At 42.5% G+C, this 141,712-nt stretch overlaps 5 protein-coding genes across 10 annotated transcripts in view; 2 read left to right on the top strand and 3 right to left on the bottom strand.

Annotated features, from left to right (window-relative positions):
• The window catches only part of nup133 (nucleoporin 133), a 19,017-nt gene extending 661 nt beyond the window's left edge, over positions 1-18,356 (bottom strand). The window contains exons 1-25 of the mRNA XM_072657651.1: positions 18,153-18,356; positions 16,683-16,801; positions 15,885-15,988; positions 14,831-14,935; positions 14,216-14,347; positions 13,869-14,039; positions 13,173-13,328; positions 12,973-13,043; positions 12,062-12,209; positions 11,642-11,792; positions 11,036-11,193; positions 10,845-10,936; positions 9,481-9,641; positions 9,143-9,237; positions 7,807-8,031; positions 7,402-7,524; positions 7,143-7,242; positions 6,318-6,569; positions 5,483-5,616; positions 4,630-4,788; positions 4,379-4,514; positions 3,376-3,494; positions 1,557-1,637; positions 96-169; positions 1-7 (exon numbers count right to left, since the gene is read on the bottom strand). The exon at positions 1-7 is cut by the window's left edge and continues 82 nt beyond it. Coding sequence (XP_072513752.1) covers positions 1-7; positions 96-169; positions 1,557-1,637; positions 3,376-3,494; positions 4,379-4,514; positions 4,630-4,788; positions 5,483-5,616; positions 6,318-6,569; positions 7,143-7,242; positions 7,402-7,524; positions 7,807-8,031; positions 9,143-9,237; positions 9,481-9,641; positions 10,845-10,936; positions 11,036-11,193; positions 11,642-11,792; positions 12,062-12,209; positions 12,973-13,043; positions 13,173-13,328; positions 13,869-14,039; positions 14,216-14,347; positions 14,831-14,935; positions 15,885-15,988; positions 16,683-16,801; positions 18,153-18,277 — 3,198 coding nt within the window. The 5' untranslated portion in view covers positions 18,278-18,356. The remainder of the gene's footprint in view (positions 8-95; positions 170-1,556; positions 1,638-3,375; positions 3,495-4,378; positions 4,515-4,629; positions 4,789-5,482; positions 5,617-6,317; positions 6,570-7,142; positions 7,243-7,401; positions 7,525-7,806; positions 8,032-9,142; positions 9,238-9,480; positions 9,642-10,844; positions 10,937-11,035; positions 11,194-11,641; positions 11,793-12,061; positions 12,210-12,972; positions 13,044-13,172; positions 13,329-13,868; positions 14,040-14,215; positions 14,348-14,830; positions 14,936-15,884; positions 15,989-16,682; positions 16,802-18,152) is intronic.
• A 2,096-nt stretch (positions 18,357-20,452) lies between these two features.
• kif16ba (kinesin family member 16Ba) lies at positions 20,453-49,454 on the top strand. Of its 4 annotated transcripts, none has more exons than XM_072657144.1 (32): positions 20,453-20,760; positions 21,590-21,659; positions 22,808-22,921; positions 25,400-25,516; positions 25,805-25,902; positions 25,995-26,104; positions 26,273-26,415; positions 26,520-26,688; positions 26,851-26,982; positions 27,568-27,743; positions 28,381-28,446; positions 28,559-28,618; positions 29,316-29,429; positions 29,956-30,007; positions 30,404-30,541; positions 31,103-31,185; positions 31,791-31,879; positions 34,189-34,221; positions 36,519-36,572; positions 36,688-36,889; positions 37,792-38,048; positions 38,136-38,526; positions 41,291-41,560; positions 41,651-41,964; positions 42,540-42,698; positions 42,774-42,879; positions 44,342-44,401; positions 44,774-44,818; positions 45,069-45,191; positions 45,914-46,003; positions 46,630-46,713; positions 48,793-49,454. In XM_072657144.1, the coding sequence occupies exons 1-32, from the start codon at positions 20,714-20,716 to the stop codon at positions 48,955-48,957; spliced, it is 4,131 nt and encodes a 1,376-aa protein (XP_072513245.1). In that variant the 5' UTR covers positions 20,453-20,713; the 3' UTR covers positions 48,958-49,454. The 4 variants fall into 4 exon arrangements, with proteins under 4 accessions (XP_072513245.1, XP_072513244.1, XP_072513247.1 ...); XM_072657143.1 differs by having other exon boundaries at positions 29,310-29,429; XM_072657146.1 differs by lacking the exon at positions 34,189-34,221 and having other exon boundaries at positions 29,310-29,429.
• A 3,540-nt stretch (positions 49,455-52,994) lies between these two features.
• On the bottom strand, positions 52,995-59,994 carry ndufaf5 (NADH:ubiquinone oxidoreductase complex assembly factor 5). Of its 2 annotated transcripts, XM_072657181.1 has the most exons (11): positions 59,610-59,994; positions 57,849-57,889; positions 57,575-57,638; positions 57,225-57,272; positions 57,010-57,113; positions 56,072-56,111; positions 55,601-55,798; positions 54,724-54,784; positions 54,540-54,623; positions 54,260-54,342; positions 52,995-53,227 (listed from the first exon to the last, which is right to left on the bottom strand). In XM_072657181.1, exons 1-11 carry the CDS (start codon positions 59,901-59,903, stop codon positions 53,132-53,134), a joined length of 1,113 nt encoding a protein of 370 aa, XP_072513282.1. In that variant the 5' UTR covers positions 59,904-59,994; the 3' UTR covers positions 52,995-53,131. The 2 variants fall into 2 exon arrangements, with proteins under 2 accessions (XP_072513282.1, XP_072513283.1); XM_072657182.1 differs by lacking the exons at positions 57,575-57,638; positions 57,849-57,889; positions 59,610-59,994 and having other exon boundaries at positions 57,010-57,111.
• Positions 59,995-60,919: 925 nt separating this feature from the next.
• esf1 (ESF1, nucleolar pre-rRNA processing protein, homolog (S. cerevisiae)) lies at positions 60,920-74,689 on the top strand. 2 transcript variants are annotated; one of them, XM_072656735.1, is made up of 15 exons: positions 60,924-60,969; positions 61,555-61,677; positions 62,434-62,925; positions 64,148-64,455; positions 64,870-64,983; positions 65,936-66,045; positions 67,264-67,416; positions 67,664-67,778; positions 68,645-68,810; positions 68,986-69,147; positions 69,283-69,413; positions 69,862-69,940; positions 70,089-70,180; positions 70,606-70,755; positions 71,495-74,689. In XM_072656735.1, the coding sequence occupies exons 3-15, from the start codon at positions 62,463-62,465 to the stop codon at positions 71,873-71,875; spliced, it is 2,424 nt and encodes an 807-aa protein (XP_072512836.1). In that variant the 5' UTR covers positions 60,924-60,969; positions 61,555-61,677; positions 62,434-62,462; the 3' UTR covers positions 71,876-74,689. The 2 variants fall into 2 exon arrangements, with proteins under 2 accessions (XP_072512837.1, XP_072512836.1); XM_072656736.1 differs by lacking the exon at positions 61,555-61,677 and having other exon boundaries at positions 60,920-60,969.
• Positions 73,743-85,662, bottom strand: btbd3a (BTB (POZ) domain containing 3a). The gene is made up of 6 exons (XM_072656737.1): positions 85,397-85,662; positions 82,672-82,932; positions 81,501-81,591; positions 80,570-80,688; positions 79,000-79,363; positions 73,743-78,415 (listed from the first exon to the last, which is right to left on the bottom strand). The coding sequence occupies exons 2-6, from the start codon at positions 82,818-82,820 to the stop codon at positions 77,747-77,749; spliced, it is 1,392 nt and encodes a 463-aa protein (XP_072512838.1). The 5' UTR covers positions 82,821-82,932; positions 85,397-85,662; the 3' UTR covers positions 73,743-77,746.
• Positions 85,663-141,712: the final 56,050 nt, after the last annotated feature.

The raw sequence follows: 141,712 nt of genomic DNA, 5'->3' as shown, positions 1-141,712 counted from the left end.
TGACCAGCTGTAAACCAATAAAACAACACAGCCATCAGCAGTCAGTCAAACCCAGCGCTGCTCAGAACCGGAGAGGAATACCAGAGCTTTCTTACTTCTCCTTCCAGTCTTTCTTCAGCGCTTTACTGAAAATCTCTCGCTTCAGAGCCTCAGTGTCAACAGCATCCTCCTGTACACACACAGACACAGACACAGACACACACACACACACACACACACACACACACACACACACACAGAGAGAGACACAGACACAGACACAAAACCAGGATGAATGATGAAGTAAGAACATTCTAGAACAGCCTGGATGAAGAGAAGAAGGAGGGTGTGGTCTAGAACAGTGAATGCGAGAACATTTTAGATCTGTATGAAGAGGTGGATGCTCTAGAACAGTCTGAATGAAAGAGAGAACCTTTGAAAACTGTAAATGAGTGTTCTAGAGCGCTGAATGTGAGAAAATATTTTAGAACAGTATGAAAAGGTGGATGTTCTAGAACAGTTACTAAAACTGTAAATGAGGGGAGTGTATTCTAGAACACTGAATGCGGGAACAGTCTGCAACAGCATGTGGACAATCTAGAACAGTTTTTAGGGGAGACTATTCTAGAACTAGAAGTCTAGAACATTTGAGATCTGTATGATAAGTTGGATGTTCTAGACTAGTTTGAATAAAGGGAGAACATTCCAAAACTGTAAATGAGGGGAGTGTGTTCTAGAGCGCTGAACGTGGGAACAGTCTACAACAGCATGAAGTGGACAATCTAGAACTTGTTTTAATGAAGAGAGAACCTTCTAAACCTGTAAATAAGTGTTCTAGAATGCTGAACATGGGAACAGTCTACAGCAGTATGAAGTGGACATTCTAGAACAGTTTTAATGGGGGAGTATTCTAGAACTAGAACTGTATGATAAGTTGGATGTTCTAGACTAGTTTGAATGAAGGGAGAACATTCCAAAACTGTAAATAATCGCTGAACGTGGGAACAGTCTACACCAGTATGAAGTGGACATTCTAGAACTGTTAATATAAGGAGTGTATTCTAGAACGCTAAACTTGAGATGGTTTAAAAACTGTATGAAGAGGTGGATGTTCTAGAACAGTTTGAATGAAGGGGAACCGGCTAAAACTGTAAATGAGGGGAGTGTATTCCAGAACACTGAAAGTGCAGAGTTTAAGAATGTCCATTTGGTACTGTTCTAGAACATCTAAAACGGTTCTGTCTTAATGAGGGGAGTTTAATCTAGAACACTGAACACAAGAAAACACTCTAGAACAGTTTGAATGGGAATCTTCTAGAGCACTGAATGTAGGAACATGTTCTAGAGCAGTATGAACAAGGGGTGGTCTAGAACAATTTGAATAAAGGGAGAACATCTCAGAACTGTGTAAATGAGGGGAGGGTGTTCTAGAGTACTGAAGAAGAGAAGACAAATGTAGAACAGTTGGACAGTCTAGAACAGTCTCAATAATGGAAGAATCTATTATACAGTCCATAACAGTATAAAGAGGTGGATGTTCTAGATCAGAGTGATGTACACATGTTGTGTATTAGTACCTCATCTAAGTACTCCAGCAGATCCAGAGCTTTCTTGAAGTCATACTCGTTCGCCCCGCGGTTTTCATCACATATATACAACTGCAGAAAGAGAGAGAGAGAGAGAGAGAGAGAGAGAGACAGACAATTACTGTACATACAGTGAGTCCAAGAAGTATTTGATCCCTTGCTGATTTTCTTCGTTGGCCCACTAATAAAGACATGATCATTCTATACTTTTAATGGTAGATGTATTCTTACATGGAGAGACAGAATATTAAAAAGAAAATCCAGAAAATAAATCTAAGGAATATATATTAATTGATTTGTATTTCATGGAGTGAAATAAGTATTTGATCCCTTAGTATTCATTAGCAGTTCTGGCTTTTACAGACCAGTTAGACACTCCCAATCAACTTGTTACCTGACCTGAAGCCACCTGTTCTCACTAATCACTTGTGTGAAAAACACCTGTCCACAGAATCAGACAGATCACACAGATTTCAAGTCTCCAACATGGGTAAAACCAAAGAGCTGTCACAGGACCTCAGAGTCAGAATTGTTGACCTTCACAAAGCTGGAATGGGCTACAAAAAGATTAGTAAGGTGTTGGATGTGAAAGTAACAACTATTGGTGCAATTATCAGAAAGTTTAAAGAGTATAACATGACAATCAACAGACCTCGGCCCGGTGCTCCAAAGAAGATTTCGCCTCGTGGGGTGGCAATGATGCTGAGAACAGTCAGAAATCGTCCTGCAACCACTCGGCAGGAGTTAGCAAATGACCTGAAGGCAGCTGGGACCACAGTTTGCAAGGAAACAATTGGCAACACTTTGCGCAACAATGGATTCACATCCTGCAGTGCCCGAAAGGTACCCCTGCTGAAGAGAGCACATGTGGAGGCGCGCCTCAAGTATGCCAATGATCATTTGAAAGATGAACCAAGTTATTGGGAGAAGGTTTTGTGGTCAGACGAGACCAAAATTGAACTTTTTGGCCTCAACTCCACCCGCCATGTGTGGAGGAAGAAAAATGCTGCCTATGACCCCAAGAACACTGTGCCCACCGTCAAGCATGGAGGTGGAAGCATAATGTTTTGGGGGTGTTTCTCTGCCAAGGGTACAGGGCTACTTCACCGCATCACTGGGAAGATGGATGGAGCCATGTACCGCACAATCCTGAGGGACAACCTCCTCCCCTCTGCCAGGGATCTGAAAATGGGCCGTGGTTGGGTCTTCCAACATGATAACGACCCTAAACATACAGCAAAGGCAACAAAGGATTGGCTCAAGAAAAATCACATTAAGGTCATGGAGTGGCCCAGCCAGTCGCCAGACCTCAATCCGATCGAAAATCTATGGAGGGAGCTGAAGGTCAGAGTTGCCAAGCGACAGCCCACCAACCTTCATGATTTAGAGAGGATCTGCAAAGAAGAGTGGGCCAAAATTCCCCCTGGTGTGTGTGCTAAACTTGTGGTTAACTACAACAAACGTCTCACCGCTGTGCTTGCAAACAAAGGCTTTGCCACTAAGTATTGAGTGTGTTTGGCAAGAGGGATCAAATACTTATTTTCCTCATTGAAATACAAATGAATTAAAATATATTCTTTAAAATTATATTCTGGATTTTTGTCTTGATATTCTGTCTCTCCATGTTAGAATATATCTACCATTAAAAGTGCAGAAGGATAGTGTCTTTATTAGTGGGCAAACAAAGAAAATCAGCAAGGGATCAAATACTTCTTGGACTCACTGTATGTAACCACTGTATGAGATCTGAATGGCCCCTGCTGACATTGTGTGTGTGTGTGTGTGTGTGTGTGTGTGTGTGTGGTCTTACATTAATAAGGTTGTGTGCGCTCAGTAAAGGCATGGTGTCAGGGTTCTGTTGTTTCTCCTCCAGCAGCTGTTTGGGTAGAGTTTCCTGATGAAGCAGGAACCGCTCCTGCTCCACAATATCTACACACACACACACACACACACACACACACACACACACACACACACACACTTATTAGGGTTGTTATGGTTTAGCTTATAATAACCATGGAGATCATTCACTTAGAAGACTGTATGAAAAAGCTGGATCTGGCTTTAATCACACGAGACCCCCACCTTCAACACCACGATCAACAACAAACACCAACTAAAACAAAATTAGTCAAATAAAAATTAGGCTACAGTTTAAAGGTGGTTTTTATTGTGTTCACCTGATTAAAAAGTCATCTGTTAAGAAAATTAACAGATTAATCACTGGTTCAATAAATTAAAATAAAATCTTTAATATACATATTTCATAATATATATATTTAAAATATATAATCATTTGAAAACATTCAAATTAAAAATCACTGTATAAATACATCTGAAATGTAAAATTATATATATATATATATATATATATATATATATATATATATATATTTAAATAATCATAATAAAAATAATAGTATATTTTTATTTTTAAATTTGAGAGTGGTTCATATTTTTTATTAATTAATTTTTCAAAAACAATTTCTTGTAAGTTGTATATGGTTGCTTAATATCATTAAACAGTGATATTAAAAACTGAAAACTGTGATAATGTGCAGTAAATGTTTAAATTTTTTTTTAAAGCCTCAACACCATTAAACCACATAATCAAAACACACGACAAAATACGTGAGTGTATGAAACAGCATGTAAAGGGAAAAAGTAGGAGAGAACTAAACTGGTGACTTTAAAATGTTGTGATCCAAAATAGTGTTTACACCCCCTCACTCACACTCACACACACACGTCACCAGGCCCTTGAACCAAAACACCCCACAGCTGCTGTGCGTCAGACAGTTTGACCAACTGACCGTCAAGCTGTTTGTGCTGCAGCGCTTCCGGCATGTCTGAGGCCAGAGCCGTGAGCTTGCTGAGGGCCAGCAGGGTTTTCTTCTTGCTGAAGTATCGGGTCTCCGTGTTGGCCTGACTGTACAGGGTGCGGTGGGCCTGCAGGGGGAGCCATAGAGGACATTAGAGAAGTTTATTCCTCTGTGAAAATTAGACTGAACAGCTGCTTCTCTGGTCAGTAAGAAACGTGGTAATAGTGATGTGTGTATCTTACACTCTGGAAGTCCTGTATGTGGATGTGATGGAGCCAGCTGAGGTGCTGGTGGGCCTGCAGAAAGCTGGCCAGCTGCTGGTGCTGTGCGACCGGCTGAGATAGCAGCTTCCCCCGCTTCCCTTTCTCCATGTACCAGCGGAACAGGAAGTCTGCGAAGTTCTACAGGGAACAGGCACAACATCAATACAGTCCTCACGCAATGAATGAGGATGGGTGACCTTCTAGGCAGTATCTACATGTTCACTGGGGTCGCACTGAATCATTCGACAGGTGACTGCTATGGTAATTTAAGTGGTTGCTATGGTGTCTGAGATAGTCGCTGTGGTAGCCCACAGTGGTTGGTTGGGTGTTACTTGTGAATGTACGTCATTGCGACGCAAGAAGGGTGCACACTGCTAGGCGTCCAATCAAAAAGCTGTATAAAAGCCTGAATCCACAATCAGTGGATGGTGTCAATTTTTTCAGGGGGAGGAGGAAAAAGTGAAGAAAATGGAATAATAATAATAATAATAATAATAATAATAATAAAAATAAATAAAAGAAAGAAAAAAATTATGATAATAAATAAAGAAATAAAATAATGGGTGTTCCAAAAAAATAAAATAAAAAAAGGGGGGTGGGGGTCGAGGGGGTACAATTCTTTACATACACACATGTACTAAAATGACACTTCTAAGCTAATTGGAGTCCAATTAGCATGCAAAATATTACCCCATTATCAGCAAAATAGAAGCGTTTTCCCTCTTTCAATAAAGAATCAACAGCAGCCAGAGCTACAGGACAGAATTCCCAGTTTCTTTGCAGCTTGATAAACGTGATGGAGGTGTGGTGTAGCGGATGTGCATTTACTTACCTGGTCAGCGAATTTGGTCATGTAGTGCTGCAGGCGGCTCTGGTTGTCTGTCTGTTCACACATCTGCACCAGGATGTCAAAATCACAGAACTTCTCAGCTAACGCCGCCACCCACTGATACTGACCCAGCTCCACTGATTACACACACACACACACACACACACACACACAATAAAAACTACAATTATTAGAAATAAGTAAATCTGTAAAATATCAGAGATTAAGATTACTGAACACCTCCATATGGTTTGAGGAGTGTCTGTGACGAATACCAGCAGTGTGTGCGCTGCTATTTGGTGTATGTTAGCCACATTAGCCTCGTGTTTTTACTGATTGACTTAATTTGGGGTGAAGAATTCTGCAAATTGCATCAGTGTGCTAGTGCTATGGTATCTGAGGTGGTCGCTAGGGTGTGGCGGGTGCTGTGGTAGCCCATGTGGCTGGTTGGAGGGTTTCTAGTGTATTTGTCTCGTGAATGTATCTAGACATAAGAAGGCCCAGGGTCTTCTTATGTCGTTCCAAGGGGAGGGCATTCAGTAAAAGCTCCATTGCTACGCATCCAATCAAAAGATTTGTGGACATTAGACTTTATCCATTGTCTATCCAAAAATGGTTGCACTCCACAGTGCCCTTCTCAGCCTAGATCAGCGGTTTCCAAGCCTGGTTCTGATGGACCCCCTGTCCTTCACATTTTAGCGATTTTGACTTAAAACATCAGTCATACAAGCACTAGTCAGATACGGAACTGGTACCAGTATCGAGCTGACATCAGGCCCGAAAAGGCTGGATTGGATGACCGGGGGGAGGAGAAGGAGACTAGCACTCAATAACTCACACAGTGGGGTGAGCAGCTCCGAGCGGCGCTGTGTGTACTCCATCTCCAGCGCATCGTAGCGCTCCTGCTGACCTGGGCGACGCAATGAAGTGAGCTGGGCCACGTAGCCGCCCAGCAACGAGTCCAACAGCGCCACCAGCTGCTCGTTGAGCGTGCTACGGAGGCTAGAGTCAGCATGAGGGTAAACTGTGCGCAGAATGACCTCATGCTGCCTCGTGATGACCATGCGCACCCCACCAACTCCACCTGAGGCTACAGAGGGAAGACAGAGGAAAGCATCCATGAACATTCATAATTACGTACATATATTGTTTTAGGATTTCTTTTTTTATGAAGCTCGTGTGCGTTTCTGAGCAGCATTATGCGAAGACTGGTATACAGCTGGGGAGTGTAATTCACTTTACCACCACAGCAGAGCATTAAAAAAATAATAAATCATGCTTTGAGCGCCCCCTCATGGACAGATGTACATGTGCATTTCTGGACAAGCTGGACAAGCAGCATCTGAAGGTAGAGAAGCATGTGGGCTGAGGCCGTAGAGTAATTCTATTGGATTTTACATTAATATGACTTGGTTACACAGCGTTACACAGCAGTTCTGGAGAGAGGTTCTCCTCCTGCAGCTTCAGCAAAGTCAGTTCCACAGCGCAGAAGCAGCGTTCCGGCCCGGAGCGGGCAATTACAGGCAGCAGAGCTTCTACCTCAGTCTGCAGCTGATATTTTAAGGTGCAATAACTTCATAATGTTGCTTTAATCCTGGAAATGCTATGCGCTACAGGCCAGTTCTACGTCTCTCAGATTTTGAACCGTGTGTGTGTGCGGTACCTGTCCATGGAATGTATTCTGGTTCTGGGGAGGTGTTCTCCGCTGCTCTGTAAAGGGAGGCCCTGGTCTCTCTGTATTGAGCAGCTGCTTGTAGCATGTCCTGAACAAGATAAAGACGACAGCAGTTACTCCACTCATCATTCTTAACACTAATCTCTGTATTCTCTAATGGCTGACGGGTGTCCAGGTGTAGGTCCCCCATATAACAGAATGGTAGGGTGAATGAGTGAACTGTAAAGGAGAGGAGACAACGCCTCACCTTGACGATGATGTTGACGTTTAGCACGACCTCGGCCCACTTCACTGAGCCCACCGGATTGTTCTTCAAACACTTCTCCTCCTCGTCCAGCAAACACTCGAAGATTGAGGAGATCTGAGACACCTACAAACACACAGAAGCATTTCTTTATGCTAAGTGAAGTGTCTGAGAGGTCGCCTCTATGCCACTGTGTCAAAGATCACTTTAACTTCCATTAAAAGTTCAGAAGGTTTTTATCTCCACCTGTAAAGCTGCTGTTTTGGAGATGTGAGGTTTTGCATGGCAGTGACTGTGTGTGATATAAATGTATATTACTATATCGTACTGAAACACACTGACGCAAAGCAGAGCGGAGACCTGAAAATCTCTGAAATTATGTGAGCGAAGGGGAGAGCGGTGTTGTACCTCTCTGAAGAAGACGTCGGCGGGCGTGAGGCTGGACGGCACGTCAGTGCCGCTCTTCTTCAGGGCTGTGAGGATGGCGGAGTTCACCAGCTCGGGCTGCTTGGCGTGATGGTTCTTCAGAACAACGGCCGCCGTCAGCTTCTCCGCGTGCTCACACAGCAACAGCCGCGTCGCCATGGGAGACGAGCGCACGGAGACAGAGGACAGGCGGTCCAGGAGTCCAGTCTGGGAGCAGGAGGGAGGGGTCAGGATCAGGGTGATTGACAGGAGAGAGGTAAAGTGGAACAAGGACCCGAACCAACATTCGAATTGCATTAACTTCCATTCATTCGTTGCTGGTAATGTTCTGATCCAATGTCCAATATTGATATTCTAGTCATTGTCTTTATTTTGAACATCCATGTCCTGACTAGCAGAACTTTCACAACAATTATAAATTTTAAAATGACTAATTATTAATAATGAGTTGCTAATAAACACTGAACTTAAGATTGTCACCAATCTCTGCAAATAAACACCCACAATCGCATCTGAACCCCCTTATGCATCCAGATCATCATTAGTTTGGCACAGTATGACTTGCTTTAGTCAAAGCAAATACGCAAATAAGAAATACAGCTCAGACATCAAACGGGTCTTTGCTGACTGACCACATCTAAAGCCAGTGATCAATCCATGTTTACCAGAACCAGCAATACCAGTAAAGTTATTAAAGTTATTAAATTTGGGGGTTGGGTGGACTTGCAGGGTTCACTGGGTTCATAAAAACTAAAAAAGCCAAAAGTTTGTGGACGCCCCTTCTAATGAAAGCATTCAGCTACCTATAGAAGCACCAATTGCTGACATAGATGTACAAATGCACACACAGCTTGTCTAGTCCCTGTAGAGAAGTACTGGAGCAAATGAACATCATGAACGTATTGGCACCATGCTGACTAATGCCAGGCGTGGGCTAGAGGGGTATAAAGCCCCCCAGCACTGAGAAGCTGTGGAAGAACTGTGTTCTCTGGAATGATGGATGGTGGAGCTCCATCCAATACTTCTGGGATAAGTTGGGGATGATGAGGTGGGGTGGTGATCATCATCCAACATCCTGACCTCACTCTAACTAACACTCTTGTCGCTGAATGCAATCAAATCCTCATAGCAATGCTCCATCCTCCACAATGTAGTAGAAAGCCTTCTTCTCTGGTCAGTAGAGACTTTGTTACTCCAACAAAAGCAGGATCAACTGTTTTTAATACCCTTGATTTCAGAAGAAGCAATGAAAGAGCAGGTGTCCCAATACTTTTGTCCATATAGTCTAGCTTATTGTGAGATGTCTGTGGAAACTGACCTGCAGCAAGAAGTCCATGAAGCAGTGATGAGCCTTCATTTTGTCCTCCAGCTGGTGCAGCAGGATCAGGGAGGTCAGAGTGAACCCTGCGTTTTCTGAGGAACGAGTAGAATTCATCATTTTAGAACCAAAATCTGCAGCTCTGTACATGCAGATGACTGAGGAACGTCTGAACATGCTGGAAACAGCACTCGTCATGCAGCAGTCCATCAGAAAGCACATGACCAAGTCTATTAGACATTACTGAAAACACCTCCACCAGGTATATTAGCCAACATTAGCCTCGTAGCACCAGCTCAACACCTCATACGCTATCTCTCTCTCTCTCTCTCGCTCACCATCAGGGACAGACTCGGCCCAGCGAGGATCAGAAGCGGGATAATCGTCCACCAGGTCGAGGTCGATCTGGGTCACCACGGCATCCAGCTCCCCTGCTCCTGCTTCTCCATCAGCGGGGAAGAGTTCATCAGTCATGTTCTGAGCACCGATCAGATCATGTCTGCAGAGAGAAACGACAGAAATCATAGCATCGTGCAACAGTAACCACTTTATGCTGGCACTCTCCCTGGCTTGTGCGCCCCCTAGAGGCTGAAAATTTAGCTTGTGTCTGATAAAATAGAGGGGGTTTGCTGCCTTCTACCTTGCCTGCACTCACTAAGCCCCACCTTTGCACTATTACTGGCACCATGCGAAAGCCCCAGCATTGAGCTGTGGAAGAATGGTGTTCTCTGGAATGACGGATGGTGCTCCATCCAATGCTTTTGGGATGAGTTGGGGATGGGTAAGGATTATCCTACATCTTGACCTCACTAATGCTCTTGAATGCAAACAATGCATCCTCACAGCGATGCTCCCTGCAAAATCTTCTAAAAAGCCTTCTTCCCTGGACAGTAGAGACAGTTACTCCAACAAATGCAGGATCAGCTCTTTTTAACACCCTTAATTACAGAAGAAACAATGAAAAAGCAGGTGTCCCAATACTTTAGTCCAAATACTGCATTTGTTCCTACTAGAAATGGAAGAGAAATACTGCTGGAATCTGCCATTGCCGGTCCGGAGCTCCTGACACTGGTCCGTGCTCGGTCCGGACTTCGGTAGTTTAGTGCATCTAGGCAGAACGGCGGCGTCACGTTTACCACAAACCCTTGGCAGCAACCGCCAATCACCAGTTGCCTTCTCAGAGCGCGATGGAATTTATACCATTTACACCAGCGATTTGCCTCTAGGATTTTTTCAGAGAGAACACTGATCTGACCAATGCGTGATGTGAGATTTGATTGCATACGTTCCATTACAGTTACAGCCCATACAGTTACAGCCCGGTCTTGGTGCTTTTTGGGGTCAGTATGAGCACGCTTTAGAAAACATCCACAGGCGATGAGTGACCGGTGGTCTGGATCACTAGAAGTGACGACTAAAGCCTCTGCTGGTGTGAATGTACATGTACGAAGTGTCGAATCTACGCCAAAGCCTGTGTACCTCCCCAGAAATGTGACCCAGACCGCAACACCTCATTGGTAGGCTTGGTAACGCCGCAATTCCTCCCTTGCTCCCACATTTAAATTCAGTTAGAGGAAGTTCATGGGCTGTGCGTCCACTGATGTCCGTGTCCCTCAGTGGCCAGACAAGTACAGGAACCTCACCCTCCCTCAGCAGCCCTTACCAATATAAGGCTTAGGTGTACACAGGCCGAGCTGCTCACCTGCAGAACTGAAGGAAGGCTTGTTTCAGCAGTTTGGTTTTGTCCTCTTGTGCGACTGTGTCCGCTTTGGGGGGCGTCTCCAGCGGGGTTCCCTGCAGAAAACCAAAACAGACCCCCTTCACCTTCAACCTCCTCTAGCCTGTATTTCAGTCTACCCCCCCCGGCCCTCTTCCCGTCATACGAATCTGTACCTCAGGTCCAGGCCCTGCCACTGAGGTGCAGAGGGACTCCTCCATGTTCTCCGGCAGAATGGAGGCGCTCTCTCTGGCCACCACAGCCACCAGGCCGTTATTCTGGGAGAAAAACACGGGCAGGTTGGCACACACACCACCGCCACGGATGCGATCTCCTGCAAGGGAGAAGGAACGATGTTTAGGGTCGAGTGGAAAAACAAGAGACAGGCCACAAGCTACTATCTGCTAGATCACAGCCAATGAGAAGGGACGTCCAGTTGTGTTTATGGCTAGCATGGCAAGGTCTAGCTGCAGAGCAATGACCGAATGGGCGGGGCTACACTGCTATATGCAGAATGGGCGGAGTCAACTACGATGAACATAAAACAGGCTGCTTTTGCATTTTGCAACACCAACAAACACTACAGTAAACCCACATTTCAAACATAATAAGTTTGAATTTAGGCCAAAAAATGGCGAAAAGTATTGGGACACCTGCTCATATATAGTTTCCACTGAAATCAAGGGTTAATTAAAAAGACTTTGTAATTGTCTTGTAATTAAGTTGTATAAGTTAAATCATTCTGAGACGATTTCTAAACATTAGTCATCTCTGATTCGTACCGGGGGAGCTGAAGGAGAGTTTTTCCTCAGGAAGTCCGCTGCGGCCGGTGCCGGTGGTGCAAGCGAACACCAGCTCTTCGTTATAGAGGTACGCTGCAGGACTGGTCATCCGGGGCAGCACCAGCCGAGTCTTATGAAGCTCCTCCTCGTTCTGATGATGCAGAGAATAAGAAAGGTTATTAAGATAACAAGGTTTTTGAAAGGACCATTCCTCCCGACATCAACACCTGCCAGACCCTCTTCATATTCATCATTAATTCCATCAAGCTGTTCCTCAAAATGAGCCGAGCACTGAGAGTCTGAGCATTACCTCACTCCACTTCTGTCAAACTAACTGCAGGAAAAGGACAAACTATGGTCTTGACCACAGAACTCATTAAAAGTCTAGACTAAGCCAAGCAGTGGTCGCTCAGACCTTACCTGAAAAGGTGGGTTGTACTTGGTGACCTCTACGGAGAGTTCGTCTGAGGCAGGTCCAGCGGTGTCTGGAAGCGTAACCAGGCAGAAGTAGGCCAGGCACGGAGTATCAGCAGGGTGCCACGCTGCAGCCAACACCACCAAACCAGCACTGAGGGAATACAGCACCACAACCCTTCAACATCAAACCACCTCCAACTTGCCGGTGCACAGTTACACTAAGTGGCCACTTTATTGGAAACCCCTCTCTTGTAGCTTTACCTTGCTGATGTACAGTTTGCTAGTTACACACATTGGCCACTTTATTGGAAACCCCTCTCTTGTAGCTTTACCTTGCTGATGTACAGTTCGCTAGCTACACACATTGGCCACCCTTCTTTTGTAGCTCCACCTTCGTGGCATACAGTTAGCTACCTACCCTGGCCACTTTATTGGAAACCCCTCTCTTGCAGCTCAACCTTGCTGGTGTACAGTTAGTAAGCTACACTTACTGGCCCCTTTATTGGAAACCCCTCTCTTGTAGCTTTACCTAGTTAGCTAGTTACACATATTGGCCACCCCTCTCTTGTAGCGCCACCTTCCTGGTGTACAGTTAGCTACCTACCCTGGCCACTTTATTGGAAACCCCTCTCTTGCAGCTCAACCTTGCTGGTGTACAGTTAGTAAGCTACACTTACTGGCCACTTTATTGGAAACCCCTCTCTTGCAGCTTTACCTAGTTAGCTAGTTACACATATTGGCCACCCCTCTCTTGTAGCGCCACCTTCCTGGTGTACAGTTAGCTACCTACCCTGGCCACTTTATTGGAAACCCCTCTCTCATGGCTCCACCTTGCTGGTGTACAGCATTCATTTATCATTAGTTTGAGCTCAACAGTTTAAGCTGTTCCTTTAAATGAGCGCAGTGTTACTCACTGGCTGGGCTGCATGTCCAGATAAGCGACGTTCACCCCCTCCTTCATTTCAGCGTAGTTGCTCTCTGAGCCCTGGAAACGAAAACACAGCAGACCTGCTATGATTTGGCATGCTTCAGGTGAATGTATTACTCAGTAATTACTCTTGTATTGGTGATGTTACACAGAGACCACCACAACGAGTCTGGAATCCTGACTTACCCAGATGGCGTCTGCGATGCTGTCGGAGATACTCGGGCAGGCGTTCCAGCTCAGGACCTGAACCTCCATATTGTCCCTGACGTCCCACTTGTTCAGCCCACACGTACTGAGGGTGTAGAGACAACCTGAGTCGCCCACCCACAACACACTGTGCACCTGACAGGGGGAGAGTGAGACAACTGTTAGCTGCGTCAGAAAGTCACAACCATGATAATTTCAAAACAGGTCATTTTTACAGCTATCTTTCCTATCCATACATGGCCGAGGAGGCAGGGGGAGGTGCCTTTGAACACTTTTAGGGTGGCTCTGTTTTAGCGGCCTGATGCTCTGCCACTATGGCCCGGGGGTGGCGAGGACGAATCATGAGCCATGCCACTTTGCCATCAGCAGCTGGAGGCAGAGAGAGCACAAGCACCATGCTCTCTCCCGGTAGGTAGATGGCGCTGTCTCCCCTCATCACTTTAAAGCAATTTTGGCCATCACAGGCGCCTGTCAGCTGATGCGCCATGCGCCTTCCACTGAGCATGTTGGCTGCCTGCCGATGCCGTTTTAAAAGAGGTGGTGTCTGGCTTTATACATGTGTCAATTCCTTACACTCCTAGTGTCGGGAGCATTGCTAGCGCTAGGGGAGCCACTAAGGGTTCTGGGGTTAATTTGCAGCACCAATGCAAACAGGCGACGCTACGTGATCCTTACCAATGTGTCGGCTGGAGGGCCGCGGATTCCGAACAGGCTGGAGACACGGCGGCCAATTCCTGAGAGCATTCCTTGCCCCTGCTGCAGCGCCCTCTGGAGGAGCTTGCCGGAACCATCCGAACTCACACGGAGCAGCTGACCACGTAACGAGGATACGATGAAACTACCACCCTGAGATGGATGAAGGGGGGGGCAGAAGAAGAGGAACAGAGGAGAAAATAGTAAGAAAGAGAGCAGAAAGGCCGTCAGGAGTCTGTCTGAAGTTTAAAATACACAGATATGATGTTAAAAATAAATAAATAAATATTATCTTAAATGAAGGATATGATCTCAGACACTGGCCTCACCCTGACGGTAGTGACATAGTTACATAGGTGCCCTCCCAGGTCAGTAGGGGTTTCTGTGTAGGTGCCCTCGTGAGCCAGGCTCGGCCAGAACCGTGCGGAACCTTCTGGAGACACCGCTAGCACATAGACGGACTGTTGCATATACGAGAAGACAAGACAAGAAAATAGAAAGTAAAAACGGCAGCATTGATTCAGATCAGTGTGTTTCTCCAGAACTGTAGCTGAAAATGTAAATGAGAAAGGTTTAAGATGTGGCTGAATAACCAATAAGTGGCCTTCAGCCCTGCTCCTGGAGATCCATCTTCCTGCAGACTGCAGCTCCAACCCTAACGGACCACTACTGGCCACTATATACAACCCTAGCCCGATATCTGCTGAGAACTGGCTGACTTGCATCAGACAGTTATTTATTATTTGTACAACTGTAGGTAATCTCTAAGGTCTACGCAAATAAACTAGAACACACTGCCTTCAGAAGTTCCTTATCAGCTGAATGAGGAACGTTCAATTTGGGCAGGAGATTTCTGCAGAGGGACAGTCGGACAGGTGACCGCTGTTCTCCCAATCAGTATGTCTGAGAAGAGGCTGCAGGGTTTCGGTGGAGTGGTGGTGTACCTGTACAGAGGCAGACTCCAGAGGGCTAGAGGAGCTGATGGAGATGAGGTCAGCGCTGTATGCGTACTCACTGGGGGCCAACTGGAGGTCCTTACACACAGACAGCTACAGGGACAAAGAGAGAAAAGGGGGGAAGGGGTGTGATTGTTAGGGTATTCTTTTACAACAGTTAGCTCCACCCACATAGTCGGATTGGTTTAACTTATTACCTGTAATACTCCACAGAGTACTGGTTGCTAAGCAACAATACATCAGAATATATATTCTCACAATCTGATTGGTTGAGATGTGTTCTAACGCAAATAACAGCATTGTTTTTACTTTACCCAGAACATACATACGCCATTGAGGTCAACCAGTGACCGGTGTCCTCATTTAGGACGTCTCTGGCTAAACTTGGACAGCGCTCTGGCTCTATCCGGACCACAGAGAGTGAACCTTATAGTCTTATGGTCAGTTATCTTGAACTGCGTACAGGGTTTAACAGATACCTTAACCAACCACTTGGTCGACTGTGGTGTTTTGGCGTTATCGTTGTATAGCAATAACACAACTGTTGTGGAACTACTTTTTGGCGGAAGGATCTGACAGTATTAAAGCCTATTCGGTATGAAATTCAGGGCTTTTTTGTTCATTTTCTTGTGTATATTTTGTTAAAACTGTCATAGAAAAGCAATAAAACACTCAAGGATGTCGCAGCTCCGTCTATTTACCGGCCCTCGCCCTCGTCTTGTGCCCCATACCAAATCACAGTCGTGATGTAATTGGCAAAACACACTCCCTCTCGTGTTCTATTGCTTAATTAGGAACTTCAATGCAAGATGCTATTTAGGTCTGCCCCTAAATTATACTCTCACACACTCCTACAGGGATTACTAGCTGCCAATTGCCCTCATTTCATTATTCGATTTCTGCAAGGAGGAACTACTTTTTTCAGTCTGCATGAATACGTACAGGATTTGAGTGAGGAGGTCAGGTCACAACGACCCAGTGTGGTGTAACAATACACAATACCACAACTTGTGGCTTCTCCTGTGTGTTCATCTCAGCATACCTTGGCTACTGGAGTCTGGCAGATCTTCCAGATGATCAGTCTCTCTCCACATACCATCCAGGCCCAGCCAGATTCCTCCACCTTCACAGAAATCTGATCATCCGCTATGGGGTCAAAACACACAACCAATTACCATCATGCACCATAATTTACCTGAAGCCCTCCAGGTGTGTTTATTATTCACTAACATGACCAGAAACATGACTGAAGACCAGCTGGGCCTGTTGGAAATACATCTGCATTCCAGAGGGTGTTGATGTTACCTACTACACTACACCAATCAGGACTATACGGTCCTGTGAAAAAGTGTTTGTCGGCTTGCCAGTTTCTTCTCAGAAGGTCTCAAAAAGCAGCACATGATGGCCCGTTCTAAAGAATTAAAAAATAGACGTCTGGAAAGGGTTATAAAGCCATTGCTAAGACTCTGGGACTCTGAACCACAAACGGAGGAAACTTGGAACAGGGGTGAACATTCCCACAAGTGATTGGCCAACCAAAAAAAAAAAAAATAATAATAAAAGGACAGTATTAAAGCCTATTTGGTATGAAATTCAGGGCTTTTTGTTGATTTTGTTGTGTATATTTTGTTAAAACTGTTGTAGAAAAGCAATAAAACACTCAAGGGCATGTGTTATTGCGAATAACATCACAGCTCCGACGATTTACCGGCCCTCGCCATTGAATCACAATGGAGGAAACTTGGAACAGTGGTGAACATTCCCTCAAGTGATTGGCCAACCACATTAATGACTTACCCAGGGGAGTAAACTGAGTAATCATCCATTGAGGAGCTCCTACCTTCTGCCATGGTGAGTGCCTCCATCACTTTAACCGGCAGAGAAGATCCAAACGTTTGCACGTCGAAATGAACCGAGTCCACCGTGGCATAGTTCTGAACCCGAGTGGGAGTCCCTCTCCTGCAGGAAACAAGCCATTCCAAAACACAAGCAGGTCAACAGCCTTCAGCTAAAGCAGAGTTGGTTCATATCAGCGGTCTTATGGTACATCATCATATCATATCATATCAAATTAAATTACACCAATCAGCCACAGCATTAAAGCCACCTGCCTTCAACACACTGTGTATGTTTTGTTTGAGCCAGTGTCGCCCCCTACTGCACACAAGCGAGTATGTCACTGTCATATCTCAAAACCCCCCTAACAGCACTGTGTAAAATCCACACATCTACACCTGTACCTTTGCAATTCACCTCTAAAGCCCTGAGCCTTAATGTGCTTTCATTAAGAAAAGTTTCTAACATTGTATAGGTCCACCTCGTGCCACCAAGACAGCTCTGACCTGTCGAGGCATGGTCTCCACAAGGCCTCTAAAGGGGTCCTGTGGTTTCTGTCACCAAGACTTTAGCAGATGATCCAGTAAGTCCAGTAATTTGCAAGGTCGGGCCTCTATAAGCATCAGTGAGCCTTCCTTGATGCCCATGACTTGATTGTCCTTACCTAAATACTGAGGTTGTCCTATCTTAGAGCACTTTCGATAGATGGGTAGGTAGTTAGGTAGGTGGGTGGGTAGGGTAGGTGGGTAGGTTGGGTAGGTAGGTAGGTGGGTTGGGTAGGTAGGTTGGGTAGGTAGGTGGGTGGTTGGGTAGGTAGGTAGGTTGGGTAAGTGGGTGGGGAGGTAGGTAGGTTGGGTAGGTAGGTAGGTTGGGTAAGTGGGTGGGGAGGTAGGTAGGTGGGTGGGTAGGTTGGTAGGTAGGTAGGTGGGTGGGTTGGGTAGGTAGGTTAGGTAGGTAGGTAGGTGGGTGGGTGGTTGGTTGGTTGGTTGGGTGGGTAGGCAGGTGGGTGGGTGGGTAGGTAGGTAGGTAGGTAGGTATGTGGGTTGGGTAGGTAGGTAGGTAGGTGGGTTGGGTGGGAGGATGGGTGGGTAGGTAGGGTAGGGTAGGTGGGGAGGTAGGTGGATGGGTGGGTTGGGAGGTACTGACCCAGGTATCCAGAACATCACAATCTGGCTCTTCTCAAACTGTTTCAGATTCTCATTCTTGCCAATTTGTTCCTGCTTTTAACACCAGCATCACCCTCAAGAACTGACTGTCCACTAGCTGCCTTACATGCAGATCCCATCCATTAAACCTGCCACTGAAACCAGAACCTCCAAAGCTATTTACCTGCCAGTGGTTTTAATATTGTGGCAGATCGGTGTGTGTAGCTTTTACCAGCTGTAATACTGGCTGCTGTGCATCTATTGAGGGTCATCGCTCAGTGTTGTGGTTTATGGGATCACAGTGAGGCGCGCATCAGTTAGTTAGCTACCCCGCTGCGAGTGGAGTCCTCCTGGGGGAAAACAGCAGACCGGCTCCGCTCACACTCTTCCTACCGCCGGTCCTCGACACCTGCCGGCGCCCTGACCCGGGGGTCCCTCGGGGGGTGCTGAACATTTTCTCCAGCAGCTTCCAAAACCTGAAAAAAACAACCAAAACTCCGCTGACGTTAAAACGCGGTCACCATTCAGCGTGTATTTTACCGCGCAGATCATTATACGTCACCTACAGGCGCCGGAGACGCAACTACCCGCGAAGCATCATGGGAAATGTAGTTTAACAAGGTGCAACAACTTTTTAACTTTTTTTTTGCGCAAACGATATGTATATATATTGGAAAATTGTTTAAAACGATTTAACTGGACAGTAAAGACTGTAAGTAATATTAATATATAACTGTATATATTAGAATATATAATATTAGACATATTTAGTTTGCAGTCAGTGTGTTGTTGGATAGCTATTGCTATTTTCGTTAGAGGAAAGTGTGTTGTTTTTTCTAAAGAATAATTTTGAAGAACTATATGCGTTAGGAAATTAATCAAGTCTTGTAATTTACTAAATTAAATGCTTGTAAAAATTATGCTAAGGGTAAAAAAATTTTTTTTTATTTGTATTATTATTATTTTTAATTCAGAAAAATTGAGACAGTCACACCATACGACAATTGTGGAATTTAGCTCAAAACTGAAAAAAAAGAAATAAATAATAAGATTTTTAACAATTTAGTGCATTTTATATACATAAAATAGTAATATATATTACATACATTACATAGCAATATTAATCATATTTATTATTATTATTATTATTATTATTATTATTAGTAGTAGTAGTAGTAAAAATGCCATGTCATGTCAACAACCTTTTCTATTCCTTCAACACACTGTGTATGTTTTGTTTAAACCAGTGTCGCCCCCTACTGGACGCAAGCGAGTATGTCACTGTCATATCTCAACCCCCCCCCCCCTCCAGCTCTGACCTGTCGAGGCATGGTCTCCACAAGGCCTCTAAAGGGGTCCTGTGGTTTCTGCCACCAAGACGTTAGCAGAAGATCCAGTAAGTCCTGTAATTTGCAAGGTCGGGCCTCTATAAGCATCAGTGAGCCTTCCTTGATGCCCATGACTTGGTTGTCCTTCCTCAGAGCAATTTTGGTAGGTAGATACAGACCACTGCGTACTGGGAACACTCCACAAGACCGACCTTACCTGATGTTCTGGAGATGTTCTGACCCATTCTTCCTGCTTCTAGCACCAACATCACCTTCTGACTGTTCACTCGCTGCCTAATATGTAGCTCCATCCATCACAACTGCCACTGAAACCAGGACATCCAATGTTATTTAACTGTCCGTGGTTTTAATATTATGGCTGATAACTATTATTTTCAGGTGCTTCATCAAAGCATCTACCCACCCATTATATGTACATGCAAACATGATATACACAAAAATAAATATTTGCAAACTCTCAGATTTACAGGTTTTATGACGTCACGAGTGCCCATATCCTGTTCAGCACACAAGCACAGGATAGGCTAGGCTAGTCTAGCCTGTTCACTAGTGTCTAGACTGCTAGCCAATCAGAGATAAGGTCATTTGCATAGCTCCTTGAGGATATGTAGGCAGGACTCTGAGACTCAGAGACTATGGTTTCAGTCCAGACAGTCTAGACTGGGTCTGAATGCACAATAAATGAATACAGCCAATCAGAGCTAAGGTCATTTGCATAACTCCTTAAGGATATGTGGGTTGTGTCTGAATTGTAGGAAATGCTCCCTATGTAGGCAGGACTCTGAGACTCCGAGACTAGGGTTTCAGTCTAAACTGGGTCTGGATGCACCCTAAATGAATACAGCCAATCAGAGCTAAGGTCATTTGCATAACTCCTTAAGGATATGTGGGTGTGTCTGAATTGTAGGAAATGCTCCCTACGTAGGCAGGACTCTGAGACTCCGAGACTAGGGTTTCAGTCTAGACTGGGTCTGGATGCACCCTAAATGAATACAGCCAATCAGAGATAAGTTCATTTGCATATATATATATATATATATATATATATATATATATATGGTCAAGAATAAACGCTCATAGCACTTTTGCCTTCGTGATTTTTACAGTGAACACTTGTGAGGCCGCGTAGGCAGCAAGGCAGCAAGGCAGCTACCTCCAGATTGGAGCCGGGCCCCTTAGTGTTATTGCACACCCCCTCCGGTGCAGCAGGGGGCGGTAGAGTGTGTATAATAATAACGGAGGCGTGAGGGAGGCGCTTTAAAATCAGAAGTAAACAGACAGCGAGGAAAGGCTCTCCTCTCTCCTCCGAGTTTGACTTCTCTGTCCATCCTCTTCCTCCTCCTCCTCTTCCTCCTCCTCCTCCTCCACTCTCTGAACTAACGGCGCTATGAGGGTCCTGCAGGGTCCAGCCTTCTCCACGTGACTGCGGAGTGTGTGTACCGGTGTTGGTGTAGATGCAGCCGGACGGTCCTGTAGGTTCTCTCTGCGGGCTCTGAAAGTGAAAACCCGGTGTGTGCCAGGGAGTTACTGGAGATACGAGGATGGCCTCCGTACGAGTGGCCGTGAGGGTCCGGCCCATGAACACACGGTAAGAGCTGCTAGGTGGGTTCTCCTGGGCTTCCACCACAAATGCTGCCCATTGAGTATCCACCTGCCACGCACTGGTTCTCCCCCCCTCTAAACCCAGCAGCTAGGAGAGACCAGCTTGCTCACCAGTATAGGGTATCTTCTCAACCAGCTCTTCAACCTTCTTGACCATCACAGACCAGATTAGACCATCTCAAAGCAGCTACCAGCAGACCCTGAGCCTGGACCGATGTTAAGTCCAGCTCAGGATCTGCTGGAAGATGGTCCAAGCTGGTCTTTGATGGTCAGTGTGGTGGAAACGCTGGTCATCCAGACAGCTGGTGATGCAGGTTGACCAGCGTGGAGTTTGATGGGACTAGCTGGTCATTCTGGTTAAGCATTTAAAAGGATCTCAGAAGTCAAACACTTGTCAACATGTCCAGATCAGACTGTCCCCAGCAAGTTCAGCCCCAGATCAGACCACAAAGTACACAAAGAAGTCTCCAGCGGTCCTAAAAGGTCATCACAGGACCTTCAGGTAGGTCTGACCAGCTTAAAGTACAGCGTCTTCCGTCAGAAAGAGACGAGACAAGGTTGAGACAAAGAGAAGAAGAGTCATCTGTCCAAAGCACTTTGTCCCAGATGTCCTGGTCTCCATCTAGGTGTTCTCTGGAAACTTTGGCCTTGCCCTGATGTTTGTAATGACCGCCGAGGGGTTTTGACAGCAAGACGACCCAAGAATGTCTCTGCACTAGAGGACATCTGCAAAGAAATGGTGCTCTTGTCCAATCAGTTGCACTAGCTAGTTCCTGTCCCCTCAACTGAAGACGATCTCTGTCTCTTCTGTTTAGTGAAAAGGAGTTATCTGCCCAAAGCATCATTGAGATGGAGGGGAACAAAACCACCATCACAAATTTAAAAGTAAGTTTTAATGGACTTTTTCTTGGGAACTTTTTCGTGATGTGACTAACTGTGGTGTAGGAAACGCTAGCAGCGCTACTTAGCATCATATTTAAAACTCTAATGTGTAGATAAAATAATAATGACTGAAATTCAGGTATTATAAAAGCAGAAATCTGTAGTATCTTTGTTTTTTTTCCAGTTTGAGTTTAATTTTAACTGGTTAAACACAAAAAAATGCGAACAATCACTGACCGCTAATTACACTTTATTGCTGTATTGGCTGTGTTGCATTTAGCTGTTAGTCTAGAATGATCGTCACTGCCTAGTTCACGCTGTTCTGGAATCGCCTCCTAGAACTGATCTCATTGTTCACACTGTTCTAGAATTGTATCCTAGAACTGATCTCATTGCGCTCTTCTAGAGCTAGAATCGCTTCTAGAGCTAGAATCGTCTCCTAGAACTGATCTCATTGCTCGCGCTCTTCTAGAATCGTCTCCTAGAACTGATCTCATTGGTCGCGCTCTTCTAGAATCGTCTCCTAGAACTGATCTCATTGGTCGCGCTCTTCTAGAATCGTCTCCTAGAACTGATCTCATTGGTCGCTCTCTTCTAGAATCGTCTCCTAGAACTGATCTCATTGGTCGCGCTCTTCTAGAATCGCCTCCTAGAACTGATCTCATTGGTCGCGCTCTTCTAGAATCGTCTCCTAGAACTGATCTCATTGATCGCTCTCTTCTAGAATCGCCTCCTAGAACTGATCTCATTGGTCGCTCTCTTCTAGAATCACCTCCTAGAACTGATCTCATTGGTCGCGCTCTTCTAGAATCGCCTCCTAGAACTGATCTCATTGGTCGCTCTCTTCAAAAAATGTCACTGACAGCTAATTACGCTAGTTAGTTACACTACATTATTGCTGTATTTGCTAAACTAAATCCAGCAGCTAGGAGAAATGAACCATCAAAGATCAGAGGGGGGTGGGGTGTGTGTGTGTGTGTGTGGGGGGGGTGGGGGGGTGGAATAATATGAAATAATATGCTTTTGTCTGCTGATCGCTGCTGATAGCTGACCAGATAGTTAGCATAGGTAGCATCTGTATAAAAGCACAGTGCACTACTGCTACATTCAGAAAGTCATTGATTACTGATTGTTTCTCTTTTTCGTTCCAGATTCCAGATGGTTTGACTGGAGACACTGTAAGAGAAAGAACCAAGACGTTCACGTACGATTTTTCCTACGACTCAGGCGACCGCTCTAGCATGCGCTTCGTTTCTCAAGAGAAGGTGAGGTGTTGGAGATGTTGGTGCTAGATCTGATATGATTCATCTCCACAGATCTGACTAGCCTATAACCCAAAGAACGTAGAACGTTTTAAGGACGTCCTGTATCTTTTTAAAGAGGTTCCAGGACGGTCACGTTTCAGAAATGTTCGGAAAACCTGAAGATTTAATGATCTGCATCCCAGGACTCCCTGTACACTTGGTGTCTAATATAACCTTTCACAGGCACCTTCTGACTGTTTGGGATAGGGAGAAAATGATGTAATTTTCTAGGTATCAGATTTGTGGAATCATCTTGTTTATCCTGTGCTAGAATGTTCTCCGCCTTGGTCATCCTGTTCTAGAACCTTCTCCTCCTTGGTCATCCTGTTCTAGAACCTTCTCCTCCTTGGTCATCCTGTTCTAGAACCTTCTCCTCCTTGGTCATCCTGTTCTAGAACCTTCTCCTCCTTGGCCACAGGTTTCTAGAATCTTCTACACATTTGTCATCCTGTTCTAGAACCTTCTCCACCTTGGCCACAGGGTTCTATAATCTTCTCCACCTTGTTCATCCTGTTCTAGAACCTTCTCCACCTTGTTCATCCTGTTCTAGAACCTTTTCCACCCTGGTCACCCTGTTCTAGAATCTTTTTTACCTTGGCCACAGGGCTCTATAATCTTCTCCACCTTATTAATACTCCTAGAACCCACCTTGGCCACAGGGTTCTAGAATCTTCTCCACCCTGTTCTCCTGATGTTTATCTTGTTCTTGAATCTTCTGCGGATGTTATGGATGGTCGGTGTGTTTGGGATAAGGAAAAAATGGTGTAACTTCCTGGGGACCAAATTTACCAGGACCAGCTTTTCCTCATCTAATCTCTGGATATCTGAGTATAAAAGCCCATTGTCTGGGGTTCTAATGCTAAAATGACCAATCAGGCTGCGCAGCACTGACCTATTAAAGAACTGTCCCATTTTACAAAGTCACCTGACCTTTAGCTAACGCACAGACGTGTGTTACGGATAAGTAGACGCAAAGGAATGGGTTTATAAGCGATTCCGTAGAAGAGCTAGCTACCGCTGGTTCCATAAAGAACCACGTGTGTCGCACATCTCTATGGCGTCCACAAATATGGTTCTTCTGAGGCATCGCTCGAGGAACCCTTAGTAGCACCTTCAGTTTTAAGAGTGTGCGAGAGGGAACCGCTTAATCAAAGCTGTTCTTTCAGCTGGTCGTCGGGTTTAGCTCCGGGTGGGTGTGTGCCTCTCCGTCAGAGGTGGCTCTCTGCCCGATGGTGGACGTGATGAAGGAAATGCTTGAGTTTTCAGGTTCTGGGTCGGCAGCTGAAGCACTGGGTGTGTGATGGTTTAATCAGCTTTGGTGCCTGAATCAGCTTACCCTTTAGACTCGTACTTTTTGGGTTGGGGTAAGTGGCAGTGATCCTGTTTCACTGTGAATTCAGGACAGTGCTCCTCAGACTCACCTCTGGAGCCACTGGTTCAGGTTGAGAGCTTTTAGAGCCTCATCTCCAGATTCAGCTCCTGTCAGAACAAGCTGACCGTAATCTTCTCCACCTTGGTCACACTGTTGTACAGTCTTCTTCTCATGTTTGTGCTCATCTAGAATCCTCTCCACCTTGGTCACGCTCTTCTAGTATCTTCTCCTTGTTCATAATGTTCTAGAATCTTCTCCACCTTACTTACAGTGTTCTAGAATCTTCTCCACCTTGGTCACGCTCTTCTAGTATCTTCTCCTTGTTCATATTGTTCTAGAATCTTCTCCACCTTACTTACAGTGTTCTAGAATCTTCTCCACCTTGGTCACACTGTTCTAGAATCTTTCCTACCTTGGTCACACTGTTCTAGAATCTTCGCCACCTTTTTCACACAGAGTCCTCCAACAAGGAGATTTCAGAAGAAACAATAAAGGAGCAGGTGTCCCATTACTTTTGTCTTTTGTCCATTCAGTCTGTGTTAGCTTACGGTACACACTGAGCATGTTTGTGAAAGGTAGTTTGAAGGTGTGGCACCGCTGCTGTTTTACAGGCATGTCTGTGTGTTTAGTACACAACGCCATCCCTGTGCTCTGGTGAAAGCCTGAGGGCTTGTGCCATTACTTTATGGTCCTGATGTTTGGTAGATCATTCAGCGATCATGTGACTTCAAACTGATGTAGAGAGCTCTTCACCGTTCAGTCTTGCTCAGTTGGCTTCAGTTCTTTTGGTAAACAAACTAAAATAACCTTTATTTGGAAGGTCACAGTGCCACTGTGAGTGGCCGGCTCTGCTCCTGGACATCTTCCATCCTCACATTAGTTCAATTTCATCCCTAATCCGTTACCCTTAATCCTGCTCATAACGATATTCAGGCTCATGTTAATATTGCGTGTCAGATTAGGGTTGGAACAAACCCCGGGCAGGTTCAGCAGGGTTGGTGCCGCAGCTTTTAGAGCTGCAGTTTCAAAGTTCAACACTATATTTTATGCATGTCGCTGTTTTTCAGGTGTTCAGGGACCTGGGCTCGGACGTTCTGAGGGCAGCATTCGAGGGCTATAATGCCTGCATCTTCGCTTATGGACAGACTGGATCGGGGAAGTCCTACACCATGATGGGGAACCCTGTAAGACTAAGTGTCTCTAGTCTTTAAAAGCATGTCTCTCAGCCATGAGCTTTTACTGTGGAAGCTCCGGATCCCATTAGAACAGATGCAGGAACGTAGGTGAGATCTTCTGTGGATCTTTTTCTGGACAACCCACCCAGGAGAACTCTGAATAGTACTAGACTCCATGAGGAGAACTTTGGAGATGTTCTAATGCCCCCACCATGACTTTCTGTAGGAATGTGACTGTTACTCAGTCCATCTCCCTCTGAGTATCTTCTACCCCTGTGTGTGTCTTGTGTGTCGTAGGGAGACGTGGGGTTAATTCCTCGGATCTGTGAAGGCTTGTTCACTCGGATATCTGGAATGACCCGCCGAGACGAAGCTTCCTTTCGCACAGAAGTCAGGTAATGGTCCGAGGCCTGAGGGCTTTTGGAGAGCCCTGTGGTAGAAGCTAAGCTAATGTTGTTTTGTGTGTGTGTGTGTGTGTGTTCGTCAGTTATTTGGAGATTTATAATGAACGTGTGCGCGATCTGCTGAGGAGGAAGCTGGCGAAGACGTTTAACCTGCGTGTCCGCGAACACCCCAAAGACGGCCCTTATGTGGAAGGTAAGGCTCTGGGCTCATCATTTACCGCCCTGGCTCTCCAAAGTGAGCATTTTCATAAAGGCAAGCTTTCTAGTTCTGTATGTTGTTAAGCTGGGCAGCCCATATCCAGCCCACCGTTGTGTTTAGGCAGCTCTGAGAATTTAGTAAGGGTGTGCTTTGTCTCCTCAGACCTGTCCAAGCACCTGGTACAGAACTACACAGATGTGGAGGAGCTGATGGAGGCAGGAAACATCAACCGCACCACGGCCAGCACCGGCATGAACGACGCCAGCAGCCGCTCGCACGCCATCTTCACCATCAACTTCACGCAGGTAACGAACTCTGCCCGATTACGATTCTTACTGTGATTTGCACAGCTGCAGCGTCACGGTTTTGCTCATTCAGCTAATGTTCCGGTCTCTTCTTCCCCTTCCAGGCCAAGTTTGATGCGGAGATGCCGTGTGAGACGGTCAGTAAAATTCACCTGGTGGACCTGGCGGGGAGTGAGAGGGCTGACGCTACAGGAGCAACGGGCGTCCGCCTCAAAGAAGGGGGCAATATCAACAAGAGCCTGGTTACCCTCGGCAACGTCATATCGGCCTTAGGTACTGAGAGAGTCGATTCTGGATGGGGAAATAAAAATATGTATTAGAAATCACCGGCTTATGGATCTGCTTCTCTATCTGTCTCTCTGTCCGTCTCTATATCTGTACCTTTCTCTTTATCTCTGTGCGTTTGTCCACCTGTCTCCCTGCCTATCTGTCCAGCCGATATGTCTCAGATGGGAGGGAACAGTCAGCTGAAGAAGAAGCAGGTGTTTGTCCCGTACAGAGACTCTGTCCTGACGTGGCTCCTCAAAGACAGCCTGGGTGGAAACTCCAAAACCATCATGATCGCAAGTCAGTAGCTGCAACCCAGCATTGCCAACAAATCACCACTGGTGAAGTGTTTGTGTTTGGTGATATTTGAAATAGAATAAATAAATAAATAGTGTATAATCCCCTCGTCTGCTTTGTACAAAAAAAAACAAAACAAAACAACAACGACAACAACAACAAAAAAATATATGTATATATGTATAACAAAAATATAATATAATTGTTGTTATTATTATTATTAAAACATTATTTGTCAAAAATCAGATTTAAAATGATTCATATAAATATTAAAATGATTTAACCTCTGTTTTCAAGTTTTTGCAACCATGTGTCTTGTATTGCTAATATGGTACCTTTTTTGTATTGTTTTCTATTTTAAGAAAAGAAAAAGGCAACTTTTAAGGATATTATTTTATTTTATCCACATTTTATTGGAATCATCAACATTTTAGTTAATCTGTCATGAAATGTTTACATAATATTAAGTTAATTCATGTTTTGTTTTTTTTCTTATAACCATGAAATGTTCGTGGCAACAAAGCCATTGTTATTCCAGTAAAAAAAACAACAACAACAAAGTGACACCTTTGCTCTCTGTGTCCTCAGCCATCTCTCCTGCGGATGTGAACTATGGTGAAACCCTGAGCACGCTGCGCTACGCCAACCGTGCCAAAAACATCATCAACAAACCCACGATCAACGAGGACGCCAACGTGCGGCTGATCCGCGAGCTGAGGGCTGAAATCGCTCGTCTTAAAGCCCTGCTGGTGCAGGGAAACCAGGTCCAGTTCTTAAAATGCATGAAAACCTTTGTCTTTTTGAACATATTTAAAGATCTGGAGGTCTGATCTTCATCTGATTAACACTGAGAGATGGGCTAATGTAACTAAACTCACACCACTGAAGAAATGCCTTGTCATTTATAAAATGGAATTTATAGAAATGTCATTTTCCTGTGAGGAAAAAGTTCAGACCTCCTCCACATATGTATATTTATTACTCCTTCAGATGTGTAGAATGTAGAATCAGCTGCAGATGATCAGAACATGGTTGGAGAGGATTATTCTGGAGGAGTCTGTCTGATCTAAACCTCAGACGTTTAGTCTGGTCTGATCTTGATTGAAGTTGAAGTGAGGGGTGAAGATGATCACCAGCATGGCCAGATCCAGAGAGCTCTCTGAGGCCTTCAGAAAGAAGGGTGGAGATGCCGAGGAGTCTGGGAAGAGGTTTAAAATGATCTGTTAGAAATCAGATGTTTCTGTCCACTGAATCATTTACAAGTGGAGCAGCTGACCAACATGGCCAGATCAGACTGTCCCTTAGTACAGCAGGCTCATGTGTTAAACATGGTGGAGGTTGATGATGCCCGTCTGTGTGATGTGGCTGCACTGTGAAGTAAGCTTTGCTATTTGGTCTCAGATAGCGCTGCTGGACTCGCCCACGGCTCTGAGTATGGAGGAGAAACTGCACCAGAACGAGGCCAGGGTAAGCCCCTTCATCTCCAGCACAGCACAGCTTAATGAGCTCTCCTGCCAGAAGCACATTCCTGGAGTTTTTATGTCTTTTTTTTTTTTTTTTTTTTTTTTTGCTTTGTTAGGTGCTGGAACTGACCAAAGAGTGGACGAACAAATGGAACGAAACGCAGAACATCCTCAAGGTACGAGCAGTATATTTGCACCACAGTTGCATTCAGAATTGTGATTGGTGACTTTAGCCGACTTGGCTCAGACATTAAATTTCCTCTTGTGGTTTTATAAATATTCAGATCTGTTCAATTTCTCAGTGCGATATTTTTCAGGAGTCAGATTTGTGTCTAAATTAGGGCCAAATAAGAAAGAGGCTCAGATTTGATTTGAGAAAAAAAAAAATCATGCCGTGCCGCTTTGCCATCGGCAGCCGGAGCCTGAGCGTGCACAGTTGGCCATGCTCTCTCCAGGGAGGGTGGCATATGGCACTTTCTCCTTTCTCCCCACATCACTCCAGTGCAGTTCTGGGTACACAGTGATGTTGCCTGGTGACGTTGCATTAGTGGCAGTTCGGAAAAGGAGGCGCTGGCTGGAGGAGTCGACGGGGACATTGCATGTAATGGGTGGAGAATGTGTACTGGGTGGATAATTGATAATAATATCTATATAATAACTGGGTGGATAATATATATATATATATATATATATATATATATATATATATATATATATATATATATATATATATATGTTGGAAATTACAGATGTTTAATACAGATGTTTTGGACCACAGCTGCATTCAGTCTGGCTTAGCAACTGTATAAACTGTGTGTGTGTGTGTGTGTGTGTGTGTGTGTGTGTGTGTGTGTGTGTGTGTTGCAGGAGCAGACTCTAGCTCTGAGAAAAGAGGGAATCGGTGTTGTTTTGGACTCTGAACTTCCTCATCTAATTGGCATAGATGATGACCTGCTCAGCACGGGCATTATCCTCTACCACTTGAAGGTCAGACTCACCGAAGCTCAGTCACTGTTAAACTGTGCATGTCCAACCGCTAACAGCCTGCCCAGAGAGAATGAGGCCTGATGGGTGTTTGTGCACCAGATGGACAAAAGTATTGGGACACCTGCTCATTTATTGTTTCTTCCTAAATCAAGGGTATTAAAAAAAGGTTTTAGCCTGCTTTTGTTGGAGTGACCATCAGGGAAAGTTTTGGGGGGCCTAAACTCTGGCTCCCCAACTTATCCCAGAAGTACTGGATTGGACTTCATCCATCATTCCAGAGAACACAGTTATTCCACTGCTCCACAGCTCAGTGCTGGGGGGCTTTATATCCCTCTAGCCCACGCCTGGCATTAGTGTGTCAACAGTAGGTGCAACTTGAAGAAGCAGAATACAATCATTATAAGGGGTGTCCGCAAACATTTGGACATGTAGTGTAACGCTGTAATTTGACAGTGTGTAGTGTTCTATGAAGCTCTGAAAGTATCGGCAGTGTTGGGAAAGACCTGATTCCGATCTCTTGTTGCAGGAGGGGAGAACGTTCGTAGGTCGTGAAGACGCCTACAACGAGCAGGACATTGGTGAGCATTCATAAGGAGCCCCTTTACTCTGCAGAACCAGCCTGTTCTTCTGAGAAGGCTTTACCCCAAATGTTGGGACATTGCTGTGAGGATTTGATTGCATTCAGCCACAGCAGAGCATCAATGAGGTCCGGTACTGATGTTAGATGAGTAGTTCTGCCACACCGACTCCCGATCCCAAAAGTATTAGCTGAAATTCAATACACAGCTCAGTGCAGGGGGGGGAAGGGGGGCTTTATATCTCTGGAGGTGATCCTTAGCATTGGGCATGGAGACCTCGGGCTCATGTGTGGCTGGTCCAGAAGATAGACGAGCTGTGTAATGTGGCAGATGCTGCTGGGGAATTCATTTGATTGTATGTAATTTGAGAAGAGCCTCTCTCTGTGTCTCTCGTAGTGCTGCATGGTCTGGGTCTGGAGAGTGAACACTGCCTGTTCGAGAATCAGAACGGGATGGTGACTCTGATTCCTCTGAATGAAGCTCAGTGCTCTGTTAATGGAGTCCAGGTCACGGAACCCTGCCAGCTCAACCAAGGTCCGTTCAGTACTACCCTGTCTCTTGTAGCTTCACCTTGCTGGTGTAGTTAGTTATGTAGTAACACTCACTGGCCACTTTATTGGAAACCCCTCTCTTGTAGCTCCACCTTGCTGGTGTAGTTAGTTATGTAGTAACACTCACTGGCCACTTTATTGGAAACCCCTCTCTTGTAGCTCCACCTTGCTGGTGTACAGTTAGTTAGCTACACTCACTGGCCACTTTATTGGAAACCCCTCTCTTGTAGCTCCACCTTGCTGGTGCACAGTTAGTTATGTAGAGACACACACTGGACACTTTATTGGAAACCCTTTTCTTGTAGCTCCACCTTGCTGGTGTAGTTAGTTAGTTAGTTAGTGACACTCACTGGCCACTTTATTGGAAACCCCTCTCTTGTAGCTTCACCTTGCTGGTGTACAGTTAGTTATGTAGTGACACACTGGCCACTTTATTGGAAACCCCTCTCTTGTAGCTCCACCTTGCTGGTGTACAGTTGGTTACAGTCACACACACGGGTGTTTCTGATGCACTGTGAGCTAAATGTGGTTCTCCTGTGTTCAGGTGCTGTAATCCTGCTAGGCAGAACCAACATGTTCAGGTTTAATCATCCCAAAGAGGCGGCTAAACTGCGGGAGAAGAGGAAGGTCAGTCTGTCTGTCTGTCTGTCTGTTTACTCATTTTTTGTTTTTGTTTGCTCAAGTTTTGCATTTTTTTTTTCCTTTCTGACATTTTTCATAATTTTTGTGTTTTTTTTTTCCTTTCTTATAATTTGTCTCTTGTTTTTTTTTGTTTTTGTTTTTCCTCTTATCATTTCTTTTCTTTTTCTTTCTCATAAATGTGTCTTCCATGTTTTGCCTCTTTCTTTTTTCCAGTTTTATTTTTAGCCTCCCCCTTCTCATTTTCTCTTTTTTTCCCATTTCTTTGTTTTTGTTTATCTTTTCCGTTTTTTTCAAATCTGGTTTTACTTTTTCAATTTTTTGTTTTCCTTTTTAATTTTCTTATTTATTTATTTATTTATTTATTTTCCTTTTTTCCTTTTTTATTTTGTTAAATATTATTTTCCTTCCTTTTTTATATAATTAAACACACTCACACACATGTACACATATCCATGATGAATATACCTGCTGCACTCGTCAGCCTTAACTACTTTTAAATAAAAGGAATATCAGCTGGATATGCTAACCTGGCTAACGGTGACCTAAAGCTAATGACTCCAATGACTCTCCTCTGCTGGGTGTGTTTTCAGAGTGGTCTGCTGAGCTCGCTGAGTCTCTCCATGACTGATCTGTCCAAGTCCTGTGAGAACCTCTCCACAGTGATGCTCTACAACCCTGGGTATGCACCGGAGTGTGTGTGAGTGTGTGTGAGACAGCATGGGTGATTTCTCTTCCCCCTTCCTTTCCTCCTGCTCCTTCTCCTTAGCGCTCCTCCCTCTCTTCCTCCGTAGGAGTCTTGTCCTCCCTCCTCTCTCCATCCTTCTCTCGCTCCACGCTCTCCAACGCCATTGCTGGTACCGCTCATCCCGCCTGGTTTTCTCCACCCCTCCCTGCATTTAAAGGGACACTTCACCCACATGTCGATGTTGTCATAAGAAAACCTCATCAGATATGAGGCTTTCTCTTGACTGGGTGGATTGGCTATGCTAAAGTGGCTAACAGTGAATGAAAGCTGGGTGGGGAGCACCCTTTACATCTGTCACAGTACCTCTGAACCGACCACATGGATTAAACAGTCATTTTAAGTGAAAGTAAAGTAAAAGATACAGAATTAGTTAAAAACAGAAGATTTATCCTTTAGTTTGGTCACTTTTTAGAAGAACAGCGGCCTCGCCCTAGCCAGGAAATACTGATCTTCTGCAAACCAGGACTGAAGAGTTCAGTGAAAAACATCGAATTCACCAGATTCATCACTTACCCCAGATCAGCCAATCTGCCACATTTTTGGTTTAAACCCGGAGGTGCTAGGCTAATGTTGCTACAAACCCTGGACTTGGACGGTCACAGTTGGGCGATATGGTAAAAATACATAATCACAATATTTAAAGACATTTTTCACGATACATGTGATCACAGACTACTATTCAGACACTCCTGTACTGAATCCAGTGATTTATATTCAACATCTGCTGCTCTTCATGTAATTAAACCAGTCTAATTACACTGTTAATAATGAAACCTGCAGCTGATCAGTGTTTTTAAGCACTATTAGCATCCTCCATATGCCCAGAAAAGCTTATTGTGTATCATTGTGTATCAAAATGTATCACGATGAGATAAAGTATCGTCATATTGCCCAGCCCTAATTGTCACCAATCTCACCTGTGTATTACAAATTTCTTTATTTACATTTACATTTATGGCATTTAGCTGACGCTCTTATCCAGAACGACTTACAAGGTTACTTGTATTACAGAGGAGGGCCAATGTAGTGTTGGAGAGGGACTGCCTGGGGCAGATAAACATGAACCTTTAGGCACCATGCTGCCTAATGCCAGGCGTGGGCTAGAGGGGTATAAAGCCCCCCAGCACTGAGCTGTGGAGCAGTGGAAGAACTGTGTTCTCTGGAATGATGGATGATGTCCGATCCAGTACTTCTGGGATAAGTGTGTAGTGTAGTCTTGCCCAATGACTCTTATTGGATTAGCGCAGCCCTGGAACCCCATTCTCCCACGTGGTGTGGTAGTTCACTGGTAGGTTGTGGTGTTATCCGTTGCACCACACCAACCACATATTTATTTACTTAAAAAAAAACTACAGAAAAGCTGAGTAAGCAAGTTTAAAAAATGTTTGGTAAAATGATGGATCTTATAGACTTTTTAAACATATAAGCTAAAATTACTACTGCATTTACCATCTCATTACTTCAGAAATTGCACGTCTTGACTGATCGACTGCATCTGGGGTCGGTGATCAATCATGAGGGGTTGATTTTGTGCCAAACTATTACTTTAAACCCACTCTCTACCACACCTAACCCTTTAACAGTAACTCTTTATTGAAAGATTCTGAGGTTCAGCATTTTTAAGTTCCAAAACGAAAAACAAATTAGCAGTTTAATATTAGTATTATTATTTTTATCATCATTATTTATTTATTTGTTTATTTTGGAAATAAATTCTATGCATTTTAGCATTTTAGTAACGTTCTATTATATTATAAACTAATTCAGCTGACAGAACTGAGGTTAGTGTTCTCCTCCGAGCGTGTTCAGCTGCACAGTGATGAGGGGTAGTGGTGGAGGAAGCACATGCTAGCCTTCACCTTTCCCAGCAGTGTTTGCACCGCAGTATAGGGGGAGTCCTAACTAGTGTGTGGGAATTAGACTAAATTATGACTAAAGTTGATTAGAACATGGATTGGCTGAGGATTATGACTCCTGACTCAAACTACATCCAATCACACAATTTATTTGATTTTGATTTATTTATATATATAATATTAATTAATTTATTTATTTTATTATTTATTTTTTGGAAGAGCTTTTGACTGTTAGCCTTTGCAGTGTGTCCCTAATAGGGTGTGGCATTACAATGTGTGAATCTAACATGAAAATCCCTTGAGTTTGGGATTAGTTTGTGTATGAGCGTGTCATGCTAACAGTTGAACAGGCCTGAAACTCTTTATTTCCACTTTTTTTTTTGGCAGTCTCTTCACAGAAAAGGTGCCAGTCTTTTTCAGGTAGACCAACAAGTCCCAAAAAAGTGTCTAACCTCAGTTGTGGTGATCGTTTTCTTTCACGTGATCGTTTTCCATTGCTTGTTTGTTTTTGGTGCTCGTGACACTCCACTTGTTTGTCATTCATCTCTGACTTGATTAATTGATGCCACTTTTTATGTTTACACATCACTTTTGATTTGAGCATGTTGACCTGCGATGTTATATATATTATATAATGATATTTATATTATATATAACATGTTCTGTAATATATATACAATCTCACCAGACAAAAGAATTGTCACCTTGCTTGTTTTAGGTGGTAGTGACTTCAGGCTCCTGCAGATGGCGCTGCAGGGGGATGATTGGGCTATAAGTACCTGCGGGTGTGTGACTGGATTCATAGATTAAGCAGATGGGCAGCCGTTGATGTTAATGATTGGCAGAAAGGTGTGATTGCAGTGGGAGTACCTGAATCTGCAGGTGTATGGAAGCATACGGTCATACTGGTAGACCCGTATGACCGTATGCTTCCACACACCCGTAGATTCAGCTACTTCCTTTATATGGTGGTCTTTGGCCACACCCAAATGCAGTCACTCCTTTTAGCCAATCATTAGCATCTGCTTTGTGACCCATTTTCCACACATCCAACTCCGACTCTCACTGCACTGTACCACCTCTTCTCCTGGTAATTATAGCTCAATTAGAATCGTGCAGCGCCATCTGCAGGAGCCTGAAGTTACCACCACCCAAAACACAGGTGCTAATTTTTTTGGTCTGGGGAGATTTTATATATAATTTTGCATCCACTTTAATGCTTGCTTAGTTCACACATACGGTGCTGCAGTGCTTGCTCATTGCTTTGTATGCCGCAGATCATTCCCTGTATTAGTTTGGTGTGTGTGTGTGTGTGTGTGTGTGTGTGTGTGTGTGTAAGTGATCAGGACTTAGAAGTCTACAGTTATTGTGGTCATTTTGCTTTTCTTGTAATTACTAAACGATGCATAGACTATTTGCCTAGTCAAGCGCAGTATCTAAAGTTCATGGGGCAGAGAAGTTTTAAAAAAACAATAGTTTGAAGTAAAAAAATTATAAACAATGTAGTCATTTTTATTAATAATAAAGTAGAGCGACATGGCCTCAAATAAAAATCACGATAACTTTTTACCCTGATTATGATTAATGGAAATTATACGAGCTGCTCGAGATGCTCTGTTGGCTCGGAGTTTGAGTTCCTCCTTGTTATTTTCATATCACAGACTGGTTGGGTGGAGTCATGTGACTACATACGCTAGTTTTTTTTTATTGTCAATTTTTTCCCCTTTTTCAGCTCCCCCTAGCACTAGCAATGCTCCTGAGGGTAAGAATTTAATACATGCCTCCTTTGATTCATGCAAAGCCAGCCACCGCCTCTTTCCTCACTGCCACCAATGCAGCCTGGACATCCAGCTCCAGCTTACAGACGCCTGCACTGACCAACATCGCTTAAGAGTGATGAGGGAGTTATCCTGAGAGAGCTCGGCCAATCTGCTCTCTTGGACTCCGGCTGCTGATGGCAAAAGGGCATGGCTCGGGATTCGAACTTGCGACCCCTAGTGGCCATAGTGATATCACATTAGACCACTGAGACACTCTGAACCCCACGTGGTAGTATGTTTAGAATTGAACAGCATATGAACACACAAACACAGTGGGGGGAAATGTATTAACAGAATAAAAAATTAATTAATCGACATGAATGAAAACATGTTGCTAGGAGGTTCTGAATATTGGTTTTGATTCATTTTTCATTAATTGCCCAGCTTTATAATTAAGGGCTGTGGATTGAGAAAGTCATAGTAGAGCTCATAGGCCACAATCAGCAAAAGATTCATTTAGAGAGAAAATGTAACTGCATTTCATGGAAAAAACACATTGCCAACTGTGAAGCATGGGGGTGGGTGTTTTGGGGTTGTGTTGCAGACAGTGACATTGGCAGTATTGTGCGATTGGGGAAGAATGAATTCCACAAAAATATATAAAGAAATATAATAATATTTTATAATATTTTATATATTTTATATTTTATAATTAAAAAGTGGTATTTGACCAAAGAAGCTCAAACATTTGCTGTATATCCATATGAAATGATGGCAAGCTTTAATTATTTCCTGCAATAACTGTAACTTTTAAGGACTGTGTGTGCGGTGTAGGTGTAGATGTGATTTTGTGTGTTGGGGAATAGATTTTGAGTAACAGAAGAAAGTGTGAGAGAGTGGGTGTGATTTGACTGATTGATATTTGCATGGTGTAGATTAACTTCCTGTGTTTTACAGACTGGAGTTTGAGAGGCAGCAGCGGGAGGAGCTGGAGAAACTGGAGCATAAAAGGTTTTGATGTCAATAGGGAATAATAATCATTCAAATAAATGCTCTTAATTAATTAGCAGGGATTCGTCAGCAGTCTGGATAGTGACCAGTGTTGTTGTTGTTTTTTGTTAATCAGGCGTCTGATTAATGAGATGGAGGAGAAGCAGAAGAGTGAGAAGGCCGAGCTGGAGCGAATGCAGCAGGAGGTGGAGTCTCAGAGGAAGGAGTCTGAGCAGGTGCAGCGCCGCATCCGCCGGCAGGAGGAGAGTCTGCGCAGACGCAGCCAGGATATCGAGAGCAGGATGAGGGATCTGATCGCAGAGAAAGAGCGCTTCCAGGTTTGTGTGGTGAACATTTTAGATGTACAGTACTGGTTAGGTATACAACTAAGAACAAAACATAGCATCAGTCTCTATTAACAATCAGTTTCCAGATGAACGCTCTAATAACCATCAGTCTCCAGAATTGGGCTCTAATAACCATCGGTCTCCAGAATGACGCTCTATTGACCATCGGTCTCCAGAACGACGCTCTATTGACCATCGGTCTCCAGAACGAGGCTCTAATGACCATCGGTCTCTAGAACGAGGCTCTAATGACCATCGGTCTCTAGAACGAGGCTCTAATGACCATCGGTCTCTAGAACGAGGCTCTAATGACCATCGGTCTCTAGAACGAGGCTCTAATGACCATCGGTCTCTAGAACGAGGCTCTAATGACCATCGGTCTCTAGAACGAGGCTCTAATGACCATCGGTCTCTAGAACGAGGCTCTAATGACCATCGGTCTCTAGAACGAGGCTCTAATGACCATCGGTCTCTAGAACGAGGCTCTTGTGACCATCGGTCTCTAGAACGAGGCTCTAGTGACCATCGGTCTGTAGATGGAGGCTCTTGTAACCATCGGTCTGTAGATGGAGGCTCTAATAACCATCAGTCTCCAGAATGAGGCTCTAATAACCACCGTTCTCCAGACTGGCGCTCTAATAACCACCGTTCTCCAGACTGGCGCTTTAATAACCACCAGTCTCCAGACTGGCACTCTAATGACCATCGGTCTCCAGAACGAGGCTCTAATAACCACCAGTTTCCAGAATGAAGGTCCTGATTGTGTTGAATGTTCTAGAAGTAAAAAAATACTGCTGCAGTAAATGTGAAATTCCCATGATCCTGTGTCAAACTCTATCTTTAAAAACACTCAACATTTCCATGCATTTCTGTTTGTAATGGATTTACTTTAGGAGGAGCGTGACCGGGAGCAGCAGGAACAGGAGCAGCACAAGCAGAAGAAACATTATCTAGAGGAGTCCCTGCTGGAGGAGTCTCTGCTGGAAGAGCCTCTAATGGATGAGGAGGTGCTCGAGGTGTTGGAGGTTCTGGAGGTGCAGGAGGATGACGACGAGGAGGTGCACGCAGAGCAGACAGAGCTGTTCAGGGAGCTGGAACGGCTGAAACGGGAAAGAGAGGAGCAGGTGGTTAAAATCCAGCTGGAGAGGAGGTGAGTGTGCAAGTATAAATGCCTGGGAAATACTTCGAGAAACTCACAGGCCCTAAAAAATGGCCCTAAACGGCTCTATATGTGCAGGCGTCTGGAGGAGCGGGAGCGGGAGCAGCTCTCTCTGGTGGGTCGTCTGGAGGAGCAGCTGCGCGAGCGCAGTGAGGAGGCAGCAGCTCTGCTGTCTCAGGACGAGGCGCGGCGGCTGCAGGACGAACGCCGCACGCTGGCCGAGATCCGGGGGGAGCTGCTGAAGGCCAAGGAGGCCAGGCTGGACGGACAGGAGGAGGAGGACGGAGGAGAGGAGGCGCTGAAGAGGACCAGGGGGCGCTACAGGAGGTTCAAACAGGAGCAGGTGCAGGAGCTGGAGACGCTGGAGGAGGGGCTGATTCAGCAGAGAGAGAGACTGGAGAAGGAGGTGGCCAACGAACGAGCCTCCATCAGCCTGATGCAGCACACGCACAGAGAGAAACAGAGACAGGTAGGAAAAGCTTCAGACTCAGGAGCAGAACATCAGCTGCAGATGATCAGAACATGGTTGGAGAGGATTATTCTGGAGGAGTCTGTCTGATTTAAACCTCAGACGTTTAGTCTGGTCTAATCTTGATTGAAGTTGAAGATTCAAGATTCAAGAGTTTTATTGTCATATGCACAGCAGAAAGTTACGCTGTACAATGAAATTCTTACTTTGCTGTCCCTCCATTCACCAATAGATAAAGATAACAAAAAAGAAATTAATAAATAATAATAAAAAATAAAAAATATATACAAAATAAATAAAGTATAATAATATAAGTTGAAGTAAATAAAATTAAAGTAAACTTTTTCCCTTTTTACAATTAAAAAATTAAAAATAAAAGTTACATGTGCTTTTATGTGCAAGTATGAGCAAGTATGAAGAGCAGCAGCTATAAAGTGCAGGTTGCAAGTAAGAAATGTAAACAATAGTGTGCAAGTAGCGAATGTAAACAGTGTTCTGACAGCAGCAGTACAGTGAGTGTAAGGTGCAGTTAAAATCAGATTAGAGTTTAAAACCAGTTCAGATAGGAAGGGTTGGAGAGGTAGTGCGTGAGGTGTTCACAAGCCTGATGGCCTGTGAGTAGAAACTGTTTGTGAGTCTTGTGGTCCTGGACTTCACACTCCTGTAGCGTCTGCCTGAAGGTAAAAGTGTGAAGTGTGTGTGCTGGGGGTGTGTACTGTCCCTGATTATGTTGTGGGCTCTCCTGGTGACTCTGTTATGGTAGATGTTCTGCAGTGAGGGGAAGGCTGCTCCTGAGATGGACTGTGCGGTTTTGATCACACGCTGGAGAGCCTTTCTGTCCTGGGCAGTAGAGTTTCCATACCAGACGATGATGGAGCTGGTAAGAACACTCTCAATCATACTCCTGTAGAAGGTGCTGAGAATTTTGGCTGGCATGCCAAATTTTCTCAGCCTTCTCAGAAAGTACAGTCTCTGCTGGGACTTCCTGATGATGATCTGAGTGTTGTGGGACCAGCTGAGATCCTCACTGATGTGGATGCCAAGGAATTTGAAGGTTTTCACCCTCTCCACCTCAGTCTCCCCTATGTACAGGGGTGTGTGCAGCTCTCGCTTCCTCCTTGGATCGACAATCATTTCCTTGGTCTTGTCTGCATTCAAGGAAAGATTGTTGTCATGACACCAGGCCACCAGCTCAGCCACCTCCTTCCTGTACGCTGTTTCTTCCCCACCAGTGATCAGTCCAATGACTGTAGTATCATCAGCAAATTTGATGATGCTGGTGTTGTTCTGGGAGGCCACACAGTCGTATGTGAAGAGCGTGTACAGAAGGGGGCTCAGCACACAGCCTTGAGGGACCCCTGTGCTTACTGTCCTTGTGAAGTGAGTGGTGAAGAAGGTCACCAGCATGGCCAGATCCAGAGAGCTCTCTGAGGCCTTCAGAAAGAAGGTTGGAGATCCAGAGGAGTCTGAGAAGAGGTTTAAAAAGATCTCAGAACATTTAGAAATCAGACGAAGTACAGCATCTACCATTAGAAAGAGCCAAAACCAGTCTGATCTTCATGGGAGGAGGAGAGCAAAGAAAGGGTTGCCAGGGAATGTCTAGACAAAGACCAGGACTTCTGGACAGATGATCAGATGAATGGTCAATTAATAAACCTCATCAACCATAGTATACCTCACCATGTGGGAGAGACTTAAGGCATCAGGATTGACTGAAACATTACTTTACTTACTTCGTCAATCTTGACCTGAAGATTTGTCCTCTTTGTTCATATCCCATGAAAATCAATCACAAAGATCACGTCTTTATATTAAAAAATATCAAGGTTTTCATTAGAGATGCACTGATCCGATATTAGGATCGGATATCGGTCCCGATATTAACAAAATTAGCTGGATCGGTTATCGGATAATTAGGCAGATCCATGAAACCGATCCTTTCAGTTTAATTGGTTGGTGTGAGACTGCTCTAAATGTTTACATGTTATATTTAATTACTAATTCTAATTATATTTAAATAGTTTACATACAATATTTAATTACTGCTTGTATATTTGACCAAGTTACTTATTTAGTTTCAGGTTCAGCTGCTAGATTTTGTTCTGAATTACTGTTTACGCTAAAAATAAAAAAGATTTTCAAAATCAATTGATAAAAAATAATTTTTGATTGATTGATACTGTTTGCGTGTTTGACAAAGTGAAGCTGCTTATTTTCAGCTTTGGCTGATACGTTTGATTTATTTTAATATATTTTAAGAAGTTTGACTCCTTTTTGGAATTTTGACTTTGAATGCAGTGTCAGGGTCCTGCACAATTTGTTTATTTTAGTGACAAAGAAATAGCAATTTAGTACATTTATATCTATGTGTTAATTTGTTAGATTTTGTTTTACAAAGTTAGTAAAGTAATGTTTCAGTCAATCCTGATGTCTTAAGTCTCTCCCGCATGCTGAGGTATATGGTTTATTAATTCAACAATGGTATCGGGTATCGACCGATATGCAAAATGTATGTATCAGTATTGGAACTGAAAAAGCCAGCTCCCTAGTTTTCAGGGGGTGTCCTAATTTTTTCACACCTGTGGGACCATGCAAGTGTGTAAAGATAAACTCGACTGAGAGAACAGCTTCCTGGCAGGACTGTCCTGTGCTGTCGAGTTCACCCACGTGTCATGTTTTTGCAGGACGGTGTGGTTGGCTTTGCAGAAGCGCTGAAGGTTTTGGTGAATTTCAGACGTTATTTTTGCTGTCTCCTCTCCTGTAGGTGTATGAGGCGGTGGAGCGCGGCGCTCAGGACACCTCCTCTCTGCTCCAGGAGGAGGCGCTACTGTCTCAGGCCGAACACAGGCTGCAGTGTAAAGAGCGGCAGCTGCTCTGTCTGCGTCAGAACCACCTCCCCGCCGTCTCTGAGGAGCGCCAGAGGGCCGAGGAGGCGCTGGACAGGATGTGGGCTAGAGGTGCAGGGGGCAGGAGTCTGGGGGCCGAGCCCAGTCCAGATCAGGTGGAGAAGGAGCTGGACGAGACGCTTTATCAGGTGAGGAGAAAATTATCGGCGTTCAGCTCCGTTAAAGACGCCGTGCTGTGAAAACCGTACTGATCTGAGCTGGCTCTGGCTCTTTTTCAGATCGAGAAGGAGCTGGAGGAGAAGGAGGAGCGCCTGTCTCAGCACAGCGCCAACGCGGAGCAGCTCCAGCAGCTGCAGCAGACGTACGAGTTTACGGCCAACGTGGCGCGTCAGGAGGAGAAGGTGCGGAGGAAGGAGCAGGAGATTCTGGAGACGCAGGAGAAGCAGCAGAGGGAGGCTCTGGAGCGAGCGGTGGCACGGCTCGAGAGGAGACACTCCGCCTTCCGCAGGAGCCTCAGCCTGGAGCCCGAGGCGGAGGACGGCCGTCGGAGGAGCATCGTCACCCTGCTCGGGGCTGAACTGGACCAGGAGAGGTGGGGAGCTTAGTATGACAGGGCTTCTCTCTCTCTATCTCTCTCTGTATTTCTCTACACTTTATGGACAAAAGTATTGGGACACCTGCTTATTCATCGTTTCTTCTGAAATCGAGGGTATTAAAGAGTTTCTCCTGAGTAACGGTCTCTACTGTCCAGGAAAGAGGCTTTCTACTAAATTTTGGAGGATCATTGCTGTGAGGAATTGATTACATTCAGCCACAAGAGTGTTTGTGAGTGTTCGTGAATAGAGAGTGTGAAGAGCCTAAAGTGGTTCCTCTATGGCATCACTCAAACCATTATTTAACCATATTTAAGAGGGGTATGTTTTCAAAGGGGGACCTCTGGATTACAGCTGAGAGCAGGTGCAGAATAGAGGGTGGAACTCAAGGTGATGGAGCGGAGGAGCAGTGGGAATTACTACACCCTGTCCTTTGTATTGACTTGCCTATCCTTTCAATAGTCCACATTATTGATGACCACCAATCATAACATTTAATACTAGAACATTACTATTAATGTTTAATGCTCCTGTATCTGATACTCACCCCCTCCCTCTCTCATGTATGTCTCAGGATGGAGAGAGAGATTGCTCAGCTGAAGCAGAGGATCAGTGAGAGTGAGAAAAATGGACGGACTCTGTCGGTCAGTAGTGAGGAGAAGAATGGCGTGGCTAACTGTCCAGTGAGTCCCATCCAGGGCCTTCCTGCAGTGCTGCCTTTAACAGACGACAGGTAGCGCCATATTCACCACACACACACAAACCAGAATGAAAATAGGATCATTAAACTGTGTGTTTGTGTGTTTAGGATAAATGCATTTATTGAAGAGGAGGTGCAGAGGAGGCTCCGTCAAATTAACCTGCTGAATGGAGACAGCATCAACAGTCTCTCAATCTCCTCAGACTCCCTGCAGGTACCTACACTTCCCCCTGAAACTCTTCACCAGCTCACAGTTTTACAGTTCCTTTGCTATGACAGTAATGGTGTCCCTGTAACACTGCAACCCACTGTAATGACCTCAGAATAACTCTTACCTAGTGTAACAGGTTATGACGTCAGCATAGCTGTACAATTCATCTAGTGCAGCAGTGATGACGTCAGCATATCTCGCTCGGTGTAAGGGGTTATGACGTCAGCATATCTCGCTCGGTGTAAGGGGTTATGACGTCAGCATATCTCGCTCGGTGTAAGGGGTTATGACGTCAGCATATCTCGCTCGGTGTAAGGGGTTATGACGTCAGCATATCTCGCTCGGTGTAAGGGGTTATGACGTCAGCATATCTCGCTCGGTGTACCGGGTTATGATGTCAGCATAACTCGCTCGGTGTACCGGGTTATGACGTCAGCATAACTCGCTCGGTGTAACGGGTTATGACGTCAGCATATCTCGCTCGGTGTAACGGGTTATGACGTCAGCATAACTATACAATTCATCTAGTGTAACAGGTTATGACGTCAGCATATCTCGCTCGGTGTAACGGGTTATGACGTCAGCATAACTATACAATTCATCTAGTGTAATGGGTTATGACGTCAGCATATCTTGCTCAGTGTAACGGTATGATGTCAGCATAACTCGCTCAGTGTAACGGGTTATGATGTCAGCATAACTTGCTTGGTGTAACGGGTTATGACGTCAGCATAACTGTACAATTCATCTAGTGTAACGGGTTATGACGTCAGCATAACTATACAATTCATCTAGTGTAATGGGTTATGACGTCAGCATATCTCGCTCGGTGTAACAGGGTATGATATCAGCATATCTCGCTCGGTGTAACAGGTTATGTTGTCCTGTGTGCAAGTGTGCAAACCACTGTTGCAAAAAATCTCTTACTACTTACACATTATTATTATTATTATTATAATTATTGTTATTTGTGGGTTTATGTGGTGTTTATGGACTTTAACCAGTGTGTATTTATTATTATTATTATTATTATTATTAATAATAACAATAATAATACATTATATAACGTCTGTTAACTCCACATAAACCCATTGTTGTGCTCTGGTTTACTGGCATAATCATAGCTATGCTTCGCAGAATTAATATTGATGATAACGCTGAATAAGTCTCCTCATATACTCAAGGATGACTGAGATGTAGTTTATTGTGTAGTTTAAATCGGTGCTCAGGGCACATATTATAACTCCGGTGCCACTGTAATGACTTGAGCATTACGTCAACAATGTAACACAACATTACAATTCAGTGCAACAGTAATGACCTCGTCATAATTCATCAGTCACTTACTGTGATGACGCGGCCACTCACTGTAATGGTAATGACCTCAGTATAACACTGTATAGTTCACTGTTCTGAATGAGGAGGCGCTTTAGACTACACTACTAACACCTGTTCAACCCAACAGGAGGAGGAGGAAGTTAGTGAGAATAACAATGTTAAACTGAAAGCTGAGGTAATGTTGAAGGTAAGCGGGGGTCTCGCATAATAAGCAGCTCTGGGGATCTGGAGATGGGAACGCCGGGGCTGAGATTTGCATGCATGTGCCTATTACCGATTACCCATAGTGCCCGTGGTAGAGCTCAGTTTGGTGTATTTCGGGTCTACCTGTTTGAGTCCCCTTTCCACATTCTGCATGTCCCACACATCACTTTCCTTACCTGGATCTGCTAAATCAAGCCCTGCTTATTAAGGAGGAGTTCAAGTTGGGAATGATTGGCTGACCAACATCTGGACTGCAGAACCTCCCAAATGCAGATGTGATTGGCTGGTGTAGCGTCATCGAGGATCTGTTATTTGTTGTAATTTATTCATGCATTGTTTGTTTATTTTCTTTCAGGACAGCTACACACACCGCATAGACCCCCGCCGACAGAAGTATGAGGTATGGCTCCAGTATTGACTGTATCAGTGTGTGTGTGTGTGTGTGTGTGTGTGTGTGTGTGTGTGTGTGTGTGTGTGTGTGTGTGTGTGTGTGTGTGGTAGGGGAAAGTAACACCCTGGTATTGGCTGATCGACACTACCTAAACTGCTCGACAAGCTTGCAATCACTTGTCGTATTAATAATAATTAACTGCTACAAAGCTTTCGCTCCCCCTCTCAATCTCCCTCTCTCTCTCCTTTCTCGTGTGCAGCGTATGGTATCTGTCCACTCCTGCCCCAGTCCAGACAGTCTGAAGGATCCCGTGAGGATCAGCATCCCGCGCTACGTCCTCCGTGGACAGGGCAAAGATGAGCACTACGAGTTTGAAGTCAAGGTCAGCACTCCGGCCAGAACCAAAACTCAAGCACCTGAGCTTTTACATGGTTCTACAAGGTTCCGGATGACTGTTAAATAATGGGAATGAGGGCTCTGAGACTTTACAGCCTCCTATTCTGATGCTCCTGACTCATTATTTAACTCATTAAGTAGAGTAAGGAACCTTACTCATAGTCTGCCTTCAATTAGCAGGTTAACAGAGCAGTAGTCAGGCTTACATTGATTACGTTAGATTATAAGGCATCTAGGTGGGGCTGGGCAATATGGTAAAAATAATAAACTATATCACAATATTTAAAGACTTTTTTTCGCCATACCCGATATTTATCACAGACTAAAAACATTAGCGACAGATCTTTAAAAACTACTATTTTTGATGGTTTTGGTGATTTATTTTATTCAACATCTGCTGCTCTTCATCTAATAACCCAGTCTAATTACACTGTTAGCAATGGAACCTGCAGCTGATCAGTGTTTATTAAGCCCCAACAGTCTCCTCCATATGCTTAGAAAAGCAGATTGTAATCACGAAAAACAAAGTTCATCACGATATGATATTAAAACATCGTCATATTGCCCAGCTCTACATCCAGGTTACTTTCAGTTTTAATCAAATCCTCATTTTTAGGCTCTATCACCTTTGTGAAAATCATGTATTTGGTGTCGTAGGGCATTAGTGGTGTATTCAGTAGTGTAATGAGATTTCTCCTCGGGTTGCAGATCACGGTTTTGGACGAGACGTGGACTGTATTTCGACGGTACAGCCGCTTCAGGGAAATGCACAAATCCCTCAAAATGAAGTACCCGGAGGTGAGCTTGTTAAGAACCCACTACATCTCCTGTATGCTGCACAGTCTGCACGGCGTGCCTCTGCCATTACTGCCTGCATCAAATTTCAAAAGCTCTTTACATTTCAAGCACAGCTCAGCCTAAACCACATACTTTGAGTCGTGTAGAAGTGAATTACACTCCCAAACTGTAGGGGGAGCCCAAGAGCAAAAAAAAAATACCATTTACATTTACATCATTTAGCTGATGCTCTTATCCAGAGCGACTTACAAGGTTACTCATATTACAGAGGTGGGCCAATGTAGTGTTAGGAGTCTTGCCCAAGGACTCTTATTGGTGCATCGCAGCATAGTCACACCACACTGGGAATCGAACCCTGGTCCTTCAACCTGGTGTAATACTGCACTGGCAGCTAGTGGTTTTATCTGTTGCACCACACCAACCATTATAACCAACCACAATACCAGTACTTGAAGGGTCGTATCTCGGTATGGTGTGTCTGCATCAGTACTGGCTCTTGTATCTTAGCTCAGTGTCATTTATGCTCTATATTATTAGTGTGTTTACACACACACACACACACACACACACACACACACACAGCTGTCTGAGATTTTGGATAATCTTCTCTTTTGTCTTGATTGTAGCTCGCAGCACTGGAGTTCCCTCCCAAAAAACTGTTTGGGAACCGGGATGAGCGGATGGTTGCAGAGCGGCGAAATCACCTGGAGGTAAGATCTCGTCCTGAAGGCTAAATTTTTTTTGTGGGTGTAACCCACTTTCTTTTAGTTCCTACCCCCTAAGGACTTTAGGAACTGCGGCAGAACTGTATTTCTGCAAGGGTTTCCGCTTATATGCACGGACAATACAAGCAGCAGAGAGCTCATTTTTCACGTTATTTCAAACGTTACATGTCGAGGAAAGCTCAAAAGGAAGCCATGCCCTCATTTAACATTTACAGTTTAGGCAGACGCCCTTCTCCAGAGCGACTTACAAAAGTGCTTCACTATTTACCCAAGAAAAACCTCAGCTAGTTTGAGTAGACTATAAATTAAAAGATCCTCTAATCTTAGACTCTACTAAACACACGTCAATAAGGAGACCACTCTGCTATTCGCCCAAGTCCTCTCTGAAGAGGAGGGTCTTCAGTCTGGGTTTGAGGACAGCGAGCGTTGGACTCTGCTGTTCGGACACCCAGGGGAAGCTCGTTCCACCACTTTGGTCTAGGACAGTAAAAAGTCTGGACGCTCGTCTTCCGTGGATTTTGAGGGATGGAGGGTCGAGCCGAGTCGTACTTGAAGCTGGAAGGGCTCTCTGTGCAGATCAGCTTTTGACCATCGCTATCAAGTACGGACAGGCTGGTCCAGTCTTGGCTTTGTAGGCCTGAGTCAGGGTTTTGAATCTGATGACTTGGACAGCAGCTACAGGAAGCCCTCCCTGTGTTATTTAATGAGGTTTGTGTTCTGTTTGCATGTTATTTATTTATGTAAACATTGCATTGCTGCTAATATTGCTAATATGCCTGTAGCTTTAAGTTCAGGTGAGGCTTAAGTTAAACCGTTTCTAGTATAAATGGAAATGAATAAGCAATTCCATGATGTGTGTTAAAGCTAAGGCTTAAATTCATGTGGTTTAAATGCCATCCTAATGCGTTTTGGCAGATGATTTAATCTGGTCTGAATCAGTCCACCGGTTTGTGAACCTGGAGCGTTTCAGACCTGTCTGGGGTCTGGCCCAATGTTCTGGTCAACTATGATTTACATTTGTTAAAAAATGACCAAACATGCTTTTATTGCCACATTCATTCATTTATACATACATACACATTTCTGTAAAAGTCCAGAATCACACTTTTCGGCCTATTTCTGACAATCTGGTCTTTTTTATTATTTATTATTATTATTATTATTATTATTTATTATTATAAACCAACTGCATACATTGAGCACTATACCCAGCTATTACAAAACACCATATCAACTACTCTTATATAAGTAGATCTAACTTTCCCTCTTCCAACTTTCCCTCTTCTCATCAGCCCCTTTCAGACATGCCCGCTAACCCCGACCCTCACCCTAATTTTCCCTTGGTTTGATAATTTTTCACAGAGGGGAAAAATTCAAGCATCAAAATGTATCACAACAAACCATGTGAGAACATTTCTCTCCTCTGACTGGTCAGACCTGTCTGGGGCAGGAGGTTAGTCAACCAAATTTAACGTCTGGCCCAATGTTCTGGTCAACAATAACTACGTTTGTTTAAAAAACGCAGAAAATCCATGTCACTTCCTTTGGCTGTGAAAGCTGTCAAACTACTTCTTCTCTCATTATCTTGTATGAAATACTGATGATACGCCAAGAGTATATTAATTTAATGGTCCTGATTTGTTATTGTAATCTCCCATAGCATTTTAGAAATGTTGTGGTTGGTGTGGCGCAACAGATAAAACCACTAGCTGCCAGTGAGCTATTACACCATGTGGGAGACTAGGGTTCGATTTCCAGTCTGGGTGACTATGCTGCGCTACACCAGTAAGAGTCCTTGGGCAAGACTCCTTGCACTGCATTGGCCCACTTCTGTAATATGGGTAACCATGTGAGCCGCTCTGGATGAGAGCGTCAGCTAAATGTCTAGTGTTTAGAAACAGTAATGTGTGCCGAGCCAGTCTTTACTTTATGACCTATGGGCCATGATTATTACATATTACTACAGTTATGCATCACATCACATGTGTTTAGACACCAGGAGCATCACATGACGGTCTAACTCTGCTAATGATGGTCTGATGTCTCTCTCTCTCTGCTCTTCAGCGCTACCTGAGGAACTTCTTCCAGGTCATGTTGTCCTCCTCCTCTTCCTCTCCTCTCCGAGCGGACGATGACGCCGGCATGCATCTCTCCAAACACGCCGTATGTGACCTCTCGCCGTTCTTTAGGAAGGGGGTGTTCGACTACAGCAGTCACGGAACAGGCTGAACGCCCTGGCGCCTGATCTCCTCCTAACCTCACTGTCATATCAAAACCTCTGCACTTCTGCACAGAATTACTTTGGGATGAATGTCTTTTGTTACATTAACATTAATGGCGTTTTCCTCTCGTTTTGGGGAGGTTTTGTTATGACAGTGGAGAAACGCACACTTGCCGGTGTGTCCACCTGCATAATCACTCCACCACACACACTCACACTCGCTCGCTCACTCAGGACAGGTTTAAAGCGTGCTGAGGGCTGTTCACTCGTCATGGAGACGGAAGCAGAAACCCAAAGTGCTAGACCCAGTGCCTTTGGTGGTCCTACAGTTTAGACCGGACGTTTCTGGCTGGACTGGACTATCGGGGTCCGTCCCAAACATCTCTCTTTCATTTATTCGGAGTTTACACCAGCCAGACCTTCCCTCTTCCCTCCCCCCTTTTTTTTCTTCCCACCTTAATGTCCAGACATGCTTTTTTTTTTTTTTTTTAGTTGCCATAGCAACCAGACAAAATCATCATCATTAAACTGGAAATGACCAAACATGCTTTTACCACCACATTCATTCATAAATACATACATGGACATTTCTGTAAAGGTCCTGAATCACACTTTTTGGCCTACTTTCATATGAATTTCAACTATTTCTGACAATCTGGTCTTTTTTTTTTTTATTATTATTATTTTATTATAAACAAACTGCATACATTGAGCACTACACCCAGCTATTACAAAACACCATATCAACTACTCTTATATAAGTAGATCTAACTTTACCTCTCCAAACTCAGTAGGGGGATTTCAGATTTCTCATCAGTCCCATTTTAGACATGCCCGCTAACCCTGACCCTCACCCTAATTTCCGCAATAACCCAGAAGAGCTGTATGTGTGAACGCTGATGTCTGAGTCATTTGTACCAGACGTTACCTGGACTTCATCCTGCCAGTCCCCCTAAAACATAGTCCAGATCACTCACAGGTAACCCACACCCTTACCTAAACCTAAACCTAGCAGAACATTTGTTTTTAAAAGGGCAACCACTGAAAACGCTCGGCCCTGATTCTCTGGACATTTTCCAGAGCTCATATGTAAAAACGGCTAAGGCCTACTAATTAGGCTAAAGTCTAATTAGTCAGCAGCTCTCTCAACAGTCTGTGTAGAGCGATTTTATTCCAGGTCATTTTGGAGCAACTGCCTGATTCATTATCCACACATTTGAAATACACTGTGTCCAAACAGTGGTGAACGGGCCTTCTGAATAGTGAATTTGCCAGGACTAACTCTGCTCATACAGGGGTTCAAATGCACACTCAGCTTGTATAATTTCCATAGAAAGGAATTGCCAATAGGACGGGATGCTCTGGAGCATCACATCACTGGGCTGTGAAGCAGTGGAGAGGCTTTCTCTGGAGTGATGCAGCTCCATCCAGCACCTTTGGGACAAGCTAGAGTGTTGTTTGTGATGCAGACCTAATCATCCAACATCAGTACCTGAGCTCACTACTGCGCCTGTGGTTGAATGCAATCAAATCCTCACAGCAATGTTCTATAATCTAGTGAAAAGCCTTCCAATAGAGTGGAAATCAGCAAATGCTGCATGTTTTTCCATTTTGGAAGAAACAGTGGATAAGCTGGTGTCCACAAATATTTGTCCATATACTGTATAAGAAGTTGTATGTGTATGAGCAGTCTGAGGCTCTTCAGTAAACAGGCCAGATCTTCTCCTGACTTTAAGCATCTGGGGCATCCAGTAGATGACCATTAATGATCATCTTTCTGTAACAGCAGAAGCCAGTGGACCGTTTCTTCAGCACCTCAGAAAAACAGATCAAGTAGAAACCGTTGTGCCAATATTCCCCTGCTTCACTGCCTGCACCATACCACCATGCTCCACTCTCATTACCAGCCATTCAATTCACTCGCAGTGCAATAGAATAGCTCGACTGTGTGTATCGCTGTGGTCTGTAATTGTGCTCGATCTAAAAGTCTTCCAAAAACACTCGACTACAGTTCTTCTTCCATTAGGACCACTACTACTAATAACCTGAAACGATACAGTTCCTGCCAAGAGTGCTTGGACCCCAACAAAAATCCACTGAAGTGCATTAAATGGTTTGCTGTGTAGCCACTTTTTCCATGTTTTGCATCCAGGCGGTGCTGCCGATCCTGCAGCTTTTTAACAGCAGTAGGTGGCAATGATGCGTCTTAGTGTCAGTTATTAACTGACAGGGTTTTCGTAGAGCAACGCCGTTTACAGGTGTCTAATATCCACTCTTTCTTTTATGCAATAAATTATGATAGTGTCTCGTTATAGCGTGAAACTTTCTCTGCCTGTAATCAGTGGATCTGTCCAGGCTCCGCCCACAAATGCTTCATCTGTCATTTCAACTGTTGCTTGATTCAACAAGCTGTACATGAATATCGGTCGCATTCAAGCTAATGAGAAAGTGTAGTGTACAACTCTGTGTTTCATAAACCATATCTACATTTAGTGTTTTTCATTTAAAAAATGAGTTTTTGTTGTGTATTTCTAAAGCCCTTTATCAGTATTTCAGAAAATAAATATATAAATGCAAATTTAATAAACTCAATGGTTTATCCTGAAAAACTTATTTTCAACTCAACAGCGATAAAAATCTAAATTGTGAAAAACCTGGCATTATTTTCGAAAATTGAAAATGTCAAAAATATATTTCAAAATATTCAAAAATGTCTGTGGGCCGCTAGTAGGCCCCAATTGGCCTTGCTCCAGATCTCCAGATGGCGCTCTCTCCCCACTTCTCCACACAGCTTCCCTGCTGGCCGTTGCTGGCGGGGTTGCCCAGTTGCTTGGTTGGTCGCCCAGTGGCAGCAGCCAACCTTTCGCCAACCCAGCAAGGCCGCTCATGCTCACCGACACTCTCCTTTACGGATAGCTGTGGCATCGCTGTTGCTGGAACCAGCAGTCTTAAAATGATTGAGCCGGCGCTTAGACAGTTGTGCCACTCGGGAACCGCAGGAAACTGTAACTCTATGTTTGTGTATGATGGTAGCGTAAATCAATAAGCGCATGAATACGTTTACGCTCATGTTAGCACGGCAACATAGCATATTTTAAACTGGAAGATCAGCGTTACCATAGAAACCCCTAAACATATAAAAAAATTGGTGTGTGTTGTGGGAAACTTTTGGGTCTTATGCTTTAGTATTCCATTAGCCTGAGTTTTGCAGTTTTCTGTAGAGCTTGTCCAACCTAGCTACAGTTGCTAGGAAAGAGCACAGCTATGGGCGGAGCATGAACTGATTAATGTCAAAGCGAAGCTGGGCATGGGTTTCTTTAGTGTTTTATGTGTAGAAATGGGAGATTCAGGTCCGGAAAGATGGGGGGGAAATCCGTCCCAGGATTTTGTTCCAACTGCCTGGGCAGCCCTGCTGCAGCTTAGCCCAGGCAGTTGGATTTGCAGCAGGGCTGCCCAGGCAGTTGGAACAAAATCCTGGGACGGATTTCCCCCCCATCTTATTTTTACATAAAAAATTATATAAATAAAACTGACAATACATTATAAACACTACAGATTGATTGTATGTCAAATACATACTGAAACTCTACTACAACTCTCATGAAACTGAATTATAGCTCACCTGCACAGGTAGCAATGCTCCCCTGAAAGCCATATGTGTAGAATCAGCCATGTGAATGTGTATATTTTACTGCACAGTCTGTATAAAGTGCTTAATGCAATACGAGTTCAACAGGAGGGGTGAAAGGGACTGTACAGTTGTCTGTCTGTCTTCTTTTTTTTTTTTTTATTAATTTTAGTTTTTATTCATTAAAAGTTTTTTTTTCTTCTGTACTGTCCTTTTTATTAACACCTGCACTATGAATATGTAAGGTTTTCAGACTTGAGGTTGGATATTTAATAAGCCATGCAAAAAAAAAAAAAAGCCTGCACTTTCCCAGCCTGTCCCTTTCTGAATATGATGATCTGTAGGCCTTTCGGTTATTTATGTGTGTCTGTATATTTGTTGACCATGCCAATAAATTCAAACCATTGATTGGTTTTGGAGAGTTTTATTATTCTAATGTGTTAGAAATATATGTAACGTTTGTACAGATGGTATGGAGTCTATATACAGTTCATTAAAAGCTACACTGCTGCTAAAACACTGTCCATGGACTCACGGATGAGACTGCAGCAGTGTTATGGTTTATCGGCTTTGGTGTTGGTCTGTAATTGGTTGATTTTTGACAGATCGCCGAATGACACAGTGGCTGAACCCCTTTTAGCTGGCTTGGCCTAAAAACAAACAAACAAATAAAAGAATGGAAAAGTGTGAGAATAATGCAATTTAAGAAATGTGCAGATGGTGCAGATTACTGCAAGCAATATGGCTGGGTTGTGTTCCCTCTCCCATGTCTAAAATAATCATTTTCAAAGGTCTGCACTGTTACATTTAATGTAAAAAGATTTTTTACCATGTAGTTCAAATGTAAGTAGATAAAACCAGCTGTAGGATTTAGATATGACATCAGCAACAGCAATTCTCTATGACGTTACGCAGCTTTTAGAGCATCTTAGCATGAAGCACTGGTGACCTGTTATGTGGGAAATGAAAAGTACACACCTTGCACTGTGCAGATTTGCAGATCCAGGACTATGGGCCCCTTTTTTTAGCAATCTTTAGGGGAGTCGTCAACCGTGTACAGTGCAGCTTGATTTAGGGGGCGTGTCTGTGTGTCTTTGCTATCGTAACGACAGGAAATGTACACCTTTGTGCATGTACTAAGTCTCTTAGTTACTCATGGGTGTGTTTTGGGCGTAAAGTACAATAATAAACCAATCAGCGTGTGGCTCACCGTTCCCTTTAAGAGCCAGGTGCGGTCTGACTTTGGCGGATTGCTGTTTCAGTGGTCTGGGAAGGTTTGCTGAATAATGTTATTTTATTTTGTTTCTGTTTACTGTTGATGTAAAAGTTTGCATAGCTGCCAGCTGGCCGCACTCTGGATTTGTGCAGTACTGCGTGTTCATGTGTGCGTAACAAGCGGGGGGCGTACGCGTTTGTTGGGCTGCACGCGCCTGTGTTGACGAGTCACTGCCAAGATAGCAATGAACTGACTGGTGACGTCTGCCTGGGTTGTTTTCAGTCATTTCGAGACCACCACAGCCATCAGCGTAGGCGGGAGGCGTGAGAATAGACTGTTGGCGGTGTGTGAGATAGGGCTCTTTGTCTATAACAGGGCCATGGGGCCTAAAGTTCAAGGTTAATCTGATTCTAAAGAACTGGCCCTTAACATGAGACAATCCTGAGGCAATGGAATTACAACTAACCTGTGACTCGTGAGGCTTCCAACCGATCATGTACAGGATCTCAAACGTAGCTGGGACGGACCCATCCTCATTACCGTACATCTCTACAACAAAGAGCAGGACTCTCAGTGGTACATTATAGTAGTGTTTCTGATTACTACCTGAGCATGCACTCGAACCCCGTTCTAACCCGTCTGAACTCCATCTCATGGACTAAATGCATTGGAATTATCTGCTAGTTTAACAACCCAGTCAGTACTACATGTACAACCCCCCTCCCGCTTCCTCTTCTCCAGCTCACCTTTATAAATAGCAGCGGCTGCCAGGATGGTGTCTCTGTGCAGGAGGGACCTTCTGTTCCACGCACAGTTACTCTCGCCCATACCTGAAATCAGACAGGAGACAAACGAACAGGCATGGAGAGATGCAGTTCTTTGTTTGAGGATTTGCGATTTACTGGTTCGGAAAACGATGCAGTAACATACCTTGTAAATCAGACATGACTTCAAGCATCCCCGGGTAATTCACCTGGATCTCATCAACGTCCTGTAATCAATACAGGAAATGATCAGTTATGTACGTGGACCATTGTATGAACGCAGATCAACCTCACAGACTAAACACAGGTATTGTTAATAGAGAGTCAGCAGAGTGGGTATGCATGTGATGTCTCTGCTTGGGGGGTGGGGGGTCACTGCGGCCCTGTTGTGTGACTAACTGGAAGCTAATGGATTTGCTGCAATTCACAGAAACAGCTGGAACCCAGGCACTGAAACATGTGGGAGCTCACCGAGTGCTGAAGTCACGCTCTTAAAACAGGTGGGGGGAAAAAACCAAGCCCACTGTAGTTGGGAGTTTAGCAACATGCTAAGTTCAAGTAATTGGGGAAAGCAGGTAAATCTGGATGAGCCAGTCAACAAAATTAGTCTAAAAAACAGTGGAAAACTCTGCTAAGAGCATTCCCTCGACTCTGTGATCTCAGATATGAGGCTTTATCCTCTAAACAGGTGAGATTTGGGCCTCAGTTAGCTGTTAGACGTTCCCGACTACACGTCCCTGCTGTCCATGGGCCGTTGGTTCTTTGGTCATTTGGAGGAATCGCTGTCGAGTCCAGCTGCCGAGTCGTTTTCCCAAAGTTGACGAATGTTTTGCCTTCCGTCTGACTAAAGGGGACATGTCCAGCGGGAATGTGACATCAATGCTATTACGGTCATTATTATTATTAGCTGATATACATTATTATACATATTCCACAGATAGAGATAAGGCTGAAAATGCTGTCCATATCCTAATGTAAGGACTGTCCAGTGGCTCCTCCTTCTGGTCAGGCTTTACTCTGGGCTTACGGTATCTGCTACTAACCACAGTGAGCATGCTGAAGCCAGCTTGGCCGAGCAGGTTGCCCAGGTCGGTGACGGCGGTGTAGGGGGAGACGTGGGGGGAGAAGCCCCCCTCCCTCTCCAGCTCAGCCAGCTGCAGAGAACAGCGCAGCTCATACAGCGTCTCTCCTCCAACCATCGCCCCAATAAACACTCCGTCCGGCTTCAGCACCTGATGGATCTGCAGAGAGAGAGAGAGAGAGAGACAGAGACTGTACTGTAAGAGCTGACTAACAAGTGGATCCACATGGCAAGAAGACAGGAAAGGAGTCTTCAGTTAAATACTGGGAGGCAGCTATACCCTCGCTTTTCCACAATTTCAACATCACAGCTTGTACATTTAGGATGCGTGTTGAGAGCGTCCAACCATCAATCCATCCAGGCCTCTCCTGCATTTACAACATCAGAAATTAAATTTAACATAGTAAAACAGCAAGTCAATGAAATACAGTACCTGCCGCAAAGCTCCGGGAAGATCATTGACCCAGTGCATACTAAAAACATAAACACACAGAAACACAACAGTGGTGACGACAATCCTCCAACACAAGATAATGTGTGTTTTTAATAGATTTAATAATACAGATAAACTTCTACTTAAACCTGTAAATATGAAATGATCTCACAATATTGTTCAGTCTGTACTCTTGTTACTTATTTACTTTACTTTAGTGTGTGTGTATATATATATATATATATATATATATATATATATATATAGTTTTTTTATTATTTATTTTAATTATTATTATTATTATTATTAAACTTACTCGGTTTCTCTCTTTTGATATGATATATTGATTTGATATATTGATTATGTTGGTAAATGGAGGAACTAAGTAAAGTAAGAATTTCATTGTACAGTGCAACTCTAGTGTCACATGTACTATATGTGTGTGTGTGTGTGTGTGTGTATATATATATACACACACACACACACACACACACACATATACACATACATACATACATACATTATATAATATAACTATACACACACACACACACACACACACACACACACACACACACACACATGTATGCATGTGTAGTGCCATCAACGTTAGCACATACAATTTACCTGCAAATAAATTCAAGAATAAATTCAAGAATGTGTGTGCATGTATGAATATAGATGCATAGTAACATCAATTTATATTTATATATTATATATATACATACACACACACACACACACACACACACACACACACACACACACACACACCTATCACCATGGTGTGTCTAAACTCTGGTCATAATCAGAGCTATTTCTGAGGTAGGCCCCTAGGTGATCTCTCACTTGGCCGTGGTGCTTATCCCATAGTGCTGCTGGAGAAGTTAGACAGGACAAGTCCCAGCACAGCTCATCTGTGAGTGCTGACAGCGTACCTTAGACTGCTGACCACCAGATCAAAAGTGTTCTCCCGAAAGGGCAGGAACTCCTCGTCCGCCATCACACACTGTGTGGGCATCTCGCTCTGTTTCTGTTGCCTCTGAAACACACACACACACACACACACACAAAAAAAAACACACACACACACCTGTCGTTAATAAGTCTTCATCATTTTCCTGACCCTCTCCTCTTCAGCAGTGTTACTCACCAGCACAACGTCGGAAATGTCGGTGAGGAAAACGCGCTCCACAACCTCCTGAAAGGGAGAAATGTACAGAATGGACTAGGGCTGTGTGCAGGTAAGAACCCGGCGATACGATACACATCACGATACCGGGGTTACCATATAATATCCTGCAATATAGCAAAAGTTCAACACTGCCATCTAGTGATCGGGGTTTAAACACTACAACACTCAAACAAAAGCACTGTCTGCCACCAACCTTTACACAAAAAAATCATTAATTTACTTACTATTGATTACAAATCAATAACGGGTTGACCTTTACTATGATGAGCTCCCAGGGCTGCTGCTCAGAGAAGAACCGGTGGGCCTACCTTGTTGAGGTGCTCGGCGATGTGGCCTTTTCCACAGCCAACGTCCAGCGCTAATGGGAAGGTCCTGCAGAAACACCACAAGAAGTCATGTAATCAGTGCTGTTCAAGGCTGTTCGGCTGTGCTGGTTTGGGGATATTAGAAGAATTGAGAAGTATTTATAATCAATACTTTAATAAAGTAGAAAATCTCACAGCTACGTTCAACTAGAACAGCTTATACTGCCTGTATTTAGAGGCCTGAATGAGATTGGTCACAAGAAGCACAGCCCCTTACCTCGCAATGTCATAAATCCTGTCTGCAACTCTGCTTCCAACCTGCAACATCATGAAACCTTTCAGCTAGAACAGCCACAACTCACTGAGATGAAGAGGTTTAAGATGACTTTTACCATTAAAACAAACGTGAAAAGACAGTTAATACAGTAAATAACTCAAATACAACAGTTTAAAACAGTTATCAGTGTTTTTATTGACAAACTCAAGATTTATTACAAATCTGAGCTTGTGTAAATATGGTGAACACTCATCTCATAAAGACGATATCTCTAACAGGACATAAAGGCAGCAAAAGTGTCGAGTATGCAAATGATAATAATGTGTATTTTCTCTCTTTTCACCAGTTTTATCAGTGTTTTATTATATTTATTTACACATTGCTGCCAAGTATAATAATATTTATTATGATTATTTAATAAATCATTACAAGTATGATATATTGTTTATTTATTATTATTATTATTATTATTATTATACATATACTTTTTAGAACCGTGTTATTATTAGATATTATGTAGTAAAAAGTTGTGTCATAATTACGACATATGTTTGAGATGTAGTAGAACCAATATGTTATGATTATGAAATAATTGTCATTGCGAGAAAAATGTCTCATTATTATGAAATATTTAAATACAGCATTTGTTGTAATTATAACATAAAATATCTCATTATTATTTTTTTATTGACAAACTCAAGATTTATTAAAAATCTGAGCTTGTGTAAATATGGTGAACACTCATCTCATAAAGACGATATCTCTAACAGGATTATGTCCTAGGCAGCAAAAGTGTCGAGTATGCAAATGATAATGTGTATTTTCTCTCTTTTCAGTTTTATTATATTATATTATTATCATATACACATCAGTGTTTTATTATTTTTAGTCTTTTTAAAAGTTACATTTTCTACAGGTACAAGTCTTACTGCAGTTGTCAGACTATGCATGGTTTAGCATTCTTCAGCTAAGCTACGCATTTGTATTATTTGACCTTTTTCAAAACTGATTAATTGTCAAAACAATCAGTGGGCTGCTCGATTAATCGTTAAAATAATCGGTAGGCTGCTTGAGTTATTAATATAATCAGTTGGCTACTCAATATTCTCCCAAATAATTGGTAGGCTGTTTAATTAATAATCTGAATAATCAGCAGGCTGTAGGCGGTTGACTACTTGATTAGTGGGCTACGACATTAATGAGCAATCATTTATAAGATCATCGATTAATCATCACAATAATCGGTTGACTACTTGATTATTCATCAAAATAATCAGAAGGCTATGGTTATAATGAGCAATAATTTATAAGATCATGAATTAATCGTCACAATAATCAGTAAGCTGCTTGATTAATCATCACAATAATCTGTAGGCTCATCGATTAATCGGCATTATAATTGGTAGGCTGCTCAATTAATCTACAAAAATAAACGATTGACTACTTAATTATTTATCAAAATAATCAGTGGGCTACGATATTAATGAGCAATCATTTATAAGCTCATTGATTAATCATCACAATAATCGGTAGGCTGCTTGATTAATTATCGCAATAATCTGTAGGCTCATCGATTAATCGGCACAATAATCCATAGGCTGCACAATTAATCTTCAAAAATAATCGGTTGACTGCTTGATTATTTATCAAAAATAATCAGTAGGCTACGGTACTAATCAGCAACCATTAGTGGGCTCATCGATTAATCGTCACAATAATCGGCAGGCTGCTCGATTACAGTGATAATCGATCGTCACTGACCTCATCTCTTAAATAGTCGTACTTGTGGCTGTCCTGTAAAGACGAGGCCCATTTCTTCTGCCTCTTCTTCATGTTTCTATCGAACACGTTCATCATGCCTCCAGGTCCTGAGGAGAGGCATCTCTCTGAGAGCCGGCTCGGAGCCGGAGGCTGGACACGCCGGTCTGTGGGTTCAGCCCGTCCAGCAGTGCTGCAGCTCCGCGCCTGCGGAGAACTGATCTGGGGGCAGTCGAGCAGCCTGCAGCAAGCCCGACCGGCCCCGCTCAGAGCCCGGAGACCTACAAAGCTACTCATCGTCTAAACCACCGTGAAACCAGTCACCGAGGCAGAAACAAGGACATGTTGAAGACTGGGCTCTGCTGCCATTCGGCGGAGTTGACCTTCTGCGTGAAGTCTCGACGGTGACGTCGTGGGTGTGTTCCGATACTCGCATACTCGCCCTTGTACACTACCTAGTGCACTCGAGTACACGGGACTGGATACGAAGGCTTATTGTTGGCAATCAAAATGAGAGAAACCTCCTTCAGCATGAATTATGTTGTAATTCTGAAAGAAATAACTCGTAAGTACGAGTAATTATGAGATCACATGACATTAAAAAATAATATATATATTTTTTTTTTTTTACGACGAACGGAAACACGTTGCTGCCAAGTATAATAATATTTATTATTATTTAATTATTTAATAAATATGAATATTGTTTATTTATAGTGTATTGTTATTATTATTATTATTATTATTATTATTATCATTACATTTATATCGATATATTTATCGTGTTATTATGAGATATTATGAAGAAAAAAGGTATAATTATAATTAATTAATCATAATTACGACATATGTTTGAGATGTAGTAGAACCAAAATGCTATGATGTAATTATAAAATAATTGTAATTGCGAGAAAAACATCTCATTATTGCGACAAATGTGAACACAGCATTTGTTATAATTATAAAGTAGAATATCTCATTATTTTAAGAGGTTATGTCGTGCAAATGACATATTATGTTGTCATTTTAAGTATCTCGTTTTATTGACGCGAGCTTGTACGCGGATTGGGACACAGCCCGCAGTGTGCCATTCACGAAGGCTGTGTCCCAATCTGCGTATTAGCTAGTGTTCTAACTAACAGAGCAGAGGCTAAATGACGCTAAAGGACACTTGGAGCACTCAGATTTACTTAAATCCTTTACGAAACAAACACGAGGATGAAAGTCGTATGCGGACACAGCGAAGGCATGGGAGGGAGCTGTGCTGAGCCTTCAGGCTTGCCGTAGGAGCAGTGGGCGGGGCTGAGGAGAGGTCACGGAAACACGTGGATGGTGTGGCTGGAGTGGTCAGGATCAGCTCCAGGTGAGGATATCTACAGCTGTAGGTTTTAATTTGACACTCTTTCAGACTTTAGACCGAGTTTTAATAAAAGCAGCAGGATGTTTCTGTTTTATCAGCTTATTTAGGGGCGTTTTCCTGTAGCTAGACTAACACCAAGCTCCACTGGAGCAGCTAGCAGGAGGCTAATGCTGGCTAATGTTGTTCTGCTATGTGAATGTTACATAGTCTACACGTTTCCTCCAGTCCTCTGAATAAAACTATATTAAATTAATAAATAAAATAAATTATTAGTTAACTGTGCTCAAGAACCTGAGTGCATTCATTCCTCAGCTCTAAGCAAATGTTTGGGCACATTTAGTTAATTATCTTTAACTAATTATCTTGTTTTATTAAGTGTAAAAAAGTGAAAACAATTTGCATAAAATATAATTAAGCAAATATAGTAATATTATAATATTAGACTTGAATATAATATTTTAATTAATTATTTTTAATTAATTTTTTAATACATTTATATATAATATATAAGGGGCTAAGGGGTCATTATATTTGTTATATTATTGTTTTGTTTATATGTAAATAAATGGTACTTGTGTATTAAATTAGGGGCAGTGGTGGCTCAGCGGTTAGAGCCCCGGGCTCGGCAAGCTGCCACTGTTGGGGCCCCTGAGCAAGGCCCTTTACCCTCTCTGCTCCCCGGGCGCTGGAGTTGGCTGCCCACCGCTCTGGGTGGGTGTGTGTACTCACTGCCCCTAACACGTGTGTGTGTGTGTGTGTGTGTGTGTGTGTGTGTGTGTGTGTGTGTGTGTGTGTGTGTTCACTACCAGATGGGTTAAATGCGGAGGACACATTTCGCTGTACAGTGACAAATACATGCACCTTTACCTTACCTTTACCTTTAAATGTATGTGTGTTTATTTTATTATGTTTATATATATATATATATATGTATTTTTTTTATTATTTATTTATTTATTTATTTATTTTTTGCACATTTTAATACACAATTACTATTTTAAACTGAATATTGTTTTCTTTTTATTGACATATTTATTTATTTTTTCCTTTTTTTTCACTTTGATGCATTTATGTATGTTTTTTCTTCAGCTTACAGCATTTTATCCTCACCTGTTCAAATTGAAGTTAGAAGGTCTGCAAAATGCAGGGCAGCCAATCAGAACAGAACTCATTCACGCATTAGTCTTAAAACACTAACAGAAAACAGCCTGTTAGATTCTGAAGGATAAAGAGAGGATGGAAAATAATCGTGTAGAAATGAAATATTCAGTGTAATGCCAGCCGGTGTGGGTGTCTGTTCACTGAGTTAACAGAGCAGGAGGTTAGTGTTCTCCTCCAAGCGTGTTGAGCTCGGAGTGGGTCTGAGTGATTGGACGAGGCTAAATTGGAGTGAAATATGAAAAAATAATGAAAACACACCAGAATAATGTGGGATAATAACTCTCTCTCTCTGTGTTTCATGAACAGGTTGCTGTGTGTGAAGCTCTACAGCCACCATGTCCTCTAAGAAACAGTCCAGCGGCGATGACCGCTTCTCCAAGATCACCAAGGACCCTCGCTTCTGGGAGATTCCGGACGTGGAGAAAAAGGTCCGGATCGACAAGAGGTTCCAGTCCATGTTCCATGACGAGCGGTTTAAGCTGAAATACACGGTGGACAAACGCGGCCGGCCGGTCAGCCACACGTCCACTGAGGACCTGAAGCGCTTCTACAAGGTGTCCGACTCGGAGCAGTCAGATGGAGGAGAGGAGGAACAGGAGGAGGAAAAGAAGAAGATGATGAAGAAGAAAGGAAAAAAACATGAGGAGGAGGAAGAGGACGAGGAAGAGGAAGAGGAAGAACCCGTGCCTGAGACGACTGTAAAGAAAAACAAAAAGGCTTTAAAATCTAAAGAGTCTGAAAAACCCAGAAAGACCACCGCAGCAGAGCTGGTCAGAGGGGTGAGAGTGATAGAAGAAGGTAAGCAGTGCAGAAAGCTCGGTTAGAGGGGAAGTCCACTGAGGTTTCAGAATTGCTGCATGATTTACTGATTATTACGTGAACACAGTCAGTCAGAGTGGATGTGGTGTGAATCGCTCTATTCCAGATAAACTATCTGACTCAGAACTGTTCACAGTGGTGTGGAATAGGACCAGACATCTGAGAGTTTAGCGCCTTGAAACACTACATCAAAGAAAACATGCTTTTTAGTACATAGTTTTTTTTTTACACGCATCTCTGGTGGAGGGATACGTGTCGTCGATAAATACTAAGTATTTAATATAGAAATATTAAGATGTTCTGTCATTCAGTTTCTTGCCTCCGAAAGCTCCAGTGCTTATGAACATGATGATGATGAACATGATGATGATGTTTAAGACCCTGTTTACCATAGTGATACACAGATGGTGGAGGGATACATGCAGGTTGTTCTGAGGATAAATAGTCCCTTCAGAGAACTTACTTTGGCTGATTTGTTGCTCTTTAACCTTTAAAACTCATAAGATATAGTGGTGGAGCTTCGTTGGTGGGTTTGGATAGTCGGGGGGGGGGGGGGGGTCAATACTCAAATATTGCTAGTTTATTGACTGACTGTTTACAGTGTAGGAAATTGTGAAAATTTTGTGGACTTTCCCTTTATGTTTGCACTTAGTTTTATGACAGGGGTGTGAATATGAATGGCTAAAATATGTATATATGTATATCTATAATATATTAGATATGCACCATTTGTCCAAAAGTTTGTGGACACTTCTAATGAATGCATTCAGCTACTTTAAGTTGCACCCTTTGCTGACACAGACATGCAAATGCACACACCCAGCTTGTCTGTCCCCTGTAGAGAAGTATCAGACTCTGGAGCAGATAAGCATGAACCCGTTGGCACCATGTCTAATGCCAGGAAACTTTTGGGATGAAGTGAGGTGGTGATTATTTAACATCCTGACCTTACCAATGTTCTTGTCGCTGAATGCAATCAAATCCTCACAGCAGTGCTCCTCCAAAATCTAGTAGAAAGCCTTCTTGCCTGGACAGTAGAGACAGTAACTCCAAACTCTCTCTCTTTTTTTTTTTTAAATAAATACCCTTGATTATAAACTATGAATGAGCAGGTGTCTAAATACTTTTGTCCGTAAAAGTGAGGTTGCTATGAAGGCAAGGTAACACGCACATGCATTAACATGTTTCTCGGTCTACACAGGAGAGGAAGATGAATGTGAGGATGATAATGATAATGATGATGATGAAGAGGAAGAAGAAGGTCTCTCTGGAGATGATGACGATGGTGAAGAAGATGACGAAGACTCTGAGGATGAGAGTGACAGTGACAGTGGTCCTGATCTGGCCAGAGGAAAAGGCAACGTTGAGACCAGCTCCGAAGACGAGGAGGAGGACGAGGAGGAGAAGGAGAAGGAGGAGAACGAGGTGGATGAGTACCTTCGTCGTGAGGAGGAGGAGATTGAGCACAACTGGGGGGAGATGTGGAAGGACGCTCCACGTTCAGAGGAGGTTAGACTCATTCTGCATGTACACACACATACACACACACACACACACACACACACAGGGGTCATTAGCTCATTTATCAAAGAGCATTCTTCATTTTTGCAAAAAGCTTTATGACTTTTTACAGGACTTGTATCATTAAAGGTGCAATAAGTAAGATTTTCATTAAAGGGTCCATATTCATTTTTTTTTAAATAAATAAAGAATTTCCCCTGAGGTCTACTTATACATTTTTGTGGTCATATACAGTCTTTTGAAAAAGTTTTGGCAGTCATTAAAGTCATCATTAAAGAGTCTGTCTTACTTTTAACCATCCATTAACAATTTTCTTTCCTTAATGGGAACCAAATCCACTCGTATACAGTTAGATTGCAGTGTCCTGCCGCTGTTTTAAAGCGACGTGCTGTGTGTGTTTAGATGAGCCGGAGGCTGGCGGTGTGTAACATGGACTGGGATCGGATTAAAGCTAAAGACTTGTTGGCTCTCTTCAGCTCCTTCAAACCCAAAGGCGGAGTGGTGCTGTCTGTGACGGTAAATATCTCGCACTGTTAAAGACCACCTGTGGCGTCGTACCGTTACGTACACATGCATATTACACACAGCTTTACCCAGTCTGCTCGCATACACTTCCATAGCCACCGCTGCACACCTGCCCTGGGATACCATATAACCTCCTAGCAACCCTCCAGGAACCACTAAGCAACTCCAATAGCAGCCACCTATCAACACCATAACAAGCACCTTGCAGTACAGTAGCAAGCACCTAGTCACCATTTAGTGACACCATAGCAACCACCTAGCAACATCATTGCAACCCCCTGAGATACCATAGCAACTGCCTAGCAACACCCAACTAGACATCTCCATAGCAGCTGCGTAGCAAAACTATAGCCTGCACTGGTTGCAATACCTTAGCAACTACTTACTAAAATCATATCACCCACCTGGGACACCATAACAGCCACATAGCCGCCACTTAGTGACACCATAGCAACCACCTAGCAACATCATTGCAACCCCCTGAAATACCATAGCAACTGCCTAGCAACACCCAACTAAACATCTCCATAGCAAAACCATAGCCAGCACTTTGTGATACCTTAGCAACTCCTTAGCAACATCATATCACCCACCTGGGATATTGTAGCAACCACCTAGAAACACCATAACAGGCAAATAGCCGCCACTTAGTGACACCATAGCAACCACCTAGCAACATCATTGCAACCCTCTGAGATACCATAGCAACTGCCTAGCAACACCCAACTAAACATCTCCATAGCAAAACCATAGCCAGCACTTTGTGATACCTTAGCAACTCCATAGCAACATCACATCACCCACCTGAAATACCATAGCAACCACCTAGCAACAAGTACCATACCAGGTAGCAACCAGTAAAGAACTCCGTAGCTGCCACCTGACCTGACCTGACCTATTTCCATGGTGGGATCGGCTGAGTTTGCGTGTGTGCGTTTGTTAGGTCTACCCGTCTGACTTCGGTAAAGAGAGAATGAAGGCAGAACAGACTCAGGGACCGCTGGAGCTCACCAACCTGCCAGACGACCCAGATGCAGACAGTGAAGAACAAAGGTACAACACAGTCTCCCCCCCCCCCCCCCCCACACACACACACACATACACACACACACACGAGATTTAGAGTGATGTGCATCTACATTTACATTTAAGGCATTTAGCAGATGCTCTTATCTAGAGCGACTTACAAAAGTGCTTCACTATTTACCCAGGAATAACCTCAGCTAGTTTGAATAGGCTATGAATTCAAAGATATCTCTAATCTTAGACTCTACTAAACACATAGTCAGTAAGGTGACCACTGAACTAAACATCAGGTAAAGGTTCTTACCCTTTAATGAGTTCTTCACTCTTAAACATCTGTTTCACAGACCCGGTTCTTTAAGATAAGATAAGATAATCCTTTATTAGTCCCACAGTGGGGAAATTCACAGTGTCGCAGCAGAACAGGAATAGCAAGACACTTAGATGCAATAAATGGATAGATAAATTACCATTATATATGCAATATAAATAATAGAAGTAAAAAACATTAACAATATTATTTACAGATAATTGCAAATTGACTCTTGCACATGTGGTGGTAGTGGGGGGGGGTCTTTTAGGACATCGCTTTACAACCTTTATTTATTTATTTATTTAATCCTGCTGAATGCCGGCAGTAGTGGTGCACTAAAATGGAAATTAAATTAAAAAAAAAATCAATATATATTAAACTAAATAATTAGTTTCTATATTGTTTATTTATTTGTTTAGTTTGTCTATATAAACGCATACAACAAACATCTGATGCTAAATTGTTTGGTGAGTTTGGTGACAGTAGAACAGCGCTCCACCACTCCAGGGTCTGCTCAGTCTTCCTGAAGCTCTTTTGCAGCCAAACAGGGGTTTGAATGAGACTTTCCAGCGATTCTACCAGCATCTCCTAAAGACACGATGACCTGAGAAATCTCCTGACAGTCGTCTCCTGCTCTGTGGGCATCAGTTACGTTAATAATGATCAGAGTGCTCGGCAGCTGCTTAGAGGAGCCCAAGGCTGCCAATTGTTGGGACGAGGTTTGAGGGGGTTACAGTACTTAAAAAGCTTTGATATTTGCATCACCTGGCCTTCCTTAACGACACCATTATTAATTATTGCATAATGCTGCTTTGAGGTGGAGCAGATAGTCAGAGGTTAAACCTCTACGCCTGGAAAAAAAAAACTCCTGATGTTTTAGGCAAATTGTTGAACCTGGAAAATCCAGATTTCATCCTCAGGTTCTTGTGTGTTAGGATCTACAGGGAGAAGGTGCGAGATTACCAGTTTAAGCGTCTCCGGTATTACTACGCCGTGGCGGAGTGCGACTCCGTAGAAACAGCCGCCAAGATCTACGAGGAGTGCGACGGCTTCGAGTATGAGAGCAGCTGCTCCATGGTGGACCTGCGGTAAGACTACAAGAAAAAGAGCCCTGCTCTGAAATCACACACAGAGAAAGGTCAGAAATGCTGGCAGGTAAAGGCAACTAGTTTAAATAGAACTGTTTATGAGCATGGTCAAAGCTGCTGGAGAAGTGACTAATATATATATATATATATATATATATATATATATATATATATATATATATATATATATACACACACACGTGTGTGTGTGTGTGTGTGTTTAACTGTCTGTCTTTGTTAACCACAGGTTCATTCCTGATGATGTCACATTTGACGATGAACCCAGAGACAGAGCGACGGATGTGGACCTGTCCACCTACCAACCCAAATTCTTCACCTCCGCCACAACCACCACCACCAAGGTCTGCTAGTCACACTGTTCAGTTACGCTGTGAGATATGAGATGATCTATGATATTTCACTTCATATAGCCGGGATTTTGTATTTAATGATGACCAATAGAAACGCTCCAAAATGACCAGAAATAAAACCTTTTTACTTTGACTTATTATTATTAAAAGTTAAGAAGTTTTTTTCCTTCCACTGTAAAGTTGTTGTTTTAAAGATTGTGTGTGTGTGTGTTTGTGTATATATATATATATATATATATATATATATATATATATATATGTATATATATATATATATATATATATATATATATATATATACACACACACACACACAATCTTTAAAACAACAACTTTACAGCGGAAGGAAAAAAACATAACTTATATATATATATATATATATATATACACATACAGATGTTGTAATCAGCAGTACCATCAATAGATAAGAATTCTTTCAAAATAATAACACAACAGTCTCACACCTGTATCATTTGTATTCATAGAAGTATGTGTGATATGATCTGCGGTACTGTATCGATTCTCAAAAACACTGTATTTATTATTAATAGTTAATTATATTAAGGAATAGTTTATAAGTATTTTTTGTGTTTAAACCCTAATCACTAGATAGCAGTGGTGTACTCTGTCTTCAGACCCCACTGCTCTGATTGGAGACATCTTGTACTCTGATTGGATACATTATTATGTGTTTTATATACTAGGACAGTTTAAAAAAAAAAAATTAATAAATAAATAATAATAATAAAATGCAGTCACAGTATATCGATTCGTAACTCCTGTATCGCGATACGTAGTGTATCGCCAGGTTCTTGCCAGTGCTCAGCCCCACTCAGAGGTGGCTATTTTGTCCGCAGGTGGAGTTGACTTGGGACGAGACGGATCACGACAGAGTGACCGCCCTCAGCAAGAAGTTTAACAAGGATGAGCTGCTAGATATGGACTTCAAAGCCTACCTCGCTTCCTCCAGTGAAGATGAGGAGGAGTTTGAAGAGGACGGAGCAGTTGAGGAAGAGGTTGAGGGTGAGCCGTAATGGTCTACAATCACAAATGCTTTTATTTCTTTTTTTTTTTTTAAATCAGTCTGATGTAAACCTGGGTAAACGTGTCCATTTACTTTAGAAAGTTGATTCAGTTGGATTCCTAAAGATGGAGCTTCTTTAACAGCTTGAGCTGAACCTGTGATGATGTTTCTCAGAGCTGAAGCCGGTGGAGAGCTTGAAGGAGGAGAAGAAGGGAGAGAAGAAAGGAAAGAAGGAGGAAGAGCAGATCGCTAAGTACCGGGAACTTCTGCAGGGCATCCAGGACAAAGACAAAAAGAAGGACAAGGAGATGGAGATGGAGATAACGTGGGTGCCAGGTGAGAGTGGAACAAATTCATTAAAATATATATTTAAATAAATGTAAAAAAATAATAATAATAAACCCATCTGGCTTCCAGAGTGGAATGATCTACTGGAGGCTGCTGTAGATAACTATCTTGTTTCCTGTTCAGGGTTGAAGGCGACCACAGAGAAGCTGGTGAAGAAAAAGCTGGAAGGCAAAGATAAGCTAACTCCATGGGAGGAGTTTCTGGAGAAGAAAAAGGAGAAAAAGAGAGAGAAGAGGAAAGAAAAGGAGAAGAAGGTAAAAAAAAAACAGTACTAACAGTAGTTACATACCCACTATGTCCAAATGTTTGCGGACACCCTTTCTAATGAATGCATTGAGCTACTGTAAGTGACTTGCTGACACTGATGTGTCTAGAGGGGTATATATAAAGCCTGCCCCAGCATTGAGAAGCTGTGGAGCAGTGGAAGAACTGTGCTCTCTGGAATGATGGATGGTGATGCTCCATCCAGTACTTTTGGGATGGGGAGTTGGGGATGATGAAGATGATGAGGTGGGGTGGTGATCACCAAACTTTTTATATATAGACCCTTTATTTTGGAAGAAATCTGCTCGGAGAATGAGAGCAGGTGTCCCAATACTTTTGTCCATATAGTGTAACATCCATACAACTTGATGATAAAACTCAAACACACTCCCTTTCTCTCTCTCTCTCTCTGTCTTTGCCTCGCCCTCATTTGTCCAGGAGGAGGCTGCTATCAGTGATGACGACCTTCCTGCTGGCGTTGACCTCAATGACCCGTTCTTCTCTGAAGAGCTGGATGGTGAGATGTGCTTTCCATCCATGTTGCATCCATATTTTCATTTCTATTTTTTATTTTTTTGTTTACAACTAATGATGAAGCGACTGTAGTTCGAACCGTGTTCCTCTTGTCCTGCTTATTGTATGAACCCCACTTTCTGCATGAACAGGAACGTCCCAGAAAACCAAGAAAACCAAGAAAAACAAAAAGGGGGAGGAGCTAAGAACCCCAGAGGAGGAGGCAGAGCTCGAGAAGCAGAAGGTAGGATGGTCTTTGTGATGAGCAAACCCTTCAGTGCCTCTGTTGAGCTTCACAGGTTTACAACTTAAGAGCTTGTGTTTATACTTCGGGTTACGGCGAAATGTAGCCCACGAGCGAGGTGATGTTCGGAAGGTTGATCCTTTGCTTTTACACTGGAGCTGATGAGCTCTCCTCGAAGCGTGTGGAGGTGTTCAGTAATCTCTGATAGAGCTCGTTATGAGGTTTCTGACACTGTATGAGTCACCGTTGTCTGGAAACATAGACTAAAGTACATTAGCATCGCTAACAACAGCGGCAGCAGCAGCAGCTTGCCCGAATTCAGTGGCGTCTACTAACCCAGCACAGAGTGGCTGGGACTGGGACCCAGTAGGCCACATTAAAAGGACAGGATCTGAGTGGGATAAGTGTGTGTTTGGTTTTCCCAGGCTGAAATGGCTCTCCTGATGGACGACGAGGACGAGGAGAAGCACCAACATTTTAACTATGACAAGATCGTGGAGCAGCAGAACCTGAGCAAGAAGAAGAAGAAGAAGCTGCAGAAGAGCAACACCCTGCTGGAGGAGGACCGCTTCCAGGTGAGAGGCCACACTTATCCATTTATCCACTGAAGTTTAACCAAAAAATATAAATAAATAAATATTACGGATCATTTCCAAATCTTCTGTCCAAATGTTTGTGGACACCCCTCCTAATGAATGCATTCCGCTGCTTTAAGTTTCACCTATTGCTGACACAGAGGTGTAAATCCACACACACACACACACACACACACACACACACACACAGCTTGTCTAGTTCCTGTACAGAAGAAGCACTGCCAATAGAATAGGACTCTCTATAGGAGCAGATAAACATGAACTTATTGGCACCATGCTGCTGCCTAATGCCAGGCGTGGGCTAGAGGGGTATAAAGCCCCCCAGCATTGAGCTGTAGAGCAGTGGAAGAACTGTGTTCTCTTTAATGATGGATGATTGAGCTCCATCCAGTACTTTTGGGATGAGTTTGGGGTGATGAGGTGGGGATGGTGATCATCCAACGACCTGACCTCACTAATGTTGCTCCTGTCGCTGAATGCAATCAAATCCTCACAGCAATGCTTCTCCAAAATCTAGTAGAAAGCCTTCTTCTTCCCTGGACAGTAGAAACAGTTACTCCAACAAAAGCAGGAAACTCTTTTTAATACCCTTGATTTCAGAAGAAACCATGCATGAGCAAGTGTCCCAATACTTTTGTCCATATAATGTATAACAGATGACCTTAACTAAGCCTCTCAGTGCTAATCATATCTAATCCCTTCTGTCTGATTGAAACAGGTGGACGTGCAGGACCCTCGCTTCCAGGCCATGTTCACGTCCCACCTTTACAACCTGGATCCGTCGGACCCGGCATACAAGAAGACCAAGGGCACCCAGAGCATCCTGGAGGAGAAGCAGAAGCGCAGGGAGCAGCAGGAGCACGGCCAGAAGGAGGTGCTAAAGAGCCAACAAACGCCACAGAAAGCCAGCAAGAACAAAATGGGACAAGAGACCACCACCACCTGCAGCAGCAGCAGTGTTGGTGGAGATGTTGGAGGTGGTGAAGATCTGCCATCATCAGAGAAGAAAGTGATGGACCCCAGTTTGTCTATGCTAATCAAGTCGGTTAAGAACAAGACGGAGCAATTTCAGGCCCGCAAGAAACAGAGGATTAAATGAGGCGGAAAGATGGAAAATGACTGAAACTGCTTTTAATACTTTGAGGGGTTTTTTTTTGTGTGGATGAAAAGTTTTGCCCAAAATCGGGATTAACCACCCTGACCTGAATAAATTCGGCTTTTGGAAATAATAACAGCACGAATCCACTGTAAAGAAGCTTGTGCTGCAACAGTACAGGAGCCACATCATGGAAACCCGTTCAGAGTTTTTGTTTTTAATAAAATTCAGAACTTCAATTTCAGAACACAGTGTTCACTTTTCAGTTCACTTATGAAAACCTAGCAGTTAGGAAGCATCTGTGGCCAAAAAAAGGATCCCTGTTTGTTTTAGGGGGCGCTGCTGAGTACGCCTACCATTTTTCCCTGAGTGTCCAAATCAGAAAGTGGAATTTGAGTGGGATTTTGAGGCACTACATCTCCCACAATGCACTGGTAATTTCTAGTGAACACTGTAGCTCTCCAGAATGCTTTGCGGGTCTCTTTGTAACCAAGCACCAGTTAGTTGGTCTACAGAACCGACGGTGTTAACTAAGCTAGTGATGGGTACCGATGGGTCACCGGATGCCATGAATGCCAGGTATTCCCCCATGTTGTTCATTAACAGTAGGTTTAGGTTGCTCAGCAACATCGCAGTCAGAGATTCGTCCATGGTCAGCTCAACTTTACTGACTTTAGCTCAGGACTAATAAGAGCAACACTAATATGGGAGTAAGGCCACTGAAGGGTATTACCGGGGCAGTGGTGTCTCGGCGGTTAGAGCTCCGGCCTACTGATGACTGAAAGGGTTGTGGGTTCGATACACGGGCTCGGCAATCTGCCACTGTTGGACCCTTGAGCAAGGCCCTTCACCCTCTCTGCTTCACAGTGGGGTAAAGGCGGAGGCCAAATTCCATCTGTATCCAACACTTGTCTTTTCTTTTGGATGTCAGTCATGAATATATTTGCATATTAAGTGGACCAGTTAGCTTAGGGCAATTGAGCCCTGCCCATAATTGCTGAAGCTATACGTTCTTAAAAATAAAAGGTGCTGCTAATGGTTCTGTGAGCGATGCTACAGAAGAACCACTATATATCTTTAAATCTGTAGATAACATCAAGAGAAGGTTTCTGAGATCTTTAAAAGGTTCTTCACACACATCTTTATCATTTGTGGCATCACTTAAAGAGCCCTGTGTAGCACCGTTATTTTCTTGAGCGTACGGACAGTTGGTTGTTCCTGCCAACAGACTCCAACAGAGCTCTTAGCATACACTTAATGGACAAAAGTATTGGGACACTCATTCATCATTTGTTCCAAAATCAAGGGTACAAAAAAAAATGTTCTCCTGCATTTGTTGGAATAGCTGTCTCTACTGTCCAGGGTTGAAGGCTTTCTACTAGATTCTGGAGCATTGCTGTGAGAATTTGATTGATTGCATCGATCACCATCATTTTCACAGCTCAATGCTGGGGGTCTGTATATACCCCTCTAGCCCACGCCTGGCATTAGGTAGCATGGTGCCAATAGGTTCATGATGTTGATCTGCTTCAGAGAGTCAGTACTTCTCTACTGGGACTAGACTCTGTGTGCGTATTTCCACATCTGAATGCATTCATTGAAAGGGGTGTCCACAAACATTTGGACATGGTGTATATCAGTCTTAACAGCATGGTAAATTCCTGTTTTACTCTAGGGGGATAAATGAGAGATTGGGGGAAACAGTCTAGGATAAATGAACTGCGAGTAATTACGGGTAAATGCTACTAAACACCACATCAATATAATGAGTGGATTTCAGGGTGGAGGAAAAACAGGGAAATGTAAAATCCAGCCCCTTTACAGCATGTCTGTCTACGTCAGCTTGAATAATCTTCACCATAAACTGGTGTTAAGGTGAAAACGTGTTTTATTAGTCACACTGAAACTGATCCAACACACATCCAAAAACCCTGATGGCACTTAATCATCAGGGAGCTACACACACACACACACACCGACACATTAGCGATGGAAGTGTCATACCGTAACACAAATGTATTAATCTCAGTCCATACAGCACAGTTTAGCACAAACGGTAAAAGTGTAGACCCAATCCAAAAAACGTACCCACTGATTGTACGCCGCCTTTGAGACAAAAGTATTGGGACACCTGCTCATTCATCTTTTCTTCTGAAATTGAGGGTATTAAAAAGAGCTTATCTTGCTTTTGTTGGAGTTGCTGTCTCTAATGTCCAGAGAATAAGACTTCTATTAGATTTTGGAGATGCAGCATTGCTGTGAGGATTTGACTGCATACAGCGACAAGAGCAGTGTTAGGGGGGTCAGGATGTTGGATGATCACTACCCGACCACCTGATCATTCTAAAAATATTGGATGGAGCACCAACCATCATCCCAGGGAATACAGTAGCTCCACTGCTCCACAGCTCAATGCTGGGGGGCTTTATTTATACCCCTCTAGCCCACGCCTGGCATTAGGCAGCATGGAGTCAATAGGTTCATGACTACTCTGCAAGGGCCCGTCCTGGCATGGATTTGCGTGGACGATAACCAATTTCAACTGAGAACCACTGACTTTAAGGCCTTCTATTACATATGAACCTGATTCTATTAAAAAAGCTGAATTTATTCACAGTAAAATGCCTGTTTAACAACAGTGGCCTTCTGTGTAAGACTTCAGCCATTGGAAAAAACTTCAGATTAGCACAACGTCCATGGGCGAATGACCTTAGTAACACAGAGTATAAAAATGTAGTAAATTCAATAAAATAAGGACTTTATTTCTTACATATCTTCACATATATGACCATCAGTTTCTCAATAATATGATTAAACCATTTGGATACAGATATTATTTAGTCTTCTTTTTTGTTGTTGTTGTTGTTGTTGTGTAGTTGATTATGAGGCGACTCACCTAAACATGTTGCACCACTAAACCAGAACCAGAACTAGTTCTAGGAACTAGTCCATCATTTCCTTCAAAGCAAACAAAACAACGATGAGATCGGACAGCGATTGACCCGCTGCCGGTTAGGCTATTAAGCTAAAAGGATTCACTTCATTCATTACCACATATTTAAAAAAACAAAAAACAGCTCTGGTGTCTGGAATCATTTTACGAGAGTTTCTTCTGAACTACACAGGAAAATAAAGCACCATGGAAAAGACTACCGGTCCGACAGAGCCACAAAACCACGACTAAAGCCACTGCAAGTGATGAAGTATCGCTGATCGTCTGTGCTGAATCAGTTAGAGACGAGGGAACAGTCCTCTCAGATCCAGCGAAGAGCCAAACAGCTGAACTCTTTGCTAATTTCAGAGACTGTCGCATTTTTCTTGAGTTTCTGAACTTAAAGGAACAGTTCAGTGGAAAATCGAGTAAACACTATTAATCATTGGTCCCAGATGCAGTCAAACAGCCGAGACATGTTTGGCATCTGATGTGTAGTTCTTTACTTTACAACCGGAGATGCTATGCTATGCTAATGTTGCTAACAAACACTGGACTTGAATTGTCACCAATCTCATCTCTGTAGATACACACCCAAAAGCTGTGTATATCTACACTAGCAATGCTCCCGAGAAAAGGAGGGTAAGGACTTAAGACACGTCTCCTCCGATACACATGAAGCCAGCCACCACCTTTCCCCCTTCTCATTGCCAGGCAGCTGACATGCTTGGAGGAAAGCGCTGGGTCCCCAGCTCCCCCATGCCGGCCAACGTCGCTTCAATAGTGATGATGGGAGAGAGCATGGTCAATTGTGCTCTCTCAGACTCCGGCCACTGATGGCAAAGCAGCATGGCTTGGGATTACCCTAGTAAAATGTCATGATACACATAACAGGCTGCCAAACCGGGATTCGTAGGGTCCCAGCTCAGTGGAGAAGTTTATTTTGGTGTTTAGAGACTAAATGAAGTCTAAATAACCTTGAAGTCCAGTGTTTGTTAGCAACATTAGCCTAGCATCTCCCGTTCTAAACTAAACAAGCGAACTTCAAATGTCTGGGCTCATCGACAGTATCTGGGCTCAGTGATCAGTCGGTTTGTCTGACTTTTCACCAAGCTGTTCCTTTAATGGCGGTCATGCCATTATGTAGCTGGGAAGGCTTGACGGCCACTCCATGCTTCTGCCACGACTGTTCTTTTATAGCAACTGCTGCTAGGTTGGACAAGTTTTTTTTAAATGTTTGTGTGCATACATACACACACACACATTATATATATATATATATATATATATATATATATATATATATAGTTAGCTTCCAACACATCACATTTACATCAACACAGTCTGGCTAGGTAGCATTTTAAACAAGAAACTCAATTGTATCACACTGCATCAATTCTATGTTAAAAACTACATAATTGAGAATACGCTCCTCAAGTAGATCTTGTCCAATCTACCAACAGCTGCTACAAAAACAAAAATAAATCTGTGGGTTAAGCAATCATTTATAGCTCCAAAATCATAAGATCTCATTTTTACGTCTCAGAATTTAGTTGCAGACCAATACAGACCACATCTGAATGTCTGTAAACATACGTTTGCGGTACTTCTGGGTGGATAACGCACATTCGCATTGATGCAGCTGTAAATGTAAACCAAACAGACCCACTAGGGGGCGCTATGAATCAAGCCAGACCCACTAGTACGTTCAGGAATACTGATGTACTCCATGTATATATGTAACGTGCCGTAAAAGCCACACATCTGTAACGGATAGCGCATTAACACTGGCGACAGTGTTAAACTGAACCCAGTGGGGAGGACAGTGAAGCATCAGGTTCACTAATAGCGACGTGAAGGTCCTGGAGGGCTGAGTTTTGTGCTTTTCCTGTTCAAGCACACCTGTTAGTAGGTCTGTTAGTGCAGGGAAATCAGCAACCTGTGCTGGACTCTGACCCTTGGTTGCCCACCACTGATCTAAATGATCAAAATGTGAATATTTGGAGGTAGATGATCCACTTCTATTATTTACTGTTTACTCACAAAGTTGCTTTGTGTAAATAACTCTCAAGATTGGTATCAATAGCTAACAGCGTTCTCCACCCGGAAGTCTTTTTATTGTTACTGTGACCTAGTGAGACGTCTGGGAATGTGAAATCCTATGCAGTTCTACCCCTCAGAAGAACATATAGTGTTACTGGTTTAGTGCCTGTATGATAACTATGCCACTGATCCACTGAGGCGGCTTCTTTGAGGTGAGGCTGTGTTTAACGGAGATGGTGTTTGTAGTGTTTCATTAGCTAATCTGAACAACGACTGCCCAAGAAGTACCTGCCCGTCTTCCAACAACGACCACAGCACTAAAACCAACGAAATACTGTACATGATTCTCTTCTCTAAGACACTGGTTCCCAACCCTGGTCCTGGAGTAGCTCTGTCCTGACCTAGCGTGGTGTTTCCCCTGCACTAGCACACCTGATCCAACTTCTCAACTGATTAGCAAGCCCTTCCTGAGTTGGAGACGGTGTTAGTCAGAGCAGAGAGAAGACCAACACGTGCCGGACAGTGGTGCACTCTTAAAAATAAAGGGTTCTTTGGAGAAATCCATCAGAAGAACCACTTTTGGCTCCCTTAAGAACTTCTCAAGATGGTCCGAGATGTGCAAATGTGAAGCTTGAAGAACGTTCCACATGATTTAAGGCTAAAACAGGAACCACAAGTGAACAGAAGAAATAAAGAACCACACCAAAGAAGCCTTGAAGAACCATTTTTAAGGCCACAAAGCAAGGATGGAGCACTCTGGTCTCCACCCCTGCTCTGAAGGTTCAAGCTAAGGACCCATTATTTTTAAGAGAGCACAACAGGACCAGGACTTGTCTTCTATAAGATTGTCAACTGGCACTCTTTACGCCGCCAACAGGAAGCTGGTCTGCTCCTGTTTCTCAGGCATAAAAGATGAGTTCGGGTATCTGGCCCCCCTGCACCCCCGTGCCGTTGGTACTGTCCGACGAGCACTGGAACTGGAAAGTGACCTTTCCGCACTGCACCTCGGTCATTCCTTCCTGGCCAAAGTAGCTCAGCTCGTTCCCATCTAGCACGACGCTGGCCGTGTAGAACGTGTCCGGCTCTACCTGCACGGGGTACTCGAAGAACACAGGGAACGTGCTGCTGGAACCATCTGAAAAGTACTTGATTACAGCCACGCCCAGGGTAACCCCCTGCCTCTTCAGCTCAATCTTGGCCTGGTACTCGGCCGAGCCGCAGCTGGAGCCGTACAGCCCGAAGCCGGCGATGAAAACCCGCTTGTCCACGGCGAACTGGATGCTGTCACAGCGCCCGCGGTAGCGCCACTGGTTGCTGCGGTAGGCGCACGACTGGAAGCGGTGGCACTTCTGCGGCGTCAGGCCTTTCCGAGGCTTGCACACGAAGGGAAGCTCGGGCTTTCTCGCTGCTGTGAACCACAGGAAGACGTCGTTGGTCTCGTTCAGCGTCAGCACACCGGACTGCGCCACGCCATTAGCGAAGTCGTCAAGCGACATGGCCGGGATCCGGATCAAGTAGATGGCCTTGCCCAGGACCAGCCGCTTGTTCTCCATTGTGGGCTGAAGCTCCTACAGATACAGGTGGGCAATATGGGCAAAATTTATCAAGACGTACTCATTCTAGATGTTCTGATGGTAGTTAATAGGACCAGAACTGCCTATTGTGAATTTATGGTGATAATAATGATATACAGTCTTAAAAAGATTTGTTTTAATACATACACTATATGTCCAAATGTTTGCGGACACCCCTTGTAATAAATGCGTTCAGCTACTTTAAATTGCACCCATTGCTGACAATGGTTGTGCAGTCCCTGTAGAGAAGTACTGCCAATAGCCTATTAGCACCGTGCCTAAACTGTGTTCTCTGGAATGATGGTTCTCCATCCAATACTTCTGGGATGAGATAGGGTGGTGATCATCCAATATCCTGACCTCACTAATGCTCGTCGCTGAATGCAATCAAACCCTTACAGAAATGCTCCTCCAAAATCTAGTAAAAACAGTTACTCCAACAAAAGCCAGATATACTCTTTTAATAAGGTAAAAACAAATTAGCAGGTGTCCCAATACTTTTGTCCATATAGTGTCCAGGATCTTGTTCAGGGTTTGATGTAACTTATGGCAATTACAATGACATAAACCACACCAACCTGCCGGTGGCACTCAGCCTCCGCCCAGTTCAGCGCCGCCTCCAGCACCACCGTCTCCTTGGCGTTGAGCGTCTCTCGGCGCAGGATGCTCTCCAGCGTCTGAGCGTCGATGTCACAGAATCCCTCGGAGCGCAGCGCCAGCTCTGCCTGAGCGTCGATCACCTCCCAGCAGCGCTGCGTCAGGTCCGGCTCCTCGAACAGGCAGCTCTGAGACAGCAGCACGCAGGCGTTCCGCGCACTCAGGCTCGTCTCCAAGAACGTCACGCAGGCCCGCGCCAAATGAGGCACGATGTACTTCTTAGCAGCGTAGAGAGTGGCCAGCACAGTGTCGGCACACAGGTCGATCTCGTCACAGTAGATATACCTGCAGAGGAAAGGGAGGGGGGGCATTGTGGAAGTGATGGTTCATGAAGTTAATAAAGCAGACCAGTGCTAACTTTTTAGCTCATTAGCCACATTAGCCTGATAATCCGTTAATAATCCCACTGATAGTTCAATCGGAACAGAATGCGTCCATGTATACACCTCAGTCAGAATGGACCTACAGTCTGATTACCATTTCTATTGAGTTGAATGAGCAGGGTAATCCTTCAAATCCGCTGTGTTCGATTAAGATAAGATAAGATAAGATAAGATAAGATAAGATAATCCTTTATTAGTCCCGCAGTGGGGAAATTCACAGTGTAACAGCAGAAAGGGATAGCAGGACACGCAGTTACAAAAATTTAGATAAATAAATAATTTACACTATATACACAATATAGATAAGAATTAAAAAAAGCAATAAACAATATTATTTACAGCAAAAGACTCTTAATTGCACATGGGGGGGGGGGATATTGCACATAGTATTCCCTGAACATGAACATGTGTGTGTAGTTAAGTGTGTGTGTATGTGGTCCGCTGGGAGCAGTGCTGGTTTATGCAGTCTGACGGCAGCAGGAAGGAAGGACCTGCGATACCACTCCTTCACACACTTGGGGTGAAGCAGCCTGTCGCTAAAGGAGCTGCCCAGTGCTGCCAGAGTCTCATGCATGGGGTGGGAGCTGTTCTCCAGCATGGATGCCAGCTTGGTTGTCATCCTCCTGTCTCCCACCACCTGCACTGGGTCTAAGAAGCACCCCAGGACAGAGCCGGCCCTCTTTATGAGTTTGTCCAGTTATGAGTTACACTCCCTATCAATCTCGCATTATTACTGGAATAGGGGCTCTCACAGAAGTGTCCACCGCATGTGACGTGGAATTCCCCGTCCACTTCAAGCAGCAAGGCGCTACGGTATGTCCAGTTCGGGCATCATCTTGTTCGGGTATGCCTGAACAGGATCCGATCACCGAACGCTTGTTAATGCAAGATGTAAACAGTCGTATTGATTTTCAGTTAGACTGAATTCTGATTGGTTCAAGGGATCCCTTGACATCCGTGTCTTTCAATCGAATCCCAGCCAACTCCAACTGTCCATCCAAGTGACCAACAGAGCAGGAGCCCATAGCTAAACAACGGACCCCCTAAACAAAATCAGCGGACCTGCTGTTATACGGGTGTAGATTTTTACAGTGGGGTCAAGCCTTACTTGAGCATGGCGAGGAACGAGGGCGGCTCAACGTCAGGGATACGGATCTCATCCTCACCTTCCGCCAGTTCTCCGTAAAACATAGCATGGAAAACCGAGCTCCCCACAGCCAGGACATACTAAGAGAGAGACACATAGAGAAAGAGAGAGAGAGAGAGAGCTTAGATCAGATCAGATTAGATTTGACTGATATTTCAAGCTGATCCGGATCCAGCATTCTTTCAGCTGTGTGATGTTTGAGGGGTCTTTTGTCCACACAGTTTGAGTGATTTAGCTTTCTAATAGTTCTGAAATCTTTAAAAAGATCTACAACCTTCTTCCTGAAGGCCTCAGAGAGCTCTCTGGATCTGGCCATGATGGTGATCTTCTTCACCCCTTCAATTAAGATCAGACCAGACTAAACATCTGAGGTATAAATCAGACAGACTCCTCCAGAATAATCCTCTTCAACCATGTTTTACACACATTTAAAGGAGGAATTCTGTTAATTATATTAGTTAGATTACCCCCCCCCCCATCTCTCAGTGTTGATCACATGAAGATCAGACCTCCAGGTTTAAATATGTTCAAAAAGACAGAGGCTTTAATGGGGTGCCCTGATTATTTATTCATTTATTTATTTATTACATAACTGTATGTGGATGACAGACACATTCCTCTGTACAGAGACCGGTTTCTGTACTATTTAAGATGACAGCCACCCCTATACCCTCTCCCACTGGTGAGGGCATCATCACTCCATCAAAGTGACAGTGGTCATTCACTTTTTTTTTCTTCTTCTATTGACATCAGTGCTCGCGTTTCTCTGACCGACCCAAAAACGCCCGTCCTGGAGAACACAGCCGCACTGTTCAGCATAGCTGTGGAACTTGAGTCGAGAATTAACGCTGCGCTCAGCGGTTGCCGTGACGACCGGGTCCTGCACTCTCACCTTGTGGCCTGGCACTCTCTGCGTTCCCCCCGGAGGGCCGACTACGAAGTGCACGTCCGCCATCAGCTCATTGTTGAACATGACTGAGTTTCTGCACAGACAAAAAAACACACACACAAAGGGGCTTTCTGTAGGGGTACTTCAGCACACACACACACACAATAGTATAGTCATGCACATCTGGCTGTAGTCCAGTATTGTGCCTTGCTGTGCTGCTGTATGAGCGGGCACAAAGCTATACTCTCATTGGAGAACCAGGACCAGAGTTTAATGCCTCCAAAAGTTCCCCATTAATACACTATCTGTCCAAATGTTTGTGGACACCCCTTTTAATGAACGCATTCAGCTAATTTATGTTGCACCCATTGCTGACATAGATGTGCACACACACACATACACATACACAGCTTGTCTAGTCCCTGTAGAGAAGTACTGCCAATAGAATAGGACTCTCTGAAGTACATAAACATCATTAACCTGTTGACACCATGCTGTCTAACGCCAGGTGTGGGCTAGAGGGGTATAAGGACCCCCAGCATTGAGCTGTGGAGCAGTGGAACTAACAGTGTTCTCTGGAATGATGGATGGTGCTTCATCCAATACTTTGTACAATAGGATGGGTTGGGGAGTTGGGGATGATGAGGTGGGGTGGTGATCATCATCCAACATCCTGACCCCACTAATGCAGCTCTTGTTGCTGAATGCAATCAAATCCTAACAGCAATGCTCATCCAAAATCTAGCAAAATGTTTTTTCCTCCTGGACAATAGAGACAGCTACTCCAACAAAAGCAGGAGAAACTCTTTTTAAAACCCTCGGTGTCACAAGAAACAATGAATCGGCAGGTGTCCAAATACTTTTGTCCATATAGTGTATATTCAGGAAAATATTAAGAAATCTGAATCTCTACATTTTACCATTTCTTACCAAACCACTATGAACCCACACCATATTCTGCAGATCCTCTAAAATCACTGGAGTTCCTCTTCAAGCTATCTGAATAAGTCATCATCACACAGTAAGCCGTGACTCTCCCAAGTCTAAAACCAGCTCATGACACATTACGCCATCCCAGACGCTGCCTAATTGCAGCCGAAACCTATAAACTCCACTCACAGCCGGCAAATGAGTGTGTGTTTGTGTGTGTGTGTGGCTGGCTGTGTGGCTCTACCTCTCTCTAATGGTGGGATATAGGCCTTGCCAGTTGCAGCCCTGGATGGTGTTGTTGTTGCTGATGTTCTGCTGCTGGTACTGCTGCACGGCGCTGGCGGTGGCGGACACAGAGGGCAGTTTCTTGGCAGGATAAAGCTCCGCAGCCATTTTATCAACACCTGCCTCAGGTACTCAGGCTGAGCTCATGGCCAAGCTCCTCACAGTGGAGTAAACGGCAGAGAGGGGGGGGGGGGGAGGCCTGGTGTTGGGGCTGGATCACCTGGAAGACATTTTCACATGTTATGATGCTGTGCTGCTGTATTTGCTGGCTTGTCATCCACCTCCTTACACTTCAATAGTAACGTTAAAATTAAATGCTACAGATTTGTTGTTTTTTTCGAATTTCCTTACGAATTTAGAGCGCTAGAAACCTACAGGCACATTTCTGTGCGGCTGAAAGGAGAATTTCACAGAATTTCACTGACAAGGACCCTTAATTTGAACCATTTCATTATTAATAAATGTAGAGTCATTATTCTTACACTTATGCGAACCTCTACACATCCCATATTTTCTTACTGATCCATTAGTTTAGTGTATCATTTCAGTGTATAGTGCACTTCCTCTGTATATAGTGCACTATACAGCTCTAACCCCACAAGTCCACCTGTTATCTCACCTGTATCACCACCCCGCACCCTGCACTAACTACTGGAACTGTTCCTATGCTCAGTCACACACACCAGGCACCCACCAAAGACCTCTCCGCACTCACACTACACCCGAACTCACACCTCATCCAGTGTCTTTCAGAAACAGTAATGTAAATTTCTGAGATTATATATTAAACCTGTACATTTTAATTGCTAATAAACCAGTGCAATGCTCCACATAGAGAATGCATATAGGTTATATAATATGTGTGTATGTGTATTCGTATAGTAAAAGTTAATGAATAAATAGGGATGCACCGATACCAATTTTTCCTTTCCGATGCTGATACTATCGATACTGAGTGTCGATACCAGCCCTGACTTCAATACAGGACAGACGGCTATAAATCCTGATATTTACAGTGTTGCACTTTTTAAATATTTTATCTCACATAAGATCTAATAAGCTTGAAAGAGCAGCGTTTAAGAGCTGAAAATTTCACATTTCAGAGCCGTGAAAAAAATAAACCCACCAGTTTAGAAACAGAAAGAGCTTCTGCAGCAAGTTTCACACTCAGGTTCAGGTTCTGTGTAAAAAGCTACTAAACTTCAATGTGTTTCCTTTAAACAAGCTGCTGAAACTCGAACTATTGTTTTCAGAACTAAATAAAAATAAATAAATAAATAAACACCACATGGAAACAAAAGGTGCTAAAAGTTCCATTAAATGTCTGTTTAATGGTAATAACTATTTATGCCTGGTTTTACTGGTTGTTTAAACGTTAAATAATAATAAATAAATAAATACAAATAAATTAAAAGTGGGGCGTCAGTAAGCGTCATGGTATCGGTGCTCTCTATTGCCGATAGGTGCCAGTATCAGCGCAGATAACGATACCGTATCGGTATCGGTGCGACACTACGTATAAATATTCTGTATTTCTATTTTGTAAAAATCGAATCGGGCGACGTACCTACGTTTTTCTCTCACCTTTACACCTGTGTAATGTGACCTGACAATAAACTTGATTAGATAAAAAGAGGACATCGTCACCAAGCCGAGTAAACTGGAGCCGTGTAGCAGGCATCGCTAGGGCTGGGCAATATGGCGATATTTTATCGTATCGTGATACACAATAAGCCTAGCCTTTTCCAAGCCTAACGGAGGATATCGTCAGTGCTTAATGAACACTGATCAGCTGCAGGTTTCATTACAGACAGTGGGATTAGACTTAGTTTAATTGGACGATTGCATCTGCAGCAGATGTTAAATAAAGATAAGATAAGATAAGATAAATAATTTACACTATATACACAATATAAATAAGAATTAAAAATGCAATAACAATATTAGTTACAGCAAATGACTCTTAATTGCACATAGTATTTTTACATATATATATATATATATATTTACAAAATGCATATATATCACTGGGTTTATTACAGGAGAGTCTCTGGACAGCAGTTTTTCAGGGATCTGTGGTTATTGATATGCTGCAGCTGCACGTATCGTGATAAATATCGTGATAAATATCGTGATGTAGTATTTTTACCACACATCGCCCAGCCCTGTATCTCTCTATTCAGTGCATTAATAGAAGCCCAGTCATATTAAGCCATAAAACAGATGTCAATCGCTTGCATTGTGTCTATTATGCGGCTGTTAAACAGACAAATGTCACCAATATTTCACAAAATGCCACATTTGAGCCAAACTGGTTCAATGTCTATATAAATAATAATATCCCCCCAACTTACGAGCATGCTAACAAGCTAACTGGCTAATTCGCTAGCAAAACAACGTGCTTACGCGCTCATTATATCACTGAAATGCCTGAAAGGTCCATATAAGCGCAATTCCCCAAAAAACAACCCAGTTTTGTGTTCGCAAATTCACTAAAAATCTCCCCCAAATCCACCCTGTTAAGCGTTAGCCAGTCAGCTAGCTATAGCTACCAAGCTAACGAAGAAGTAGCTAGCTAGCTAAGTAGCGATCTCCCTAAAACGGCAGCGTGTGTGGGTTCGGTCATCAACGTTTACACGACCTGTCGAGCTGATAATGTGCACGTATTCAACCAAATAACTCACCGAACGTCTCCTACATGCATAAAGATGTTGACACGTTGCGGTTCGAGCAGCCAGGCTATGCTATGCTATGCTATGCTAAGCTAAGCTAAACTAAACGTAACGCAGCGTAACTCAGTTATCAAGCTAGCTAAAATATCTGTGGCAAATAGACAATACGACACGCCTCAAATGAGCATTACGATTAAAACAGCGCAAGGGAAAATCCTCGTAGTGTCTTGTTATGTAGCTCTGGGTGCCAGCGTATGAGGTCAGAAAATAAAGTTGTTAAAAAGGGAGCTCGTAAAAGTTTTAATGGTCAACTCAAGTTGAGCATCTAGGAGGTCGGAAAAACATCTGTGGCCGCAAGACACTCCCAGCAAGACGCGGTCCGGCCGCTGCGGGCCAGATTTAGAGGGAAGTCTGGGGTTTTCTGCTTTAAAATGTTGAGATATTACAAATATATTAACAAGATGTGAATATTTCATGTAATTTATTTATTTTAGGGGTAAAGAGATATCGCGTTGCGGCTATTCGCTGGTTTGTTGACCACCACCCTGCACTTCAATGGTGCATTAAAAAAAGTTAAAGTGAAAGTCCGCAGATTTTAAAATTGACCATAATTTAATTACTGAGGTGCAAACAAACTCATTCAGAGCGGTGTGGTGTGAATCTATCCATTCTGGAAAAATATACAGACACATTTCTTCACAGTAATGGTGACAGGAACCAGGGGGTTGCCATGACTACAGCTACATATATATACATATATATATATATATATATATATATATATATATATATATATATATATATATATATATATATATATATATATACACACAAATATAGCCACTTTCCAGCTATTTACTATCCAAAAACACCAGTGAAGCTACCAACACTGTGTGTCTTGTGCATTTTATAGATAATAATGGTTAAATAGTGTAATATATATATATATATATATATATATATATATATATATATATATATATATATATATATATATATATATATATATATTGTGGTGAGGCTCAGCTGGATCCTCTACAGGAGGACACACTGTATACATACTAAACATATTAAAAATAAAGTTATATGAAAAATTATATTAAATAAATACAAAATATACAAAGACAGAAAGGATTTTATGAGACAGGTATAGTCTGTATATATATATATATATATATATATATATATATATATATATATATATATATATATATATATATACACATGTATAGTCTATATATATATACATGTATATATATATGTATAGTCTGTATATATACTATAGTCTGTATATATATATATATATGTATATGTATAGTCTGTATATATATACTATAGTCTGTATATATATACAGTCATGCCCGAAAGTATTCATACCCCTGTCAAAGTTTGACTTAAATTTACTTTTATTTAACCAGAAGTTATATTTTTGCCTGGAAATGACACAGGCATCTCCCAGGAGATAACACGATGATGTACAAGAGGCATCATTGTGGGAAAAAATATTTCTCAGCTTTTATACACATTTGAACAAAAAGTGGCATGTCCAAAATTATTCATACCCTTCTCAATAATTAATAGAAAAGCCTTTATTGGCTATTACAGCAATCAAACGCTTCCTGTAATTGCTGACCAGCTTTTTGCATGTCTCCACTGGTATTTTTGCCCATTCATCTTTAGTGATGAGCTCCAACTCTTTGAGGTTCGAGGGTCTCCTTGCCATCACCCTGATCTTTAGCTCCCTCCACAGATTCTCAATTGGATTCAAGTCAGGATTCTGGCTGGGCCACTGCAAAACATTAATGTTTTTGTCTGCTAACCATTTCTTCACCACTTTGGCTGTGTGTTTTGGGTCGTTGTCGTGCTGAAATGTCCACCGGTTCCCAAGGCCAAGTTTCTCTGCAGACTGCCTGATGTTGTTGTTGAGAATCTTGATGTATTGCTCTTTTTTCATGGTGCCATTTACTGCGATCAAGTTCCCTGGTCCATTGGCTGAAAAACACCCCCAAAACATTAGGTTCCCACCACCATGTTTGACAGTGGGGATGGTGTTCTTAGGGTTGAAGGCTTCTCCTTTTTTACGCCAAATGGTGCACACATCATTGTGGCCAAACAATTTAATTTTTGTTTCATCTGACCATAAAACAGAACACCAGAAGTCTTCTTCTTTGTCCAGATGAGCATTTGCAAAGGTCAAGCGGGCTTTTGTGTGCCTTTTCTGGAGAAGTGGTGTCCTCCTTGGCCTGCGTCCGTGGAACCCAGCAGTGTGCAGTGTCCGTTGAACTGTCTGCCTTGAGATGTCGCCACCAGCAGAGTCCAGATTCACCAGGATGGCCTTGGTGGTGATCCTTGGATTTTTCTTCACCTCTCTCACTATTCTCCTGGCCAGCACAGGTCTCACTTTTGGCTTCCGACCACATCTTCTGAGATTTTCCACAGTGCGGAACTTCTTGTATTTTTTAATAATACTTTGCACTGTAGCCACTGGAACTTGAAAACATTTTGATATGGCTTTATAGCCCTTTCCTGACTTGTGAGCGGCCACAATGCACAGCCGCAGGTCCTTAGTGAGCTCCTTTGTCTTAGCCATGACTGTCCACAAACCAACTGCAGAGAGCTGCTGTTTTTCTCCTGTTGAGTTGATTAAAACAGCTGTTCCCAATGAATCAGGGTAATTAGGATGCTTTAAAACAGCTTGGACTATTTGGAATGGTATAGAACTTTGGATTTTCCCATATACTGTGACAGTTTTCAAAGGGTATGAATAATTTTGGACATGCCACTTTTTGTTCAAATGTGTATAAAAGCTGAGAAATACTTTTTCCCACAATGATGCCTCTTGTACATCATCGTGTTATCTCCTGGGAGATGCCTGTGTCGTTTCAAGGCAAAAATATAACTTCTGGTTAAATAAAAGTAAATTTAAGTCAAACTTTGCCAGGGGTATGAATACTTTCGGGCATGACTGTATATATATATGTATATGTATAGTCTGTATATATATACTATAGTCTATATATATATATATATGTATATGTATAGTCTGTATATATATATATATATATGTATATGTATAGTCTGTATATATATACTATAGTCTATATATATATATATATGTATATGTATAGTCTGTATATATATATATGTATATGTATAGTCTGTATATATATACTATAGTCTGTGTATATATATATATATATATATATGTATATGTATAGTCTGTATATATATACTATAGTCTGTATATATATATATGTATATGTATAGTCTGTATATATATACTATAGTCTGTATATATATATATATATGTATATGTATAGTCTGTATATATATATATGTATAGTCTGTATATATATACTATAGTCTGTATATATATATATGTATATGTATAGTCTGTATATATATACTATAGTCTGTATATATATATATATATGTATATGTATAGTCTGTATATATACTATAGTCTGTATATATATATATATATATATATATATATATGTATGTATATGTATAGTCTGTATATATATACTATAGTCTGTATATATATATATATATATATATATATATATACAAAATTGAGGCAGTTGTTAGCGCTGTTTATGTCAGATTTCTTTACAGTGGTGGTGAACGGATCCGGGGGTGTCCGATAACCACTCAAATATAACCATTTTATTTACTACCTGTTAGCTTTAATAAAGCTCCCCCCATCAAATGTGCATTAGTGTGTGTGTTTGAGTTTTATATGTAATTGTATATGTTTTTATAAGAATAGTAAAATAGTTCTTAGTGGACTACCTTGTCTTACAACGCCCTGGATGTATCCCTCCACCATGAATGAGATTTAGACAAAAAGAAAAAAAAATATTTAAATGATTAAAGTAAAAAACAACTCAGAATGATGACTTTGGTTACATTTTAATCATTTCTTAGCCCTTTTAATTAAAAAACGTAAATAAAAAGTGTATTTTTTACATTTGTTTACTCTTTCTGTAGATAGGGCACTGCTGCTGTTCACACGATGGCCAGCAGATGGCAGCAGCCGCGCTGCAATGATGGCGCTTTTTTAAAGGGTGCAGCAGAGGGTGAGTGTTAACCCTTACTTCCCTCACTGACTGCATGCTGTTGCTATGTATAAGTCATTAATGCAGATTATGTAGATAATATGATTTTCTTTTATGTCTACAACAAACCACTCCATCCAAAGCCATCTGCCCTGACATACACACGCCACATGGGAAGCATCCTCGGTCACTGAAGAGTTTGGGACACACTGGCAATTCGTATTTTCTGTACACCCAGTTTAGATGCCTTAGGTTTTAAATACACCGATCAGCCATAATATTAAAACCACCAACAGCTGAAGTGAATAGCATTGATTATGAGGCTTTGAGTGGTACAGCGGTCTAATGCGCTATCACTATGCCCGGGGGGGCGGGGCGGGGGGGGGTGCTCTCTCTCTGACTCTGCATCAAGCATTGTTGGCTGGCACTGGCGCTTTCCTCAGAGCGTGTAGGCTGCCTTGCAATGCTGCAATCAGTTGGAAAAGAGGCGGTGGCTAGCTTTACATGCATGTCAGTCCCCCAGTGCTAGGGGGCGCTACGGATATGTGAGATTTTCTCGCATGTACAGAGTCTGCGTACGTGTTCCAGCATGTCGCTGACATGTAAAACTTTCATACCTTCATTTTTTGCGTTTTTCACTTTTGGACATCATCTGAATCTGGCAGCCGTTCTGTTTACATCGTGGCACAATGCCATGAAGAATGGACCAATAGAAACGCTCCAGAATGACCTGGAATACCAGCTGTTTACATTGACTTCCATTAAAAGTTGAAGGTTTTTTTTTCTTTCTCCTGTAAAGTTGAATTTTGCATGCAACCATATACTCCTTAAACGACGCTTACCAAACTTTACAAGGTAATGGTTGGAAATCAGTCATTTTAAAAGGAAAAAGGACTGATCCGCTGCATAAAACCACGCTGAGGTCACAGGTGTTCCCCACGGGCCGAACAAACCCATGTGAGAAGGGCCCTTTAAATCCTGGGAGGTGCTTTGGCAAGGCCTGCTGCTGTCTACGTCCTCGCTAATGTGTTTCAGCGCACCGGTATGTTCCAGGTGAGGTGTACCGTGGTGCATACTGGCGTGAAGCTCCAGGACCAAAGGCTCCATGTCTGGTGAGCTGGAACAGTGCCTTGGCCTGAAGAGGTCACCTTGTGAAATTGAATGACTGTGAAGAATCTCTTTAATGTAGACCCAAACAACAACAAGAGCTTTGCTCTGAAGAACGCTGTGTATGTGTGTGTGTGTGTGTGTGTGTGTGCAAGTAGCTTGAGAAAGCAACAGGCCTAGGAATGCACTCATTGCTCTGATACAGTGAATAGCACTGAAGTTATGCAATGATTTACTTACTAATTACTGTGGGGACTGGGGCCAGACAGAGATGCACAAGAGAGAGAGAGAGAAAGAGAGAGCGAGAGAGGCCATGAAGTGATTAAAGAGAGAGAGGGAGAGAGAGAAGAGAAAGAGAGGCCTGATTTGAAAGAAGCCATAAAAAAGGCAGCACTTCGTATTGTCTGGACGCTGATTCCGATCTGGGCCTAAATAACTCCCTCCCTGCTCTGCTCCCTGCCATTTACAAGGCCGTTGGGGGTCATTTAGCCCAGGAAATGACCATTGTCTAGCCGTCAACCGCTCCTACGGATCACTTACGCAAAGTTAAAGCCGTCGGGCTTCATGTACCGCGGCAATTAGTGGGCTACTTGTTGCAACTCAAGTGCTAGCACTCAGACCCTACTAGTGCAACTCCTCACTCACTGCAGGGACAAAAGTATTGGGACATGTGCTCAACCTGTCCCTGTTGATATTAGATTTTTGGGTAAAGAATTGTATGAGTTGTCTACGTCCCTCAGTTTGACTCACCACCCTGTCACACTAGCTTGTTTGTCTGTGAATGATGTACACTGGGGTCCAAAGAAAATGAATATTTCAACTGATTGGGCATGTGTGCTAGGTCAGGAACGTGGCCACATGACAAACTGCAGGCCATTTTAATGAAATGACATTTACCACCCCGTCACGTTTTTGTTTTTGGTCAAAATGGCTACTATGTCTGAGTAAAAAGTATAATACTAATAAATATTTCTTTTCTGATGTCAGAATATATGTTTTCACTATTTGGACAAAAGTATTGGGACACCTGCTTATTGATTTATTGTTTCTTCTAAAATCAAGGGTTGGAGTAACTGTTTTGTTGGAGTAACTGTCTCTACTGTCCAGGGACAAGGCATTCTACTGATTTTGGAGAAGCATTGCTGTGAGGATTTGATGGCATTCAGCAACATGAGTAGCGTTAGTGAGGGCAACTCATCCCAAAGGTACTGGATGAAGCTCCACCACCATCATTCTAGTAGCGTACTAGTTCATGTGCTCACCTGCTCCACAGAGTCCTATTCTACTGACAGTACTGCTCTAAATCTGCGTGAGCAATGGGTGCAGCATGAAGTATTTGGACATGTTGTGTATCTCTGAAACTTTTGAAAGTGTGGAGCTAAATATTCATTAAATAACATTCAGGAGTGCTGCTATTCCTCCCTGTTTAGGCGAATCTTGGTAGGAGCACAGTGATTAGCAGCACAATAAATGTTTGATGTTAGCATGTGGCTCTAGCCATAGCCAACATTTAATGGTCTTCAGCTCTCTCTAATGAAGATCAGCCTCATGGAGAACCTTCTGCTATGCTTATCTCTCCATGCTAACAGCATATCTGCTCATGGCTTTAACCCTTTTGCTCCTCAACTCTTTGAGCCTTTTTTGGGGGGGGAAACCAACGTCTTTAGCAAGTCACCACACTGAGAGTTTCATGTGGAATAGACTAACGGGATTTGTAGTCCTAGCTATAGACCAGAGTGGATTCCTACTCCCCCATTAGTGCTTCTCTGTTTAGGGAGAGACTATTTGGTAGTCACACTACCTAGCACAACGTCTCTCTAAAGTGAAGTAACCACAGGTCTAGCTCCCCTGCTGGCCGGGGTGTAGTATGAAGTGTAGCTCCGCCCATCCACATATGTTTTAATGCCAAAAAAAACCCCAGCCAATTTTCTGTAATTTTGTCCTCCTCTAAACTGTCCTTCCATCTCCTGTGTCTCCAAATTCCATCAGTTAGTTTTTCCTGTGCTAGGATTGGCCCATTCTGTGTGTTTTTAAAGAGCTACACCAGCGAATTACTGCCAAATGTAGCAGAAACACACTCTGATAGCTGGTTGTGTGTTCTTTTAAAAGTGTACGACTTGAAAAGAACGGTTGCTTTACAGTGAATCTCAGAAGAAGTCTCAGAATAGAGAGAATGCGTTGACGTGACGTTCCCTCTGGGACCACGTCCCCTTCAGTCGGGCCGAGTGGCACAGCATTCTGCAGCTCGGCTGCAGCGTTTATTAGTAAAATGGCTAAACCGGGAAAGAAACCAGCGATTATCTGCTCAAGTAAAGGCAGCTGGACTCGACAGCGATCCATCCAAATGACCAAAGATCCAACGGCCCATGGACAGCGGGGACGTGTAGCACTTTCTTAACTTTGAATGAAAGTCAATGTAATTGGATCAATGGAAGTCATTTTGCAGCATTTCTATTGGTCCAGTCATCATCAATTGTGCGACAGCGACCATATGATGTGTTTGTACGTCTTTCGGTATCATGCTAGTATTACCTACTAAAGACCTTCTTCGGTGGACAGGTTGACAAGCTTTCTCACCGGTAGCGTCCACATACTTTTATCAGTGCTTGTGAACTGTCCTCCTCCTCTTCCTCCTCCTCCTCCTCCTCTGTGGATCAGGCTGAGGTGATTTACCTTCCTGATGCATTGTAGAAGGTAGCAGACTCTCAGCGTTGAACTGCCATGTCCATCCTGCTCTGAGCTGATTTAAAGCCAGGCTTTCCTTCCTCTCCTCTATCAGCTGCTTTTCCTCCACACTGATTTCAGAACAGTGCGAATGGGAGGCAAAGTCTCAGAAGTAGTAGGAAAGTCATTACATTAAATTATGTGCACATGAACACAGAGGCAAAACCGCCTTATCCGCCTTATCTCTCAGATTAGCCCAGGAGGAAGAGATTAGCTGTTGAGGGACGAGATTCTGAAGGTACATACCTTCATTTATCATGAATGGCTTTACAGTTAGCTAGCACGCAAGTAGTGGTTCCCAGCGAAGGGGGTTTGGATTCTGCAAAGGTAGCACACGGCACGTTCACAGCGTGCTACCTCATAAACCAAACATGTGGTAGTAAATTAATCTGCGGATTCTGGAGACGAGCCAACTCAGCTCTGCACATAATCTACAAAACCTTCAAGGCCGCTGTTGTTTGCGATGCTGATAGATAAGAGGGAGTCCTACAGCGCCAGTTTTCATTACTTGTTAGCGCCATTAGCCTCGTAGCTCCAGTGCAGAACTGCGGAGACAAACCTCAGATGCTAAACATGACGTGGTAGGAGGGGATCAGGCACAGGTTGGAAGATGCCTACTATCAGAAAATATCAGGGCCAGGAGCAGAGTGTTTCTAATAAAGTGGACAGCCAGTGGAAGTAGAGCATTGGTGTACAAGGTAGACGTTTCTAATAAAGTGGCCAGTGAGTTGAAGTAGAAGTCCTGGGTTTCTAATAAAGTGGCCAGTAATGGGCAGTAGAACAATGGCGGTTTTAAAAAAGTGGCCAGTGATGGGCAATGGTACAATGGTGTTTCTAATAAAGTGGCCAGTGATGGGCAATGGTACAATGGTGTTTCTAATAAAGTGGCCAGTGATGGGCAATGGTACAATAGTGTTTCTAATAAAGTGGCCAGTGATGGGCAATGGTACAATGGTGTTTCTAACAACGTGGCCAGTGATGGGCAATGGTACAATAGTGTTTCTAATAAAGTGGCCAGTGATGGGCAATGGTACAATAGTGTTTCTAATAAAGTGGCCAGTGATGGGCAATGGTACAATAGTGTTTCTAATAAAGTGGCCAGTGATGGGCAATGGTACAATGGTGTTTCTAACAACGTGGCCAGTAAGTGGAAGTAGAAGACCAGTGTTTCTAATAAAGTGGCCAGTGATGGACAATGGTACAGTGGTGTTTCTAATAAAGTGGCTAGTAAATAAACATAGAACACTGGTGTTTCTAATAAAGTGGCCAGTGATGGGCAATGGTACAGTGGTGTTTCTAATAAAGTGGCCAGTGAGTGGAAGTAGAAGACCAGTGTTTCTAATAAAGTGGCCAGTAATGGGCAGTAGAACAATGCGGTTTTAATAAAGTGGCTAGTAAATAAACATAGAACACTGGTGTTTCTAATAAAGTGGCCAGTAATGGGCAGTAGAACAATGGCGGTTTTAAAAAAGTGGCCAGTGATGGGCAATGGTACAATGGTGTTTCTAATAAAGTGGCCAGTGATGGGCAATGGTACAATTGTGTTTCTAATAAAGTGGCCAGTGATGGGTAATGGTACAATGGTGTTTCTAATAAAGTGGCCAGTGATGGACAATGGTACAGTGGTGTTTCTAACAACGTGGCCAGTAAGTGGAAGTAGAAGACCAGTGTTTCTAATAAAGTGGCCAGTGATGGACAATGGTACAGTGGTGTTTCTAATAAAGTGGCCAGTGATGGGTAATGGTACAATGGTAATTCTAATAAAGTGGCCAGTGATGGGCAATTGTACAGTGGTGTTTCTAACAAAGTGGCCAGTGATGGGCAATGGTACAGTGGTGTTTCTAATAAAGTGGCCAGTAAATAAAAATATAGCACTGGTGTTTCTAATAAAGTGGCCAGTGATGGGTAATGGTACAGTGGTGTTTCTAATAAAGTGGCCGGTGGTGGGCAGTAGAACAATGATGTTTCTAATAAAGTGGCCAGTGTGTGGAAGTAGAAGACCAGTGTTTCTAATAAAGTGGCCAGTAATGGGCAGTAGAACAATGCGGTTTTAATAAAGTGGCTAGTAAATAAACATAGAACACTGGTGTTTCTAATAAAGTGGCCAGTCAGCGAAAGTATAATGCTGGTATAAAGTGGCCAGTGATGGGCAATGGTACAGTGGTGTTTCTAATAAAGTGGCCAGTGATGGGTAATGGTACAGTGGTGTTTCTAATAAAGTGGCCAGTGATGGGTAATGGTACAATGGTAATTCTAATAAAGTGGCCAGTAAATAAAAATATAGCATTGGTGTTTCTAATAAAGTGGCCATGGGGTGGAAGCAAAACACCGGTGCTCCTAATGAAGTGGACCAAGAGTGTAAGAGACAGTATCTGTAGGGGAGTCCTGTATATAGGCAGACACTCATATACACATAGACTAGCCCTCGGTTCACTTTGAGACCTCAGGCCTCGGAGCATTCCCCTCCTTCAGCACTTTCAATCACAGATTTGCCAAAGTCAATTAGAAGTCTATTACAATGAAAGGGCGTTCAGTGGGATAAAAGACGAATTAGCCGTACTAACCCAGCGCCTCTCCAGAGGCTCCATTCTTTATATGACAGCCCGTATTCATCCGTTATAAAGGCTGCAAGCATGGGAACCACCGCGGTTTGGAGGGAACACATGGCGCAGTAATGGAGGCCCTATATTCATGGGATGGGTAGGGATCAGCCCCCCTGAATTGTGTGTGAGTGGGTGTGTAAGGGATTTCGTGGAAGGGGTGTGACAGTTTCAGTTGTTTTTAATGGGGAATTGTTCATGATGTTCTTTTTAAAAGCGGAGGTCATTGTTCATTTGGAAAGAAGTGAGAAAAGACAGACAGCCGGGCAGCAGGCCCCAGGTGCATCGTGGTATACGGACACACCCCTTGTGGCCAGCACAATCCCCGTTTTTCTTTAGCCTATACGCCTCAAAAAGTGTGTCTAGTGAGGAAGAGAGAGAGAGAGAGAGGCTGAGTCCTAAACGGCTCCCTATAGGACATGTAGTGCACTATTGAGCTAGTTCCCAGCTTGCCGTGTGATTGGCTGAGAGGCATTCAACTAGTGATTTCATTCTATGCCATGTAAAAGAAATCAGTCCAATGTAATCACTAATAACCTAACACAGATAACCATACACAAATAATCATGAACCTATTGGCACCATGCTACCTAATGCCAGGCGTGGGCTAGAGGGCTATAAAGCCCCCCAGCATCGAGCTGCGTAGCAGTGAAGCTGTGATCTCTGGAATGATGGATGGTGGAGCTCCATCCAGTACTTCTGGGATGAGTTGGGGAGTTGCAGATTAAGTAACGTGGTGATCATCCAACATCCTGACCTCATCAACGCTCTTGTCACTAACTGCAGCAATCAAATCCTCACAGCAATGCTCCAGCTCCAAAATCTAGTAAAAAAGCCTCTTCCCTGGACAGTAGAGACAGTTACTCCAACAAAAGCAGGAGAAACTCCTTTTACATCCTTGATTTGAGAAGAAACAATAAACCATTAGCAGGCGTCCCAATACTTTTGTCTTTTTAGTGTATGTTAGTCTTGCATATCAGTGAGTCTTGGGAACCCAACATCCTGTCTCACCATTGTTCACTGTTATGACCCAGATAACATACCCATGTTGGGCGTGTATAGGTAGCCCACCTGGGAACCTGAATGTTTTGACCATGGGTTCCATGTTGGCCTCACATATGGATGCCCACCAGGGTCAGTGATTGGACCAGGGCAGGATAAACATGGGCCCCATCTGGGTTGTACACTGCACATGGGGCCTGGATAGGTTCCATGTGAGATTAAGGTGGGCGATGGGGCCCATTTGGGAACAACACATGGTCAAACCCCCTCAGAGCCCATATCTGCCTGGAACCCACCTAGCCCACATTCCACTGTTATTGACTTCATATACAGTGGAGCGTTTCTATTGGTCCATTCATCCATTCAAGATTTGTTTGATCCAGTATTATAAAAGTTATTTTGATGGTTAATGAAACGTCCACTATAATACACATACACAGAGTGTCATGACCTATATAGGGCACTATGCAGGGCGCAAGGAGATATTTGAGATCCAGCCCGAGAGCTGTTCAGAGCTGGGCCTCTTCATCCTGAGGGGGCTGTAGGATTTGTAGGTTCTGTTGGGTTGACGTTAGTGGAGAAATGGCTGGAGAACGTGGCGACTGACCATGTCTTCAGCTTAATTCCCATTCATGCATGGCCTCTCTCTCTCTCTCTATCTCTCTTTTTCTCTCTTTCTCTTTTCCCTCCCATTCTTCACTCTATTCTCCTCAGCCTATTCACTTGCTAGAACGTGCACCATGTTCACAACTTATGAATACCCAATAAAGAGCCCATTATTCTACGCTAAATTTACTCGGAAGAAAGGACGGACGCAGGAAAGAGAAAAAAAAAGAAGTTCTATACTTCGGCCTTCAAACTCCAAACTTTCTTTTTTCCTGTTTCCAGGCCATCTGTGCCACCTCAAACTCTCTCTCTGTCTCTCTCGCTCGCCCTCCTCGTCCGGTCCTCCCTCCGTCACTCCTATGAATGGGATAATTGAGTGTTGAATGCTTTTTGGAATTCTTCAGAATGGACATTATCTCCTCCTGCATCTGCCCATGCCAGGCCTATTGATCCGCGGAGTGTTTACACACAGTCAATTAAACCGCTATAATCCCATTCACTGACAGCAGGCACACACACACACACACACACTCACACTCTGGCTGCAGATAAACCTGCAGTGACCGGACGGTCACAATAGAGACGGATGGGGATATTATATCACTCTCTTCAAGCACACCAGCACACCATTGAAAGGAGGGAAAGCACACCCCCTGCTTAGAACAGCGAGGAACAGCTGTTGATAAGCTGTTTCGGCCCTTGCTCCTTTCTGCCCGATCCCATTCGTCTGCTTTTGTTGCCTAACACCCCCCCCCCCCCCTCTAGGTTTCAAACAAGTGTTACAGTCCATGTGCAGCGATGTCTGAGGCTGAAAGAAGGGCGAAATGAGCAACGGAGCGGAGGGGGCTTGTTGGGGGGTGGGTGAATGCCAGCACCTGACGTCCGCTCAAGTCTTATTGAGTGCTTATAATCGTATTAGCACGTTTAAATAGGGGAGGCTAAATAGGGCTCATTACAGACTACAGATCGGATACTAATAGGCCACGGCACACGGGGCCGTCAGGGCCAAAGCAGTGCTGAGCGTAGGCTGAGTGAAAAAATGCGAATGCCAATGCTTGTTCAATAAATCAGTAAGAAATATTTCTTATTATTTTGTTCTTTGTTTTGATGGGTTCTGTTGTTAGGAACCTCTGACCTCAGGAAGATCTTATCACATTTAAAATCAGATTGGCGAACAAATTTAGAGTTTGGCCTTAAATTTTCTGATTGACTTTGAGTTGGAGTCTTCTGACTAAGTAACCCCAAGAATTTGACTTTGAGGAGTCTTCTGAGAGACTTTGGAAAACCTAAGTCTTCTAACGAGACTTTAAATAACCCATGTCCCCTGAGGGACTTTGAATAACCCAAGTCTTCTAACGAGACTTTGAGGAACCCAAATCTGGAGAGACTTTGAGTAGCCCAAGTCTTCTGAGGGACTAAATACCCCAATTCTTCTGGACAGACTTTGAGGAATCCAAGTCTTCTGAAGAGACTTTGAGGAACCCAAATCTGGAGAGACTTTGAGTAGCCCAAGTCTTCTGAGGGACTAAATACCCCAATTCTTCTGGACAGACTTTGAGGAATCCAAGTCTTCTGAAGAGACTTTGAGGAACCCAAATCTGGAGAGACTTTGAGTATCCCAAGTCTTCTGAGGGACTAAATACCCCAATTCTTCTGGACAGACTTTGAGGAATCCAAGTCTTCTGAAGAGACTTTGAGGATCCCAAAGCGATTTTTAAAGAGATTTTGAGATGCCCATGTCATCTGAACAGTTCTGAGTTGCTCACGTGTTCTGAGACACTTTGAGACACTGTACATCCCGCTTGGGTTTCTTTGGGTTCTCCTTGATTTATTTCGATCTGTTGCATTTAGGTTCAGACTCCACCATTGTAGGCCCATATGCCCAAAGCAAACACAGGCACACCAGTCCCTGCATCGTCTTCTGCTCTGTTTGCATTAGCAGTGTTGTGGACTGAACCTTTCGGTTTGCACAGAGATGGAAAAAATTGCAGGAATGTAACCAATTAAAACAAGAGATAAGGTTTGTTTAGCTCTGCTGAGCAGGAGAAGAGAAGAGTTGCAGAAGTTTGGATTGACTTGCATTCGCCTGCACTTCAGTAAACAGTAGACCAATGACGTGAAAGCTTTCATGGTCGTGTCCAGTCCAGTCTTACCCCAAGCTGTAGTACAGTCTGCACTACAGGACATTCTCTATATGTACTTTACAGTGCAACATAGTTGGTGGAACAGACAGCTAGATCTTACATTCTTAAAAAAAAGGTTCCTCAAGGGTTCTTTGGTAAAGGCACTGGTTCTTCACTGATGCTATGTGGAAGCTTAAATGGCCACATTCACCCTAATAAAGATGCTTTAAAGGGTTCTTTGAGAAATGCCATTGAAGGACCACTACTGATTCCATCAAAAAGAGATGAACCTATACAAAGTCTAAGGAACCTTTGCTTGATATAAGAGTTATACCAATTTAAAGGTTCTTCACGTTCTACTAATGTTTGTGGAGAACATGGTTCTTTATACAACAAATTGAGCCGACCAAGCATGTGGTGGACTTTCTGGACCTGGAATTGACTCCTCAGAGAAGTGGTTCTTCTATAGCATCTCCTATAGAACTCTTTGCAGTGCCTTAAAGTGTTTAAAGTGTTGGTGGAAAAGCTCTTGTAGATGGTTCTTCATAGCACCTTTTCAAAAAATGGTTCTATACAGTACCCAAAAGAGTGAGTGTAAATTTGATCCTCTAATTAAAATAGTCTTGACTGTGAAAACATCAACTCAACATCTTAGCTCTTCTCTTCAAGTTCCTTCTATTAATGTAATATATATGTAAAATAACTAATAATTCAAATGTTATTACTTCAGCATAGGTCAAATATCATACAATCTTATATTTATATATAATATTTATATTCTAAAATCATATAAATATTATAAATTATAATATATTACATATTAATGTTATGTATTAACATAATATAATTAATAATATTAATATAATATAATAACATATATATTAACATAATAATATATTAACATATAAATAAATGTATTATTTAAATATTAAGTAAATCTCTGATTCTCTTTGAAGAATTGCACCGAAAATTCTAGCTGAGTACTCTTACTATTTCTGAAACACTCATTTTTAATAATGTATTATTAATCATTTATCTCTATTTATTTCTTATCATTTTACGGTCTGTAGATCTGTTTTGTGCACGTGATTGCAGCTCTAACCTGACAAGCGCATCTGGCTTGTGCACATTTCACTACACAAGTTCTGATGCAACGTCCTCATTGACTGACAATGGTAAAGGAGAAAAGCTCCATGGCAGCTCAATGGACAACTCCACTACACTATACAATACACTGAGCCAATGAATAACAAAGAGGGGGTTTTATTACCCGTTACCGTAGCAACCACGACACCTGCCAGCGACCCTAATCCTGAGCTGCGCTGTGAGTGGATCATGAGCGCCAGCAACTGCGAGTTTCGCAAAGTTATAGTATCCTGTCCTGTTCTACTGTTCTACACTCCACCGTTTCTATAGACGGGGACAATTCTACACCATTACTGTATCGCTTTAATCATATCTAGAACCATATGTACACAGGCACAGGGTAGGGGTTTCCAATAAAGTGGCCAGTGAGTGGAAGGGTACAATGTAGCTGTTTCTAATAAAGTGGCCAGTGAGTGGAAGCACAAGGTAGATGTTTCTAATAAAGTGGCCAGTGAGTGGAAGCATAAGGTAGGTGTTTCTAATAAAGTGGCCAGTGAGTGGAAGCACAAGGTAGGTGTTTCTAATAAAGTGGCCAGTGAGTGGAAGCACAAGGTAGGTGTTTCTAATAAAGTGGCCAGTAAGTGAAAGGGTACAAGGTAGGTGTTTCTAATAAAGTGGCCAGTGAGTGGAAGGGTACAAGGTAGGTGTTTCTAATAAAGTGGCCAGTAAGTGAAAGGGTACAAGGTAGGTGTTTCTAATAAAGTGGCCAGTAAGTGAAAGGGTACAAGGTAGGTGTTTCTAATAAAGTGGCCAGTGAGTGGAAGCACAAGGAAGGTCTTTCTAATAAAGTGGCCAGTAAGTGGAAGCACAAGGTAGGTGTTTCTAATAAAGTGGCCAGTGAGTGGAAGCACAAGGTAGGTGTTTCTAATAAAGTGGCCAGTGAGTGGAAGCATAAAGTAGATGTTTCTAATAAAGTGGCCAGTGAGTGGAAGGGTACAAGGTAGGTGTTTCTAATAAAGTGGCCAGTAAGTGAAAGGGTACAAGGTAGGTGTTTCTAATAAAGTGGCCAGTAAGTGAAAGGGTACAAGGTAGGTGTTTCTAATAAAGTGGCCAGTGAGTGGAAGCACAAGGAAGGTCTTTCTAATAAAGTGGCCAGTAAGTGAAAGGGTACAAGGTAGGTGTTTCTAATAAAGTGGCCAGTGAGTGGAAGGGTACAAGGTGTGTGTTTCTAATAAAGTGGCCAGTGAGTCAAAGTGGCCGTCCATTACAGATTTGATGGAATGGCTCATGGAATGCTGAACACAGATGACTAGCTCTGAGTATGTGTGTGAGTGTGTGTGTGTGTGTGTGTGTGTGTGTGTGTGTGTGTGCGTCTACGCCCCAGGGTCGTTGGCTTTCGTCTGCAACCATCCTGTTGCCATAACGATGAGCCAAAGCCAAACCCCAGACTGACTGTCTTGATTGCTAAGAATGACTCATGTTGAAATGATGCACTCTCTCTCTCTCTCTCTCTCTCTCTCTCACACACACACACATTTCTGTAAGCTTAAACATGAGCTTATTCAGTTACAGTACCACCAACGCATCACGAGAACAAACAGTAAGAGATTTAAGAAGTCTGAGTTTCAGTTAAAAACACACAAAAAAGCTTTAAACGATCAAAGTGCTCAAGAATAGCAATTTCCAGACCCAAGCTTTTTGTCTTGGGGGGCAAAATCCGATGTTTATGGCGGGCTGTGGGCCAACAAGACAAAACAGCGTCTACAAATAAAGAAATAAAGGGTTCGGAGTCATTCTACGAGCCCACAGCATTTCATGAGATGCATTAAGCACAAAAAATGTGCCAAATGTTTCCAAAGCTTAAAGCTGTTAACCCAAGTGTTCTCATCAGCACACGGCCGTTTCTGCATATCCCTCACTCGTCGACCAACATGGCTTTAGCATCTAAAATCTCAAAGAATAAATGTTATTATTTATTGAATCTTCATTATTATGAGGATTATATGTGTGTCCCTATTGGTAAAACATCTATGTATTCAATATAAATGTGTACTTTTTTTATTTGTGAAACATTTTATGATGTGTCTGTTCGTCAGTTTCACTTACCACCCCGTCACACTAACTTGTTTTGCCTATAAATAATATATAAATACTATTTATTAAAGGTTTTACAGTATTAATGCACAGAAAATGATAGTTCAAATTGATTGACATGTGTGCTAGGTCAGGAAGTTGACCATATGACGAACTGGATAGTACTAATATATATATATATATATATATATATATATATATATATATATATATATATATATATATATATATATTATAATATAATATGCCTGAGGTGAGAAAATATGTTTTTTGGAGAATGAACATGAACACTATATGGACAAAAGTATTGGGACACCTGCTCATTCAAGAGTTTATCCTGCTTGTTTTAGAGTAAATGTCTCTACTGTCGAGGTGAGAAGACTTTCTACTAGATTTTGGAGGAGCATTGCTGTGAGGATTTGAAGAGCATTAGTGAGGACAGGATATGGGATGACCACCACCCCACCTCATCCCCAACTCATGCAAAAAGTTCTAATCCCAAAGGTTCTGGAGAGCACCGTTAGTTCCACTGCTCCACAGCTCCTCAATGCCAGGGGGCTTTATACCCCTCTACTAGCCCACGCCTGGCATTATTAGGCAGCATGGTGCCGATAGGGTCATGATGTTGATCTGCTCCAGGGAGTCCTATTCTATTGGCAGTACTTTTTCTCTACAGGGACTAGACAGGCTGTATGTGTGTGTGCATTTGCACATCTATGTCAGCAATGGGTGCTACCACAAACCTTTGGACATATAGACGTCGTGGATTCCACCTGCTTATAGACTGACTCCTCAGTAGGTTCTGTTTGTGTTTGGGGTTAGGGAGCTTTCTGGTGGGGTGATTCAGCTGTCCTCCAGGCCAACTTTGGTTCTAGACACTTTCAGTCTCACTTTGTTTCTTTTTGTTTTGCTCGGAGGAACTTTCTCATGACTAAATAAAGGTTACGGCTAAAAATGAAATTCTGTCCCTCACTTTTTTTCTCCATCCTTTCCTCTTTTTCACACAGTCTCTCTCTTGCTCTCTCACCCTGTGAGCTCACTGCTTTAGCTATCTGAGCCAGACAAAACAATGAAGGGAGTTTTCTACCAACAGAGAGCGAGAGAAGGAGGAGGAGAAGGAGGAGGAGGAGAAAGAGGAGGAGGAGGAGGAGAAGGAGGAGGAGAAAGAGGAGGAGGAGAAGAAGGAGGAGGAGGGAGGGATGGAAAAGCAGCAGCTCCTTCAAATCAGCCAAGCCATGTTTGGAGTCTGAGGTTTGCTTCTTTAGTTGAAACTGGAGATACAAGGTTAATGTAGCTTACTAGTAACACACACCCACCCTAGCATACACACTCCTCAAACACCACTGTTCTACTGCCAATCACTGGCCACTTTATTAGAAACACCCATGTTCTACTGCTCATCACTGGCCAATATATTAGAAACACTGGTCTTCTACTTCCTCTCACCGGCCACTTTATTAGAAACACCAGTGTTCTACTTGCATTTACTGGCCACTTTATTAGAAACACCAGTGTTCTACTTCCACTTACTGGCCACTTTATTAGAAACACCAGTGTTCTACTTGCACTTACTGGCCACTTTATTAGAAACACCAGTGTTCTACTTGCACTTACTGGCCACTTTAGTAGAAACACCAGTGTTCTATATCCACTCACTGGCCAATTTAATAGAAACACCAGTGTTCTACTTCCACTCACTGGCCAATTTAATAGAAACACTGTTCTTCATCATGATCATGTTGGTTGTACTGGTTGACTAGTTTGGTCAGATTGGTCATACTGATCAACCAGCATAGTTGTGATGGTCATGCTGGTCATACTAATTGACTTGTTTGGTCAGATTGGTCATGCTGGTCATTCTGGTCATACTGGTTTACTAGTTTGGTCAGGATGGTCATACTGCTCAACCATTTTATTATAATCATGCTGGAAATTCTGGTTGACCAGCATGGTCTTGGTGGTCAGGCTGATTATACTGGTTGACTAGTTTGGGTCAGGTTGGTCATTCTGGTCATACTGATCAACCAGCATAGTAATGGTGGTCATAGTGGCCATTCTGGTCATACTGGTTATACTAAACCAGCATGGTCCTAGTGGTCATGCTGATCATACTGGTTGACTAGTTTGGTCATAGTGGTCATGCTGATTATACTGGTTGACTAGTTTGGTCATAGTGGTCATTCTGGTCATACTGGTTTACTAGTTTGGTCATAGTGGTCATGCTGATCATACTGGTTGACTAGTTTGGTCATAGTGGTCATTCTGGTCATACTGGTTTACTAGTTTGGTCAGGATGGTCATGCTGCTCAACCATTTTATGATAATCGTGCTGGAAATTCTGGTCGACCGGCATGGTCTTGGTGGTCAGGCTGATTATACTGATTGACTAGTTTGGGTCAGGTTGGTCATTCTGGTCATACTGATCAACCAGCATAGTAATGGTGGTCATAGTGGTCATGCTGATCATACTGGTTGACTAGTTTGGTCATAGTGGTCATGCTGATTATACTGGTTGACTAGTTTGGGTCAGGTTGGTCATGCTGGTCATACTGATCAACCAGCATAATTGTGATGGTCATGCTGGTCATACTAATTGACTTGTTTGGTCAGGATGGTCATGCTGCTCAACCATTCTATGATAATCGTACTGGAAATTCTAGTCGATCAGCATGGTCTTGGTGGTCATCCTGGTTATACTGATCAACCAGCTTGGTCATAGTGGACATACGGATCAACCAGCATGGTCATGGTGGTCAGGCTGATTATACTGGTTATACTGATCAACCAGCATGGTTATAGTGGTCATATTGGTGCTGCTGTTCATACTGGCTTACTAATTTGTTCAGACTGGTCATACTGGTCGACCAACTAAACCATCAAACTCAAACAAAAACATTTCCTTTGTTGGTCAAGAGCCAAGCTGGTCAACCAGTGTAACCAGCTTGACCAACATGAACTGGCCAGGCTGTTTTTAGCAAAACAGCCAACACTGCAGAAGAAATGCAGCCTCCAAGATGTCTGCCGCTGCTAATGTTGGTAGCTATATGTGCTACAGCTCCTTCAGTTCATTACTTGTCAGCTATATTAGCCTCGTAGCTCCAGCACGAAGCTAAAAAAGCACACTTCAGACACCAAACATGACTCCTGCTTGGAAATCCTTTTAACACGCTGAGCATTTGAGCTTACGTCTCTCAGCGACATAAAAGACTGACCTAGCGTCCCTCAGGGCTCTAACGAGCCGCTGGCTTTTATTTTAAGAGGCTGATCTAAGGCTCCTTGGCCGCGTCCGGCTTTCCCCTCCACACTCTTGCGGTTTTCACACTGCTCCAAGAGTGCTTTTCCCTCACCGACGGAAAAGATGGCGCAAAACACGCCGGCGTTAATTTGCTGAGCCTGATTGTTGTTGCCTGTTTTTTTTAATGGTGCTGTTGAACTGTTGTGGCTGAAAGAGTAGCCGACAATGGAGCTAACTACAGGCTGCAGTCTCGATTACCGGGTTTCCAAATAATAATGTGTGTGTACGTGTTTTAGTCTTGTGTACGCGCCTAAAAATAACGCATTGTAAAGTGTTCTTAATGTCTCTTCTGGGTTTTGTGGGCTTCTGGACAAGTGTTTAAACGCTGAAAACACTTCATTGCCTCATGAATGGTGTCTGAGGGTGGAGCGGTCCTGCCAGCGCCGAGATGATAACACTGCTGTCTAGCCGCACAATTCCGATTCCGCTAAAGAAAGCCACTCCCTATTAGCCCCCGGGGGAAGCCCCGCCGCGTCCACTGGTGCTCCTGTAGATTCTTGATTTGACCCGATGGAGGATATAATCATCCTAAACGAATCCCAAGCGAATAACATTGATTATCCGGTTCTAGTGGCACCTGTCGAGGAGTGGGATCTACATATCAGGCAGTGAGTGAACAGTCAGTTCTTGAAGGTGATGGAGGTGTTTAAGCAGAGGAACTGAGCAAGCCTGGTGGACGACTGGGCCAGAACATCTCTAAAACATCAGGCTCCACTCACTGGTCACTTTATTAGAAACACCAGTGTTCTACTGCTCATCACTGGCCAATATATTAGAAACACTGGTCTTCTACTTCCTCTCACCGGCCACTTTATTAGAAACACTAGTGTTCAACTTCCTCTCACCGGCCACTTTATTAGAAACACTAGTGTTCAACTTCCTCTCACCGGCCACTTTATTAGAAACACCAGTGTTCAACTTCCTCTCACCGGCCACTTTATCAGAAACACCAGTGTTCTACTTGCACTTACTGGCCACTTTATTAGAAACACCAGTGTTCAACTTCCACTTACTGGCCACTTTATTAGAAACACCAGTGTTCTACTTCCTCTCACCGGCCACTTTATTAGAAACACCAGTGTTCAACTTCCACTTACTGGCCACTTTATTAGAAACACCAGTGTTCTACTTGCACTTACTGGCCACTTTATTAGAAACACCAGTGTTCTACTTCCTCTCATTGGCCACTTTATTAGAAACACCAGTGTTCTACTTGCACTTACTGGCCACTTTATTAGAAACACCAGTATTCTACTTCCACTCATTGGCCACTTTATTAGAAACACCAGTGTTCTACTTCCTCTCACTGGCCACTTTATTAGAAACACCAGTGTTCTACTTCCACTCATTGGCCACTTTATTAGAAACACCAGTGTTCTACTTCCTCTCACTGGCCACTTTATTAGAAACACCAGTGTTCTACTTGCACTTACTGGCCACTTTATTAGAAACACCAGTGTTCTACTTCCTCTCATTGGCCACTTTATTAGAAACACCAGTGTTCTACTTGCACTTACTGGCCACTTTATTAGAAACACCAGTATTCTACTTCCACTCATTGGCCACTTTATTAGAAACACCAGTGTTCTACTTCCTCTCACTGGCCACTTTATTAGAAACACCAGTGTTCTACTTCCACTCATTGGCCACTTTATTAGAAACACCAGTGTTCTACTTCCTCTCACTGGCCACTTTATTAGAAACACCAGTGTTCTACTTGCACTTACTGGCCACTTTATTAGAAACACCAGTGTTCTACTTCCTCTCATTGGCCACTTTATTAGAAACACCAGTGTTCTACTTCCACTCATTGGCCACTTTATTAGAAACACCAGTGTTCTACTTCCTCTCACTGGCCACTTTATTAGAAACACCAGTGTTCTACTTGCACTTACTGGCCACTTTATTAGAAACACCAGTGTTCTACTTCCTCTCACTGGCCACTTTATTAGAAACACCAGTGTTCTACTTCCAATCATTGGCCACTTTATTAGAAACACCAGTGTTCTACTTCCTCTCATTGGCCACTTTATTAGAAACACCAGTGTTCTACTTCCTCTCATTGGCCACTTTATTAGAAACACCAGTGTTCTACTTCCTCTCACCGGCCACTTTATTAGAAACACCAGTGTTAAAGGTGCCACTTACCGGCCACTTTATTAGAAACACCAGTGTTCAACTTCCACTCACTGGCCACTTTATTAGAAACACCAGTGTTCTACTTCCACTCATTGGCCACTTTATTAGAAACACCAGTGTTCTACTTCCTCTCATTGGCCACTTTATTAGAAACACCAGTGTTCTACTTGCACTTACTGGCCACTTTATTAGAAACACCAGTATTCTACTTCCACTCATTGGCCACTTTATTAGAAACACCAGTGTTCTACTTCCTCTCACTGGCCACTTTATTAGAAACACCAGTGTTCTACTTCCACTCATTGGCCACTTTATTAGAAACACCAGTGTTCTACTTCCTCTCACTGGCCACTTTATTAGAAACACCAGTGTTCTACTTGCACTTACTGGCCACTTTATTAGAAACACCAGTGTTCTACTTCCTCTCATTGGCCACTTTATTAGAAACACCAGTGTTCTACTTCCACTCATTGGCCACTTTATTAGAAACACCAGTGTTCTACTTCCTCTCACTGGCCACTTTATTAGAAACACCAGTGTTCTACTTGCACTTACTGGCCACTTTATTAGAAACACCAGTGTTCTACTTCCTCTCACTGGCCACTTTATTAGAAACACCAGTGTTCTACTTCCAATCATTGGCCACTTTATTAGAAACACCAGTGTTCTACTTCCTCTCATTGGCCACTTTATTAGAAACACCAGTGTTCTACTTCCTCTCATTGGCCACTTTATTAGAAACACCAGTGTTCTACTTCCTCTCACCGGCCACTTTATTAGAAACACCAGTGTTAAAGGTGCCACTTACCGGCCACTTTATTAGAAACACCAGTGTTCAACTTCCACTCACTGGCCACTTTATTAGAAACACCAGTGTTCTACTTCCACTCATTGGCCACTTTATTAGAAACACCAGTGTTCTACTTCCTCTCATTGGCCACTTTATTAGAAACACCAGTGTTCTACTTCCTCTCATTGGCCACTTTATTAGAAACACCAGTGTTCTACTTCCTCTCACCGGCCACTTTATTAGAAACACCAGTGTTCAACTTCCTCTCACCGGCCACTTTATTAGAAACACCAGTGTTCAACTTCCACTTACTGGCCACTTTATTAGAAACACCAGTGTTCTACTTGCACTTACTGGCCACTTTATTAGAAACACCAGTGTTCTACTTCCTCTCATTGGCCACTTTATTAGAAACACCAGTGTTCTACTTCCTCTCACTGGCCACTTTATTAGAAACACCAGTATTCTACTTCCACTCATTGGCCACTTTATTAGAAACACCAGTGTTCTACTTCCACTCATTGGCCACTTTATTAGAAACACCAGTGTTCTACTTCCTCTCACTGGCCACTTTATTAGAAACACCAGTGTTCTACTTGCACTTACTGGCCACTTTATTAGAAACACCAGTGTTCTACTTCCTCTCACTGGCCACTTTATTAGAAACACCAGTGTTCTACTTCCAATCATTGGCCACTTTATTAGAAACACCAGTGTTCTACTTCCTCTCATTGGCCACTTTATTAGAAACACCAGTGTTCTACTTCCTCTCACCGGCCACTTTATTAGAAACACCAGTGTTAAAGGTGCCACTTACCGGCCACTTTATTAGAAACACCAGTGTTCAACTTCCACTCACTGGCCACTTTATTAGAAACACCAGTGTTCTACTTCCACTCATTGGCCACTTTATTAGAAACACCAGTGTTCTACTTCCTCTCATTGGCCACTTTATTAGAAACACCAGTGTTCTACTTCCTCTCATTGGCCACTTTATTAGAAACACCAGTGTTCTACTTCCTCTCATTGGCCACTTTATTAGAAACACCAGTGTTCTACTTCCTCTCATTGGCCACTTTATTAGAAACACCAGTGTTAAAGGTGCCACTTACTGGCCACTTTATTAGAAACACCGCCACGGTACTGATGCTGGATGAGGCCGGTGCAGTAGCAGGGATGCTAACACCACAGTAGCTATGCTATTGTGGGAACAGGGATGGTAAGCTATAAGAGCTATACTAAAGCCACGGTAGCGATACTGATGCAGTGATAATGATGCTGGCACTGTGACAGCAATGCAAACACCATGACAGCAATGCTAGCAGCACTATAGTGAGTATGAGACTGTATCTCCTCTTAGCAGCACAGATACTTGTTAGCTTTGTGGCTAAATGTAGTCGTCTGACCGTCGGTCCCAGAAAGAAGCACAGTTTCAACAAGGTTCGTCAGTCAGTCAGTCAGTCAGTCAGTCAGTCGATCAGCCCGCCAGTAAGCTTAAGTTTAGCCCTCTAGGTGGTCCGGCTAAAATCGGACTTTTACACAATAGAAAAATAAAGACAGTTAAATGTAAAGATTTTTCTACTTGAAAAAATGTCATTTTATTTTATTCTAAATCCGCAAGACCAATATTTATTTATTTATTTATTTATTTATTTATATTAGTAAATTTCACTAAAACTGACATGAATTGATTATAATGCTTCATGATCAGTGTGTTTGAATCAGTGTATTAGAAGTGTGTAAACTCTGAACCCTGAAGGCTGGCAGTGCTAGATGTGTGTGTGTGTGTGTGTGTGTGTGTTTGTATGTGTGACTAGATTCTTCCATAAACTCACACTGGAGCTGTCAGTGTTTGATCCTCGGCTCAGGAGAAGTTCAGCTGAGACTGAGGAGCTGAGGAGGTGTGTGAAGAGAACGCAGGAAACACTGAAGAAATGGAAACACGCTGAAATATGGAGAGAGAGAGAGAGAGAGATGAACTCACCGAGCTGTGTGAATACGTACGTACCGCTGCATGTATGAATATATTAACAGTTGGATGTAAAGGGTTTTGGGCACTCATGACATTTACACACATTTGCTACTTAAGTACATGTTCGCAGAAATGAGAAATAGATCACATCAGTGGTTCCACTGCAATACGACTGCCTCCGCTGCTTCAGGATTTAATAACATGTCAGGAAGTGGATCCTGTACAGTTAAAGCTACAGTCCTTTTTGGAGACGCATATATAATGAATGCATTCAGCACCATGTGGCACCATGCTGCCTAATGCCAGGTGTGGCCTAGAGGGGTATAAATAAAGCCCCCCAGCATTGAGAGCAGTGGAATTGACTGTGTTCTCTGAAATGATCTCTGGACTTCTGGGGCTTCACTAACTTCATCTCATCACTGAATGCAATCAAATCCTCACAGCAATGCAGCTCCAAAATCTAGAAACTCTTCTTCTCTGGACAGTAGAGATTGGACAGTACTCCAACACATAATACATTTAATACATTTGACTTTAGAAGGAAAAATGAATGAGCAGGTGTCCAGATACTTTTGTCCATATGGAGTATGTGTGTAAAATGCAATGCATTGTGTGTGTTTGTGTGTGTGTGTGTGTGTGTTAAACAGCTCCATCTCTCCTCAGCAGTTCCGCTCTGTACTCCTCTACTTGTAGAGATGGTGCATGGCACATTGAGCTGAAACCACGCATTGCACCAACGCATGAGAGAATTCAATGTAAAAGTCATCAGACAGGTCGCAGTGGGAACCTGTGTGTGTGTGTGTGTGTGTGTGTGTAAACGGGTCTGGGGGTTGTAAAGCTACATGCTTTTTTACAGTTCTGTCTTAAATATCAATCATTCATGTCTCATTTTTATGGATTTGTATATTTTTCAAGTAGGAGCCCCCAGCCACCCCTGCAAGAGGTTCTTACCACAGGTTTGGAGAACATCTCCATTGTTCTGGACTGCATGCCTCGAGCACACAAACCCAGCTCCTGCCAGGCCTGCGATGGCATGAGCAGAAGAAGGCATTGCAGTATGAGCTGAGATGCCAGCAGAATGAGTGATGGCTTGCCAAGAAAGTCCAAGAAATGGAGTCAAGCCTCACATGCGAAACTTTGATGATGCCTTCAAAACCACTGATCTCTCCCCTGAGAGATGCTGATGGGATGAGGTTACAGAATCGTGTTCTTATGTAGGTGTTTTTGACTCCGTTTTGACTGGTTACTTCATATTCATGCAACCTGGGACTGCAATCGTTTGTGAGATCCTGGTGGTTCCAACACTACATGACACGAGAGCTAAAGGCTACGTCTCTGTTTTCCTTTAGTGAAGTCTGCTCGTCCATCAGATCAATAGCAACAACAAAAGGCTTACCTTCAGAAAAGCAACAAAGTCAATATTCTCCAACACCCCCCCCAACTCCCAACAAACCCAAACTTAACATTCACCAGCATTCTCCACCAAACACCAGCAAGCCCTATGTTCTCCAAAGAACTCAACATTCTCCACCTAATGTCAACAATCCCAGCATTTTCCAAAAAGCCCTACATTCCTTACCACCAACAAACACCAATATTCCTCAGTAAACACCAACAAACTCAACTTCTCCCCCAAACACCATCAACAAACCCAACACATTTCAACAAACCCAACTTAACATTTACCAGCATTCTCCCCCAAACACTAACAAACCTTAAATTCTCCAACATACACCATGAATCTCAACATTGTCCACCAAACACCATCAACCTTATAATCTCTAACAGACCCAACATTCTCTAACAAACCCAACATTCTCTAAAACATTCTCTAACACAAACCCAACATTCTCTAACAAACCCAACATTCTTTAACAAACCCAACATTCTCTAAAACATTCTCTAACACAAACCCAACATTCTCTAACACAACCCCACCATTCTCTAACACAAACCCAACATTCTCTAACAAACCCAAGATTCTCTAACACAAACCCAACTTTCTCTAACAACCCAACATTCTCTAACACAAACCCAACATTCTTTAACAACCCCAACATTCTCTAACAGACCCAACATTCTCTAACACAAACCCAACATTCTCTAACAGACCCAACATTCTCTAACAAACCCAACATTCTCTAACACAACCCCACCATTCTCTAACACAACCCCAACATTCTCTAACACAAACCCAACATTCGCTAACAAACCCAAGATTCTCTAACAAACCCAACATTCTCTAACACAAACCCAACTTTCTCTAACAAACCAACATTCTTTAACAACCCCAACATTCTCTAACAGACCCAACATTCTCTAACACAACCCCACCATTTTCTAACAACCCCAACATTCTCTAACAGACCCAACATTCTCTAACACAACCCCACCATTCTCTAACACAACCCCAACATTCTCTAACACAAACCCAACTTTCTCTAACAAACCAACATTCTTTAACAACCCCAACATTCTCTAACAGACCCAACATTCTCTAACACAACCCCACCATTCTCTAACAACCCCAACATTCTCTAACAGACCCAACATTCTCTAACACAACCCCACCATTCTCTAACAACCCCACCATTCTCTAACAACCCCAACATTCTCTAACAACCCCAACATTCTCTAACACAAACCCAACTTTCTCTAACAAACCAACATTCTTTAACAACCCCAACATTCTCTAACAGACCCAACATTCTCTAACACAACCCCACCATTTTCTAACAACCCCAACATTCTCTAACAGACCCAACATTCTCTAACACAACCCCACCATTCTCTAACACAACCCCAACATTCTCTAACACAAACCCAACATTCGCTAACAAACCCAAGATTCTCTAACAAACCCAACATTCTCTTACACAAACCCAACATTCTCTAACAACCCAACATTCTTTAACAACCCCAACATTCTCTAACAGACCCAACATTCTCTAACACAACCCCACCATTCTCTAACAACCCCAACATTCTCTAACAACCCCAACATTCTCTAACACAAACCCAACTTTCTCTAACAACCCAACATTCTCTAACACAAACCCAACATTCTCTAACAACCCAACATTCTTTAACAACCCCAACATTCTCTAACAGACCCAACATTCTCTAACACAAACCCAACATTCTCTAACAGACCCAACATTCTCTAACAAACCCAACATTCTCTAACAGACCCAACATTCTTTAACACAAACCCAACATTCTCTAACAAACCCAACATTCTCTAACAGACCCAACATTCTCTAACAGACCCACCATTCTCTAACAACCCCAACATTCTCTAACAGACCCAACATTCTCTAACACAAACCCAACATTCTCTAACAGACCCACCATTCTCTAACAACCCCAACATTCTCTAACAGACCCAACATTCTCTAACACAAACCCAACATTCTCTAACAGACCCACCATTCTCTAACAACCCCAACATTCTCTAACAGACCCAACATTCTCTAACACAACCCCACCATTCTCTAACAACCCCAACATTCTCTAACAAGCCCAACATTCTCTAACACAAACCCAACATTCTCTAACAACCCCACCATTCTCTAACAACCCCAACATTCTCTAACAGACCCAACATTCTCTAACAAACCCAACATTCTCTAACAGACCCAACATTCTCTAACACAAACCCAACATTCTCTAACAGACCCAACATTCTCTAACAGACCCAACATTCTCTAACACAACCCCACCATTCTCTAACACAAACCCAACATTCTCTAACAGACCCACCATTCTCTAACACAAACCCAACATTCTCTAACAGACCCAACATTCTCTAACAAACCCAACATTCTCTAACAGACCCAACATTCTCTAATACAAACCCAACATTTTCTAACAAACCCAACATTCTCTAACAAACCCAACATTATCTAACACAAACCCAACATTCTCTAACAAACCCAAGATTCTCTAACAAACCCAACATTCTCTAACACAAACCCAACTTTCTCTAACACAAACCCAACATTCTCTAACAGACCCAACATTCTCTAACACAAACCCAACTTTCTCTAACACAAACCCAACATTCTCTAACACAAACCCAACATTCTCTAACAGACCCAACATTCTCTAACACAAACCCAACATTCTCTAACAAACCCAACATTCTCTAACAGACCCAAGATTCTCCAACAAACCCAATATTCTCTAAAACATTCTCTAACACAAACCCAACATTCTCTAACAGACCCAACATTCTCTAACACAAACCCAACATTTTCTAACAAACCCAACATTCTCTAACAAACCCAACATTATCTAACACAAACCCAACATTCTCTAACAAACCCAAGATTCTCTAACAAACCCAACATTCTCTAACACAAACCCAACTTTCTCTAACACAAACCCAACATTCTCTAACAGACCCAACATTCTCTAACACAACCCCAACATTCTCTAACACAAACCCAACATTCTCTAACAGACCCAACATTCTCTAACACAACTCCAACATTCTCTAACACAAACCCAACATTCTCTAACAAACCCAACATTCTCTAACACAAACCCAACTTTCTCTAACACAAACCCAACATTCTCTAACAGACCCAACATTCTCTAACAGACCCAACATTCTCTAACAAACCCAACATTCTCTAACACAAACCCAACATTCTCTAACAGACCCAACATTCTCTAACAGACCCAACACTCTCTAACACAAACCCAACATTCTCTAACAGACCCAACTTTCTCTAACACAAACCCAACATTCTCTAACAGACCCAACATTCTCTAACACAACCCCAACATTCTCTAACAAACCCAACATTCTCTAACAGACCCAACATTCTCTAACAAACCCAACATTCTCTAACACAAACCCAACATTCTCTAACAGACCCAACATTCTCTAACAGACCCAACACTCTCTAACACAAACCCAACATTCTCTAACAGACCCAACATTCTCTAACAAACCCAACATTCTCTAACAGACCCAACATTCTCTAACAGACCCAACATTCTCTAACACAAACCCAACATTCTCTAACACAAACCCAACTTTCTCTAACACAAACCCAACATTCTCTAACACAAACCCAACATTCTCTAACAAACCCAACATTCTCTAACACAAACCCAACATTCTCCAACAAACCCAACATTCTCTAACACAAACCCAACATTCTCTAACAAACCCAACATTCTCTAACAGACCCAAGATTCTCCAACAAACCCAACATTCTCTAAAACATTCTCTAACACAAACCCAACATTTTCTAACAAACCCAACATTCTCTAACAAACCCAACATTATCTAACACAAACCCAACATTCTCTAACAAACCCAAGATTCTCTAACAAACCCAACATTCTCTAACACAAACCCAACTTTCTCTAACACAAACCCAACATTCTCTAACAGACCTAACATTCTCTAACACAACCCCAACATTCTCTAACAAACCCAACATTCTCTAACAGACCCAACATTCTCTAACAAACCCAACATTCTCTAACACAAACCCAACATTCTCTAACAGACCTAACATTCTCTAACACAACCCCAACATTCTCTAACAAACCCAACATTCTCTAACAGACCCAACATTCTCTAACAAACCCAACATTCTCTAACACAAACCCAACATTCTCTAACAGACCCAACATTCTCTAACACAAACCCAACATTCTCTAACAAACCCAACATTCTCTAACAGACCCAAGATTCTCCAACAAACCCAACATTCTCTAAAACATTCTCTAACACAAACCCAACATTCTCCAACAAACCCAACATTCTCTAAAACATTCTCTAACACAAACCCAACATTCTCTAAAACATTCTCTAACACAAACCCAACATTCTCTAACACAAACCCAACATTCTCTAACAAACCCAAGATTCTCTAACACAAACCCAACATTCTCTAACACAAACCCAACATTCTCTAACAAACCCAAGATTCTCTAACACAACCCCAACATTCTCTAACACAAACCCAACATTCTCTAACAAACCCAAGATTCTCTAACACAAACCCAACATTCTCTAAAACATTCTCTAACACAAACCCAACATTCTCCAACAAACCCAACATTCTCTAACACAAACCCAACATTCTCTAAAACATTCTCTAACACAAACCCAACATTCTCCAACAAACCCAACATTCTCTAACACAAACCCAACATTCTCTAAAACATTCTCTAACACAAACCCAACATTCTCTAACAGACCCAACATTCTCTAACAAACCCAAGATTCTCTAACACAAACCCAACATTCTCTAACAAACCCAACATTCTCTAACACAAACCCAACATTCTCTAAAACATTCTCTAAAACAAACCCAACATTCTCTAACAGACACAACATTCTCTAACACAAACCCAACATTCTCCAACAAACCCAACATTCTCTAACACAAACCCAGCATTCTCTAACACAACCCCAATATTCTCTAACAAACCCAACATTCTCCACCAAACACCAACAAACTGTATTAAAAATCAACATTCTCCAACACCGGCAAACTCAACATTTTCCACCAAACACCAACAAACTCTGCTCACACTAAAAAAAATAACTCCGGCCGGAGCGCTGCTGCTACTGCAATACAGTATGTTGGTGGAGCTGCAGGAGGAAAACCTCTCCTCAGAACTGCTGTGTAACATTGCCTAACCCATATTAGTGTAAATCCTGTAGTATTACTCTACCGTCTCAGTCCACATTCTTCTCTACCCTCAGATTCTGCGTCTGGATCTCTCAGCTTGTCCAGAAATGCACGTGTACAGCTCTCCATGAGGGGGCGCTCAAAAGCGTGCTTTGTATTTACTGCAGTAAATTACACTCGCCGACTGTAGGGGGAGTCCATGAACAAAAAACACCAATTCTCACCAATTCTCACAAATATTAGTACAGTTAGTTGCCTAAAGTAGGTTCTTTAAGGAAGTAAAGGTTGTTCTGTGGCATCTGGCTTAAATAAAGTAAAACTGAAAGTATGTAAAAATGTCACTTTGACTACATTACTGTAGAGTGGGTGTTTTCTTTATTCCCTGTGAGAGATTGTACCGGTTTACACAGCAGGCCAAGCCAGAGTGTGTGTATGTGTGTGTGTGTGTGTGTGTGTGTGTGTGTGTTTTCTCTGCACACTGTGAGATGGTGCTATAGTTTGTGGAGCGTAACGTGAGGATGCTGGATCAGAATTCTCCACATGCATTTGTTAATGGAGCTTACACACTACAGAGTTTACACTACCCATTACACACACACACACACACACACACACACACACACACACACACACCGGATTGCCCAATTCAGTCTTGCAGTCAAATGCACACATGCAAGAGTACACACACACACATGGATGTGCACACAGATCCACACACACACACAGCGTTGCCCAATCTGTTCTTGCACTTAACCGCACATATACAAAGCATGCACACACATATATATATACACATACGTACACTGTATGGACAAAAGTATTGGGACACATGTCTTAATCACTTAATTCAGGTGTTATAGTCAGTCCCTTTGCCACATGTGTACAAAATCCAGCCCCTAGTTATGCAGTCTGTCTCTCCACACACATCAGTGAAAGAATGGGAGTTGGTTCTAAAGAGCTGACTGAACTCCAGCGTGGTTCTGTATGCAATAGGAGACACCGCTGCACCACCACCAACAACAACAAGTCAGCTGGAGAAATTCAGACCTTCCCTCCTAGGTCTTCCTCCATCAGCTGTGAGTGGTATTATTATTGAACAGTGGAAGAGTTTAGGAGGAACAGCTCACAGAGAGCAGCTCAGCCCACGTAAAGCTACAGAGCGGGGTCAGGGCCGAGTGCTGAGCTCAGAGCAGAGTGCAGAAAAGTCTCCAACTGACTCAATACCTGCAGCAGGGAGGAAAACTGTCCAGGGAGGAAAGCTTTCTAATAGAATAATGATCTGGAGAATTGCTGTGAGAATTTGATTGCATTCAGCAACAAGAGAAGCATTAGTGAGGTCACAATGTTGGATGATCACCACCCCACCTCATCATCCCCAACTCCCCAACTCATCCCAAAAGTAATCATTTCAGAGAACACGGTTCTTCCACTGCTCCACAGCTCAATGCTAGGGGGCTTTATACCCCTCTAGCCCACGCCTGGCATTCGGCAGCATGGAGCCAGTAGGTTAATTTTGTTGATCTGCTCCAGAGAGTCCTATTCTATTGGCAGTTTTTCTACAGGGGCTAAACAAGCTGTGTGTGTGTTTAGAAATTACGTATCAAACTACAGCTTATTATAGTCAATAAATCCTTGCTTTGGGACCTGAAGTAAATGGTCATCGTCATAACAGTGAATGGTCAGATTTTCCTACATACAAAATTACAGAAACAAGCACACACACATACACACACACACACATATACACACACACACATATACACACACCACATTTGAATCATATTAAATGAAAAATGTGCCCAGTGAGTGAGAGTCCACGGTCAAACAGAGCCAATGTACTGTGAACATCCGGCTAGTGTGTGTGTGTGTGTGTGTGTGTGTGTACTTGGTGTCCTTCACCCTTTTTTTTACATTTTTAAAAACTTCCCAAAGCTCAAATGGCTGTACCAGTTTCTGGACCAATGCTTTATTTATTTTCTCGTTTTCCACAATTTCATAGCCTCCATCCCCCCGCTGCAGTAAAATCCCCTCTTTAACACTCCACTGCAGGTAAGGGGGCCAGTCCACACACACACTTCAAACAAACGGACCAGTAGAAACCAAACCATAAGCAGTTAAAGTGATGGTCAGAGCGTTTCAGGAGAACTATCTAACTATCTATAGACTAAGCTGTAGACCAAGGTGTAGATTAAGGTTGGGTTATTAGGTTACAGTGTAGATGAAGGTGTAGGTTCAGGTGTAGGTTCTAGTGTAGATTAAGGTGTAGGCTAAGGTTAGGTTATTAGGTTCAGGTGTAGGTTAAGGTGTAGGTTAAGGTGTAGTATATTAGGTTTAGGTGTAGATTAAGGTTAGGTTATAAGTTCAGGTGTAGATTAAGGTGTAGTATATTAGGTATAGGTGTAGATGAAGGTGCAGGTTACAGTGTAGATTAAGGTTAGGTTATTAGGTTCTAGTGTAGATTGAGGTTAAATTATTAGGTTAATGTGTACGTTAAGGTGTAGATTAAGGTGTAGGTTAAGGTTAGGTTTAATAGGTTCAGGTGTAGATTAAGGTGTAGGTTCAGGTGTAGATTAAGGTTAGGTTATTAGGTTGAGGTGTAGATTAGAGTGTAGGGTAAGGTTAGGTTATTAGGTTCAGGTGTAGATGGAGGTGTAGGTTCCGGTGTAGATTAGGTTAGGTTATTAGGTTCTAGTGTAGATTCAGGTGTAGATTAAGGTGTAGGTTATAAATTCAGGTGTAGTATATTAGGTATAGGTGTAGATGAAGGTGTAGGTTCCGGTGTAGATTAAGGTTAGGTTATTAGGTTCTAGTGTAGATTCAGGTGTAGGTTATAAATTCAGGTGTAGTATATTAGGTATAGGTGTAGATGAAGGTGTAGGTTACAGTGTAGATTAAGGTTAGGTTATTAGGTTCTAGTGTAGATTCAGGTGTAGATTAAGGTGTAGGTTATAAGTTCAGGTGTAGATGAAGGTGTAGACTACGGTGTAGATTAAGGTGTAGGTTCAGGTGTAGGTTCTAGTGTAGATTAAGGTGTAGGTTAAGGTTAGGTTATTAGGTTCAGGTGTAGGTTAAGGTGTAGGTTAAGGTGTAGTATATTAGGTTTAGGTGTAGATTAAGGTGTAGTATATTAGGTATAGGTGTAGATGAAGGTGTAGGTTCAGGTGTAGGTTCTAGTGTAGATGAAGGTGTAGGCTAAGGTTAGGTTATTAGGTTCAGGTGTAGGTTAAGGTGTAGGTTAAGGTTAGGTTATTAGGTTAAGGTGTAGGTTTAGGTGTAGGTTAAGGTGTAGGTTAAGGTGCTGGTAAAGGTTAGGTTATTAGGTTAAGGTGTAGGTTAAGGTGCTGGTAAAGGTTAGGTTATTAGGTTAAGGTTAGGTTATTAGGTTCAGGTGTAGATTAAGGTGTAGGTTAAGGTGTAGGTTAAGGTGTAGGTTAAGGTGCTGGTCTGGTTTATTATACATTAATAATGATCATTTATATGGATCTGATTTCTGCTCTGAATTCACTCATATTTGCTCTCTGCTGTTTAGGAAAGCGGTTGTTAGGAGAGATACGTCAGGCTGTAAGGTGAGTGTGTATTTCTCACCATACTGTGAAGTAGAAGCTGGGGTTTGTGGAGCAAGGCATACCTTTGTGTGTGTGTGTGTGTGTGTGTGTGTGTGTGTGTGTGTGCGTGTGTGCAGGTATGTCCTTTTCTAAGCACACTGTGAAGTGGAGTCTGTGTTTGTGGAGCGTAATTAAGGTATGAAGCAGTTTATTCTGGGTTCTGTGGGTTACAGCAGAGCTCCTGTATCTCATGTTTAGTGATGAACTGAATGTGATGTAATTCCTACAGCAGTTCACGGCCGCACAGCCTGATCAGGACCTGGTCTCTAAGCAACAGCTGCTGCTTATATACGTCCCTGGTAATAAATACAAATATAGAAAAATAAAAGCTGAAGGGTTACTGATGATACGCTTTGACTTGCAGCCTCTGCTTTGGTCAGATTGTGAAGATTAAGCAGCCCTGAACTGCCTAAAGCAGCGTTTTGTGGTGGGACTACTTTCTCTGGCGGAGGAAACTGCTGTTAAAAACGTGAGTCTGACTCTTTCCTTTATCTAGTTCAGCAAAACTGTTAAAAAAGCAAAGAACAGTGATGGCCAGAGTTTCATCAAATAAACTGAAATCGTTTATTATAATATCAAAAACATATGTTCACTATTTAATGCTATGGAAAGAGTAGCTGTTCTTTGACATATACAACAAATACTGGCTTCCTGCTGTAGCTGCTGCCTGCATTCAAACCCCTGACTCTGGCCCACAAAGCCAAGACTGGACTCCTGGAAAAACCTGGTCATGGTCATTCTCGCTAACTAAGATTCAAGCAACCAGAACACTACACTGGTTTTGCTGGAGTTGAGCTATATGCTGGTCTGTTCCGGTGAGTGATTAGCTGACCAAATCAAAGTCATGGTTCATGGTAACACACGGTATAAAATTCAGGAAGGTCCAGTTAGAGGAAGGTTCCTCAAGGTTCCTCAAGCTAAGGTCCGAAGTTTCAGTGCCGTATCCTGTTTACTGAAGTAGTCTAGTAGCTCTACCAGCACTTTATGCATCAACACCTGAACCTCCAATTAAATGACAGTACAATTCAGCTCATTTCAGCAATATTTTTGAATATCTGTCATATATTGAAACATATTTGACATATATGGCAACATATATACTCAACAAATAATTTAGAGCATTTCTATTGGTCCGTTAATCCAGAATTACTGATACAGTGTACAAAAGCAGCTACAGGACTCAACCCAGAAATCTTAAAATGGACAAAAATGGAGATACATGTTTTTTCTTTGGACAGCAGGAAGATAAAGTCACAACATACGATGTATAATATGTAAAATATGTGTAGATTTCTTTATATCCAATATATGGTTTATATCAACTTTCAATTAAAGTCAGTATAAAAAAAGAGAAGAAAAATGGAGTCATTTTGGAGCATTTCTATTGGTCCGTTCATCATTCTGTCCAAAAAGTGAAAATGGCAAAAAATAATAATAATAATTAATAATAAGGTTTTTGAATGACAGCAACTATATATCTGTCACATATTGAAACATATTGAAACATATTGAAACATATATAGCACTATATCAGAATATACAGATAAATATGTGTGACGTATATATTTTTAACAATCTTTAATAGAAAATCATTTCTGTCGTGCCAAAAAACAAGTATTTTCTAACTGTCAGCTTTTACAGGAGAAGATAAACACTTTAACTTTCAATGGAAGTCAATGTATAAAGATTTGATTAACCTGAAGAATTTCTATCGGTCCATTCAGCATGAAATAATGAACAACTGCCAGATTAACATTGGAAAAAAATTAATAAAAATAGGAATTTGGAGATACTATATTTTTGTGGCACAGCAACAATATTTATCATGCATATATTAGTTAGATATACTATAACTGATATTGATGTTTTTATTTGCTACATACATGTATATGTATTTGTCTAGAAATCTAAAATATGTTTTAGCGCTGGGCGATACGATCTCAAATCAAGTACAGTACACAAACAGTTTACAGTGCACAAACACACACAGATTACCAAAAAAAAATGTAGGACCTTTAAAAAAATCTGAATAATCAGGCTGCGTGGTACTGAATGTCAAATTTTATACATTTTTATTCATTTTCCAGCCCTAATATGTATGAATCTATATATATATATATATATATATATATATATATATATATATATATACATATATATATATATATATATATATAGATTCATGAATCTATATATAATGCACAAATCCAATATTATTTGATACTGAAGTATACTGTATATATATATATATATATATATATATAGAGAGAGAGAGAGAGAGAGATAGATTATATATTATATATTATATAATATTGTATTTAGATTTATTTTAGTTATATATATTTTCTATAATATATTAAGAAATATAATGTACAAATATATTGGCATTTTTTATTATATATATATATATATATATATATATATATATATATATAGTCAGATTTTCATATGGGAAGTAGCTGACCCTGAGGGAAACATTAGCATTCTGGAAATGATGCTAACTGGTCATCATTGACTCTCAATGACCCTCTTAAACGTCCCTTCACCTCTTGTAGATGTTTTTTTATAGAACCCCATAAAAAGCACTAAATTCCTGAAGCAAGCAACATTTAACCCAACACTGGAACCCTATAGAACTCTCTTTGCTAAGACTGAGTGTTCTAGGGATGCTAACATTGCTAACAGCCGATGAAACTCGAACCCGAGTGCAGGTATTTCACTGCCCAGCATGAAAGGCTGGGTTGGCTTGCATACCTGTGTGTGTGTGTGTGTGTATGTATGTGTGTGTGTGTGTGTGTGTGTGTGTGTGTGTGTGTGTGTGTGTGTGTGTGTGTGTGTGTGTGTATTTCTCTGCACACTGTGAAGAAATGCTGTAGTTTGTAGAACAGGACATACCTGAGTGTGATTGTGTGTGTGTGTGTGTGTGTGTGTGTGTGTGTACTTTTTTGACCACACTGTTAAATGCAGCCTGTGTTTGCAGCTAGTAATTAAGGTAAGCACAATTAGCATTAGGCTTGTATTGTGTCTGTACACTTTAAACAGGATGGGCTGTAAATGGTGCTATATAGAACCATTAGAAGGTTCTATGAAGAACATTTCCCTTCCTTTGCCTTCTATGAACCACTGCATTCACTAAAGAAACCTTGAAGAGTCTTTTTTAAACATGTGTACGTGTTCAGCTGAACACAAAATGAGTTAATTTGATTAATTAATTAAATTACTTGATTCATAGCTGTGCGTTATTTCCATAATTTCCAAATATTCCATATATGATATATAGGAAAGGGGAAAGAGAGAAATGCCCCCCAGAGAAAGAGAGCAATGTCCATTTACTGTAAAACTAAACCAGGTCTATGTCTGGGCAGTTCTGGGCAAAACTCACATTCTGGCTTTAAGCAGACGCTCTAGTCCAGAGCGACGTACAGCAGTGCTTCACCGTTTACTCAGGAAATACCCCTAGCTAGTTTCTAAAGACTGGGATCCAAAAGATCCCTTTAGGCTTAGATACTACTAAATACTGAAGTCCGTCTGGAGACCATAATACTCTACATACTCTACACTCTGCACACTAAGTCCTCTCAGAAGAGGAGGGTCTTCAGTCTGGGTTTGAGGACAGCGAGTGTTGGACTCTGCTGTTCGGACACCCAGGGGAAGTTCGTTCCACCACTTCGGTGCAGGACAGAAAAAAGTCTGGACGCTCGTCTTCCCTGGATCTTAAAGGATGGCGGGTCGAGCCGAGCCGTGCTTGAAGCTGGAAGGGCTCTTGGTACTCATCGGCTTTTGACCATTGCAATTAAGTACAGAGGGGCTGGCTGGTCCAGTCTGGGCTTTGTAGGCCAGAGTCAGGGTTTTGAATGTGGGCAGCAGCTACTGCAGGAAGCCAGTATGTTGTATGTGTTAATGTCAAATAACAACTCTTTCCATTTCATTAAATATTGAACATATTATTTGGATATTATAATAAATGATTCCAGTTTACTTTAAGAAACTCTGGCAAGAAACAAATTATGTCAAATAGCAACACTTAAAACATTTTTCTGCTAATTTTGCAGTGAAGTATATGAATATTGTTGTATTATAAATTGGTACTATTACTACCACCATTATCTATGTCATAATTACTATTATTTCTATATCTATTATCATAATAGCAACCATAATAATAACACTAACAACTAAAAGTAATTTCCTGAAGCCAATGCAGAGTGGTTGTTCAGTTTAATGCTTCCCACTTCCTGCTAGGCTGTTGCTACGTGGTTGCTGTGGTATTCAGTGTGGTTTCTAGGGTGTTGCTAGCTGCATGCAATGGCATCCCAGCTGGTTACAATTGTGTTACTAAGTGGTTGCTAGGTGGTTGCTATGGTGTTGCTAGGTGGTTGCTATGGTATCTCAGGTAAATACTTGCTAGAGGAGTGCTATAACCACCATGTTGCCTATATAGAGCTAATGGTCGGTGAAATTCCAGTGAAATTCCAAAGTCTTATTAATGAAAATAAAACTTCTTACCCCAAAGATCTAACTTCCAGCTAGCAACTACTTAGCAAAAGCATAGCAACCACCTGGGATACCATAGCAATCTTTAATCAACAGCATAGAAACCAGCCGGGAAAACACAGCAATTTAGCAACTTTGCAACACCCACGTGGAAAACCATAGAAGCCATCTGAAAAACCACAGCAACCGGTTAGCAACATCATAGCAACCACCTAGCAACCACTTAGTGGTTTTTGTTTTTGTCAGGTTTCCATGGCAGCCGTTCCAGCTGCGCCTGAGATACCGATGCATGTCATCGAGCATTCCTTATGGATTAGGGCGGCCTAAGTGTTTAGGGTGAAGATGAACATTTCCAGACTTGGGGAGAGGTATGAATGAGTGAAGCCAGTGGACTGTGTGTGTGTGTGTGTGTAAGTGTGTGTGTGTGTGTGTGTGTGTTCTCCTTCTGAAGCACTGTATAAATCCCCTAAGAGCAGTGGTATTACATTCCTAACACGCTTTCTGTCTTGTTTGCCAGCAGCTCTCCCAAACTCCTCCACCCTCCCTGCATGTGTTCTCCGTCCTCTGCAGGCCCAGCATGCTCTACAGCACAGCGTCCACCTGGCCAACGTTACAGTAAGTGTATGTAGTACTGTGGAGCACTTACTTATGACCGGGGGCTTTCCTCCCCCCCATGCAGCACTGCCAAACGCACTGGAGGCAACACAACCCTAAAGCATGACCGACCCACCCCCACGCTTCACAGTTGGCAAGGCCTTCTTTTCCTTCTTGTCGTGCAATGCCGTCCTCTTTTCCTCCAGTTACTGGTTATCATTGCTAATTATTGCTGAAGGTGGCAAAAGTGTCTTCGTTTCCAAAACTCGTCTGGATACTCTAGGTGTTCTGTAGCATACCGTAAAAACAAGTACAACTGAGTGAGTGTGAGTGTGTGTGTGTGTGTGTGTGTGTGTGTGTGTGTGTGTGTGTGCGTACAGAGAGACTTGAGAGTTGAGTCTGGTCCGGTGTGGTTTCGCTCTGAACACACACAGTGTTTGTGAGTGAGCGGTCGGTGGGACGCTTTCCCAGCCGGAGGAGCAAAACAAGGTTAAAAGACTTGAAATCCAGCCGGCCCACAACGACCCACCCGCCCAACACCCTCTACCCAAATACACACTACATCAGCTGTCCTCATGCTCGCTCTCTCTCTCTCTCTCTCTCTCTCTCTCTCATTCTCTATCTCTCTCTCCCTTTCTCTTTCTCTCTCTCTAACTCTCTCTATCTCTCTCTCTCACACACACTCTCTCTCTCTCACTATCTCTGTCTCTTTCTCTCTCTCTTTCTTTCTCTTGCTCTCTCTCTCTCTTTCTCTCGCAGTCTCTCTCTTTCTCTCCCTCTCTCCCTTGAGTCTCTCCCTTGAGTCTCTCTCTCTCTCACTCTCTCTATCTCTCTCTCTCTCCCTCTCTTTTTCTCTCTCTCTCTCTTTCTTTCTCTTGCTCTCTCTCTCTCTTTCTTTCTTTCTCTTGCTCTCTCTCTCTTTCTTTTTCTTGCTCTCTCTCTCTCTCTTTCTCTCGCAGTCTCTCTCTTTCTCTCCCTCTCTCCCTTGAGTCTCTCCCTTGAGTCTCTCTCTCTCTCACTCTCTCTATCTCTCTCTCTCTCCCTCTCTTTTTCTCTCTCTCTCTCTTTCTTTCTCTTGCTCTCTCTCTCTCTTTCTTTCTTTCTCTTGCTCTCTCTCTCTTTCTTTTTCTTGCTCTCTCTATCTCTCTCTCCCTCTCTCTCTCTCTCTTTCTTTCTCTTGCTCTCTCTCTCTCTGATCTTTTTATATGTTTTTTTTCTTTAATCATCTTTTTTATTCTATTGCTCTGATCTTTCTGTCTTTTGTCCATTTCTTTCTTTCTTCTCTTTTTCTGTCTTTGTTCTTTTTTATTATTCTTTCTTTCATCTCTTTCTTTCTTTTTTTATTTTTCTTCCTTTTTTCTTTTTCTTTCTTTCTTTCTTTTCTTTTTCTTTCTTTTTTTTTTTTTGATATAGTAACACCCATAGAACCGCTCAGCAACATCGTAGCAACCATATGGGACACCAGAACAAACGTTAAGCCACAGCATAGAAACCAACTGGAAAAACACAGCAACCACCAAGCACCATAATAGCAACGTCGGTTCCTGGGATACCACAGCAACCAGTTAACAACATCATATTAACCACCTAGCAACCACATATCAACACCATGAAAATCACCTGGGAAACCACAGCAACCACTTAGCAAGGCTATATCATTCATCTGCGATACCATATCAACATGATAACAACCGTCTAGGATACCACAGCAACCACATAACAACTAACTGGAAGTGGGAGCCACTTTGGCTGCGGTTCTGTGTTTCCCTCAGGAAATGCACCTTTCTAGTTTAGCTTTGATGTTCTTAACAATGACGTCCTGTTTCTCTCTTTCTCACAAAATGACTCTCGCGCTCTCTAATAATTTTGATTAGCACGCAACCTTTAGCTCCCTTTCTAAACATTTCTCTGTTTTCTGCTCATCTCTCTCTCTCTCTCTCTCTCTCTCTCTCTCTCTCTCTCTCTCTGTGGCTTTGAGGGCTCTCTGAGCTCGTAAACACACTTGTATTCAATTACAGAGCTTTGCTTTGGTCTGAGCCTGTTGGCCTCAGTCTCTCTCCCCGTCTCGCTCTCTCTCTCAGTCGCTGTCTCTGTCTCTCGCTCAGCAGATATTGTGTAACATTCAAACTAGTCTGCATGTCTGATACAAACATGACGTGATTAAAAACCCTATTCTCTCTTTCTGTGTGTGTGTGTGTGTGTGTGTGTTTTCTGTCTTTGCGGGGCAAAATGTCCCACAAGTATTTAGACATTATGGAGGTATGTTTTTGGTCCCTGTGAGGAAATAAAGCGGTGATCCACTCGAGGCTGCGCTCTACACTCTTCTGACCACAATGAGGGGGTTTCTGTTAGCCAGGGTGCAGATTACAGAGCGGTTTGGGGGGGGTCCTGACTCCCCTAATTAAGATCTTAGCCCCCCCCAGAGGAAGTGAAGACAAAGGGATGAGTGGGACATTCTTCAGAACTGAAGTAAATAGATTTAATAGTCAAGTAGAAATCTTCCACTGCTGTATCAGAACCCCCCTGCCCCAGACCCCCGCACCCCTACCCACCCCCCACCCCCCAAATGGGGGTCTAACCTTCTCTATCTGTTTATACTGCTTTAGACTCATTACAGATTTATTCTGATATGTACAAAAAGAGTGTGTGTGTGTGTGTTTGTGTGTCTGTGTGTAAAACCTGTGGCTTTGAGGAAAAGTCAGTGTTTCCTACAAACAGACAAATTGGGCAAAGCTCAGCAGCTTTTAAACACTTTATAATCCTCTCTCTCTCTCTCTCTCTCTCTCGCTCTCTCTCGCTCTCTCTCGCTCACTCCCTCGCTCTCACGTCTCTCTTCTTGATTTCTCTCTCACTCTCTCTTTCTTTCTCGCTCTCTCAGTTTTTCGGCCCTCCTCTGTCTCACCCCATTTTTTTATTTGCCCCCTCTCCTTCTCTGTTACCCTCTCTCTCTCTCTCTCTCTCTCTCTCTGTCCTACTCCACCCCCCCTCTCTCTCTCTCACTTTGATCCCCCTTGTCTCACTTCCTTTTTCTTTCTCTGTTCTTTTCTGTCCATTGCCCTGTCCTCCTCTCTTGCTCTCTCTCTGTGTGTCCCATGTTTGTCCCCGCCTCTGCCCCCTGTCCTCTCTCTGTCTTTTTGCTTGTCCCCCCTCTTTTTCTCTGTATCTTACTGTCTCACTCGCTCTGCCTCCTCTGTTTTCACTCCTCCTTTTCCTCTATGTCTCTCTCTCTCTTTCTGTCTCCCTATGTCTCGCTCTCTCTCTGCCACATTTTTAGTCTCACCCTATTCCCAATGTGTCTCTCTATGCCCCCCTCCTCGCCCCTCCCTTCCTTAAGGCTGTATTACTCTCAGATGTAGAAGCACAGTTTAATCAACCTTAAGTCCATTAATGGTTGTGGAACAGAAATGTGTAAAGGAGGGAATGCAGGAGTGAATTTCTCAACAGAGACAGACACACATACACACACACACGTGCACACACACACACACACACACACACACACACACACTCTCTGGTTTGTAATGTGAGGGTCCAGTAGCAGTAATGTCTGCGCCCTCGGGCTGAGGGACATTTTCAAATACCAGTCGCTCCCTAGGAATGCAAATATAGCTTTAACTACACTTCACAGTCTGCCCATACACACACACACACACACACACACACATTTACTCACTCACAAACACACACACACACACACTGAGACACAGTTCAAACCTCTTAAATAATATATCATAAATATCTTAATAAAAAGGCAGCAAGGCCTTTCTTCTTGGCTAAACAGTAAAGGACATGCTTATGCATTTCAGAATGTTTACACACACACACACACTTCATCTTACACATCACGTCATTTTACAGATCAGTGGCGTAACAGTGTGAGGAGTGTATTACAGGTCAGCGGTGTAACAGTGTGGAGTGTATTACAGGTCAGCGGTGTAACAGTGTGGAGTGTATTACAGGTCAGCAGTGTTACAGTGTGGGGTGTATTACAGGTCAGCGGTGTTACAGTGTGGAGTGTATTACAAGTCAGTGGTGTAACAGTGTGGAGTGTATTACATGTCAGTTGTGTAACAGTGCAGAGTGTATTACAGGTCAGTGGTGTAACAGTGTGGAGTGTATTGCAGGTCAGCGGTGTTACAGTGTGGAGTGTATTACAGGTCAGCGGTGTAACAGTGTGGAGTGTATTACAGGTCAGCGGTGTAACAGTGTGAGTAGTGTGTTACAGGTCAGTAGTGTAACAGTGTAGAGTATATTGCAGGTCAGTTGTGTAACAGTGAGGAGTGTGTTACAGGTCAGTGGTGTAACAGTGTGGAGTGTATTACAGGTCAGTGGTGTAACAGTGTGGAGTGTATTACAGGTCAGTGGTGTAACAGTGTAGAGTGTATTACAGATCAGTGGTGTAACAGTGTGGAGTGTATTACAGGTCAGTGGTGTAACAGTGTGGAGTGTATTACAGGTCAGCGGTGTAACAGTGTGAGTAGTGTGTTACAGGTCAGTGGTGTAACAGTGTGGAGTGTATTACAGGTCAGTGGTGTAACAGTGTAGAGTGTATTACAGATCAGTGGTGTAACAGTGTAGAGTGTATTACAGATCAGTGGTGTAACAGTGTGGAGTGTATTACAGGTCAGTGGTGTAACAGTGTGGAGTGTATTACAGGTCAGCGGTGTAACAGTGTGAGTAGTGTGTTACAGGTCAGTGGTGTAACAGTGTGGAGTGTATTACAGGTCAGTGGTGTAACAGTGTGGAGTGTGTTACAGGTCAGGAGTGTTGATTTGCTGTGGATCTCTAAAGGTCTGGTGAGACTCTCATGGCGAGATGGAGTTGATGACTCTACGGTCTGAAGTTCATTCTCCCAGAGTTCCAGATTCTCACTGTGGTGGAGGAGCTCATTAATGTTTAAATTGGTCTGTAAAGCTGTGAAGCTGCTTCTGTGCCGCCTCTCTCTCTCTCTCTCGTTTTCCCTCTTTCTCTCTCGCGCTCGTTCTCTCGCTCGTTCTCTCGCTCTCCCTTCCCTCAGTCTTTCTCTCTCTTCTTATTGAATAAGAATGGCAGGGTACGCTATCGGACAACATCCTTTGTTCTTCTTTTTTTTTCCACCCGCTCTAAACTCTCTGTCTCTGTGTGAGCTGACTGATCCCCCTTTCGGTTTCCTGGCGACCACGAAGCCGTTAATCTAATCAAGATGTGTGTGTGGCGGAGGAAAAAACAAAACACACTAAAACACTGGCTTCATTAACGTCTCCCTGGAGATTCACACACTGACAGCAGTGTGTTATATATGAGGAATCCCAGCCAGTGTGTTCGGGAAGCCATGGAAAGACAAAGATGAGTGATGTAGCAAAAAACACTCAACACATTTACAGACTTAGAGACACTTTATCTGTTAGAACCAAGCCCTGTTTCTCCTCAGAGGAGCAGAAAGAATCTTTATTAGCATTGATAATCATTTTAGTGGTCTGTTTGTGACACACACACACACACACACAAACACACACACAATATCCTTAGCCTGACCTAAACACTGCCTCACAAGTTCCACAATAATATCATACTTCTATACAAACCGACCCAAACACACACAAAAATCACACCAATCTGTCCAAATATTTGTGGACACCCTTCTAAAAAATGCATTTAGCTACTTTAAGTTGCACCCATTGCTGACACAGATGTGCAAATGCACACACACACACACACACAGCGTGTCTAGTCCCTGTAGAGAAGAAGTACTGCCAATAGAATAGGACTCTCTGGAACAGATCAACATCATGAGCCTATTGGCACCATGCTGCCTAATAATGCCAGGTGTGGGCTAGAGGGGTGTAAATAATGCCCCCCAGCATTGAGGAGCTGTGGAGCAGTGGAAGACTAACTGTGTTCTCTAGAATGATGGATGGTGGAGCTCCATCCAGTACTTTTGGGTTGATCTGGGGAGTTGGGGATGATGAAGTGAGGTGGTGATCATCATCCAATATCCTGGCTTCAGTAACGCTGCTCTTATTGCTGAATGCAATCAAATCCTCACAGCAGTGCTCCTCCAAAATTGTGTAGAAAGCCTTCTTCGCTGGACAGTAGAGACTCTAGCAAAAGAATACACTTTTTAATAGCCTTGATTTCAGAAGAAACAATGAATGAGCAGGTGTCCCAATATGATGGTTGGTGCTTTATCCAATACTTTTGGGAGGAGTTGGGGAGGTGGTGATCATCCACTGACGCCAGTAGCACCGGGGGTGGGAGAGGGGGTGTGAGGATGATTCTAAGGGCCTAAAAATGTATAAATTGAGTATTTTGGCAGAAGTATGAGTTGTGGGGCCCAGTGTAATCGCTTCATGGGGCCCGAAGTCCCTGGTAGAGCCCCTGGTAGAGCCCCTGCGCTCAGCTGAATAAACATTTTGAAAGGCTAGGGTGTCCTCAAACTTCTGATGAGCGTCGGGTTTCAGCTTTTGCTGATTTGAGAGAGTTCGTACTTCTGGAAGCAGTGACGTCATCTTCAGGTCCGGGCTACCTGGCAACCCGATGTGTGTCGGGACAGTGCCGTAGTGACCTTCAGGTAGTGACCTTCAGGTAGAAGTGCTGTGACACGTTTTCTGACATGTTGCAGACGTCCTTTAGCTGGGCAGTGATATTCCAAGAATTCCGACTTTTCGGCAGATTTGCTCATATTCCAGCAGCTGTCCTTGGATAACAGGTTTTATTACCATACTTTCAATGATTGTCATACTTTCTCTCTGTCTCTCTCTCTCTCTCTCTCACACACACACACACACACACACACTTGATTCTAAGTAGACCTAATGTGAGGATGTTCAAAAGTTTGTGGACACCCCTTCTAATGAATGCATTCAGCTACTTCAGGTTGCACCCATTGCTGAAACAGATGTGCAAATGCACACACACAGCTGGAGCAGATAAACAACAACAACAAAAAAAAGCCAGGCGTGGTCGGGGGGCGTGGTGGTGGGGGTGGGACACTTTTGGGATGAGTTGGGGAGTTGTCAATGAAATGGGGTGGTCTGACCTCACCACCTTCAGCTCTTGTCGCTGAATGCAATCAGATCCTCACAGCAATGCTCTTCTTCTTCTCTGGATAGTAGAAACAGTTACTCCAGCAAAACTGTTTTTATTGGCTTCATTTCAGAAGAAACAATGAATGAGCTTCTGTCCCAATACTTTTGTCCATGTGGTGTATCTATGTAGGCTAGCATGCGATGGAGACCGCCTCCGCCCGCCTGGACTGTTGACACAAGGCAGGTTGGGTCCATGGATTGATGCTGTTGGTGCCAAATTCTGACCCTAACATCCACTGTCCACTGCCTGTGACCAGTGCAGCCTCAGCTTTCTGTTCTTGGCTGAAAGAAGTGGACCCCAGTGTGTGTGTTTTTTTTTTTGGCTTGGTGGATTCTCCCAAACCTGGCAACCTCACCTGAGGTTGTCACAACTGACCACTGCCCAACTTTTGATTGAGGATTCTGACATTGACAGAGGAACGTCGGTGGGACTAAGAGAGAGAGAGAGAGAGAGAGAGAGACTCCATGTATGAGGGTGCATAATTTGTCCAAGACCTGGCAACCTGCCAGCATCAATGGGCTCATACCACTGAGCACACTCCCACACACACAGTGAGGGTCTTCGGAGTGAGTTAGTGAGTGTGTTTGAGCAGCAGTCTGGCTGAGGAGAACCGCTCCAGCTCCTCCTCGTCTGAGCTCAGTGTGATCCCAGCCCTACACAGAAAGCTAGAACCTCTCAGCAGAACCTCTCTGCAGAACATCTCAGCTGAAGCTCTTGCTATGAAGGCATGACAATTTTATGAATGTGGAAAATGATTTATAGCTGCACAGCACTATACAATCACTCCACACTGATGCGGGTTCTGACCGGTTCTGGCAGGTTCTAGGTTCATTCCCTACTAATGAAGTTCTTAGATGAACTACAGACCCTAAACCCGACCCTAGTCCTGACCTTAAGTCTCCTTGTGACTCTATAATTCCTTGTGTAGATCTAGATTTGTTTGTGTTCTAGAGTCATTCATGTAGTTCTAAAATTCTGTATTGCAGAATTCAACATGTAGTTCTAGATCCTTTTTGTGGTGTTCAAATTCGTCATGTGGTTCTAGAATACTTCATATTGTTCTTTACTTCTTTTAGTTATGTAGATCCTTATGTAGATTTTTCCATCTTATCTGATGGTCTAGGATTCTCCATGTAGTGGCAGAATTAAATAAGATAAGTTCTAGCTTCCACCATCTTTTGTAGTGTTCTAGAGTTGTCCATGCAGTTTGAGATTTCTAGAATCTTCTGTGATGTTCTAGAGTTCTCTATTTAGTTTAGTTAGAGAGTTTAGTTTCAGGAAGTGTTCATCTTTTATGATGTCCTGAAATTCTTCAAGTAGTTTTGGAATTCTTCATGTAGTTCTAGATTTCTCTATCTTTTGTTATGTTCTAGAATTCTCCATGTAGTTCTAGATTTCTCTCTTTTGTGATGTTCTAGAATTCTTCATGTAGTTCTAGATTTCTCTATCTTTTGTTATGTTCTAGAATTCTCCATGTAGTTCTAGATTTCTCTCTTTTGTGATGTTCTAGAATTCTTCATGTAGTTCTAGATTTCTCTCTTTTGTTATGTTCTAGAATTCTTCATGTAGTTCTAGATTTCTCTCTTTTGTGATGTTCTAGAATTCTTCATGTAGTTCTAGATTTCTCTATCTTTTGTTATGTTCTAGAATTCTCCATGTAGTTCTAGATTTCTCAATATTTTGTTAAGTTTTAGGATTCTCCATGTAGTTTTGGAATTCTCCATCTTTTGTGTCTAGATATCTCCATCTCCATGTAGTTCTAGATTTCTCTATCTTTTATGATGTTCTAGAATTCTTCATGTAGTTCTAGATCCTTTTTGTGGTGTTTGAGTTTGTCATGTGGTTCTAGAATACTTCATATTGTTCTTTACTTCTTTTAGTTATATAATTCCTTATGTAGATTTTTATGTAGATTTTCTCCTACCCTGATGGTGTAGGATTGTCTTTGTAGTGGCAGAATTAAATAAGCTTAGTTCTAGCTTTCACCATCTTTTGTAGTGTTCTAGAGTTGTCCATACAGCTTGAGAATTCTAGAATTTTCTGTGATGTTCTAGAGTTCTCTATTTAGTTTCAGAGAGTTTAGTTTCTAGGAAGTGTTCATCTTTTCTGATGTTCCAGAAATCTCCATGTAGTTCTAGATTTCTCTATCTTTTGTGATGTTCTAGAATTCTTTATGTAGATCTAGATTTCTCTCTTTTGTGATGTTCTAGAATTCTTCATGTAGTTCTAGATTTCTCTATCTTGTGTGATGTTCTAGAATTCGCCATGTAGTTCTAGATTTCTCTATCTTTTGTGATGTTCTAGAATTCTCCATGTAGTTCTAGATTTCTCTATCTTGTGTGATGTTCTACAATTATTTATGTAGTTCTAGATTTCTCTATCTTTTGTGGTGTTCTAGAATTCGCCATGTAGTTCTAGATTTCTCTATCTTTTGTGATGTTCTAGAATTCTCCATGTAGTTCTAGATATCTCCATCTTTTATGATGTTCCAGAATTCTCCATATAGTTCTAGATTTCTCTATCTTTTCTGATGTTCTAGATTCTCTGTGTAGTTTAGTAATTCCTACTGTTCTAGAATTCTCCCTGTGGTTTGATCTTGTGCTTCTTGTGAATTTCTTCATGTGGTAAGATCACTTTTACATTGTTTTACACTTCACTTTGCGGTTCTAGACATTGTTATGTTGTTCTAGATTTCGGTTCGGCTTGTAGATCTCGAATTGCTTGTGTTCTGAAGCGTGTGCTAATGCTCTCTGTATGTTACTGAACTTTTTTTTTTAACTCTGAACAATAGAAAAGAACTCGAAGATCGGTTGGAAAACCCACAGAGGATCATAATACAGTATCAACACCTCCCGCAAAAACGGCTCAAAATAAACGCATGCGGAGTCAAAGCTCAGCTCAGCAGTCTGCAGGGAACAGATGCTGGTCATCAGTTGCCAGTATTGTTCTCTCCGCATCATCTCAGCCATGATGAGGTTTACAGCAGGGTTCATGTTCTGGTTATGATGGTGAAGCAGGAGAGATCATCCAGAAAACACTGTCATTCCTTCTTCCTTCCACATTACACTAACTCACACCAGCAGGTCATGATCCAGATGAGAAGAGAAGGGTGAGCGAACACTGTCTTCAGCACTGTCAGGAGCAGAATCCAAGAGCTGAAGACAGAGAGGGGAGAGGGAGCATCTGGCTCCTAGCTGAGGATGAATCCAGGCAGAAATGAGAGAGAAAGGGGAAAGAACGAGAGACAGATAAAGAGCAGTGTTTGTTTTTTGGGTCTGAGGTTTCAGGCATCCCAACAAACATGTGTGTGTGTGTGTGTGTGTGTGAGAGAGAGTATGTGTGGGTGTGTGTGTGAGAGAGATATCAGTTTCAGGCCAGAGATGTTTGGCGTTCCAGTCAGTCACATGAAAGGACAGATTCACTGAGAAGTGTGTGTGTGTGTGTGTGTGTGTGTGTGTGTTTGACGTGCTTGGTGCTTAGACGTTTGGATTAACTAAATTCTACTAATAAAACTGTAGATATTAATACTATTCATTTCATACTGGATATTTATTTTATTAGAGCTTCATACTGGATATGAATGTTATTAGAACTTCATACTGGATATTAATGTTGTTAGAGCTTCATACTGGATATTAATGTTATTAGAGCTTCATACTGGATAATAATGTTATTAGAGCTTCATACTGGATATTAATGTTGTTAGAGCTTCATACTGGATATTAATGTTATTAGAGCATCATTCTGGATATTGATGTTATTAGAGGTTCATACTGGATATTAATGTTATTAGAGCGTCATACTGGATATTAATGTTATTAGAGCTTCATACTGGATATTAATGTTATTAGAGCATCATTCTGGATATTGATGTTATTAGAGGTTCATACTGGATATTAATGTTATTAGAGCTTCATACTGGATATTAATATTATTAGAGCTTCATACTGGATATTAATGTTATTAGAGCTTAATTCTGGATATTGATGTTATTAGAGCTTCATTCTGGATATTAATGTTATTAGAGCTTCATACTGGATATTAATGTTATTAGAACTTCATTCTGAATATGAATAATATTGGAACTCTGTTCTGGTATTAAATTTTCTTACTTCATACTGAATATTATTTTCTTCCAGAAATTCATTCTGGATATAATTCTGGAAAGTCTTTCAACCTTCAGGAGTCATCTGTTGAGAATAAAATCTGACTCGAAGGTTCTTTAGACTGCTGCCATAAACCAGTAGATGATTCTTTAAACAACCCAACTGAAAGCATTGCTCCAAATAACTTTATTTTACTAGTATATTAGTACTGTATTTTATGCATTTATCAGCAACAGACTCCAAACTCCAGCGCTATCGCGAGTGTCAGTATCTGCAGCTGGTTTCGGTGTGTAACTCTGGGCCTGTAAATAAACACTGGCCGGCGTGGGCACAGGAGTAAGTGGACTTTAATCCTTTTAGAGAACACAGAGCTGATACGCTTAGAACTAGAGCAATGACCCCTAGCACCATAAACACTCTTCTACTGGGTGAAGAGTGCCATGTAAGACAAGCCTGCGATGTTTACTAGGGATGAGCCGATCCGTAGTGGAGTATCGGTATCTCTTATTGAATCGATATGTGAATTAAAACATTACTGATATTCAGTGTTTTGTTAAAATAGTAATATTTAGAATATCTGCCTTAAATAAAATGACTAAATATGGATTTGAATGTGTGTGAACATAAACACAAACATGATTACTTAGATTTTATTGTTAATTTTGTGCCAAAAGTTTTGATTACAATTATAAATTCCACAAACAAAAATTGACACATCAAAATATCCTATAATATAATAAAGAGAATGATGACTATGCATTGCCTCCACCAACTGTCCAGTCTCTGCATTCATTTTTGTATTTGCTGATATTTTGCAATGAAACACACTTTGGACAAAAGTATTGGGACATCTGCTCATTCTTCACTGTTCCTTCTGAAATCAAGGCTATTAAAAATAGTTGATCCTGCTTTTTGGTGGAGGAACATTGCTGTGAGGATTTGATTGCATTCAGCAACAAGAGCATTAATTAGGTCAGGATGTTGAATGATCATGATCACCATCACCTCACGTCATCCCCAACTCCCAACCTCATCCCAAAAGTACTAGATGGAGCACCATCCATCATTCCAGAGAACACAGTTCTTCCCCTGCTTCACAGCTCAATCCTGGTGGGCTTTATACCCCTCTATCCCACGCCTGCCCTGGCATTAGGCATGACACCAACACTTGATTAGATTGCATTCATTCAATAGAAGGGGTGTCCACAAACATTTGGACATACAGTGTATATATTGGATAAAACATCACTGTACAGCTGAACTGTTACATCAGCTAACAGATGCACACACTGCCCACACTGCTGTGGCAACAAGCGCTTAGACAGTTGCGCCAATCAGGAGTACATAAATACGAGTCATTAGCTAGTGAGTACATGGCGTATACCCCTCTGTCACGTGGACCACACCGCTAGATTCAGGATATTAGCTCTGGTTTAACTCCATATTAGATGAAAAAGGATGTCGGGGGTCACACCCCACCCACCCACCTCCTGGTGAACAGGATCGTATTAACGCAAGTGTTTTTCTGAGAAGGCGGGTGATGATAAACAGTAAACAGTCAAATCACTATCGACTTCCTGTCCGCTTGTGCTCCCATGAGTGTGTGTGTGTGTTTGTTTGTGTGTGTGTGTGTGTATGTGTGTGTATGTGAAAAGTGAGAGAGTGAGAGAGTAAGACCCCATGTGGATATGTCCATTTCTAGTAATCCTACAGGAAAGGACGTACTGCAGACAGCTGTTAGGAGTTAGGAGAGAGAGAGAAAGAGAGAGAGAGAGAGAGAGAGAGAGAGAGAGAGAGAGAGAGAGAGAGAGAGAGAGAGAGAAGAGAGAGAGAGAGAGAGAGAGAGAGAGAGAGAGAGAGAGAGAGAGAGATCGCAAGAGTGAAAGAGTGTGAAAGAGAAGTGAGAGAAAGAAAAGAGAGCGAGAGTGAGAGAGTGAGACAGGTCATAAATTATCAGTGTTGGTCTTGTGATGCTGCTGCTGGTCATAAATGTGTGTGTATCTTATGTATTAATCACGTTGTGGGGACCTGGCTCTCCATGTTGCTGGAAAGTATGACCATAGTTTAGTTTTAGTTGTATTTTTATTCTAAAAATGTCATTTTTTTTAGATTTTTTAAGACTTCTCATAGTTTCTGGTTAAGATTAGCTGAGATTAGGATTAGAAAATTAGCTTCTCATAGCTTCTGGTTAAGATTAGCTGAGATTAGGATTAGAAAATTAGCTTCTCATAGCTTCTGGTTAAGATTAGCTGAGATTATGATAAAAAAAAAATTAGCTTCTCATAGCTTCTGGTTAAGATTAGCTGAGATTATGATAAAAAAAATTAGCTTCTCATAGCTTCTGGTTAAGATTAGCTGAGGTTAGGATTAGAAAATTAGCTTCTCATAGCTTCTGGTTAAGATTAGCTGAAGTTAGGATTAGAAAATTAGCTTTTCATAGCTTCTAGTTAAGATTAGCTGAGATTAGGATTAGAAAATTAGCTTCTCATAGCTTCTGGTTAAGATTAGCTGAGATTATGATAAAAAAAATTAGCTTCTCATAGCTTCTGGTTAAGATTAGCTGAGGTTAGGATTAGAAAATTAGCTTCTCATAGCTTCTGGTTAAGATTAGCTGAAGTTAGGATTAGAAAATTAGCTTTTCATAGCTTCTAGTTAAGATTAGCTGAGGTTAGGATTAGACAATTAGCTTCTCATAGCTTCTGATTAAGATTAGCTAAGGTTAGGATTAGAAAATTAGCTTCTAATAGTTTCTGGTTAAGATTAGCTGAGGTTAGGATTAAAAAATTAGCTTTTCATAGCTTCTGGTTAAGATTAGCTGAAGTTAGGATTAAAAAATTAGCTTCTCATAGTTTCTGGTTAAGATTAGCTGAGGTTAGGATTAGAAAAATTAGCTTCTCATAGCTTCTGGTTAAGATTAGCTGAAGTTAGGATTAAAAAAATAGCTTTTCATAGCTTCTGGTTAAGATTAGCTGAGATTAGGATTAAAAAATTAGCTTCTCATAGCTTCTGGTTAAGAGTAGCTAAGGTTAGGATTAGAAAATTAGCTTCTCATAGCTTCTGGTTAAGATTAGCTGAGATTAGGATTAGGAAATTAGCTTCTCATAGCTTCTGGTTAAGATTAGCTGAGGTTAGGATTAGAAAATTAGCTTCTCATAGCTTCTAGTTAAGATTAGCTGAGGTTAGGATTAGGAAATTAGCTTCTCATAGCTTCTGGTTAAGATTAGCTGAAGTTAGGATTAGAAAATTAGCTTCTCATAGTTTCTGGTTAAGATTAGCTGAGGTTAGGATTAGACAATTAGCTTCTCATAGCTTCTGATTAAGATTAGCTAAGGTTAGGATTAGAAAATTAGCTTCTCATAGCTTCTGGTTAAGATTAGCTGAGGTTAGGATTAAAAAATTAGCTTTTCATAGCTTCTGGTTAAGATTAGCTGAAGTTAGGATTAAAAAATTAGCTTTTCATAGCTTCTGGTTAAGATTAGCTGAGGTTAGGATTAGAAAATTAGCTTCTCAGCTTCTGGTCAAGATTAGCTGAGGTTAGGATTAGAAAATTAGCTTTTCATAGCTTCTGGTTAAGATTAGCTGAAGTTAGGATTAAAAAATTAGCTTTTCATAGCTTCTGGTTAAGATTAGCTGAAGTTAGGATTAAAAAATTAGCTTTTCATAGCTTCTGGTTAAGATTAGCTGAAGTTAGGATTAAAAAATTAGCTTTTCATAGCTTCTGGTTAAGATTAGCTGAGGTTAGGATTAGAAAATTAGCTTCTCAGCTTCTGGTCAAGATTAGCTGAGGTTAGGATTAGAAAATTAGCTTCTCATAGCTTCTGGTTAAGATTAGCTGAGGTTAGGATTAGAAAATTAGCTTCTCATAGCTTCTGGTTAAGATTAGCTGAGATTAGGATTAGAAAATTAGCTTCTCATAGCTTCTGGTTAAGATTAGCTGAGATTAGGATTAGAAAATTAGCTTCTCATAGCTTCTGGTTAAGATTAGCTGAGGTTAGGATTAGGAAATTAGCTTCTCATAGCTTCTGGTTAAGATTAGCTGAGGTTAGGATTAGGAAATTAGCTTCTCATAGCTTCTGGTTAAGATTAGCTGAAGTTAGGATTAGAAAATTAGCTTCTCATAGCTTCTGGTTAAGATTAGCTGAGGTTAGGATTAGACAATTAGCTTCTCATAGCTTCTGATTAAGATTAGCTAAGGTTAGG

Source organism: Salminus brasiliensis, chromosome 15 (genome assembly GCF_030463535.1).
Source record: "Salminus brasiliensis chromosome 15, fSalBra1.hap2, whole genome shotgun sequence".
Taxonomy (NCBI): domain Eukaryota; kingdom Metazoa; phylum Chordata; class Actinopteri; order Characiformes; family Bryconidae; genus Salminus; species Salminus brasiliensis.
This window is presented reverse-complemented; position numbering and strand designations above follow the sequence as displayed.

Excerpts from the sequence above, each read along its gene's own strand:
- kif16ba (XM_072657143.1), top strand. The coding sequence starts at position 20,714 with ATGGCCTCCGTACGAGTGGCCGTGAGGGTCCGGCCCATGAACACACG. Across the intron at positions 34,222-36,518 it reads AAGGTGCCAGTCTTTTTCAG|ACTGGAGTTTGAGAGGCAGC; the intron begins GTAGACCAACAA and ends TGTGTTTTACAG. Across the intron at positions 41,561-41,650 it reads TGGACGAGACGCTTTATCAG|ATCGAGAAGGAGCTGGAGGA; the intron begins GTGAGGAGAAAA and ends GCTCTTTTTCAG.
- ndufaf5 (XM_072657181.1), bottom strand. The coding sequence starts at position 59,903 with ATGAGTAGCTTTGTAGGTCTCCGGGCTCTGAGCGGGGCCGGTCGGGCT. Across the intron at positions 56,112-57,009 it reads CTGGTGGTCAGCAGTCTAAG|TATGCACTGGGTCAATGATC; the intron begins GTACGCTGTCAG and ends TTATGTTTTTAG. Across the intron at positions 54,343-54,539 it reads AGCCGCTGCTATTTATAAAG|AGATGTACGGTAATGAGGAT; the intron begins GTGAGCTGGAGA and ends TCTTTGTTGTAG.
- btbd3a (XM_072656737.1), bottom strand. The coding sequence starts at position 82,820 with ATGGCTGCGGAGCTTTATCCTGCCAAGAAACTGCCCTCTGTGTCCGCC. Across the intron at positions 81,592-82,671 it reads TATCCCACCATTAGAGAGAG|AAACTCAGTCATGTTCAACA; the intron begins GTAGAGCCACAC and ends TTGTCTGTGCAG. Across the intron at positions 78,416-78,999 it reads AGGCTGAGTGCCACCGGCAG|GAGCTTCAGCCCACAATGGA; the intron begins GTTGGTGTGGTT and ends CTGTATCTGTAG.
- esf1 (XM_072656736.1), top strand. The coding sequence starts at position 62,463 with ATGTCCTCTAAGAAACAGTCCAGCGGCGATGACCGCTTCTCCAAGATC. Across the intron at positions 62,926-64,147 it reads GGTGAGAGTGATAGAAGAAG|GAGAGGAAGATGAATGTGAG; the intron begins GTAAGCAGTGCA and ends CGGTCTACACAG. Across the intron at positions 70,756-71,494 it reads TGGAGGAGGACCGCTTCCAG|GTGGACGTGCAGGACCCTCG; the intron begins GTGAGAGGCCAC and ends TGATTGAAACAG.